Source organism: Numenius arquata, chromosome 1, assembly GCF_964106895.1.
Source record: "Numenius arquata chromosome 1, bNumArq3.hap1.1, whole genome shotgun sequence".
NCBI classification, from domain to species: Eukaryota; Metazoa; Chordata; class Aves; order Charadriiformes; family Scolopacidae; genus Numenius; species Numenius arquata.
This window is the reverse complement of record NC_133576.1, coordinates 16,016,607-16,158,694: the sequence shown is the minus strand read 5'-3', so window position 1 is coordinate 16,158,694 and position 142,088 is coordinate 16,016,607. Positions and strand designations below refer to the sequence as shown.

General features: G+C 45.7%; 4 protein-coding genes across 4 annotated transcripts; 3 read left to right on the top strand and 1 right to left on the bottom strand.

Annotated features, from left to right (window-relative positions):
* Window positions 1-43,093: 43,093 nt before the first annotated feature.
* Window positions 43,094-67,984, top strand: BOC (BOC cell adhesion associated, oncogene regulated). Its single transcript, XM_074144793.1, has 18 exons — window positions 43,094-43,178; window positions 43,567-43,845; window positions 52,189-52,335; window positions 52,945-53,088; window positions 53,511-53,804; window positions 54,624-54,896; window positions 55,588-55,886; window positions 58,573-58,735; window positions 59,637-59,747; window positions 60,953-61,159; window positions 61,978-62,159; window positions 63,242-63,347; window positions 63,526-63,648; window positions 64,310-64,531; window positions 64,973-65,199; window positions 65,785-65,864; window positions 66,518-66,711; window positions 67,286-67,984. Exons 1-18 carry the CDS (start codon window positions 43,094-43,096, stop codon window positions 67,468-67,470), a joined length of 3,321 nt encoding a protein of 1,106 aa, XP_074000894.1. The 3' UTR covers window positions 67,471-67,984.
* A 1,462-nt stretch (window positions 67,985-69,446) lies between these two features.
* On the bottom strand, window positions 69,447-115,941 carry CFAP44 (cilia and flagella associated protein 44). The gene is made up of 34 exons (XM_074152259.1): window positions 115,926-115,941; window positions 110,205-110,297; window positions 109,169-109,346; window positions 108,226-108,388; window positions 107,324-107,426; window positions 106,788-107,004; window positions 105,122-105,236; window positions 104,455-104,619; window positions 103,237-103,392; window positions 102,603-102,650; window positions 101,435-101,534; window positions 100,093-100,187; window positions 97,486-97,695; window positions 96,436-96,546; window positions 94,884-95,036; window positions 92,534-92,752; window positions 91,917-92,062; window positions 90,744-91,014; window positions 88,737-88,792; window positions 88,144-88,306; window positions 87,691-87,821; window positions 86,564-86,748; window positions 85,976-86,147; window positions 84,847-85,024; window positions 81,073-81,576; window positions 77,812-78,015; window positions 77,197-77,392; window positions 76,116-76,226; window positions 74,491-74,621; window positions 73,229-73,345; window positions 72,121-72,322; window positions 71,249-71,409; window positions 70,354-70,488; window positions 69,447-69,725 (listed from the first exon to the last, which is right to left on the bottom strand). The coding sequence occupies exons 1-34, from the start codon at window positions 115,939-115,941 to the stop codon at window positions 69,447-69,449; spliced, it is 5,484 nt and encodes a 1,827-aa protein (XP_074008360.1).
* Window positions 115,942-117,030: 1,089 nt separating this feature from the next.
* On the top strand, window positions 117,031-131,789 carry ILDR1 (immunoglobulin like domain containing receptor 1). The gene is made up of 8 exons (XM_074154221.1): window positions 117,031-117,085; window positions 119,984-120,154; window positions 122,595-122,744; window positions 123,473-123,592; window positions 123,733-123,879; window positions 128,226-128,357; window positions 129,871-130,679; window positions 131,748-131,789. The coding sequence occupies exons 1-8, from the start codon at window positions 117,031-117,033 to the stop codon at window positions 131,787-131,789; spliced, it is 1,626 nt and encodes a 541-aa protein (XP_074010322.1).
* Window positions 131,790-139,407: 7,618 nt separating this feature from the next.
* Window positions 139,408-140,836, top strand: LOC141470967 (apovitellenin-1). The gene is made up of 3 exons (XM_074157309.1): window positions 139,408-139,522; window positions 139,915-140,074; window positions 140,737-140,836. The coding sequence occupies exons 1-3, from the start codon at window positions 139,462-139,464 to the stop codon at window positions 140,834-140,836; spliced, it is 321 nt and encodes a 106-aa protein (XP_074013410.1). The 5' UTR covers window positions 139,408-139,461.
* The last annotated feature ends 1,252 nt before the right edge of the window (window positions 140,837-142,088 follow it).

Sequence of the window (142,088 nt, the reverse complement as noted above, 5' to 3'; positions counted from 1 at the left end):
TCCTTGTTCATCCACTCAATGCGTCAAGGAGCTGCCCCTGCGTACTCTGTGTTTCCAAACACGTGAGAGGTTGGACATGCAATGCCCAGAGAAGAAGGGTGTAAAACAGCATCCAGGAGCCCCCTCTGGGTGGGGAACAGCAAGTAGGTGGGAGAGGGGCAGAAAGGGCAGAGCGGGTGTGCAACGAAGGGTGCCAGCATCAGGGCAGTGGGAAGCGCACCCCATGCCAGGTGCTGCTGTGTAGGAGCAGGGGATGAGGGAGGCTACATGCCCCGGAGGCTGCAGGAGCCAGCATCTGCCCTCCCTCTGGTTGCGAGTGGCTGTGCTTTGCCTACACGCTCAGAGGCAGAGGGGGACACCCGCGCATGCTCTGCCGGTAGCTGCCTGCACGTACTCCCTTGTTTTCCCGGCTGGGGTGGAAGGAGAAGGCCTGGTTTCGGTTAAGCCCTCAGTCACACAAAGATGCCTTTCCTATTACTCTTTTGTTTTTCCTTCTAAGCAACATTCCCATTTAACTCTTCCAACACTCTCCTGTAGTGTAGCCTGCCCTGCCCGAGGGCTGGCTCAGGTCAGAGGCAATTCAGGAACAAGGGGAAGTTTCTTGGGCTCTGGGGCTGGAAACTCCACAGCCCTGCAGAGGGCCTTTGGGAAGCTTGGCATATGGGAAGGATGACACCGTTGAAAAGAACTAGTAGGCCGGGATGAAGATACTCCAGTGGCGTAGTGCTGAGCGTGGTAGAAATACCTAAAGAGTCAGTCATGGCATTATCATGACTGAATTTGGCTCCAAACTTCAAATCTGCAAAGGGGGAGTGGGGGAGGCGGAAAAGAAAACATGCAAGGGCCTTTTCAAAACCCAAGACCACAAGAAAAAACTTCCTATAAACAAATCAAATGGAAATATTTTTTTAGTTCTATAAACATTTCCCCTTGAAGCGTTCAACCCAAATATTGCATCACTGTGCTAAGACATAAACAAATCTTGCAGTGAAAGAGATGCACACCAACAATAGACTAGCCTGTTTGCCTTGTCCGGGCTGTGAGAAGTGCGAAAAATAAACAAACAGGGCGAAGAGTGACAAGCAGAAAAGAGATGTCTGAGGAGTACTTGTCTGAATATTCAAGGGAGGGAGGACCACCCCCCAAAATCCCACTGAGGTTCAATAAGGAAATTCAGCTCCTTCAAGATCGTCAGAAAATCACAGCTCTGGCAGGTCATAGGACACCAGCCAGATTTGCCTTTCAGAAAGTGAGGAAGCTTCTGGTTTTTTCCTCAAATATATTATTAAAAAAACCACCTTTGACATTAATATCTCTTGGGTAGAGATGTATTTATTGTTGCAGTGATTGTAATGGTTGTAGAAAGAATAAAGCTGTGCTGTGTTTTATACCTATGTTGTGTTTCCCCTATAGGGAGCACAGCCACTTGCCCGCAGGCACATTGTTGTTTTCTGAGCAGCAGTGGGAAAGGAGAGCCCGACAAGGATGGGCTGAGGTGGAGGCAGTTGCAGAGGAAGGTGAGGGACAAGGTGTGCACCATAGCATGACTGCGCTCATCAATTTTGGTACCTCTCAGTATTGTGTGCGTAGAGTCACAATACCATGCTGGAACCAATATTTGGCTCATCCCTCATACAGACACTGTAAGTGTTACCAGGGATCTCCCGGCTTTGTCTCTCCCACCAAGAGAGAAGCGAGGAGCTGCACAAGTCACTCTGATGGGAGGGGAATTCACTTTTGTTCCAGTTCACGCAAGAGACACTGTAGAAAGCGCCACCAAAAAAAAGGCTGCTTAGCAGCCTTTTTGTCTCATGGGAAAGTTTCACGACTAGAAAGCTAGTATAACTTGAAACCTCTTGGGCAGATAAACTGTCTCTGTATTCTGTTGAGATGAAACAGAAATATGATTTTGCTTGATCCCTCAGCTGGCGTTGCACTGCTCTGTCAGTGCAACCAGTAGAAGCAGCTATGATTTCTCTGGTGGCTTAATGCCCTCCCTCCGTGACTCCTGCTGGCGCCAAGCTGTGCTACGCATGGTCCTCACGCTCAGCAACCCTGGCTGAGCTGCCTGCGGCGCTGTAGGGAACAGCAAACCTTCTGAGACCATTTGATCTCCCTAGACCCTCGACAAAAACTTCTCCGTGCATGCTTTGGTCTTGAGAAAATGACTTCAGGTGCTGCTGTGGGAGCTGATTTATGAGGGGAGGCTGAAAGAATAAAGGGTCTCACACACTTCTCATGTTACATTGCATCCACGCTGGTGTGAAGTCAGGGGCGTTTACGCCCAGCTAATGGAGGGAGAATTGGGCCCAGACCCAATATATCTGTCTGACCAACAGAGAGGATCAAAGACCTGAAAAACGCTAAGCAGGGGTGGTCCAAAAATATTAGAATCAGAAGTAATGGGATGAGCTTTATCAGAGTAAAATTTAAGTTGTAGAGAAAAGATTTGTAGCCAACATCCATTCCTTAAGCCCTTGTTCTGCCTTCCACAGGAAGCTTCTAGGTATGGCTCACATCAGTCAGGAAAGGGGATTAAACAGTTTTTGGGTTTAGCACGGTCTGGCATGCAGCAGGCAGACTAGATCGTGAGTATTTTGAGTGCTGATGGCTTGCAAGTCGTCAGAAGGTGGTCTGCAAGTGGATTACAGCATCCTTTTCCAAATTCCTGCCCATACACTCATGCCTCATGCAATATCTAACACATGCAGTCAAATGAAATGGTGACAAACAAAAACAGCTGGCAGAAATAAAAAACGCACAATTTCAAAGCTTAGCCTGATTTTTATTTGGTTATAACCACAGGCTGCTGTATGGTATCATGACACGAAAGAATCTGTGTATTCCTTTTTTCTTCTATGAAAGGTTATTTTGCTCTTTGGAGTAAAAAAGGATCAGAAACACTAAGTTTTTAAAGTTCATCTAACCCTTGTTCTCAGAGACTGTGAATTCCTGAGCACCACGGGCTTGGTATCAGCTGCAGTTCTTTTTTCTGAAAGGAGACCTGGTTCCTAAAGTTTGAAACAAGTGACTGGTAGTAGCTTCGCTCTCCTGCTCTTTAAAATGCCATGGAAGTGTAATATTCACAGCCGAATGCTAAGACAAAACAGGGCATATACACACAGAGGCACAGAGCTGTAGGAGCAGCTCTTTCTGCCTTTTACAGAGTCTCCGGATTGCAGTAAGGTGACGGTATTCAGTGAAGACACCAGGCAAAAGTAAAGAGGAGAGTATTAAAAGGATACTGCAGATAGGCAGTGCATAGCCAGACTAACCCAAAGAACAGGGACTTAAAATGGTTCAGAGTCAGTGTCTGCAAAGCTTAACATTGGGGAGTTGGAGATATTGCTGAGGATGACAAAAAAGGGTCATACAAGGAATAATGAACATAAAAAGGGAAATTGCAGGTTGGTAATATAATGATGTTTTGGGAGATACGTTTGTCTAGCTCTGCATTAGACAAGAACACAGCAAGGAGCAGCCCTGTCTTGGGGCACTGTCTCCTGCAGGCTCCCCCTGGTTGTCTAGCTGCTGGGGCGTAGCTGGAGAAGGTAGGTTTAGGGAGTGTGACACCTCTGACATTGCTTGGGAGGTCAGGAATGTCCTCTGGCTAGATGGCCCCTCTGGGGAGAGGGGATTTATAGTGGGGTGCATCCTCGGGAGCTGAAGGCTTGCACCAGCCCTCATTTGGCCCCATGAGCTCTCAGTTGTCCCCAGGGCACTAAGAAGCACCAGCTCATGCCCAAGGCTGGGGGTTTCCGCTGGGGACTGAGCCCGGAGCGGGACCTGCCAGCACCGTGGGGGCTTCCCTGCATTCCCCTCAGTGCCTGGCTGTCTCCAGGCCCTGGCCGTCAGGCTGGGATGTGGGTTAGCAGATTTTTTCCAGGCTGTTTCTCCGGGATCCCTGACAGAGCCCATCAGAGCTGCCTTTTATCAGCACTGCACGCCTTAGTGAGCCTGTCATGACTCAGACACAATGTGCTCTCTGCCGGATTAATCCAGCTGGCTTTCAAGCTCAGGATGTGGGCAACGGGCGGGGGGGGGCACAGAGGCAGACGCAGGGCTAGCTGGGGCCCAGGAGACTGGGGATCCCCAACCTTTTCCCTTGCTGAAGTCAAAGACTTGTTTGAGGGCTGTTTCAGGGGACAGGGGAAGAACAAGCCATAGGCAATGAAAAAGAAAGAAGGAAAGGCAACAGGTGTGTGGGAAAGTGGTGACGGAGGAGAGATTATAGGCAAATAATATGTGAATAAATGGACTACAACAAAGAGAGAATGTAATGTAAAGGGAGATCTGTGTGCCTTAAAATGTAAGCTTCCTTGTTGATAGACATGACAGGTAGCTATTTCACATAGGTGTAATTACTCAGGGGCTGCATCCCAGCTAAAGGGATCTTTTCAGCTTCAGCATTAACCTGGAACACCTTTAAGATACCTCCGTATCTTGACTATTGATGTCTGTAAACCCTTAATAACTTACTTCAGATTAAGGAAAGCAGTAAAAAGTGTGAAATCCTAAACCCAGTGAAATCTACACTGGTGGGAATAAGACTCCCATTGACTCCTGTAGCACCAGATTTCCATGCAGAGTCTTCACAGAAACTCCACAGAGAAAAGAACTGGTTCATCTAACATGAGAAGAAAGTAACCGATTTTTTCCAAAAAAAAACCTCTGCAAGCCTGGAAAGAGATAACAGGGGAAACAGATTGATAGAAGCCACTTCACCCAATACTGCACAAACATCTCGCACTCCCTGCTATGATTCCGAGCTGAAGGTATGCATACACCAAAAAAAACCCTGATGTTGGATGACCTGGGGATGTTGCAGACATATAATATGAATGCATATGCTAACACATTATCTATAGTGCATACATACATATATACATCCTCCAATTTGAGAGTCACAAGGTTAATTTGAAGTTAGCTATTCTATCCCATTTTATGCACGAAAGCCCTATTTTCAGCACCTGCTGCCTACGTTCCCATCTCCACTTGGAAGGGTGAACCACTTTATAACATCCTAGCCTGTCTATCCACTGCATATGTGCCCTAAAGTTTCCAAATAATTTTCCATTCAAGGGCCTGAATAAGCTTGCCTGCTGTTGAAATGTCACCTTCTCTGGAGAAAAACACACCACTTATTTAATAGCACATAGCAATATTGTAACAGCAAAAGATTACACGCGTGGTCTTGTTTTTACATCGTATCCATCAGGGGAGCATTTCCTGTCATTACTTTAATTTTGGTGATGAGCCCAGAGGCAGGAGGGCACGTACTACCAGCATTACCTCTTTCTGTACACCGCAGGTTTCTCTTGTATCCAGCCTTGGGACTTCCCACATCCAGCACTGGCAGTGAGGTGTGTGGTCATGATCACAAACGTGGTTGCATTGGCTTTCAGTGCATGAAAAGTTTTAAACTGTAGAAGAGTTGTTGCTAAGTTCTGAGGAAGAAAGCGGGATTCTAGGGGGGGAAAAAAAGTCTATTTATTTAGGGCATTTGTCTGAGCTCCTTACTCAAGCAAAAGGTTTTACCCATTGCATTTTATAATTTCCAATGAACAAAACCTTTTATTAAAGATCCAGTCCTTTGCCCAAAATGTTGGCTGACATTGTAAAACACTCCCCAAACGCAAGAGGACCTCTCTGACTACCAGTCCCGGAACATTTTAAGACAAGGAAACAAATGGTCCTGAACTGGGTCATTTCATAGACCTGGGAGCCCACTGATTGTCCAAATCATTCACATCAATGAACACACTACAAATGGAACAGTAGTTCTTTACAACATCCCCTGTAGATACATAGTACAGAGCATAGGTACAGCTATACCCATATATAACACATTTTATACCAATATACCTATCATTGCACAAAAGGAAAGTGATACCTTTGTGGGGATATGTTTCTTCTATACTGTTTTTACTGTGTCTGAAATAGGAATTGTACCAGTAAAACCATCCTGTTGCCAACCCTTCTCCAACAGAAGGCAGAGCTAGCACCAGTTTACTGAGGTTTATTTTATTTCAGAATATATACGTTACCCTTTGTGTGCAAATGCATGTATAAATTCTGAAGTAAATCTCAGTGAATGTACAACATTTTTGTCTGACATCAGGGTGAACTCATCACAACCGAGTCTGTGTCCCTGACTTGGACCCTAGTGGTAAAACTAAACTGACATCAAGTTGGTTTAGTTTACACCAGCACAGATTTCCTAATATAGACAGGCTCTATCTCTTGTCCTCCCGTCCCACCCCCCTCTTTAATTTGGCTCTCTGAGTTTTGATGACTGAATCACTTCCCTCTTTGTTTCTCTGATTTCTTTCCTAATCTTCTGCTCCTGAAAGATGCTTAGTTCCTGAATCCCTGTACAAATACACTTTTCTTTCTAAGCCTCTCACCAGCCAAACAAGGTTTTATTTGTTTATTTAATTTGACATGCCGAGAGAGAAATGATCCCATTTCCTATGGATTATTGAAGTAACAAATAGCTTTACAAGAGGGTAAACAAAGTAAAACTCATGCTGAAACTCCTTTGAACCAGGGGCTTCCCACTCACATCCCTCCCTAATGTGAGTCTTTCCCCTCTCCTCCCCACCGCACACGGGATGACTTTCTGGTCACTTTGGACCTTGGCCACCACCCTTAGACTAGCCCACTGCTGGGTTTGAGTTACTCACGGCCTCCTCATCCTTCCCTTCACCAAACTCACCATGAGTTACTCAAAACATGGCCAGACAGCTTTGAACTCACGCTGCAAAGGAACTTTTTCTCTATCTTGTGTTCGGCTCCATAGCCCAATTCTGCCCCATCAATTTGCCATTTTTGCAAAGATGCCGAGATAGAAAAACCTGGGGATGAACCCAGGAGCCTTCATGGAGACAGGAATGCTGCATTGATTTTTGTTGGGATTTTTGGCTGACTCAGGTGCCAGGCATGGACACCTGAAAGCCTCACTCTGCGCACACACCTCCTGCAAGGTGCATTTCTGGAGAAAAATAAACAAAACAACAAAACCCAGGCCTGAATCTGGGCTAAAATTCAGAAGGACTCAGAGCCAGAGATGCTGATGGGCACCCCCCAGGACAACAGACCCCAGCAGCATGCAGCTCGCATTTTTTTGGGGGCATTTAGGTTTAAGGGCTGGGGCCTGGCCTGCTCCCCCCCCCCCCGCCCCCAACATCCCTTTCTGTTTATTACTCCTGCCGTAATTGGGAGGCATGTGTGGATGAATTAAACATAGCAGGACGGATGAGAAAACTCTCCCTCTTAGCTGGCTGAATGAGCAAATTTAACTGAGCCTGTTACCCACTGAGTTTCATGCCGACATGCCAGGGTCCAGTTTCCTTTGAGTTCGCCCTTTCATGCGGAGTCCCTCCGTGCCCCCCGCCTTGCTCCGCACAATATCAAACAGCTGGAGTTTCTGCGGCCCCGAGGAGGAGCCTTTGCATCCGACGGCAGCAGCAGTGGGAATTTCGCCTGGGATCGGAGAGGGATGGGGCCAATCCAGGCAAGCCAGTAGCTGAGGACTCAGGGGCTCTGGCACCTCCAGAGGGGGATGGGTACCCCCACAAATGCAGCTTGTGCCTGGTCACTGCCCACGGTAAAAGCTTCCTTATGCCTGAAAGAATGGGGCTAAAGGAGTGGTTTTTGGCTTTCACACTACTTTGAGCTTCAGCCAGGCCAGTGGCATCCACAAGTCTGTTCTGGTGGGTAGTTTGAAATAAATGGGTGCCAGCCTAGAGCCGGAGTCCCCGGCACAGTAGCCGGGCAACTGCCTGAAAGCAGGACTGCCGCTGGCTTGTCCGGAGATGCCCAGGGGACACGGCTGCACAAACCCAAAGCATTTCTTCCGGCATTAACAACGGGGGCAGGTGGGAAAAGCAGAGTCGGAAGGGCACTGCTGCGCTCCATGTTTCCTTCTCCCTAGGGATAAACAGGGAATGTAATCCTATGGGGCTGCAATCCTTTCTTCCCTAGTGTTAAACAAGCCCTGGGGCACTTCTTTGCACAAGGTAGCTCTAATCCTTTTCCCTCGCCTCTTTCTTCCCACCTCTCTAAACCTAAAAGTAGTCAGGGCTAATTCAATTCCTGGTTTAATTTAGGACAATTTATGACTGCTCTAAATTAGGAAACCCCTGTTTTTCAGACGAGGCAGGTGCTAGAGGTCTCAGCACTTGTAAAAATTAGGCCACTTAGTGAGGTGTCTACATACAGATTTAGCACCTGAGGACTGCGTTACTAAGCAGCGTAAAGAAAAACCCGGAATCTGGGGAACAGTTCTTTAAAAGATAATTAGACAGCAAAGTTAACATTGTGGAGGAAGGAAGTTTGTGTTCAACCCGATAAGCCTACCCATTCAAATGCAAGTTGAAGAGCCATCAATACATATTCCCCTGGAACTCAAGAAACCCTCCAGAAAAAATCAGTTTTGACATTTTCAGTACTCCCATCATAAACCAAGGAAATAAGAAACCCAAACCCAAATATGAAAAAACCAAAATCCTTCAAATCATCCTTATGAGTGAGAAATGGGTAATCCAGGAGCACGAGCCCCTACAGTCCCACTAAGTATGAATAACTCTGAAGCCTAATGATGACATGAGGATAAACTTTAACTGTTTCACCTTCTTCTCTAACTGAAGGACTTCAGATTTAGAAACTACAGATCACGTTTGTCATCTATGCTTGGTGCATGGCAAAGATGTGAGAAACCTATCCTGACCTTTCGGTGACAGCAGATTTGTTTCAAGCTAGTCATTATTGAAGGGCTTTGAAAGATGGAGGATTTCTCTGCGCCTCTGAGTAAATTTATGTTTTGGGGCATGTATTCATCCTCTGTTGTGGGGGGAGGCAGTGAGCAGGAGCTGGTTTGGTTTAATCCCAGGGAGTGGAGTCATTGCATTTTTCTGAAAATTTGTGCCTGAGATGCTTTTCTTGAGAGCAAGCACCTGCCAGGAGGGGTGGCTGGAAGAAAAGATCTTTTACTTCTTGTCTTGGATTTCTCCACGTCACCTCCAGAGAAGCTGCACACCTTATGGGTTAAGAGAAGGAGTCAGTCACCCTCCTTGAAACCAGTTGGCTAAAATCACGCATAGAGTGTTTGACCTCCATGGGAAGGAACTGTCTTCCTTTAGCAAAATATTGACCTCATGCTTGGGGTAAAAACTGCAACTTGAAATAAACATTTGGGTGTGCAAAGTTTTGCCTTTCGCATAGTTGTTTCTCTTCCTCCTTCTCCCCTTCCCTGCCTTCACTTTTGTTTCAGGCATCTTGAGGTCCTGATCCAGATGGTCTGCCCTAGGTCCCACAACAGGGCAAGCAGGATAGGAACCCTCTCCTGGAGGGAACGAGCCTGTGGGTGATGCCAGGTGGGGAAAGCACCTCAGGTCCCCTCACAAGCATTGGTTAAGCCTGTGAGGCAGCTCGGCAGATGCTTGAACTTCAGCCACACGACTGGGGAAACCGAGGCACGTAAGAGATAACAGGACTTGCCTCATCCCACCCAGTGGCGTGCCACCACCGGAGCCTGGAGAAGGGTGGGAGCCTGGGCCAGGCAGACTCCTGGCAGTGCTCGCTCATGGTCGCTCCTCTGTTCTTCCAGCAGGTGCCTGGTGGCGTAGGGACAATCCTACAGAAAAGGGGAAGTTCCACAGGTGGTTGGAGCAATTTCTACGTGACTCTCTGGGCTCGGTCCCTCCTGGGAAGAGGGGGGAAGGTCTCCCAGGAGGTCTGCCACAAACGGGCATGCATCAGCAGCCTATTTCGTTACAAGTAACGACTGTCCGGTCTTAACGGCCGGGATGGCTGCCCGCTGGTCTCTCTGTGTGACCCCCGGGGGCGGCCACTTCAGCCAGCGAGTGTGCCGCCCCACCACCGCCGCCCCGCCGCCCCCCTCCCCGGGCCTGGGCCCGGGGGAAGCCAGGGCCCCGCCGCCCTCCCCGTATCCCACAGCCGGCGGGGCGGCCTCCCGCCGCCCGGGCCAAACTCCTCGGCCCAACTTTCTTTCCCGCTTCCGCCTGCCGGGGCGGAGGGGAGGACGGCGGGCAGCGGCACTGCGGAGCCGGCGGCCTCCTTTGGGGGCGGGCACCGGCCAGGCGATGCCGGTCAGTGTTATTATGGGGGGGGGGGGCGGGACACGACACATAGGGGTCGGGGCACGGCCGCTGCCTGGCTTTTGGGGAAAGGGGGTGTGTGTGCGTGTTATTTTGCGTTTCTGTCCCTCCTCTGGCTCCTCCTTCTTCATCCCTCCTCCTCAGGGGGAGGGGAGGAGGGAGGCTCTGGGGCAGGAGTAGCCAGAGCAGGGAATTGTTTGGGAGTTCAGTCATCCAAAAGCCGTCTCCCGTATGGAGGGTCTGGCTTCCCGCATCCCGGCGCCTCTTCCCTCCTCCTCCTCCTTCTTCTCTTCCCCCTCCTCCTCCTCCTCCCGCCGCGCCTGAGCCCTGCGCGGCCCCCCATCCCCAGCGGCAACCCGCAGGAAAAAAAACACAACCACCACCCCCAAACCAAGGGCACCCCACCTTCCCCTTCTCTCCCCCAAAACCAGGCTTTCCCCCGCTCTTTTACTTTTTTTTTTCCTTTTACTTTTTTTTTTTTTTCTTTTCTCTGTGTGTGTGTGTGCTGAATTCCCCGCAGATCCGGCCTGGAAGTTCCCCAGCTCCTGGAGTTAAGCTTCTTTGTTGCTTCCCTTTCGGTTGGGGGGCATCTTTGTGTTCCCCCCCCCACCCCCCTCAAACCCCGCCTGCTGCAGCGGAGGCCGCGGTGAGTGAAGCCAAAGGAGGGGGGACGGGGACCTGGGGGGGGGGGGACGGGGGACGGGAGGGAGGACCGGGCTGCGGCGGGGGCGCGGGGCTCGACCACCCCCTCGCCGCCTTCTTCATCCGGCGGCGGCCCATCTTTGTGCCAGAGTTTGGGAAGTTGGCGTGGGGATGCGGGGAAGGGGCTCTGCCTCGGGAGGCGGGAGAGGTGACAGGGGAGGAGCAGAGACCCGCAGATCTGGCTTCCCTCGAGCAGGTGAGATGCGGGGATGGGGATGGCGCGGGGGGGGGGGGGGGGAGGGGGAATCTCGACCCTTCGGCTCTCCAGCTCTTCCTCCTGGGTCAGGCGGCGTTAATGGAGGGCCCAGGCCCTTGGCTGGAACTTCTTCCCCAAAAGCTTGGTCCGAGGCATCACCCCGTCCTCCCCGCCAGCTAGTTGAGGAGGGACAGGGTGCGGTGGAGAGAGGGAGAGGGGGGAAAAGCTGGGCAAAATGAACCCCGGATTCACCCTCTGTGGCTCCAGCTCTTGTCAAAAGCTGATGGGAGTTTTGCGGGCAAGAACCGGCTCCTGCAGATGCGAAGGCATTTCGGTGTATGCCCTGTGAAGGGGATGATGCTGCAAAAGCAGAGCGGGGGTGGGTAATGTGCCAGTAAATTTTTTCTCCTCTCCTGGTGCTATCGTAGGGTTTTTAAGCCACCGGGGCAAGGATGAGGAGCGATTCGGGTCGGGGGAGGTAATTTTCTGCCCAGCGGTGGGATGCTGTAGGATTTGTGCACGCGTGCCTCTGCTGCTTGGACGGCAACTTTGGCAGGTCCTCTGCATGGTGACTGTAAATAGAAAATGTGTTGGGGAGAAAGTGGGATGCTGAATCCATATCTGTGTCCAGACGAAACTTTTTAAAGTGCTCTGAAGATATTAATAATGACTCTGAAAAATAATAGCAGACTTTTCCCAATACCCCTTGGCTGGCAAAAGGTATTTAATACAAATCTTGTATTTTTGGGTGCTTCCCCAACTAACGATAGTACCCCAAGTGTTATTTCATTGGCATTGTGGGAAAAGCAGTTCAGGTCTATTAAAGGGGGGGTTTTGTGCTTGTTTGTTTTAAAGAAACTCTCTTGACCTCTCTGCAGCATTATGCGAGTGGGATAACAAGAATACACACACACACTGTGCGCCCGCGCGTAATTCCCAGTGTGTCTTAAATTGCTTGTTTTTTCTCGGTGCCCAATTCTCTTAATTCCTACACCACCTCTGTGGTGTCTTTTTGATACATTCATTTGCAAACTGCCATTAAAGTTTCTTTTCCCATGGGCTAAAAAACTATTGTGGAAAATATTAGAAGAATGTGGGTGTTTTGTAAGTAGGATTTTATCTTAGTTTTCTTTTCTTTTGAAACTAACTGCCTTAGTGCGTGTGTATATTTAGGGGAGGGTTCTTGCATATTTATGCATATATACATACATGCACACACTTTTTTTAATTGGATTGGGTTGGATATTGAGATTTATGGTTCCAGGAAGGATTTCAGCAGAAGCACATCATGGGTTTGCAGTGAAGATTTGTTCTGTTTAATTTAGTGACCTAAAGAAATGAAGGTGAAGTAACTTCCAAAGCTAATGGGAGTCATCTTGGGATCTTCTGAAGTAAATAGCACAATTAGGGAGAGCTGTGAGCTCCCTGCTGGGTGCATGATATTCTCTGAAAAAAAAAATAAATGGAGTTTTGTTCTATGTACTTTTCTTAGCTCTCCCCTCTAGATACAATTACAGGGACTCACCCTGCCTGTACAATGCAGATGAAGTTCCAGTAAGTGTTTTCTGCGAGGGCTGAAGTCAGATACAGAGCAGTCCTCCCTGCTGGAGTAGTTCCCACAGGGGAGAATAAGGCAGGTTCATCTGAAGGGTGCACAGGGGTCCTGTGCAGATTTGAGAGGCAAGTTCAGTTTTCTCCCTCTCTCATACATACGCATAGCCACAGGATGTTTTTTTGAGAAATGTCTCAGTACAAGTAGCTGAATCCACACACATCTCTGCTTGGTGCAAAGAAGAAATATTACAGGTGAATGTATGTACTGTAAACTGGCATGTAAGTCTTACGGGTGCAGTGTGTCCCTACAGTCTGGAAAATACGGCTTTTTTGTATCTTGTAATGACAAGATACTGAAGCACAGAGTGAGAGGTTCTTAAAGATTGCAAAGTGAAACCCAGTACCTGGTGTTTGCAGACGTTTTTCCAGCCCTTTGGATGTGATACTCCTGGCTTGGAGTTTCGCTCCACTGAAGGACAGGGGAATCATTGCCCAGTCCTCCTCACTCCTTGAAGCTCTGCTATGTCCTCAAAACTAACAGCAGGTGGATCCCTCCAAGCCCTCAGTACCAACTTGCAGCCCCACAGCTTCCAGGTTGCTGGTACAACTCCTTCCACTTGACTCGGGCCAGCAGAGTTGGCCCTTTGGGAGCCAGCTGGAGCCTCCTGCTGGGCAAGGAGTGAGGGTTGCAGGTGGGGCCATGAAGTCAGCAACCTGCTTTTTCCCCATCCTCCCCAGTGATGCAGAGGGGAAACTTCCTGAGTTAAGAAAATGAATCCATGTAGGGCAGACACGAATTTTTGCAGTTTCTCATCATTGTTGCTGAATGACAACACTTGACTAAAACACCAGCAAATCTACTGGCCAGTGCTTCCTGGCCTCTTCCTGAATTGCATGTCCTCAGGAGTGCAGAAACCTTGCAGTGTAATACCACGCACAGAAAAAAACCCAGTTATTAGTTTTTCTACCCAGGCTGTGGGAGGGAAGATGGGTGACAGAGCAGGAAAGACACTCTTCAGGTGGAAGCATGGGTTTGGATGTGGAGTTGTTTGGGCTCAGCACATGCATGCCCTGTGTGAGTTTAAAAGAATTTTCTCCACAGCCTTGGTTTTCCCATGCAGAAAATGGAGCTAAACCCTGTGCCAATGGGGTGAGAGCTGTGGCGGGGCAGATGCTGCCATCCATGTTGACTCTTGTCAGCCGACCAGCACCCAGCCTCGCATCTCTCAGAGCAGAGGACCTGCTCTACCATGCCAAGCTTCTGTGGGGCTGCCGCAGGGCTGGAGAGACACCTCTACGCCTCCAAAATCACTCCCTTTTCCCAGGAAAAGACAGGCTGTCTCCCTAAAATGCCCGTTGGGTACCTTACGAAGTGGGGGAGCAATGGCAGGGGAGAGTGCATTGGGGTCTGCATTGTTTTTTTTTTTAGCCCAGGTTGGCCCATGGGTGGATTTTTAGAGACCTCAGGCTCAGCCTCAGTTTAATTGCTCAGCCCAGGAGAAGATACAGCAGCAGTAGGCCAGCGCAGTTCCAAGTTAGCAAAAGTTTCTTTGGCAGTAAATAATGGTTGACCGGTCATTTTAATGCCTGATGCCGAGTGCTTCAGAGGTATGAGGTGCAATTCCCTTAGACTTCTTCAATGTGCAAAGATTACTTGATGTATTACTGCTGGCATGTTACCGACCAAGGCTTGCAAATCTCTTGGTTTGAACCGTTACCTCCTGGGCTAAAAACTTTGCAGTGCGAAGTCTATGGTTGGGATGGGATAATCCCGCAAGGAAAAAGCTCTCTTGCAAAATCTTCAGAGACTTCCTGTTTCTGGTTAGACTGAAAACATCCTGAGGGAAAAACCTGCTGCTGTGTGTTTTGGTGCTCCTGTGGTCAGTCTCGGTTTAAGAGGTTGTTACATACTCCAGTTCCTAGGCCACGAGAACAATTTAAGGAGAATAATGAGTAAACGAATTGCAGGTCCTTAGGTGGAACGCGGGTGAATATCCTCTTTCAGTTTTCTGAATGTACCTTGGGTAATTGTTCAACAAGAGGTATCGCAAGCATCTTTTTTTATTTTCTTGGTATTTAGTTTAGTTCCTCTTGGCCCCGAATCATACGACATTGCTTCTGGTGCTTCATTGGCTGAACACAGTGCTTGAAGCCAGTTTTCTGGAGGGAATGCTTACAGGGTAGGAAGCTTTCAAAATTTGCTTCGTATGCATATTTGCACATAAGACTTTTTAAAAATCTACTCTCCACAGGAGCTTGTACTCCAGCTGTATGAGTGTCCGTGGGAAGCTGAGACAAAAGGAGTGTGGATGCAGTAGAAGCAAGTTGGCTGAAGAGCTCAGAAAGATATTTGTCGTAGGGGAAAAAAAAAAAACCCACGCTCAATACTTGCACAGTCCTAAAGCTGCTGCAGGCAGTACAGGGCTTTTTACATAAACGGGGAACAACAGATCCCTGCCCTGAGGATGTTGCATGCTCCTTTTATTAAAATGGCCTCTCTTCTTCCCTGCAAAAGGACAAACGGGATGGGGAGGCTCAGCTGTGCCTGATGGAGCTGTTAGCAGAGCACCTGGCAGAATGCAGACAGGGTGCCTGAGAGGGGCTCTCAGGGCTGCCCTTGTGTGTTGCAGGAGCTCTTGAGTAAGAGGCAGTGCCAATTTATTTTGGCTCTGGTGGGATCGATGGAGGGAAATGTGCTTCAGGGAGCGTGTGGGACGTGCTCGAGCTTCTTCGCCCTCCTCGCGGGCAGTGTGCCAGCACAGAGGTGAGAGCCAAACTTTACCCTTGCTTTCTGCTCGGCTGCTCTGGGGAAGCTGCTGCCCTGTGGCCAAAACCCTTCCCTGAGCTCCCCTTAGACATGAGGATGGCGACTGCACCTTGTGCCCCTGCAGCGGGTCGGAGGCTTGCTGGGCAAAGTCCAAACCACACCACAGCATGTTGCCCCTGTGAAAACCCACTGTTGTCAAGTTCACAGAGGTTTTGGGCTGTGGTGTCTCTATATACATCTGTGAAAGCCAGATGGTGTTTTGGAAACCAGTCATTTTTCATTAACTTCCGTGTCCAGTGTAGGCAGTAAGTCTTTCACTGTGAGTCCTGGGGTGGCAATGCCATTTTGGCTTTACAGGGTCCACCCTGGCAAAGAGATTAGCCAGCAGGTTGTACTCTTATGGAGAGCCACAGTCCTGGGGCCCTGCCAAATGCAAGGATGTGTTCACTGGTTGCAACGTCAGCGAGTCTGAACAAGCTTGTGCGTCTAAAGACTGTGCATCAGGCCCTTCTGCTGTTCCTCAAATCATAAGAGTGGAGAGGAAAAGGGTGTAAAGATCCCTGTCAGAACTGTGTTGTCAGGTTTCGTATGCCAAAATGAGGTTGCTTTTTATTTTTCTTCTAACTAACAAAAGGACAGGTTAGGCAGAGCTCTATGAATCAACGTGTTGAGCTTAGTGTGGTTAAGAAAGCTTGTGGTGATACAAACCTACTGAGGTACTCTTTGAGAAATAAACCTCACGTGTGGATACGCTGACCTAGAATATAGCATTTATATGCAAAATACAGCTTCCTCTGATAATGTCACTGTAATTTATCCTGGTGCTTACAGGTAGAGCAACCACTGTGCTTAGCGATGCCGGTGTTTCTAGGGCACAAGCCTGGGATGTGAGGAGAGCTGGGTTTGGTTCTCCTCTACACCACAGATTTCCTCCCAAGTTGGGGCAGGTTGCTCTTTGCCTCAGCTCTCCACCTGCAAAACCTGTAAGTGGCACTTCCCTGCCTCCTTGTGGTGTTGAGGTTAGGTCTGCTGGAGATGGGGAGAGACCATAGGTTTGCTGGCCCTTGAAAAACCTCTGGGGTTAGGACCACAGGTTGTTTTGAGCAGAGAGCCTCCTGCGGCACTGGCAGCCTGATGGGAGGCTCCTGCAGTTCCCTCTGGGGACATGTGCCACTGCCTGCTGGGTGGATGTGGGCTCTGTAAGGGCTGCGTGATGCTTTTGGTTTGGAGGGTAGGCTGGGTTGTGCGGCTGTAGGGAAGCCGCTCTCTGAGCGTGACCCTTGGGGAGTCTGGCGTAGGTAGTAGCACTGCAGCTGCAGCGAATTTATGGCTCCAGCCAGCGGTGGTACAGAGAGGCCATTGTAATCCTATGTACTGTACAGTGTACATCTCAACAGGCAAAGTGGCTCCTGGGTTGGTTCCCCCCCCCAGCTCCATCCCTTCACGTCTAGCTTTATGAAGTTCCTCCCCTTAAATTGCAAATTTGGCCTTATCTTCAAAGAAGCCCTTTGGTGCCAAGCTTTTAAAGGTAGGGAGGAGGCGAAAGCAAAAACATCAAATCCATTAACAGCCCAGTTGCCAGAGAAAATGTTTTTTAAAACAAAATCTGAAACCTTAGTGTTTGAGATCCAAAGCTGAGATTGAATACAAGTATGGGCCTTGTCCCCGGAGAGTCGCAGCGCTGGGAATACGCTGGCAGAGACCATGGAGTGAGGATTCTTGTGCATGCACGCACACAAATAGACAATTATTTGGAAGCCAGTAGTATTCTGGATGCTGAATAATAATTTACTTCATCTAGTGTGTTGTGTCCCAAGTTGATCCCTGAGCTGTAGCTGAGGTTGGGAGCGTTCTTGTTGCTCCAGCCCTCCGCTGGATGGCAGTCCCCCTCTGGGGCAGGAAGGTGGTGCTTGCTTGCATGTTCCTCAACCGTGGGTGGTAAAAAGGACTAGCTGCCCCCACTTCTTTAGAGCTTGCTGCTGTCAGCGAGAGATTCCTTTGGCCCCCCTAAACAGTTATGGGAATGTGAATTTTATTTTTTTTTCTCCCAGAAGAAAGCTGCTTGTTTAACAAACCCAAGCAGTGTCAGATTGAAGGGGTGGGTTTGAGTCCCAGCGTCAAGAGATGTTTTCAGAGATGTGCCGGGTGGGATCTTTCAGAAACACCTGATGTGACTTTAATGATGTGGTGGAGAGTCAATGAGACTTGTGCATTGAGAGACCAGACAGCCCTCCCCTCACTTGTAAGTACAGGGTTACGCTTGGCAGGTTTGTGGGATGGTCCCACTGTTACCAGTGTAGCAGCTGCCCAAATTAGCCCTGACCACCTACTCCTGCATGGAAGTGGACTCTATTTCAAAAGTGGCTATCGGGGACATCTTGTCTTGCAAGCAGTTGAGTGCAGCTTCTAAACCAGAGCCATCTGGACAGAAGGAGAGCATGATGGCCCAACTATCCAGCCTTAATGAGGTCTGAATCCAATGAGGAGTACCCCATCACTGGCTCTTTCTTGCAGCGTGGCCAGTCAAACCACAGCAGAGCTGTGGGATCCTGGCAGGAGAAGGGCTTGACATCTACTAGATTTTGAGTCCCTGTGAGGACTTCTCTACCCCTTAGCTGGCCAAGCAGGATATCTAGCGTGTCGTCCACCTCTGTCGGATATCAGCTTGTTAGCCACCTCTGAAGCTGGAGGTTTGTGGGGTGAGACAGGGCTGTGAAGAGGCTGGAGTGTGGAGGAGTCCTCGGAGGGGCATGCCAGCTGCTCTGGATGTGTCGATCATCACTGTTTCATCACTCTGATGTTGCTCTTGGGGTGTCTGGGGCTGGCCTGAAGGGAAAAGGTCTTTGCTTCCCAACCTGTGAGGAGCAGAGCTTCTGGTTGCTTGCCAGCTTGTGCCTGAACACTGTCATAATGCTGTAGAGAAAAAGTCCAAGCAGCAAAAGGCCTAGTTACTTTTGATGCCCTTGCTGCTGTGGGTGCCTGAGCCGCTGTGAATGTTGCGAGAGTAGTGTAGCACATTGGCACCCCAGCTCCAGGCCTTACCACAGATGCCTGCCCAGCCAGCAGAGAAGGAGAAGGTCTTGGGATCATGGTCAACTATGCTTGCTAACCTTGAAGCCCATTAGCTCGATGACGGATGCTGAGAAAGCTGAGGTCAGTACCAACATACGGAGCTGGAGCCTGGGTGTGTGTTTGCTACTCCGCTCTTGGCAGGAAGGGGAGTAGCTAGTTGGGGAAGCGTTAGGGAAAAGCAGTATGGTTTACATGGCTACAGCAAGACAAGCCAGCCCTGTATCTCACAGGACAGGCACCAGTCTGCTAGCAAGATCTAGCTGTACTTGCCTGGTATGCAAATATGCAATACAAGCTGTGGGATCCTGCTGTCTGTGTCATGAAGGCTGCAGTCTTTTGGGGGAACAAGGGTCAACTATTTACATCATGTAGCAAGTCGGGTAGGAACATACTTGCTAAATGTATAGTTGTCCAGTTTTTCTCACGGTTGCCTGGACTGCAGATTTGGGGAGGAAGGAAAAGGAGCACAAAGAGAACAACATCAAGAACAAAGTGGCAAGCCATGTTTATCATTGGTACCTGACCTGCACTCTACCCCATAATCTGTCTCCCCTGGGATAACTTTGGACATCCCTAACCTCTGAGCCACTTCAAAGAACCACCTTTAAAAAAACTTCCCAAACTAGTGACCAAGCAAACAAGCAAAAATTTCAGCAGCCACAGAAATGTGAGCATAACCCAGCATAGCTCCAGCATTGAAGATAAGTAGAGGTTTCTTAACATTGACTCTCTAGATGAAGGCCTGAGAAAGGCCTGCCACGCAATCTTCCCCCATCACCATATTCCAAAACCTAAATTATTATTTGTATTACAGTTGTGTCTACAAGTTTTAACCAAGGCTGGGATCCAGCTGTGTTAGATACCATGCTAACTCGAAATGGAAGATGGATCCTACACCCCTGTTCAAAATAGCAAGACAAATGCGGAACAGGAGGTAAAAAAAGCATGACAAAGGACACGTGCCTTGGGGTGAGTCAGCAGGTCAGGACTGGAGCTTAGTACAGACCCCATGTTGCCTGATACTCAGTCCCATGCTCCATCCTCTGTCTTGGCCTGCTCTTCAGAAGAGGAGGTCAAAGTCAAGCATCGTCAGGGCTTGACTGAGAGTTGTCTGCCTTGGAGAGTTGTTCATAGCAGAATCTTGTCTTCCGTAGCCCTCAGCTCACATCAGTCTCTCACATCAGAGTGATGTGGCTTCATGTGCTCCAGTAAGTGGTTGCCCAAATGGAGCACTTAGGACTGCAGGTGGTGTTGGTAGCATCTTGCTGCTGTGGTATGCCTTGCTTTGAAGGGGGCAGCCAGTCTTGCGGACCTGAAACTCCTGCCAGTCTTTCAGGAGAGGAGCAGGAGATCTGCCGGGGTGCTGGGGGAGTGGCAGGGGGAAAGCAAGAGCATGTGGCTAAAGGGGAAGGAAAGGAGCCAGTTACGACTTTAATTCTCTCCTGTCAGCTTGTTTTCAGTTGCGGCATCGTGCTTTGAAAGATAGGTGGGAGAGCAGAGAGCCAGTGTAATAAAAGTGTTTTGCTTGCAGCGTGCAATCTCAAGTAAAACAATCTCATTACATAAATATTGCGTGCCCTTTTTCTCGAGGGGGTCTGGGACTGTGCTCCTCCTGCTCTGGAGGCACTGGCTTTCAGGGCACAAGCTAAAGATAAACTCTTAACAGATGCTGCTAAGGCCAAGTCCACGGCTCGTGCTGTGGCCCAGGTGCAAGCAGAGAGGTTGCTCACCTCCCCATGGTCAGCACAGAGGTACTTTATGCTGTGGGGAGGTGCAGGAGGAGGAATGAGGAGCAGCAGGCATAGGAAGAGCTGCAGGCCATGCTGAGTGTGTGGCTGGGGACACTCAAGGGTACCCACAAGCCAACCTGACCCCTGCAGGCACCAGTAGCCCAGGACGGAGCAGCTCTGTGGACACTAATGGCAGGACATGGGCAAAACCTGGCTTGATGGGGTAACTGGGAACTATCTCTCAAGGGGGATAGGATTGCTTCAGTGAAACCTGGGCAGGTTTCTTCACCCCTCCTTTCTTGTCTGACTTACAGCGCTGTTTTGGTGAGCTGGTGGGGATGTATATGCATCCTCATCTGGCACCTGTGGGAAAGAAGTGAAAAAACTCTCCTGGGGGTGCTGCTCGTGGCCGTGCCCTCCTGCTGCCTGAAAAACAGCCTGAACTGCAGTCAGAGGCTCTTTGCTTCGAGGAATGCTTTGAAACATATTGTTTATAATGGCACTGTGTTGCCAAGGGCTCTTTGTGGCTGGATGAAGAGATGACTCCTTGTTCTGCTCTGCAGGGAGAGGAACCTATCTGAAGCAGGAAGCAGGACTCCTCCATTTTGCAAGTGGGATTGATCTGCCCTCTCCAAGCTAAATAATTTAACTACAGAAGAGATCTTAGATGAGGTGTTTGGGCCCTTATGGTTTCTCCCTGGCTCAGTCAGCGCCTTGGGAGTGGGAAGAGTGGTGGGAGATGCCAGACAGCTGCACAGCTACAGCCTTTTCTTCTCTGTTGGTCCCAGGTCACTCCTTGTGCGTGAAAGACTGCAAGGAGGTACCAACATAGCTGTTGCTTTCATTTCTGTCCAGCTGAATTAGGCAGGGTGTGGGATGGAGAAGGTGTCAAAAAATGGGCTTGTGCTACCCATCCCTCCTTGTGCTTAGGGAAAAAAATCACATCCCTCTCAGTTTTTCTGGGGAGGCTATTTCCTCTTTTTTTTTTTTTTTTTTTTTTTCTTTCCTCAGACCCCACAATGGGGAGGGAGAACAAGATTGCAGCTGAGGCTGCCTGTGTGCCCCTGTTCCCTGCATGCATGCTGCCTCCCAAAGGATGTGGGGGCTGCCGCCAGGCTCTCGCACCCTCCTTTCTCCCCATTTTCTGGCTTTAATTTCCTCTGTTCTGCCTCAGGTCCGTCTATGCCAATAACAGTTGCTGGGGCTGAGAAAGGCTTGTTGGGCCGTATCCCGGACGTCCCTGTCCTTACTTGTTTTGGGGAAGGCTGATAAGGAACAACTGGGGGTGCCTCCCCAGGCGCCAGCCCGCTGCTGGAGAGGTGCTCCCAGCAGGGTCCTGGCATGTCGGAGCGGGTTTGGGGAGCCCTTGCCCGGGCAAGGTGGCTGCCTGCAGTAGCAGGCAGGGCTCCTGCCTCCCCAGAGGTTATTCTGGAGAAATAACGTCCTTGGAAGGACAGCCACATCTCTCCGGCCCTTCTTTCCCCCGGCTGGTGGATTGGGGCTTGGGGCTTCAAAGGCAACGTTCTCAAGTCGCTGCCAACGTTTCCGATCTCATAACATTTTGCAAACTGGGAGGGTTTTGTGTTAACTGGTCTCCTTACTGGCAGCCAGAGAAGCAGCTCAGTGGGGCTGGCGGAAACGGCATGCACCAAGGTGCCAGCATGTGCAAGGGGCATGTAGGCAGGGAGCCAGAAAGTGAGCTGTTAATGAGCCACAGATCAACAGCTTTATATGGGAGCCTGCCGCCTTGGGCTTCTAGAGCTTTCTGCCGAAGAAATATATGAGTAAAAGCTGGTGATAGATAAGGGTTGGGAAGGAAGACCCTAAAATAAAGATCCTTAGAAAGGTACATCTGGGGTGGATCTCAAGAGATTGCCTCTGCCAGAGGCTCCTTGTGTTTTTTTCTGAAGGTTTTCTTAACTACTTGGAGGCTGCAAGAAAAGACTCGTTTTCCGTGTAACACTTTGGTAGTCGATGGGTAAGACCAGCAGAGGTTTCTCTGTGGCTTTTATAGCTGAGGCTCTCCAGAGGCTTTGCTGGGGTACAAAGCCCCAGAGGCTGTGATGGATGTTTTCCCCTCTTGCACGGGGAAGGACGCTCACGGCAGATGTTTGTTATCAGCAAAGCAGGGAAACAGACAAACTTCAGCTGGTGAGAGATGCAGAGAGAAATTATCATTGTTTCCCTGTTGGGCTTGCAGAGGGAATTCTGGAAGCTGCTTTTTGTCCCATTGTTACAGTTTATGCTTATACCCATTGTTACAGTTTATATAGCTTCTCTCTGTCATGAGGGACTATTAAAACCTGCAACGTGTTGTGGATGTGACTATACAAGAGCTGCATGCTTTACCCATCCCAGGGCAGAGTGTGCCAACTGCACAACTCGATTTAAAATCACGGAGCAGCATTTCCTCAAGACTGAGGAGTGCTTTTCATCCTAAAAGAGTTTATGGTATTTTCCAAATTAAGAAATGGTCAATAGTTTCCCTATTGGTAATTCTGAGATTGTATTTCTCTTATATAGCTGAGTTTTCCCAGTTGCTACCAGGAAGGGGGAAGTCTTTATTCCTTTCTGTTTCTAATATTGCATTTGTGATCTGTAGCAAGTGACAGTATTTAATGTAATTTGGAGGGTAGGTACTGACTGAGCTGGTCTACAGATGACTTTGCACTGAAGAGTGAAAGTTTTTTTCTAGGGGTATTTAGTGCTGTGGGACAGTAACAGACTTCCCTTCTCAAAGAAAGTGTTGACAGTCTCTGTAAGCAATTAGAGATAAATGTCCTTGAGGCAGAGGATGTCTCTTTATTGTAGTTTTTGTAGAGTACCTAATACTGAGGTTTTAAAGGAGTCTCTGTAAAATAAGAGAATGGAATATTCCTTATGTTCCTTTACTGGACAGTAATTTAAGGATCTTCGGAAGATCCAAAGAATTTTAATTTTTTTCTTTTTTTCCTGGCAGAACAGTGAGCAAATGTCAAAGATTTGCTGTGTTCTCCCAGGCCACTGCTGGGTGAGTCTTTGGAGAGGATGATCTGATCTTGTCTGTGGAACTCCTACGAACGCCTCTCAAGCAAAGCTGATTTTTGTATTAAAAAGAGTTTCTAAATTGATAAAGCAATTCACAGCACAAAACCATCTTAGTCCTTTGCGAAAGAGGAAGCAGTAGACTTCTTGGCTTAGACCATTGCTGGGGCTTTTAAGAATTTCTTGGGCTGAACAGTATACGTTAATAGATAGAGAGTAGATTTACTTCTGTTCAGCTTCCCCTGTTGTCACTCCCTGAGGCCCAGGGGCTGGTGTTGCTGGTTCTTTGTGGTCTCTTTACTGCATATGGTTTTCTCCAAAAATGACTAAATATATAAAACAAGGATTGGGTTTTGGGGTTGGTTTGTTGTGTTTTTTTTTCTTCCCCTATTCTAGGACAAACACTGACCACAGTCATGTATTTGTTTTTCTCCTTTACTTCCAAATGCAGTCACATAACAATAGCCTGGAAAAAAAAAAATACTGGAAGTGATTTGGTCATGAATTTGTTTCCTTTTTTGGGCTACAGGGAGTGGGTTAGCATTTGGGTGAGGAGGCTGGGAGCTCCAAGCCATCTCTTCCAAGGTTGAAGGGGGCTTAAATGGGCCATCCCGGTAGAATGAGAAGTACTGTAGAAAGGTAGCCTTTGAGGAGCAAGCACTTATATTGCTCCATGTGCAGAGCCTCACGCTTGGGTCCCCTATTCTCAGCTGGCCCCAAGACGTTATTTTCTATTTACGTAATAATAAAGTCTTGTACAGACGCTGCTAAACAGGCTTTGTCTGCCACTGGCAGGCAGGGACGGCTAGAAGAGAAATGCTCCCTCCCGTATCAGGCTTCTTCAGAAGTGGGTGACTGTTTGCTTTCCTTAACAGATTGCTAATAGAAGGTGGTGGGTGGTGTTGTCTTTCTTATTTATTTTATGTAGGATGTCATGACAGATGGTTATTTTGAATGTTGTCCGCAGCTGTAGAAACTGATTGCTTTCTAAACCAAGTTGACTAGGATGGAGGCATGGGAGCTGATGAGACAGAATGATCTGCAAAAGAGGAAAACCAGTCGGAGTGCCAGTTGGCTGTGTTCTGTCGTCTCTCTCTGAGGAGCAGGAAAAGAAGTATTTTGGAGACGGGGTTGGGAGATACGTTTTCAGTGTCTGGATCTTTGGGTCTTGGGAATTGGTATGACAGTTTACAAGGAAAATGAATGGTCGTCAGGTGGGTGACTGCTGCACTGGTCAGGAGGGTGGTTGTTAAGATCTCAAATGATACAGGCAGTGAAACCTTGAAGTTTTATTGATGGTTCAGTGGATTTGATCCTTACAAGAGAGAAAGCAAAAGCAAGTGGAGTTTATGCATACTGGAGACAGAATACTATCTGATAAGGGCTAGACCAGTAGGTAATGTTTTCAAATCGCAGTAAATTTCCTTAGAGTATTTATTTATTTATGGCTTTGCTGAAAAAATTTCGACCAGCTGTGTTTAAAAATATAACAGTAATGAGATACTTAAAAAAAGGAGTTAATCTCTCCCTCTCTTTGACATGCTGCAGAGCGCCAGCTGCAGCACAGGCAAGCCCTGGGGAATCAAAATGGCATAGCCCTGCAGCCTGCGAGCCAAAGTCACACCTTGGGAAGCCAAAACCCAGAGGGAAGCACCAGCCTGCAGCAGGTCACAGGGATGCTGGAGGAGTGACCTTTTGGCTATCCTCCAGGGCCAGCAGGTTCAGCCTGCCCAGCTCTTCAAGGCTCCCCAGATCTCCTGCAGCCCCCCAGCCAGTCGCCCTAAGGGCAGCAAGACCCAGTTTTGTCTGTGCTGCTGGGAAGCCTTGAACTGTCTCTGACACCCCGGATGGGGAAATGCTGGAATGAGGAGGAGGGGAAACCAAGGGCTTTTGTATTGAGGGAACAAAAAACATCCTCTGCGTGTCCCTGGGTTCAGCTATTACAGACTCTCCAAATTGGACTGTTTTTTGTTTTGCTTTTAAATGCTTCTTTAGCCAATGTGATATTTTTTTATTTTTTGGCTGGAGGGTGTCTCTTTGGGAGACAGAGCCAGTCTGGACTCTTCATTTGGCCCATTGAGCTTATCCACAGAGTATGCACAAACCCCCTCCTCCAGGCTGCATTTCCTCTAGGATTCCCTGTGACTTTCCAAGGGCCAAGCCTTCCTGCTTGACAGTGAAGTTGGAAAGGCTAGCAAGGGTAAGCCAGCAGTGCTGTGTCCTCCAGCCCTCTGCCAACAGGGGCTCGGTGTGGGGTGGGGGAACACTGGGAGGACTACAGCTACAAGAGTGGTGAAAAATGTATGTGGTGATTGGCAGGAAAACTGTTTTGAGGAAGAAGATGTCTCTTCTGATGATGGTGGGGTGGCACGTGGTAGACTGGAAAGGTAAAGTTAGATTTGTTCCTAGGTGGAGGATTGTGTGAAGAAGGTTTGTCTCCTCTGTGCCTACTGGTTTCAGCTTCAAGATGACATAACACAAGAGAAAAATCTTCTCTCCCCACCATTTCCTTTTTCCACCACTGGTAGCTAATCAAGATTCAATTTTAATGACTTCCCTCTACTCTCTCTGCTTCCTCTCCCCCTGCCCCACACATGCCTCTTTTTTTTATTTTTTTTTAATGCATTTCTTTTTGGCAGAAGTTGAAACGCAAGAAGCATTTGGACCAAGATGAAACCAGTGGAGGAGCATGTTGGGCAGTGCAGTGCTTTGTTCTGAGTTCAGGGGGAGAAGAGGGGGAAGCAAGGGGAGGTGCGATGTCATTTCCCAGATGGGGACCCTGCCAAAGATGTTCTTGCTTTGGAAAGCAAAGAGCGATTTTTGAGGTTATATGAGGTTTAACCCTTTGTTATCCCACTTCTGCTGTGCAGGGAAACCCCCTTAGTTCTGGTGCTATAACCGGGCCGTGTTGCGTTATGTGGCCCAAGTGACCTGAATGGTCTCGATACAAATTCTACTATTGTGACTAAATGCTAATGACAGCCTGAGGTTCTTGTTGCCATAAAGAATGTATGAGAAATCTGCATTTATCTGTGAGGGTCCAGAACCAGCATGATTGCCGCTTGAAAAACAAAATCAGCATTTTCCTCACAGGGGGTTGGGACTGCTATGCTGTTTCCTGCCCTGCCCAGGAGCACCTGGTGGGATTTGGGATGCTGTTGAACTCTGCTTCAGCTGTTCCCGTCAGGGGGCAGGGAGTACTTTTGCCTTGTGATGTGCAAGATGCTTGGGAAACACCTTGTCCTCTGGCCAAAGAAGCCCTGCACTGCTGAGACTGGGGAAGCAGCAAGCCCTGGCTCTGGATAGCTCGTGGGTGCTCTGGGGACTGCTGGGAGGTCACAGCACTGGTTCTTCCTCTCTGTTTTGAGCCAGTCTTCTGTGTGAGAAAATTGTGTTGTTGGAGGGTACGGGGATCGAAAACCTCCGTAGGCATGTACAGCTGTATTTGTGACTGCCTTGGGCCATAAATACTGCATGGTGCCTAGGCTGCTGATTTAATTGCCCCAGGGCTGTTGCACGGTTGCAAACTGAGGGTGTGAGGATAAGGATGGAAGCAGAGAAGGGAAAGTTAAAGCAACTCTATCTCTTCATTAAGATATTTTCCAGGTCATAAATACTTGGAGCACTTGTGTCAGGACTCCAGAGGAGGTCATGTACCTCCTGATTAAAAAAACCCAAGGTCTGTGGTGCTGGGCTCTTTGTTGGTATACAGATCCAGGCTCTTAAATCTGGATAGGGTTCTCCCAAGAAGACCACCCTCTTCTCTCAGAGCTGGAGAGGACTAATGCTGTATGCATAAAATGCATAAAGTGCCTTTGTGTAAACTCAGGCAAAGTCACTGTTCACCACAATTAAACCTGCAAACCCTTTCTTCATGAAGACCAGCAGTCTCTCTGGGCCTCTCACAGTCCCTTGTATCCAGCTAGGGAGATAACAGCTTTTTTAATTCCTCCATGAACCTCCTGAATGTGAACGCTATCTTCAGCTTCAGAGAAGGTGTCAGTAACTTTGGGCTGGAGACCACAAACTTCCTCTTCCCAGCAGCTTTGGCTGCAGGGTGTTGAATTTTTGGTGACTTGCACAAAGTGCAGCTGGCCCCAGATGTGCTAAGGGGTGGTCATAGCAGCACCACTGTGAGTGCATCAGTGGCCAGTGACTAATAGAGAAATGATGCAGGCCTTGAAACGTGCCTTGTGTCTTGCACACTTCTTTCTAGAAAGCCAAAAGAGGTCTGATCTGTGGGAAATTAATATAACACCGCTCTGGTGTCACTCATAGGGTTGAGGTGTGGGAGAATAGGGATATGCAGACAGAAGATGTGTGTGCATGGTCCCCTGTGATGGGTTTCAGCTTCATTTTTTGACATGTGCAATCTTGAATGCTTTCCCATGGATGTCAGTGAGAAATTTCATGTGCACAACTTACTGCACAGTATGTCTGAACTTATATATATTTCATCCCTTTTTTTTGGATCCCTTAACTCATCCATGTATGCCTTTCAGCAGTCTTGCTAACCATGGGTGGGAAGCACTGACTGATGCATAGGCACTTGGGTGGGAAGCAGAAGACCAATGTTTCCCTCCCTTGCTCCACTGCTGACTGTGTGCCTAAAAGAAACTTCCTTTGTCTCTTGGAGGTCCCCTTTCCTCCTGCTCATTGGCTTTAGCCAACTTAAATAAAAAGCACAGAGAGTGGCCATGGCCTTTGTGCAGCCTTGCTCAGTGCCACAGAGCACCCCTGGTTTCAGGGATGGGATCAGCCAAACTGCCCTTAGATCTGTGGTGTGTTTGGCCTGGGTCACTGGCTCGCTGTAAGCACGGTAAATACCACCACAGGCTTCTAGGTACAACAGGACTGAAAAAAATATGTGAAATGTGTCAAGGCTAGGTTGGATGGGCCTTTGAGCAACCTAGTCTAGTGAAAGGTGTCCCTACCCATCGCAGGGGGGTTGGAACTCAATGATCTTTAAGGTCCCTTCCAGCCCAAACCATTCTATGATACCAACAGCTGTTGAGTATCACTTGTTGTCTTGGAGGATTCCCTTCAGCCTGGAGTTTGGCTTCATTTCACTTGCCCAGGTGGTTGCATGCTTACGTGTGTGCTGCAGGAAAGTATCCATTGAACCCACACAGACTGCTATGCCCACACCTACCCAGGTTTGCGAATCCTGCGCTGAATGAAAATATTTTGAGGGTATGAATTGCTCTTTGTTCATCTAACTTGGTGGTGGGTCTTCCTGTAGTATTTCAGCCCCTTGGCTTCACTTGTGCCTGCTGATGGGCTCAGTTGGACTGGGACAGCTGATCATGGCGCATTTGCAAACCGTGCCACATGGACTCCACTGCTGCTTCTTCTCTGTTTACTTAGTTCTTGGCAGCTGCATGTTTGAATGTTTGCTTGACAAACACTTTCCCTGGAGTCTGTGATTACAGAAAGTTTAGTCTGACAAACCTCACTGAATTATCCTGTTCTCTGTTGTCAATAATCTCTTGGTTGCTGTCTCCCTTAACCACAATATTTTGTGTGTGGTGCAAATTCATTTTTTTCACCCTTGCTGTAATCAGCCTGCCCCTCCCTGCTTGGTTCGGTTACTGAGGCTGTATCCCCAGGATGCTGACATCTGTGTTTTACTAATCCAGAAATCCTGAGGCTACCAGGAAGCAGTACAGATAATAAGACTGCATACCTGTCTAGCACCTTTCATCTGAGAATCTGAAATTGTCTGACTCATCTTACTGCTTGTACCAGCTGGGATTTGCTTTTCCTGTTTTTGCAACCTGGGAAGCTGAGACACAACGGTAGGGGTATATTTTGTCCAATAGATGAAGAAGCAATTTCATAAATCTGGTGTCATAATCTCCATGATTATGAGTTTCTATCCCTCTCTGTCTCATAATACCTAATTTGTGCCCAAAAGGGTAGAGATCAGAGTGGTTGGTTGGTTTCAAGCAGCAATCCACAGCTTTTTTTTTTTTTTTTTTGGCTCCCCAGTAAATTCCACCCAAGAGCAAAAAGGGAATTGCAAGATTTCTCCAAGGTAAGTTACCTTCCTTGGCTGCGATCAGGTGTCCATAATGTGAGTCACGGGAAGGACAATACCCCAATATCGCCTCTTGTTGTCAGTCTGGTGGTTTGGAGCGATGCTGAGGGACAAGTGTTAACCGCGGGCCCAGAGAGAGGGGAAAGATCTCGCCGTGTGTTTCAGGGGCGGTAAGGAGACTGGTGGAAACATGTCTGCAGGTGGTTGGGTGGTCAGCCTGGACTGTTAATCTGTCCAGCTGCTGGCCTGTTTGGGATGAGATCCAAGACCAGGTAGGACACTGCTGCTTTTCTTACTGCCTCCAAACACAGCTGAGGACCTTCCAAGCTAACCTGGGCTGCTTTATGGTTTTGGGTGGAAACCACAAGCAAACCATGTCAAATCACTGGATTCGACCCCAAACCAGGCATAGCGCATGAGCTTCTGTTTCGTTTCGCTTGGAGACGGCTGGGAGGGGAGGGAGATGGAGGAAAACCTGCATGGATCTGGCACTGATGTAAGGACAGAGATGATCAATTCCTAATGCCTGCAAGTGCCATTCCCATGCCTAGACCAGACCGGTGAGGGCAGAATTATACTCGAGCTGACATCCCCTGGGAGCTTGGGTGTAAAAGGAGGGATATTTTGACTGAAACCCTTCCAGAAAGGGACAGTTGAGACGGGAGGGAAGAAATTTAAAAAATAAAAAAATGAGGAGGAGGATGATTAGGGTGAACGTGTGCCCTCTACATATGTAATCTCAGCTGAGGTGACGGCAAAGTTGGGTCAGTGTTTCCCTGCGCTTTAGGCCCCTGGAGTATAGTGTACATGGGGGCTAAGAAACCCTCAGGAAGAGAAGGGGGCAGTTGTAAGTCCCAGGAGGTAAAACTGTGTTTATTTTTCACGTGTTTCATCAGAACACATTAATTCTGCCTGGGAGGGAGGGCAAGCGGGTGCAAAAACAATCCGGCTCACTAGGAAAGGGGTGGGGGAGCATGATGCCAAATAGCTCGGGAAACATTGCTTTAGGCTTATCTCTCACCTCTGCATCCATGCAGGGCACCAGATGGGCACCCCTACCTACTGACCCCCCCCCCCCCTCCACGGCCATGTGCCAGGGTTTCGTGAAGCACCCCCGGCTCCCTGTCCTACACTCCTTCTCCCCCCTTTTCCCTTCTCCCGTGTGCTTTTATTCCTTTCGCAAACAGCGTATGCCAAGTCCAACTTCACAGCTGGCTCCGCTCCACGTGTTTGTTTTCTATGCCTGCCCGGCGCTCGCCAGCTCCGCTTGCGCCGCGGCTCCGAGGTGGAGGCAGCGGCGGGGGGGGGAAGAGAGAGCAGGGGTGATGGGGAGGGAAACAGGAGCAGGCTGTTGCTTTCCAAGCCCTTATTTGTTTAAAGCTTAAGCCTGTTTGAGAGAGCCTTTTTGGAGTGAGGGGTAAGTGGCAAGGGGTGGGATGCGGGGGGAACGGAGAAAGTAAACTGCGCGTCGAGGAAAGCAGACTTTGCAGCTGGAATTGCTGCTGGTGCTTATTGCGTGAAGGGCCTGGGGAGGTGCCTCCGTCTCTGTGCTCGCACTTGCTCTCTCAGTGCGGGTGCAAGTGTAAACGGGCAAAGAGAGGGGAGCGGGCGATGGGTCTCTGCTGTGCCCCCTTGGTGAGTGCGTAGGCACTGCTGCCCAGTGGGCATTGCCACCGTAGTTGCATCAAACACCAGTGCAGGCGCTGGCCACGGCTCTCACCAGTGTGTCCTGATGGCTGGCTGGGGTGTGGGCAGGTGAACCTCCCTTCCCAGGCTCTGGGGCAGCAGCCTGGTGCCTCTGCGGTAGGTTTCCCATCCTTTTGTCCTGGAGCATCCCCTTGCAGAGAGGGAGAAACCAGGTGCTGGCCCTGCCCATCTCTTCAGGGTGATGAGAGGTCTTGCTCTATCTCCTGCCCACGTTTGGGTTGCCATTCTCAACTGGGCCATCATTTTCGGAAAGGCGTATTTATTGTTGGAATGATAAATGGGGCAAATGACGTGCAGAAAAAATATTTTTAAAAACCCAAGAGATGCAACAGTCTCCTCTTCATCTCTGGGGCAGGGGAAATCTGTCACCCATCCCAGGACCCTGCTGTGAGTGTGTCCCCCACCATTTTTCAGCTCCAGGTGGGCCTGGAGGGATTTTGGGATTTTGGAGCAGCACGGCAGCTGCTGGTCACAGCAGGAATGAGGGCCGTGGCTCAGCCCATCTGGGTGCTGGCACTCAGCGCTGAGCCCCCGTACCCCACCTAGGCGTTTGGCACCAGCCGGAGCATTTTCTGCAGGCAGTCATTTCTCTCCCTTTGTTTTGCTGGCCTCGAGCTTCCTCTTGTGTTTTTTGGAGTAGTGACATGTCTTCCAGGGGAAATTTGTCCCAGCAGAGAGTCCTAGAGGCTTTTGACCTGCTACCATAACCAAAATGATTATTGTTAGTGAAAAGCATTTAAGTGACAGCTATAGAGAGTAAAAACTCCCATTTATTCCCCAATTTATAAAAGGGAGAAAATAACCCCAACTTCTAAATACCATCTTCAAAGGACAAGAAAAATGGGCTTGTGCTCTTTTGCATCCCAACAACAAGGCATTGCTGAAAAGAGTGCAAACTAGAAGGCAGTTTCTCTTTATGGTGGTGATGGGGATGTCTCTAAAGCCAGCCATCTGGGGATTAAACTTTGTATTGACGTTACTGGTGAGTACTTTGTCCTGTCTCTTTTGTATGCTCTTCTGGATTTTGATGTCAACTGTGTTAAACTAGCCTTGTGCTTGTTAATGCGGTTTCTGGGCCTGCTCCCATTGAAGTCATGGCAAAGATCAGGCTGATTTTGGAGATGGCAGAATCAAATCCTCTGTTAGGATCTTCTGGATGTGTTGTTTTAGCAGGTATTTCTGCTGTGCCGCTGGCTTGTATTTAACATAATCTTGGTCAGTTTTTTCACTGCAGCTGTTGTAAGCGCCCCTGCTCTTCAAATACACACTGGAAGAAGGCTCGAAAGCTAGGAAAGCTACCCAAGTCTTCGCTCTGCTCCAACAGGAAAATTTCCCCATTGCAACTTCCCCCAAGGAAGGCTTAACAGTGTCACTGACGGTTTCTGTGGGCTTTTCTGGTTTGGGTTTTTTTTTGTTTCTATGTTTGTTTCACTCTATTATTGTTCCTAATTGGACATGGACGAGATTTTTCTATTGTTCATAAACAAAGATGATTTTTTTTAAAATTATTTTTTATTTTGTACTTGAAGGTATTTCATATTTAAGCATATAAAGAAGTGGGCTGCTCTCAAAAACCATCTGTAGCTGCTGTCTCTCTGGCTTGTGATCCGCTCTGCAAACAAGAGCTTCCAAGCCCCAGTCCAGAAGCAGCCATAGCTGCTAAACCCACCAAAATGCTTCCTGCTCCCCAGGCTCTCCTGCAGCGCTTCATGCAGATGCTGACTGGGGGTGTTTGTCTGGTACACCACCCCTCTGTGCTTTGGTTTATATTATACGGATTCTCCTTTCAGAGAGAGGAGTGTTTCATCTGGTGGTTACCAGCATGAATGGACGCTGTGATATTTATTGTCTGTCCTGTTGCAAGCCTGACCCCATCATGAGACAGAGACAATAAAACGGACATCAGTCTCTTCAGGGCAGCTCAGTGTCACACCTTTGCCATGATTTGTGGTCCTCCTTCCCTAGGGCCTGTTACTAACAGCTGGGCCAGCTGCAGAGAGGCCCTAGGGTGATATTAGGTAGCATAGGATGCGGGATTTATAGTGTTGCTGCCACATCAATGGTGAAATGGTTGTTTTGGTCAACGTGGTGGCGTCCTGCGGCCAGGAGTGGTGAGGGCTGGCTGCGTATATGTGCTCCCTGAGAGCTGCTGGGGGAAGCAACACAGAGCAGAGCTCAGCAAAAACAGCTTTGGAGGAGAGTATCCTGCTCTTCCCCTGGAAAAATGTTGTTTTACTGGGATCAGAGCACACTATGGAAGTGTGTCTGTTGATTAAAATTTTACCTTGGAGCAGGATGGAGTTGCTTGTGAGAGCAGGAGTGGTTTCCTGCTATCATGAGCAACCCACGTTTAAACAAAGTGGAAGAGGGGCAGCTGGGGAGGGAGAGATTGGCTTGTGATGTGGCAGTCCCAGGTAACAGCCCCTGCTCTGAGGAAGGCAGGGCAAGGGCTTGAGCCTGGGCTCGCGCGTGGCTAGTGAGCCGTGGCATTGCCTGCTCCTTGCCTGCCCAGCCCCTGGAGCAGTGGGGGTAAATGCAGCGTAAGGAAATCGGCGAGAATCCCAACTCCCCCATTTCTCCTTCTTTGTTGACCCCCTCATCTTGATTTAATTTTCCTGCATTTTTCTTTCTGCCACCTTTATTCCCCACTTCCCTTTGGTACCTTGCAGAGCTTTTGCCCAGCATTACTTTCCCTGCATCTGCTGGGCCTGCCTCCTTTCTGACCTCTCCCTAACCCAAGAGGCAATTAGAGCCTCAACCTCAGACTTCAAGTTTTGGGTTGTTTTTTTTTTTGTTTGGGAAGGATGAGAAGGGAAAAACAAAAGCAGTGCCCTGACTAATGTAAACTAGCCACAGGCACATCTGTGCCTGGGCGATGATGGCTCCTGGTGGGAACTGCCCATCCCTCCCGGCGCTCTCCTTGGCTGCAGTTGCTGACAAGGAGAGGAACAACCTGACACTCGGCTCGCGTTAGTGTGGGATTCGGGGTGGTGGAGCTCAGACCAGAGCCAGCAGCATCACCCGGCACTTGCTGCCCATCCTGTGGGTCCCACAGTGCCAGCCCCCAGCAGAACCATCCCCCAGGCTTTCCTCCCCCAGAAGCATGCTTTGCCCCTCTGTGCAAATAGGAAAAGGTGTAAATAGATGAATTTTGTTATCACTTGTATCAAACAGCCTAAAGTGAATAACTTTTCTAGCCAGTGGTGTGAGGTCTCTAGGACATGGGGTATTTTTTGCTCTGTGCTTAGTACGACATCTGCCTGCAGCTCTGACTGCATTGATGCTGATCTCTGGCTTTAGTTGTGATGTGAACAATAAAGTGGGTATTGTCTTCATGTGTCAAGAGATAGGATGCTGGCGTTGACAGGCAAGTAATACAGTGCAGTAAATTCCTCTGCTTCTAAGACTGAAGGTGTGTTTTCACATCACACTGGTGTCAATGGGTGATCCCTTTCCTGCTGCTTCCCCTACAGTGTTTCTCACCACAAAAATGTGGTGTTGTCCCATTGCAAAGTGCCAGGTAAGTCAGGCTTTCTCGCTGCACTGCAAACTGAGTTTGTTGCAGGCATGGGGAAACTGAAAACGCTCCAGAGTAGGTAACTATCTCCTTAAGTGTGTGGCTTTATTGATGTGGTTTTCCAAGGGGATCCTGACCCTTTCTTGGGACACCAACTTTAACATAAGAGTAGGTTGAGCTGCAAGCCAGTATACACTTGGTCGTGGTCTCACTGGACCTTGATACCAGCAATTCTACTGATTCCCTCTCATTTGACGTTGAACTGCTCAGATACTTGACCTGCACCCCTCTGTAAGCGCTGGAGACGTGCACTCCCTTTGGGAGTACTCAGCTCTTTAAATTAGGATATTAGCTGGGAGGTTGGAGAGTCCACAGGTGGATCAAGGATGAAAAGGGTGTAGCATGTGGAGGAAAAGTTGGTCTAAAAGTTGGGTAGCTCTCCCAGGTTGGGACCAAAGCTCGACTGAGCCTTGATTAAGGCTTTTGACTGGAGAGGCATCCTGTCCCGGCCACAGGGGCAGCCCCAGTGACTGCTGCAAGGCTGCTTTTCCCCCTTTCACACTTGGGAGAAGGAGCCAGAGAGCAGCCAGCAGCTCCAGGCTTGTTGCAGCAACAACATCTGTTTCCTAGGTGCACTTTGTTTCTGAAGAGGCTGCACAGCACGCTCCATCTGCGCCCTTCTCTCTCTCTTTTTTTTTTTTTTTTTTTTTCCCTTTTTTGTCACTTGTGCTGCGTTCGGCAGCCGAGGACGGAGGCACTTAGAGGAGGCGAGTGCTTCCCCGGGAGGACCCTGCGCCAGCCTCTGTGCCAGCGCTGGCTGCTGGGCTCTTTCCACCCGAAGCAGCATTGTCAGCATCTTGACAGCTGGCCGGCTGCATGCTTATTAGTTGCTCCTTTCCTCTTGCCCTCCACCTCTCCTTCGCCCCTCTAAACCACCTCCATCCTCTCCCTTCCCCCTTCCCGCTCCTGCCCCGCTGGCCGGCCGGCCCTTCGGGGAGCCCCCAGCCTCTCCAGATTAGAGCTCTCCAGGGACTTGGTCCTTTTGAAAGGAAGAAAGGGGGGGGGGGGGAAGGGAGGGGGGAGAAGGAGGGGAGGAAAAAAATTTATTAAAAAAAAAAAAAAAAGAGAGAGAGAAAAGAAAGAGGGGGAACAGAAGAATGAAAACAGACCCAAGGGGCAATAGTCCCTCGAGCCATTTCACTGCATTACAATGAATATGGACTCTATTAAGCTCCGTTCTGCCTGTTAGTGTTTCCCAGGGCAACACAGCTCCCATATGGCAAGCATGCAGCAGATTAGGGTAGGCCTCCGGGCTTCATTGAGGGCCCGAGGCTTGACTGGCAGTTGAACCCCATCCTTCCCCCCCCCTCCTCACACTTGACACTGCCTGTGTTTATCTAAAGCAAAAAGGGCCGGGGTGGGAGAAGGGGGCATTTGGGGGGTTATTGTCCCGGGCAATGGGAGAGGGCAGGGAGAGGGATGGGGGGAGTGATGAGGGAGGGAGGTGGGATGGAGGAGAAAGGGGGTGGGGGGGCGCACCCCTCATACATATTCAGGAGGGGTCTTGAATGGGCAGAGGAGAAATAAAGCAGATGGAATTCATGTTAAAGAACAGCCACAATCGCCCTCCAAAAACAAGGAGAGAAAAGCGGGCAGCCTTAAAGGAGCGTAGGGAGCAGCGTTTATCCAATTAGCAGGGTTGTCAAATTGAATTTACTCAGAATGGAGGGGGAAGCCGGGGGGGAAGGAGGGAAATTAAGTGTCTAGGGCATGGGGGGAGCATGATATTGAAGAAAGGACTTGGGTTTTCTTTCTTTCTTACGCTTTAGCCTTGTCTTTTCAAGGGCTGGAGCTGTTTTCAGGGCGCTCCAAGGGGCAGCCAAAGCCAGCGTGCATACTCTGTTTTAGCACAGGGCTCCTCTTCTGGTAGCTGTGGAAAAAGGGAGGCGTATCCTGCGGGGCAAGGCCATCGTCGCATCCCTGGCCCGCCTGCAGCAGGACTGTCTCAGGCTGGCGGGTTCAGCCACCCTGGGACCACCGTGCCACAAGGCATCACCTGAGGCAAGCCGCACTCACTGCGGTGGCACCATTGCAGTGACACTGGGGAGCTCGTGGCCGGCATGAGGGTGGCATTTCCTTCTTCAAGCGGCCTCATGCTCGCTGGCTGATGAAATGTCAATGTGAAGGGTTTGCTGGTGCTTGGCAAAGTCAGCCTGATCAATGCCCGCTGGAAAGCGGCACTCATTTCAGAGGAACCGTTGGATGGAGAGGTGCCAGAAAACACAGGCACTGGGTCTTCAGGGGTGCGAGCAGAAGTCAGACAAGGGATGGGAAGGCTTTGCATCCTGTTGCTAATTCGAAGCCAGCGTGCCCGGTCCCCTCCCTGGTGATACTGCAGGCGGTTGTGGAAAGGAGCTGCCCAGGGCAGTAGCTTTGTCTCAAGGAAGATGAAAAAAAAAGTTACAAAGATCAAGTGGGGTGGTTGGTTGGTTGGTTTGTTTGTTTGTTGCTGGTTGGGTTTGCATGAGCAGTTTTGTTAAAGGAAGAGGAGCTGTTTTACCTGCGAGTTGAGTTTATTTTTTTAGAGAAGTGTCTATCGCCACTCAATTGCTCAGGACTTGCTTGGAAAAAATCTGTGGTTCTATTTTAGGGTCACCCAGTGCCTAAGCGCAGTTTGTACTTTGTGGGCGAACTCACTCGTCTGCATGGTGGTGGTGCCATGCCAGGTTCTGCTCTGTATTATTTTCCTTGTCCCAACTATAAGCATGAATTTATCCCAGGCTTTCTCTGTTGTGGCTTCTTGATGGACTCGCTGAGCTCACAAGTAGCCAGTACGAGAGTCTTTTGTGCCTAATCACTTTAAAAAAGGGAAAGGAGGGGGGGGAACTCCTCACACAGTTAATCAAGGGCTATGTTAACAGAGCTAATGCACTCTGAAGTCAGGAGCTTTCAGTGCTATAGAGGGAAGCAAGCAAGCTTTTATCCCCGCTTGCATGTACACTGTCCTACCTCCTTGACTTTAAACGCGGCAGTGTAACGTTGGATGCTGCCTCCCTGTGCCTCCTCCTGACACTACCCACTTCCCATTTGGGATCCTGCCTCTCTGTACAGCATCTGCGTCCCCATCCCTGTCCGATGCCTGTGCTGTTTCATGGGAGAGGGAGCATCTCTCCTGCAGCAAACCTCTCCTTTTCCAAACCCTTTTAGAGTGAGCAAATATAATTTAGCAGTGTGAAATTAATACTTGGAGTGGGGATGGGCGTTGGTAGAGGGTAATTTTGCCCTCTGGAATGTTTTTGTTTGATGGTTTTGGAGAAGCAGTCTGCTTCAGGGGTGCCCAGATTGCCATCTGTACCCAGGAATCAAATGGGGACTTTGCAGCTGACCTGCTCAGGTGTGTCACTTTGACAGGGTTGGTTTTTTTCAGCTAGAGGATTGTACAGTTGAGGGGTGTTTTTTCAGATAGGATGTCAAAGATTTGGGATCCAAAAACAATTTGCCTGATGGGATGAAGGTCCCAGTCAGAGAGCTTTTACATTTCGAGGTCTGCCACTGCTTTATTGTATAACCTTGGGCCAGGTTGGCTTCCTCTTCTAGCCCTTAGGTTCCCTCATTTGTAAAGCAAAGGGGTACTGTGGTTCTCTTCTCTTTTACGTTTTCTTTTCCAGTGCTTTAAGCTCTATGGAACAACAGAAAAATACTGTCTTGTATTAAAAATTAATGATTATGAATAAAATTGGCACGCTGTGCTGTGTAAGACATTTGCTTTTTCTGAAGAGCTTAAGTCTCAATGTATAAAACAGAGAACTGGGAGTATCATTGTCCCTACTTGACCCGTTCGAAATGGAGACCAGCTGCAGTGAATTCTCCAGAGTCACCCAGGGTGTCCCCAGCTGGTAGCTGGACCTGAGTTGCTGCAGCCTTTGCCTTAGTGCAAAGCAACCCCTTCCCCTTCCCGCTGTTCCTCCTCGGCACAAAGAGGAGCTGGGGGTCCAGCTGCCTGCCACAACCCCAAACCACCCTCATGTGCACTGGCACGCTTGATGTAGGGTCTTGCCAGTGGGTAACAGCGTGGATGCATCCGACCTGACCCACTCTGCCCCTGCCTACGGAGCTGGGGTGTGTGGTGTGGGGATGCTGCCCCGAAGCTGGGGCAGAGGCTGGTTCCTATTTGGGAGCCTTGTAAATCACAGAGCATGGCAGTAACAAGGGCTGCTTGGCCGGCCCTTGTTAAGCAGGAGGGGGCTCGGGCCTGTGGGCAGCATTTCCTCAGTAAAACCTTCAGTCTCTAATCAGCAAACACCTCTCCTGCTGCCTGCTCTTAATTCAGATCCCTTTTTCCTTTTCAGCTTTATCACAGACCCCCCCCTGCACACGCGTGCGCCTTTCTTCTCTTTTATATCTTCACCTCTGGTTTTTCTTTCTTGCTCAGCTCCCTTTGCAGTGCCCTCCATCGCCGTGGCACAGCTGGGGCTGTGCGGCACGGGGGCCTCGGTGGGCTTAGGTGTGTGGTGGGAAGCTGAGCCGACAGATTTTACACCCCCCACATCCCCTATATCTGATCAAGCTCTCGTTAATTTTGTTCTCCTAATGGCCCCTCCTTTGATTTACTGGGCTGGCTGAGAGGGATTTAGAGCCTTCACTCCACCGACAGGAAATTGTTATTTTAACCTGGCAGGAAAGAATTAAAAATAAATAAACAAATATTTTTTTGTTTGTTTTCCCTTCCCCCCTTGAAACTCTTTAAATGGCTTTAACTCTTTCTTTTCCCAAATAACAATTAAGCAGGAGCTGTTGAAGCTGATGGTGTTGGTAGCTGCAGAGGTGTCAGCAGCCGGGGGTATCTCCTAGCGTACCGGCCTTGGGGAGAGGGGGCAGCAGAGCAGGACACGGTCATACAGCAGCCCTGCGGCTCCCAGCACAGCCCCTTGCCCAGGACCACCGCCTCTGGGAAGGCAAATGGAGCACCTGGGGCTTCCTCCTCTCCCGCTGCAGCCCTCTCTGGCAGCGCTAGCAGGGACGCCGGGCAGATAGAAAGCTGCCTGATTAATAAAGTTCCTTGCTTTGCACTACTGCAGGCTGCTTAAGGGCAGTATTTTCAAAAGAGGTCAGCTCCCATTTAAGCATCGAAATAAGTTGGTTGCCTATTCAGGAGAGCTCAGCATGTCAAGAACTGAATGCTTTTGAAAATCTGGCTTCAATTGTGGAAGCTGAGAATTTCGAAATCTGGCCCTGGATCCTAATAGTTCTTTTGGAATTGATGTTTTCATTCATTTTCCTCATTATTTTTATGCTGGCCATTTACTTTTTGTACTTCACTCAGCTGTGAAAGAAATGGCCACATGTCCCTATTAAGAGCTCATATTCTGCCTGGAGGTTTGGGGAGGTACCATACACTTGTTGCAACACACCTTCTCTCCTCAGTCTCTGCTCAATACTGTTCAATCTGCCCAGTGCTGTGGCCAAATTTTTTGATCTCCCCTTTTTTCGCCCCACCTATTGCCCTTCATCTTTTTACAGACCTGGTGGCAGCCAGTTCAGTCGTTGTATCAACGTGCCTGGGTGGTCCTAGCTCACGAAGGGTCCATTACACATTTCTGCGCCTTTGGCTTTGCCCTTCTGGCCAGAGGCTCCGCACGACGCAGAGCTGCAGGGAGGTCTGGTTGGGAACATCTTTGCCTACCCCCTCCCCCAGCATGGGCTCCAAGGAGCAACTCTTTTCCGTCCAACATTTTTCCATCCTGCTGCCAAACCCATCCAGATAGGGGGAATGAGTCAGCTTTGTTCTGTAGGCTTCCAGCACTGAGGAACAAGACGTTAAGTCCTACCCCAAAATGTTTCTTCTATGTTGGTGGAAGGCTTTCTGTCCCCAGCAGCCCTGATGGTGCAAGGTACAAACAAAACCCAGGTTTTAAGCCTAAACTAACTCAAAGTCTTTTCCATATGAGTGTAGTTAGTGGCACATCAGTGGTGTCAACAGTGCATGCTCTGGTGTGGACAGACCTCGGGCACTTTTACGGCCATGGTCAGTGGTGGTTTACCCTAGATGGCTGCAGCATAATGAAGGGTACTTTGGTAGCTGTCTTACATGGAGAAATGAAATTGAGTATCTCAGATGCTCTCCAAGCTGATAGCAAAAGTATCTTGTACAACTGTATGTGCTGGTTGATGGGGGAAACTCTTCAAATTGTTGCAATTGTTCCCTCTTTGGGGGAGGAGTGTGATACCAGGAAGGATGAAATGCATGGGAGAGGGATCTTGCTGTCTTGTTGCTTTGGCACTGGAGGTTAACCCGCAGAGGATTTCCACGTGTAACGAGGCGGTGGGCTGCAGTAGCTAGAATGTGAGTCAACCTGATCTTTCTGGGTGCCTTCAGGGTATGCCTAGCCTGACGTATTGATGGCCAAGCTCTGTCTGTGCTCCTGGCCACCCAGAAGCCAAGCTTGACCTAATTTACCCTGCCTATCAGCACGGCTTGTTATCTTGGGCTTATGGCCACACTAACCATGACTAGGTAACTCCTGGGAAAGAGCTGTCTTGCCTTGAGCCTGCTGGGCAGGCTGGCCAAGGGAGCTCATGTTGGCCATATAAAGATGCTGTTTGTGGCATTTGCAAAGCTCCAGCTGCTTGTCAATTCACTTGGCATTGCTTCCTTTTGAAATCACCAGCTTCTTTTTCCTGTCTCCTCTCAATTTTATATAAATGTCTCCTCCATGACTTCTCCCCCAATCAGTGCTTTTAGGGGGGGAGGGGAAGGGAAGGGGGAGTGCAGGGTGGGGACAGCTTGTGAGGCTGTCAGAGGGACAGCCCAATTTGCAGAGATTCATGCTGTCACGATGTGGACCCCAGCATAGCCAGCCATGGACATTGACTCTGCACTGTGCTCTTGCACCTTTGCTGTCACCAGAGGCCAAGGAAAGTCATCTGAGAGTAGCTTGGTGAGATTTCCCCAAATGCTGTGGTTCCTTGCTAGCGGTAATCAGTCTTGCCTTGAGCGACTTACTGAGCATCTCAAGGGGAGTCTGTGGCAGTCTGTACTTCAGGAGTTAGGAGGTTTAATTTTGGAAGTTACGCTTGGAGGGACTTGTCTCCTCTTTCTGACTGAGTTGGGTTTGGAAAGGGCATGCTTAAACAGGTGATGGCTCAATCATGGTGAAAGTAGGAAATATTGCTCTGCAGAGGCCAGGTGCTCTTGAGGATGGTGGTTGTGGTTAATTGTATATCTGCAGAGAGAGCAGGCAAAATAACTGCTGTTTGGGCTGGCTGTTGGTTTGGGCTTGGGCTTCTCCCCTGCTGATGTGGATGTGCCACAGGAGCAATTCTGAAACGCCTTTGTGATTCGTGTGTCATCCTCTTACTGCTGCAGCTGGAGGGACCTCAAAATCCTGTAGCTGCATGATGATGCCCGTAGAGGGAAGTCTCTTCTTAACTTCAGCCCTTTGCCCTTGGTTGAAGCTGAATTCAGTCTAACATCTGAGGTACCTCTTTGGTGCAGCCACTTAGATCTTTAATCTGCCTGACCTGGCTTGTTTGCTTTAGCATTCATTCATGACAGTCTCTCCGAAACAGCTGCTGCAGCGTGCAGCTCTTCACAGCAATCTGGGTTGTGACGAGTGACTTTTGGCTTCAAGTTTTTTTGAGATTGTTGATGCTTTCAAATGTGAACCTGGTGGTTTGTCCGGACAGGGTAGTTCAACTCAAAATAAGCTGTGTGTTTTAGGCAGAACAGTTAATCTGAAATCTTTCCCTAGACTGGGTCTCTTAGTTTAAAGTAAAGGTGTGTTATGTCAAATTAGTGTAATCCACCCTCAGTTCACTGCACTGAATTTTAACAAATTTAGAACTGGGCACTTCTTTTCTCCTGAAAAAGCACCCCATCCACTTCAGAATAATTCCTTGCAGAAATGCCCTGAAAAACTTTCACATCTCCTAGGGAGTCCCGTCTGGATTGAAATACAGGTATGCCCAGTGGCAACATGGCCAGTGTCTCAGGAAGAGACTGTGAAATGGCAGGATCATGTCTATTTTCATGTAGCTCAGGACTTGTACTGCTCATTTACTTTTGCGTTCAAGCTGGAATATATTCCAGACACAGCCAAGAAGTGGCAGCAACACTTAGTGAATATCTCCAGTGACACTTTGTTGGAAATGTTTGTGGTTTGCTCCTTAAAATTGCCTGGTGTGCATTGCTGGCACAGTGCAGGAGCTCACTGCGCCCAATCTCACGTGGGGAAGGAGAGAGAGTATGAGCAACCTGGTCTAGTGGAAGATGTCCCTGCCCATGGCAGATCTTTAAGGTCCTTTCCAACTCTAACCGTTCTGTGATTCTATGTGCCTGCGTGCACACGTGTGGATTTGTACTGAGGGCTGAGGAGAGAGCCTTGGGAGACTCACGACCATGCTTAGGGAGAGACTGGAGAAGAGAAGTCCTTGCATGACTGTCAGTAGCCTGCTCAGGCCACTGGCTTGGTGAATTCCTGGGAGTTCTAGGGGTGTTGGTAGAGAAACCAGGGAGGGCTGGAAAGCAGAGGGAAGTCTGAGGGTCTCATCCATCATATCTCTTGTCACCTGCAGGAATCCGCTGCCACATCTCCACTGCATCCCCTGAGGCAGCTTATGGGACCCGTCCCTGGGCGCCTCTGCCCCAGGACACACCGCATGGGATGGCAATGACACATGGAAAGAAGAGACCCATGTCCCCTATCCCTTGCCTCATCCTTGCAGCCACTGCCTATTTTGCCAAACTGAGTAAGTTTCTGGTTTTACGTCTTTGTTCCATTTTGTTTATGTTTTGCCTTGAGGCTGGTTAACATAGCCATACCTCAAGTGCAAAGTGGTTTTCTCTCTCTGCTGCTTCCTCAATAGCCTGTACCAAAGGTCTGGGTTCAAACACTCCTCCAGAGGAGAAAGGTATACAGTTGGAGTTGGACATCTTTGTCTAGTGGTGCCAAGAAGAAATGGGGCTGGTGTACATCTCAGAGCACTAGGGTGGGTGTGTCGGGAGCTAAGAGGAAGGTGCAGCACAAGCAGAAGCAATGGGGAATGCAAAATGTACCAGCACTGCAGCTTTTTCCTCTGCCTTTCTTTTGCTGAGTGTCACAGAATTTTCTTATTCCCATTTTTCCCTTCTGTGTAGGTGAATCTCTGCAGGTCACAGTGCAACCTGCCTCCATTGTCCAAAAGCTTGGGGGCCCAGTCAGCCTGGGGTGTGTGGTGGATCCCCCCAGAGTGAACCTCACCTGGAGACTGAACGGGAAGGAGCTGGCTGGATCGGATGAGGTGCTGGGTATCCACATCGAGCGAGGGAAGCTTGTCATCACAGCTCTCAACAACCACACTGTGGGGCGATACCAGTGCATTGCTCGTGTGCCCGAAGGAGTCATTGCCAGTGTCCCTGCAGTGGTCACGTTAGCTAGTGAGTAATTCTAGTCCTCTGCCACCCCCTGCATTGCTTGGGCAATGAGACGTTCACCCATGCTCACTTACTCATGCTGTCGTCAAGGGATGGCTCCTTTGGCTTAGGCCGTTTTGTAGCATTTTTGAGCGTGGACTGGCTGTCATGTTGTGGCCCAGCCATGACCCAAGCAGTCCTCCTGCATGGTAGGCTGCATACCTGTCCTGCAGTGACAGATTTTGCAAGACCACAAAAAGCAGGATATACCTGGGGTTTGTGTGCCTGGTTGGTTCCGTGGCTGTCACGCTGCCCCATCTGGTTGCTGACTTCGTAATTGAGGTTATCGAAAAATACCAGCTGGTGCTGATGGCCAAACCACCGCCTGGGCTGCTGCGGGGCTGCTGCCAGGGCTGGGTCAGTATGTGCTAAGTTTTGCTACCTTCCTGACCCACAGAAAGCCGAGTCCCTTGCCCTACTTGTGCTCTGATGGGACCTGCACTTTTTTGTGTTGCCCCTGGGTTCATCATAACTAAAGTACCAGCCCCTGCGCTCACAGTAAGGAAAGGTTGGTCTGGTTGTGGTAAGGAGGCGCACCCGAGCACCTGCATTAAGTGGCTGGTGGCCCGCTGTGTGACATGGGGAAGATCCCTTGCCAAAATGCAAGGTGAGGGAGGGAGTATTGGGAGAAGGGTCGCATGGCAATGTTGAAGGCAGAGTCTGCGCTGTCCTCATCTGGTAAGGCAGGCACAGAAGTCAGCAGGAGGCAGGTACAGGTAAAGCAGCGGATCTAAAAGCACTTGTAAAGAGGCCTTTGTTTTTAAGGGGCAGGAGGCTGCATTCATTACCACTGCTGTTGATCCCAGGTGGGCCTGCTCCCCCTTCCCAGGGTTTTGTCCTCTTTCTATGAGGTTGCAGTGCCGTGACAGCAAAGAGACACTTTGTTTCTGAGCCGCATCCCTGAGTGAGGGACGTTGCTCCTATCCCTGAGTTTACGTGCTCCTCAGTGCTGCCCTCTGGCATTGGCAACGGACCAAGGAGATGTGTGTACATGTGAGGGCGTGTCTTAGAGTAGGGAACTTCTCTTACAGGCGGCTGGTTTTGGCCAGATATTATGCTCAAACGTGAGAAAGTGCTGTCTTTGGATGCATCTGAGAAGGAGCAGCCCATGCCTGCTTGGAGATGGGGGGGCTCTGTGAGGACCACCCTTGTTTAGGCAACGGAGAGTCTGATCTTCTCAGAGACCCGTGCATTTTTTGGTGGAGCAAGTGTGTGCAGAGGAGACCGTCATCCCCTGGCAGTGACAGCCCCCAGGTGCGGAAAGGGCTTCGTCTTCCCAGCAAGGGGGAGCTTGGAGCTAAGTCCTAAGAAAATGAAGAAGCAAAGATGTTTGTGTAAAGTGGAGGCTGGCTTTGCTTTAAAGCCAAGAGCTATTGGCTTCTCACTGATACATTAATCAGGAGTGAAATGTTTAGGCCAGGCTGGGTGGGAGGAGGAGGTGAGGGAAAGCGAGGGGAGAGTTGCTGAGTTCTGAAACGGGATGGGAGGGGGTTGTCACGGGGCCGAATCTGTCGGGGGATTTGGCCTGAGCCCCGTGCTGAGATTAGGTTTCGGAGAACACATTCCAGAGCAGAAAGGGAGCTGTGTGCGCTGGTGGCCTGATAGAGGGAAGGAGAGGAGGGGAGAGGTGGATGGGATTACCAAGGGCATGGTTTGCATTTAGGAGAGCGGGGTGTGCACGGTTCCTCAGCCTGATTGGTTCCCTCTTAGGTTGATCCCCTTTTATTTTTTCCCCTCACTCCAACCCACCACTGCCAGCTCTGTCTCCTGCGACAAAGCATGGCTGTTTGACCTGTCTGTCTGCTTTGGTCCAGCATCAGTGGTGGACAGGAGACAGGTCCTAGAGCACCAGAAAGTCCCGCCGTGTCCCTCAGGAGAAATTTAAGCCACAACTGAGTGATTCCTCAGCCCTCTCTAGGAGGCGAATCACCTTCAGCTACTGGATTGTGGCGTGGGGATGCAAAAGAGGGGGACTTGCCCATTGCTGTAGTCCCTGCTATGGCAAAGGCACTACTGCCAAGGGGAGGTCAGGAGCACCATTCAGTGGTGCTCATAAAACTGGAGCCAGAGACTGGTTGAACAAACTACTAAACCATCATAGAGTGCCCCTGTGCTGCACTGCATGGCTCCCCTGTCCTCCGGGGAAACTGGGGATGGCAGTTGGCTCACATGGCTCACACACCTGGACAGCCTCAGGAAATAGAGATGCCCCCAGGTGGGGAAGACTTAGCAGACAACAAAGAGGGAGAGAGAGGACAGCCCAGGAAAGATGTGGGGCTGAAGGTGTAAGAGGGAAACTTTCCGGAGGGGTTCAAATGACCAGTTTCATGTTCGTGAGCTAGAGGCTACTTCTTGCAACAGTGGCGTTGCAGTGGCCTGAAATAACAGGGAGCACCGATTTGTGATGGGACTGAGTTTAAAAGCTATGGTAGCAGATGTGCCACGGGCTCTCACTCCTGCTCCAGATCTCCTCTACAGGGCCTTGCTCTGAGCTGGTTCAGTGGGGACCAAGGTCCTGGGGGTGGAGAGGGAAGCCCCTGGCAGGTTGACATTGCAGTTGATGCATCTCTTCCAGATCACTTGCTGGGCTGAAAGAAAACCCTCTGAAAGTCTTAGCCCCATCCAAAAATTATTTTGGGGGGCCAGGGGAAGAGTGAAACTAGAATGTGAATGAAAGCAGCGGCGGGGGGAGTGGTGGAAATATTTTCAAGGTTTAAATTTATTTTGGAAGGGGACCTGGAATCATTGGAAAAAGTGACTTGGTAGGTTTCAAGAGGTGTATGTAACATCATCTGGCCAACTTGTAGGCTATTTCCACTCCGCCTCCTTTGGAGAAAACACCCTCAGGCGCCCCAGACTGTGCGTGCCTGGTCCCTCAGGGCCTCCTTGTGCTTTGCTGACAGTCAGCAAGCAGCAGCAGATAACCATCTCTGACGTGCTGGCAGCCACAGCGTAGCCTTGGGACTGATACCTCCTTCTCCCGTCTATGGTACAGTGGCGATGAGTCCATCTCTGCTCTCCGTGACTCAGAGGGCTGGTTGAAACTAGCGTTTAATTCCTCCAGCAGAGATAAAATAGCTATTGTATAGCCGAGGGGTGGAGGGAGGAGGGATTTGCAGAAAGGGGAAGATTTTATAAAGCGACAAAAGGAGCAGGACTTCAGGCATTACTTGGGTACTTTTGAGTCCACTTAGAGGCGATCTGGTGTCCCATGATCCCACACTCAACCTTGGCAGCCTGTGGCACATCGATGCAGATAGATACCTGCTGGCCTGGCGTGCTGCACAAGATCAGCCCCGCATGGCCCCAAGGCAGCCCTTTGGCCCAGCAGCTGTGGGCTGGAGGCCAGGACAGCTTGAATGGATGGGGCAGTGGTGTTCCTGGTTTTCCAAGCCAGACCCTAAGCTTTCATATGGCTGAGTTTGCAAGGAAGAGAAAGGTGTTTTCTCTGCCCACTTGCAGGTGGCAAATTTGCCATCATGCCAGAAGCCCTACTCAAGCCCCTCTCCTGGGTGGAGGAGCTATATGAAAAAGGTATGGTTGCAGTGGGCTCTGGTAGGGCCAGATAAATCCACTAGGGACACAAACACAGTGCTGTGTTCTGGTCCTGCAACAGCAAAAGGCTTGGATGGTCGAGAGCCCTTGGTGGAGCTCATGGGGCAGCTGAAGTGTGGGGCTGGAGCAAAGGCAGCAGGTGGAGGTGGCGAAAGCCATGCAACTCCCAGCATTCGTCTGCGTGTGTGGAACATCAGCGCAGTGAGCACAACAGCAAGCCTGACCTGGATAGATGTGACATTTAAAAACAAAAAAAATAGATGAGGGGTGCGGCAAAGGGTCTCCACCTGTATCCCCCATGACCAGGGATGAGAAGAGCATGGGGTCCCTGTGTCCCTGGGATGCTGTGGGACAAGGGAGGCTCATTGCCCCGTGGCTCTCCATCACCACCGCTGGCAAGGGCAGCCCTTGGCTTTGCGGCAGCACATGGGAGAAGCCGGGCCTCAGTGTGCAGTGCTCGTGGGCAGTGACCCTGCACCGGGTCCGGCCGGGCATCCCCCAGGAATTTGCAGCTGCTTTCTGAAGACAGCCCCATTCATTTTCCTCCGCCTGGGCCTCTCCTCTGACGGCTCCCTGGAGGCGATGACGGGAGGGAGGGAAGGAAGGAGGGAAGGGGGTGGCTTCGTGTTGGAAAAGCATTTGCTGAGCAGGCACGGGGGGCTCTGGCCCTGGGGGCAGAGGCGGCGTGAGGAGGGGAGAGAAGGAAAACACAGGTGGTGTTGCTTGAGCCGGTGGAGCTGTGGCACGAGGGCTGTGCGACGGGCCCGGGGCGACGTGGGGGAGCGGGGCAGGGGAGGAGGGATGAGCTTGGGGGTGTATGAGCAGGCGGGAGGGTGGGGGGCTGTGCCTGTCCCCTTGGGGCAGGAGGGGGCTGGTGGGGACCGCACTGGTGCCCAGGCCCCTGCGGCACTGACCGGATGAGGAGTGAGACCCGTAACCCTGGGCTGCTGTGACAACCAAGGGGGGGATTAGTGGAGGGTGCCTGCCCCCAGGCTGGGGTACCCCATCCCTACCCATTCCCCTTCTCCGCATCCCTCCCTCACCCTCCCCTACAGTGGGGAGGACTTTCACCTTGAGGGCTGGATTTTTATTTACTACTGTTTCTTCTCCTAAGTTATTTATGGTCTCCTACTCATGTAATCCGGTCTGTCTCGCCTGCATCGTTGCTTGGCCCCTGGCCCTGGGATCCAGCTGGTTTCCCTCCCCGATGACAGGGGCGCAGCTAGCCACAGGGCTGTCCCTCCCTGCACCCCGGCTCGCCCCATCGCTCCTCGGAGCAGGGTGCAGATGGACACAAGCACTGGCCTTTGGTTGTGCTCCCTTCTAAACAAAAAAAAAAAAAGAAGAAAATATTTTTTTTTAAAAAAGCCCTGTTATCCCAGTACAGCTGGGATTGGCAGTGTTCTGTCTGTCTGTCCACAGCACCTCCCGGCCAATGGCTGGTGGAGGAGGACTTGCTGCTTCCCTGTGATCAAGCGTGTCTTTTAAGGACAAGGACATGGGCTGGCACGTCGGGCGCTGCCGTATGAAAAGGAAAACCCAGCCAGTGGAGAGGGGATGTGGTTTCTCCCAGCTGCGGTGGGAATTAGACCCGGGGTGCAAATTGCATGTTAGACGTGGGGCATGGTTGCTGCTGGCCGGGCGGCCAAAGGGGTGAGTGCTGCATCCCCCCCGCCCCCGGCACTGACTCTCTCCTCCACCCCTCCCTGCACTGCCTATTGTGGGGAGGCATGTGTGGCTCCCCACATCTTGGGGAAGGCTCATTTGAAGCCCCCAGGGTGAAACTGTGTGTCCTAACATGGCAGCCTCTGTTCTGCTGCGCTGGGGCCAAGTCCAAAGGGGTGTGCGAAGGGGGGGCTCATCCCACAAACAGAGGGTGCCCCCAACCACCCCTTGCCAGCTGCAGCCGACCCACCGGTGTTAATGGGTGGCTGTATGCGCCTGTACCAGCGGGGAGCAGGGCGGTTGAGACTGCCCATGGCCAAAACTCACTGGCAAATAAAACAGTCTTGTTCGCTGTGGGGGAGCAGGAATTTAGGGGAGTAGTTTGGCAGGAAGCTTGTACACTTGCATATTGGAAAATAGTTTGTCCCAGTGCCCACCTGATGTTTTTCCCCTCTCCCCTGCCAGTTTCGCTCTGCTTCTCTGGCGGTCCCCAGTTCTTGCTCCCCCAGCCACCCCAGGATCCCTTTACTCTGTCCTTTCCCCCTCCACCCACAGCTTCGCCCCTCGTCCCCCATGGCCGGGCTGGGAGGGGAAGGCAGGAAGAGCAGGGGGTCCCACTCCTCCCCACCATGGGGCTGCAGCACTCACAGCTGTGAAAGTGGTGGGCTGAGCTGCCATCTGGGGGGCTGCACATGAGGGACTCCCACATCTGCCCAGCCCAAGGTCATCCTGGGGGTCCCCCGGCACGGGGACATCATTTTACATCTCCGAGAGCGTGATGCTCCCTTGTGGGCTGTGCTGTGCCAGGGCCGTGGGTCTGCTCTTCCTCCCAGCTCCTGGGCCCCTTCTCTTCGGGGTCTGTGCGTGCATATGTGTGTGTGCAGATCCCTGCCAGCATTGCTGGAGCCTATGCCTTGGCTCTGAAATCTTAATTTGGCTGTGATGAATCCAGACCACCAAGGCGCACATTAATTTTCCTGATGCTCGTTTATATTTTGTTGATCGGAGAAATATGCGTGATGTGGGCAGGCAGACACTGGGCTCTCGCCTCTGCTCCACCTCTTTCCATTTCTGTGGCTCTTACTATTTTATTCCTTGATCAAATGTAAAGAGCAAAGAGGAGAAAATATCCCCGCACCCTTCCCCTCCCCAGCAGTAACTTTCGTTGTTGGAGGAGAGTGAGACGCTGCCAGCTTTTCACAAGTTAAGAGTTAACCTTCATCTGGCTTTAATACCCAGTGGAAACGTGGCTCCCCTCCTCAGCTTGTCTTAGAGGATTAATCACATTTCTGAAGTTCACCCGTATTCCTTCTTTTTATTATTATTTTTTTTTTAATTGAAAGATGCCAAGAAATTCCAGAAGTATTAAGCATGTTCACTGCAAATCATTTTTATGACATTGCAAAACCTCCCCTTTTCTTTTCAACCTCCTCCCCTTCCCTCAGATCTGGGCCCGGGAACGCTGGCTCCCCCGGCAGCCGCCCGGCAGCCCCTCCGCACCGCACTCGGGGAGGCTTTCTCGACGCCTTGCCAAGAGAGCTGGTTTTTATTTAAACTCCATAAAGGATCTTGCTTTAATCAGAAAGTCTGCTTGAGAAATTTCATGTCACTTTTCCATGACTGTGGGTGGGAGAAGCTTGGAGCCAGAGTTGTCTTTTGCTCTTGGAGCGCTGCTGCATTTCCCAGGGAACAAAAACACATTTTTCTGCCGGCTGGGGCTGCCAAGGGAGGCTGCCTGCCGTCCACCCGCCGCCAGCCCTCCTGCTTCCCCCCCGCTCTCCAAACTGCCCGAGGTCGCGGGCACCACGTCCCAGGGTGGGTTTTGAGGGGTAAGGGAGCTGTTGACAGCGCGTGGCCAGGCCATGCCGTGGCGACGGATGCGACGTGCTGCCTTAGCATGGGGTTTTGAAAAGGGAGTGCGGTCTCATCCGGATTTGGCAGCGTGCCGCTCGGGGGACGAGTGTTAGCGCTGGGTACCGGGGAAGATGGGCCGGATCAAGCCTTGATGTGACAACGTGACTTGTGACTCACCGTGGGACGTGCGGTTTGTCACTAGTGGTCGCCTGGGCTGGTGCACGGCAGCGTAAAAATGTGTGTGCAGGACTTTCTTCCTGGCACAGGCTGACTGAGACAAACTTTGGGCTTGCAGCGCCCCGGCGAGATTTGCCATCGTGCCCAGGGAGAGCAGGGACTAGTGTCATCTCCAAGTAGCTTGGTGGGGCCGGGCTGGCACGCTCCTAGCCCTGCCACATCTGCGGGGTTTCACCACAGTCCTCTGCTCCTTCTTTGAAAATGGGAAAAAGAAAATGAAAGGTCAAGCATCCCTTTCCCCTCCCCCTGTGCTGCCACTCCTGCAGCCTGCATGGGGCCTGCCAGGGCAGCGACCCCCGTCACCGCCTCGTAGGGGGACACGTGCTGGCATGGGGTGTTTTCACGGCTGCTTTAGGGAGGGAGCAGTTGTGCCATGTAGAGGAGGAGCTGCTTTTCCTTGCGAGTCCCTGTTCTTTGAACTGGAGCTTGGGCACACGCGAAGCATTGTGGTTAAGCAGGCTTCAGCAGTGAGATATTTGATGGGAGCAAGAGTGCCTGGAGCGGAGATGCTGGTTGCTCAGGCTGTTGGAGGAGCTCAGGGCAATTCTGGGAGCGTCCAGCATTCACACACCTTCTCCCACTGTCTCATCCACCATCTGTACACCCTTGAAGCAGGCTGGGCTCCCTGAGTTATGACTCCAAAGTTAGCTTCTCAGTAGCAGGACGGCAGCCGTGTTTGAAATAGCGGGCGGCAGAAGGACCATTTTTGGCTGCCCTTCAGAGCTGCAGTAAGTTGGCTCATTTTTTACTCTCAGGCCAGGACTTTTCGCACCCAGTTTCTCAGCCGTGGAGCAGGCGGTTTCTCCAGAAGCTGTGTTTTAAGTTATCCATTTTGTAGGAGGGAGGAGGAGTGAAAAAATAAAGCTGTGAAACCAGGCCAGTTTCCCTAGCTGTTGGGGACGGAGCAGTCCTCTGCCGGCACCGCAATGAAACAACCCCAGGTCTGCAGGGAGAGGATGAGCCACTGAGATGCCCTGTCATTCGCTGTCTCTGCAGATCTCAAAGATTTCAAGTTTGACGGCCAGCATGTGATTGAGGTGGATGAAGGGAACACGGCTGTGATAGCCTGCGACCTGCCTGAAAGTCACCCCAAGGCTCAGGTCCGCTACAGTGTGAAGCAGGAGTGGCTGGAGGCCTCCCGAGGTGAGTGCCACAGGGGTCTGTCCCGCTGGGTCCCCTCCCAGGACACTCAGTTTTACCCTTCTGTACCAGTAGTAGCTTACTCTGCCTGCTGCCTCTTTCTTGGCCCTTCACCTCTGGTCTGAGCACAAGCTAATTTAGCGTCTCTGTCAGGTCTCCCTGATGTCCCCGCTACCTGGGACCGGGGAGCCACCTGTAACACCAGCTTGCAGTAAGGCAAAAGGAAGCAGAATTAGGTGATGCACAGTGCCACTCTTCATTGGGCATCTCTGTGCATCTGTGAAGCATTCTTCTAGTCCATCCTGGATGAAGGCAACTTTGAATTTGGGGAAATTTTTAAAATTTGGATCTGAATTTTGCAGCTTCACTCCATCTGTTGCATGTACCTGTGACAAGCTAGCTTCACCTGAGGCTCTGTTCCTTCCCTCATTGCATCGTTCGCCCTCCCCAATAGTTGAACCAAAAGGGGTCGTTTCAGTGCTGTTGGTGTTATCACATTATTTTTTACCTGCCTAGTTGTCCACCTTTTCTTCAGGGCACTGCATGTCTTCCAGGAGGTTGGGCAGGAGCGTGTCTTGTGACCACATGCCACCTCCTCTTCTCTCTCTACAGACAATTACCTTATCATGCCATCCGGGAACCTTCAGATCGTCAATGCCAGCCAAGAGGATGAAGGGACTTACAAATGTGCTGCCTACAACCCCGTGACACAGGAGGTGAAAACCTCAGTCTCCAGTGAGAGGCTCCGTGTGAGACGTAAGCTGCTCTTCCTTCGCTGCACATCTTCTGCATAGCGCTTCCAGCCTTGGGAGCACGTACCAATGCTGTCACAGCTGGTTTTCTCTGTCAGCTGACATTATCAGTTGCTAGGAAAACTCCTTTCCAGCAGCAGAAAGCCCCAAGGTGTGCTCCTGGGGTATGTGTGTGCAACCCTGGGATTGCTGTACCTCCTCAGGACTTGTTCTTGGTGATGGGCGAGCAAAGGTCCCTAGCCCTTTGGCAAGACCATTTGCTGTGTGCCCACATCCCTTAAGGAATGCCCCTCTTGGCCTGTGTTGCCATTTATCCACCCCAGCACACTAGCCCCACCATTACCCCTACCTGCGCTCTGCACAGGGTGCTTTCCTACTGGCCATCTTCCTTCCCACCCACCTCCTTCCTCCTCTTTTCCTCACCAGGCTCCACAGCAGAGGCTGCCAGGATAATCTACCCCCCCGAAGCTCAGACCATCATTGTCACCAAGGGCCAAAGCCTCATCCTGGAGTGTGTGGCCAGCGGGATCCCCCCGCCCCGGGTCACCTGGGCCAAAGATGGCTCCAGTGTCTCCGCGTACAACAAGACGCGCTTCCTGCTCAGCAACCTCCTGATTGACCCCACAAGTGAGGAGGACTCTGGTACCTACAGCTGCACAGCTGACAATGGGGTTGGGGAGGCTGGAGCCGCATTCATCTTCTACAACGTGCAGGTGTTTGGTGAGTGCTGCCGTAGTCCTTGTTTCAGGATGATCTTGGACTTTCTCCACTGCTTTGAGGGGAAAATACTAGTGCTGCTGTACTCGATCCTCTCCCTGGACAAACCACAATGTAATGTAAACCCCTTCCTGTGGTTCCAGTTTTTAGGACATGGGGCAAATTCTTCCTTGAGGGTGGTAGTTCCTCCTTCCTGTCTCTCCTGGCTGGAGATGATGGATCCTCCCCTCCTCTGCAGAAGCTCTTCTCTTGTCATTTGTGGCGCTGGGTTTGCTTTAACACTTTCTAGTGGAGGACTCGCTGCTTCTTAGACATATTTGACATTGGCATAGGGAAGACATCAGAGTGTCTTGCTTTTTGTCCTGTTCTATAGGGAAGCTCTTTATGGGGTGGGAAATGTAAGGAATACTACACCTTAGATATTTCTACCTTGCATCCTTCCTCTTCTCACAAGCATTAGGGATGCTAAGCCTATGTTTTATTGGATTGCATTTCATCCAGGTGCTGATGTGTTGTTTTGGCACAAGCGCAATCTTCAGAGAGTAGCATTTCAGCTCAGAAAAATGGGACTTGCAGGTGGCTGCTGTCATCTGAGAGGGGCAGATGGCCTTGGGCTACCTCTCCTTGCGGTTCACTTGGATTTTGAAGGGGAGGTGCAACGAAGAGGATCCCTGTGGGCCCCCCTAAAGGGAGTGGGGGGTGGGCTAAGGAGCCATCACTCTGCCCTCATCCCTGCTGGAGAGGAAAGTGCAAAGCCATGACTGTGCCATGCTCCCTGCCAAGTGGCACTCCTTGGGAAACATGTGTTTTTTCCCTGTACAGAGCCCCCGGAGGTCACCATGGAGCTGTCCCAGCAGATCATTCCCTGGGGCCAGAGCGCCAAGTTCACCTGTGAGGTGCGAGGGAATCCCCAGCCCTCTGTCATGTGGCTGCGCAATGCCGTCCCCCTCTCCGCCAGCCACCGGCTCCGGCTCTCCCGCAGAGCACTGCGGCTGGTCAGCGTGGGGCCCGAGGATGACGGCATATACCAGTGCATGGCAGAGAATGAGGTTGGCAGTGCACAAGCCATGGTGCAACTGAGGACAGCACGGCCAGGTAAGTCCCTCTCTCCAAGCTTGTTTCCATTCAATCCCAGAGCCTAACACACAGGAAAAGAGCAGGGGGAGCAGGAGAAGAAAATTGGCTTGTAATCCTCCCGCTTGTAGTTGAGCTGCCTTGCTCTTCCCTCCCTTTTACCCTATACTTTGAGTGCTTTTCTTGACTAGGATGTCCGTATCTCCCTGTAGGAACAGATGGTAGCAGTTTTGCTTCTAAGTGCAGCGCCATGTGTGCCTACTTGAGCTATCTCTACGTGAGAGGCATAGGACATCTGGGTGTAGTGCCTCACCCCATGGCTTACGCAGCTCTGCCTCTGAGCTTGCACTGAGCAAGAGCATAAACACTGATGTGGGTGGATTCACCTGGGGTAAGAGAGGTACCACCTTGGACCCTGCTGAACTTATCCAGGGTAAGAGGGGCTTCAGAGAGGGAGGAGGCCCCATGTGGCCAAGGCCTGTTCTCAGAGCGACCCCAGTAAAGTGTGTTAGGTTTATAAGCAGGAGAAGGAGAGATTGTTGCCAACACCTTTTTGAGTGGCACAGCAGCCAGCACCACCTGGGATCTGATACCTCTGAGGTACCTGTGGTGCAGTGGGGGTATAGCGCTGGTCTTCTGAGAGGTTCAAGGGGCCTTCACTGCAGACTGGGACAGACAGGCACTTACTCTGCCTCGACACCTTGTCTTTCAGGAGCTACACTCAACCCTGGGCGAGATGCCCAGCTGAGCTCAGCTCAGCCTCCAACACCACCTTCCAGGGATAGTGCCTTAAAGCTGCCCCTGGATAAAGCTGGACTGCTAAAGCCTGGGACGACCCCGCTGGCAGCGTCTCTGCAGTGTGCAGCCAACAGGGAGCTGGTGTCTCCAGCTGAGGCCCCCATCATCCTCAGTTCTCCCCGGACATCCAAGACAGACAGCTACGATCTGGTGTGGAGACCCCGGCCTGACAGCAAAGCCCCCATCCTCTATTATGTGGTGAAGCATCGCAAGGTATCGCTGTTCTGTCCGGCTCCCATGTACCCTCTGTGCCATTCCACAGGCGGGCTGGTGGCCTCACTGCACATTTTCCTACCTCGTGAGTGGGTGCATTGGGGCACAGACACCCATTGCTCACTGGTGGTGCTGTTTGGTGGGATCTCCTCAGCCACAGCCTCAGCCTGTTAAGGTGTGATGAGTACGGGCTGAGAGGAGCTGCTGGCATATGTGCACATACGCATTAGTCTGAAGAGCTTTCACTTTCCAGTTGTGTGCTTACACAAGTGGGAAGTCCTGAGGGCAGAATGCGCAGTGGCTCTGTTATGCTTTTGTCTTGGCCCAAGCCCCAAGGACACCTCTGCCTTGAAAGGCTTGGGCTGCCGGACACAGAGCAGCAGCCTCTCTCTCCTGCATGTACCTGCCCTGCTCAGCAGCACTGAAGCACCCACGCTCAGTGACTGTGAGGAGCCAGCAGAGAGCCGTCATAGCCACGCTAAATCCTCTGGGAAGGTCCTCAACCATCAGTTTTATTCTGGAAGGTGAAAGGCAGTGGACTGTTGAGCATGTCTCTTGGCTGTTGGTACAGCGTGAGCACACGGTACACTGCCGAGCCCTGCTTGAGCCCAAGCTCAGCACCACAGGCAGAGTGCGGGCAGAGCTGTAGCTCAGTGGATTCTCTAAATAGCAAAGCGATATTGAGGTAAAAATTCTGCTTCTGAGTTGCAGAGCATCTCTTCCCATTTTGCTGCAGATAAACGGGGAAGAAGGGGGCTTGAATTTATCTGTTTGCTGTTTGTGTTTCCTTTGAGTAGGCAGGGAGTTGCGGTAGAGAGGCAGGCTTTGGGGTTTGACTACGTTCCAGATCTGGCATGTTTTGGATTCCCAGCCACTGCAAGGCACAGTTTTCAATTATATGTGAATATATATATATATATATATCTATTTTCCTGGAATTGCTTGATTTTGTGAAAATGTGGTATAACAGGAGGCTGTTACAATCTCTACTCATCCTTGATTTCTTTCTAAAAACTTAAGCTGAGGCTTTCAGCTAACCATCTCTTTAAAGACCCCTTTGAACAACGGCAGAAGATGCCAACACAAGAACACAATAGGGCAAGCTTAAATAAAAACAAAAGATGCCAAAGGCCTCACCAGACTGTTGGCTCTGGTTGTCTGCCAACAAGAGATTTGTCCCCTGATGGTATATCATGTAACTACCAATTCTGCATGCGATCTTAACTTGCAGACTGGAGTTTGTCCAGATTTTATTTGTTTTTCAGCGCTTCACCTGGAAGGGGCTGTAGGGCAGTGGGGGTCACCATGGGTCACTGCAGTTTGCAGTAATATGTTTTCAGTGTAGTCCAAATTCTCAGCTGGAGACTCTTTCTTGGGATGCTTAAGGATTGTGTGGGAAGGAATTAGTCCCAATAACCCTTAAACTTGTTTAGAAAGAATCTCTTTCTATCAGAGATGCTCAGGATCAAGTTATATAATGATCTGGTTTTGACATCTCTGACTGGAAAAGCATGTGTGCGGAGAGGGAAGGAATCAATTCAGCAACAAAAGAAAAGGCCCTTTGTGTGAAAGATGGCTATAAGGAAAGTAAAACCGACTGACAGGAGGCTTACATTTGTACTGGGCAAGGGTCTGCTTCTCCTCTGGAAAATATCTGAGGATGTCTCTTTTTTTCCCCTGCTCTTACGCTGCCCCTAAAATCTCCGCAGCCTGCAAGCAGTCAGATGCCACGCAGCCATTATCTTTGTTTCTTCAGAATTTCTCTTTTTCTTTCCTGGATATTAGCAGTCTTTAGGGCTCCCCTCCCTGGCCTCACAACTCGGCGGGCTTGGGAATAAAAATAAAACGAGGCAGGCATTAATCAGTCAGTGTCAAACGCTTGGAGAATATGAATGATACAGCAGAGTCTTGGCATTTCCGTTTTGTTGCGTTGCCTGCATTGCTAATGCTCCTTTCGGCACTGGGTCACTTCAGAGTCCTGCCTGTTTGCCTGCAAAAATATTATCCTTGCAGCTGGGGAGAGGGAGGAAGGTCACACCTTCCCTCCCCCTCCACATGGCACATCAGGACATCACCGAAAAACGAACTGTGTTTCCAAGCCTTTCTGGGGGCCACAGCCATACACGGTCTCTTCCCTGCAGAAACCTGTGCTCACACGTTATGGTTCCTCATTTCAGCCAGAAAGTGCCAGCGGTGAGGCTGGATAAAACTGGATAAAAAGCTGTTAGTCAAATGATTTAGGTCCAGATGACCAAAGTCATGTCTGGGTACCTCATCCCATTGAGATGACCAGCATCTAAATGAGCAGCTCAGCAGCTGGGCTGCAGGAGAGATTTGGCTCCTAAAACAGCTTGAGCCTCTGGCTAATGGTGGGCATGCCTGTGCCAGAGCTTTATGCACGTTGAGGGGCAGTGGTATCAGAGGGGACTGGCAGGCAGAACTGAGTGAACCTCTGCGGTCAAGAAGACACCCTGGTGCTTGGGGACTCGTCCTGCTTATTCCTGAATCCTTCAGCTTTGCAAAATCAGGTTGGAAACATCTCACACCTTTGCAGGCAGGGAACTGGCCTCCAGGCAGGGAAGGTAGCCCTGGTTGATACGCAACCTGTCATGAAAGTTTCTGAGCTCGGTGCAGGCAAGAAGCCCAGCCTGCCCCCAGCTCTGCAACGCTTGCGTTGGTCTCTCAGCAGGTCACCAATGCCTCGGACAGCTGGGCAGTGAGGGACGTCCCAGCCTCGCAGCACCGCCTGACCCTCACAAGGCTGGACCCTGGGAGCCTCTATGAGGTGGAGATGGCTGCTCACAACTGTGCCGGCGAGGGACAGACGGCCATGGTGACCTTTCGGACTGGTAAAGGTCAAACCTTTCCCTGGGTGTTTTGCTCTGAGTCAGGGGAGGGCCCCTCTGAGACATCCCGCCCCAGCTCTGAGGTGCAAGGACCAGCTTTAGGACAGAGGGGCTGTTTCTGCTCTGGAAACCCATTTTAAACACCAGCTTAGAGTGACTCTGTCAGAAGGGAAAGTGGAGGGTGGGACTGAAACGGGATGGGGAAAATCAGATCTTCTTCTCTGCCTGGGTCAGAGTAAGTCCCTTCCTCCCTTGATGTCTCAGCTGAACACCTGCAGAACCATAGAAAATAGGTCTGGCAGGGATGTCAAGAGGTCATTTAATCCATCCTCTGCCTGAAGACAGGATCAGCCTCTGGGGGTTGTTCCCAGCAGGTGTTTAATCTGTCCTTGAAAGCTGGTCCTGCACTAAAGGAAACTCCAAGTCTTCCACACAGTCTGCTTGGTGCTGAGCTGGTTTTGCCACCAAAAGGATGTTCCAGATGTTTCCACTAAGTCCCTCTGTCCCCTGGCTACTTTTCACATCTCCAGCAGGTGTGGGGAATGACACTCCCTTTGTAGTAACCTTGCTCATGGTGGTGGGCTTGCTCACATCTCCCCTCAGGCCTCCCATCTTGTGATAATTACTGCCTTCTCAGGCAGAAATCTAGCAATGTTTCAAGAAAACTAATTAAAAGTTTTAGAAAATTAAATATGAGGGGGATGTATTAACAGTTTAACAAACGTGTCCCTTTAGCCTTAGTTTCTGCCTGCAGGTTGAGTGCTTTGAACCCCTGGGACTGTTTGACTTCAGAGGGTACTTACCTCAGCATCATGGCTGGGAATATTTTCTTTGCTCATCACAGCAAAAATTAACTCTGAGCCGTGTCTTCATGCCACTAATGCCACCTCTCTCTTCTGCACAGGCCGGCGGCCAAAACCGGAGATTGTTGCCAGCAAAGAGCAGCAAATCCAGAGGGATGACCCAGGCACGAGCACTCAGAGCAGTAACCAGTCTGACAACAGCCGTCTGTCCCGTAAGGCCCTTCCTGAACTGGGCAAGGAGGGAGGGCAAGGGGTGCTGGATCTCATGTGGGTTGCAGTGGCCAGGCCGTGCTGGGGTTGAAGATTCCGCTGGGTAAAGCAAGACTGTCCAAAGTTGGATGGGTGGTCTCTAGCTCCTGACGAGGAGAAGTCATTCTCTGACACCACTGCTACTGCACTTGGCAGTCTTAGGAGAATCAGGCTGTTCCCACTGCCTGTCCCCACTATTAATGCAAGGACTTGTCAGAAATGTGGAGGATTTCACATGGAGGGTTCAGAAAGCCCTGCTGCGGAGTCTGCGAATGCGCAGTGCTGTCATGCACCAGTGGGTGCTGGGGGAATGTGAGGAAGAAAGGGCAACCAAGTTCCTGCAGGTCCTGGCGTCCTCCTGGGTCAGCCAAGCCCTGACAAGGGACAGTTAGTGCCCATTCTAGGGGTGCAGGGTGCTCCATTTGGGTATTTTGCTGCACTGGAGAAACATCAGTTCCTGCCTGGTTAATCCAATTCATTGTTTCCCACCTTGTGCCTGCCATTACTATTACTCAACAGTACCATTATCCTTTCTGTGAAATGCTCTCCTTCAATCCTTAGTGAAGTCCTCTCCTTCAGTCCCCCACACTCACTCATGTGTTGCTTTTTCTTTCATCTCCACAGCTCAGTTAATCTCTTTCTCTCCCATTTTCCAATTGTTTTCCTATCAAGTTACATTTCCATTTCAGCACTTTTCCCTATTTCCTCCTCATCTGGTTCTTCTCAGTCTGTCCTGCTTTCATCTCCTACACTCGTCTGTACCCGGTGTCAGTTGTCCCCCCCTGCCCGGCTCACTGCTTCCACATCAGCCACGCCTTTTGCTCTATCTCCACACCTATCATCCCTGCATCCACATCTCACTGCTTTCCCTCCCATGGTGGGCGTACAGTCCTCAAACCTTGTCTCATCCTACTTGAGTTGGGAGCAGAAAAGGAGCAAGATGCAAGCAGGAGTAAAAGCTGTTTGCACGGCACAAACTGAAAGGAGTGAGGATTTGGGGGTGCCAGCTCTAATGGATAGCCAGAAAGAAGAGAGCATTTAGGACTTAAAGAGCATGTGGGTGGGTGCAATGCAGTCCTTCACCCACATGTTTCTGAGTTACAGGATCCTCCAGACACGGCAAGAGGAATGTGGTTCATGTCCTGATGTCCTTCTATGCCCCTTGCAGCTCCAGAGGCACCGGACCGTCCAACCATCTCCATGGCATCAGAGACATCTGTGTACGTGACCTGGATCCCCCGTGGGAATGGCGGGTTCCCCATCCAGTCTTTCCGTGTGGAATATAAGAAATTGAAAAAGTTGGGAGACTGGGTCCTGGCTACCAGTGACATTCCTCCCTCTCGCCTCTCTGTGGAAATCCCAGGCCTGGAGAAAGGTAGGCAGGTGTTCTCCTCCCTGCTTCCTAGAGGTCTGCAGGAAAGCTGTGCAGTCCCTATAAGATGGTTAGCCATCTGTCACGTTGTGCTTAGCCCTGGTCTGAGCGAGCAGCAAAGACTCCCCAGCTCCTGCCTTAGGTGCATGGGGAAAAGCTGCAGATCCAATTTCTCCAGCTGCAAAGACCAGCATGGATTTGACCTCCCTCAGGGAGGCTTTCACATGCTTTTCTCTATTACAGGATATAGTTACTAAAGGCATTTGTTTTTGCCATTTACTAGGCAGGACAGAACTTCCCTTAGCCCCAGGGAAGACAGATGGGCACATAATTCCCATTGTACTTCACATGAGAAAAGGTGGAATCACTTGAGCTGGACAGCTTAAAAGGGCAACATATCTACCCCAATTTGAAGACCAGTAAAACAATGTTTGGGTAAAAATTATTTTGGCTTTGAGCTTTTAACTGATGTCTATGTACTTGATTTCCATGTAGAAGAGGAATAACGCCTTCCTTTACCTGCTTTTGGGTCAGGACGTCCTTTCGCGCATCTCTGAATCCACCCACACACCTTTCAGTACTGCTACCTGACCTCTAGACCATCCAGACAAGAATTGGGAAAGGCAAATAAAAGCAGGCTCCATCTAGCACATGGCTGAAATCTGGCTGTTCAGTGTGTGTACTTTGATCAAAACCTCTTCATGGGCTCTCTGCCTTCTGGAGAAGATCTAGCCCCTCTCCACAGTCAGGCCTGTGCTGCCAGTAGAAGTCTTGGAAGACTCCAATCTCTGCAACTTTTTTATTTCCCATTTTTCCCCTAGGCACATCCTATAAATTCCGTGTCCGGGCACTGAACATCCTGGGAGAGAGCGAGCCCAGCGCGGCATCTCGGCCATACGTGGTGTCTGGGTACAGCAACCGAGTCTATGAGCGCCCTGTGGCTGGGCCATACATCACCTTCACAGATGCCATCAATGAGACCACCATCATGCTGAAGTGGATGGTAAGGTTTGTAGGGGTGGAGATATCTCAATGTGCAGGAAGCAGGTGTGTGGGTGATACTTGCCTGGCTTGCACATCTTCCAGGTTACCACACCAGTGCCTGTCACCAGCACAAATGGATCTGAGATCCAATAGCTCCCTCTGGCAAAGCAGGATTGGGCTTGGTGCACACAGGAGTGGGGAAAGATGGAGAGCCTAGGAAACCCTTTCCATCTGAATCCAACATTGTACACAGGAGGCATTTCAGCGGATAACTTCAGGGTCTTGACCATTTTGTTCAACAACGCACAGGGCAGCGGCTTGTTCTTGCTCTCCTGGTCAAATTCCTGGAATCCATTAGCACCTCTGTCCCAGTAGTCCCCAGCAGATATGTCCTTCACTCTCGCTTGCTGGGTAGCAGTCCTAAGTGCTGATAATCATTCACACTGTCCACCCCAGAGGATTTATTTAGAAGTGGGCAGGGTCTTTTGGATCACACCAACAGCTTAGAGCTTATTCAGAGTGACGCATTGCCCTCTTCTCTCCGAGCTGCTTCTAGCCAGAAATTGCTACAGGGCAGGATGGGCACTGCTACTCATTCAGACACAAACAGTAGCTGATAAAATAGTGGTTGAAAGATAGCAAGAACACATGGAGCTGGGACAGTACTGCCCTGGGTGGGGGAGGAACAGAGCTGTCTTCAGAAACCCAAGATTCCTGTGGTCACTGGTTCATGGCAAGATGCAGCTTGTCTGGAAGCCATGAGCCTATTGGAGTTAAGGTGAAGGTGCGCCTGTCCTTGCCCAGCTGAGTCATTGTTGCTGAGGACTTTTTTCTCTGAAGCATTGTCTGTGGCTGCTGAGAGGGAACAGAGCACTGGATGCTTGGGGTGACAGTACCAGACTCGTGCTTTGTCTGTTACCTGAGAGAAGCAAGGTGTGAGAACATAAAATAGCACTGAGCTCTTGGAAGGAACCCCTTACTGTGCAAACCTGCTTGGTCTTCCTCCTGTCCCATCCCATTTGTCCCCAGTGCTCCTCACCTAGTACTATATGGAGCACAGACATCTCTGCTAATTTCTGCTCTTTCTCCCATTGTCTGCAGTATATCCCAGCCAGCAACAACAACACTCCCATCCATGGTTTTTACATCTACTACCGCCCCACTGACAGTGACAATGACAGCGACTACAAGAAGGATGTAGTGGAAGGTAGGAGATAGTGAGAGACTGGCCCCAGCTGCTGGTTCCTCCTGGAAGAGCGCACAGCCAGAAGGAGCACAAAAGGCTGCTGCTGTCCCAGCCTGCTTTACTTAGCACTGCTGCAGAGCTGGGCCAGCTGCATGTTCTCCAAGGAAGCTAATGGTACCGTGTGTGTTCCCTCCCTCAGGAGACCGCTACTGGCACTCCATCAGCCACCTGCAGCCAGAGACCTCGTATGACATTAAGATGCAGTGCTTCAATGAGGGTGGCGAAAGCGAGTTCAGCAATGTGATGATCTGTGAAACCAAAGGTAACCAGCTTCACAGGGCACCTCTGGGAGCGCAGCCTGCTGCCACCCCTGCCTGCAGCTGTCAGGGCACAGTAAGGCAGGTACCATCCCTGCCTGATGGTGCGTCATCCAAGCTCAGGCAAGGAGATGGAGGCAGCACTGGGGCAGCAGAGAGGCATAGGTTTGTTGATGCTGTTGATCAGTATGTGTATATACCCACACCAGTACTCGTGCAGGGTCCGTGACAGTTTCCCTCAGAGTAGCACTTACCTTTTGTTTTCCTAAGCATCATATAGATGGTGACGGGAACCAGAAGGGCTAACTTTCCCTTGCTGTGCTGAACCCCTGGGTTTGGTTATAAGCAGGTTCTATGTTGTCTTCCAGGCAGTTGCACTGTCATGATAAAAACAGCATTAAGTCCAAGTGTATGTTTTGGAGAAGCTATTTTCCTCCTTTTGCTTTAGCAGCCCAAGAGCCTGGCAGATCTGCAAGCCAAGCACAGAGGACTTGTCTGTACTGCAATATACATCAGCCTAGGAGCTCCTCGGTCATCCAGGAGCACTTCTTTAAAGCCACCATAGAAATTGGTCCACTCCACAGCAGCTTAGACATCCCTGGAGAGGGCTGCTATTTCATCTGCCATGTCTGTGTCTAATGCTCTTTCTCTCTCTTCCCTTCGCAGCTCGGAAGTCTCTTGGTCTGCCAGGTCGTCTTCCACCCTCCACAGTGCCCCCCCAGCAGCATCCCCCACTCAGTGGTGGCCACAGCGGCCTTGGGACAGGAGCCATGGTGGCCCGTTCCAGCGACTTGCCATACTTGATTGTAGGCGTTGTGCTGGGCTCTATCGTACTCCTCATCGTGGCTTTCATCCCTTTTTGCCTGTGGAGAGCCTGGTCCAAGCAGAGTAAGGGTTCTTTCTTGAGGGCTGATTTACAAGATGTGCTTTGCCCTGTGGGTTAGATCTGGCCCTGGGCGTACTTGGGTCAAACACCCAAAATGTGAGGGCAGCACATTCTGGGAAGCAGGGAGAGGGGTGGGCAGAGGGCAAGTCCCAAATGTCCTTTGGAATCCCATAAAGACAAAAGTCACAGTTTGTCCCTTGTCCTGCTTACCTTGTTGAGAAGGAAGTCTGTGACTAGACTTCCTAGACCAGACAGGGGGAAAGGGGGAGTCCCTTTGCCTTCATGTAGGGCCCCTTTCCACCATTTGTTTGCAAGGGTCCTTTGGGTGCTGAAATAGCTGCCTGGTAGGACGGTCTCACACTATTCCTGCTGGCAGCTCACTTCAAGAAGCTCAGCTTTGCCTCTGCCTTTGGCCTCAGACTTCCTTTTTCTTCCGCCTGCAGAGCAAACCATTGACATGGGCTTCCCAGGAGCTGGGCTGCTGGTATCATCCTGCCAGTACACCATGGTGCCTCTGAGGGGCATCTCTGCTCCTCGTGCCAATGGACATCCCTATGTTAATGGGCAGCCCTACGCTAACGGGGCACATCTGAATGGCATCTGCCCCTCTGCAGGAGTGGGCTATGCAAGCACCAAGCCTCGCGATTACAGTCCAGATGAAGTGCCACAGGTATGTCCACACCTGCAGTTAACAGTTAGTTTGGCATGAGCTGTAGGCCGTGGTTGAAGTGAGAGAGCTTCTCCAGACATGGCTGGCACCCTTTGCAGCACATAGAAGCGGCAAGACTAGCTCCTTCTTAAAAGGGATTTCCCCTTTGCAGTGGAGTCTGAAACATGGGAGGAACAAGGTGGTCTCCAAAACACTGGTGAAGAGGTGGTTTCTTGGGGTAGTGGCTCTAAGTATGGAGGAGGAAGTGAGCAAAGGCTGCTCTTAGGGAAAGGTTCCTCTTTCTCCTGAGGCAAGCTCTCAGAGACTGACACTGTTGAGCACTCTGTGTGTAAATAGTAACACAGGCCAAGGCAGTGCCACAGCTGAGACTATAAATTGGATATCACCCCCAATAATTCAGCAGTAAGCATGAAGTGAGCTTTTCAGTGCTCAGTTCTACTCTGTCCTTCGTTGCAAAAGTTTCATCTTTCTCTGCCTTCTGTCATAAGAGCTTCAGCAGTCTGCTCTGTGGCTCTGGATCAGCACCCGCCTCTTAATGCTGCTTTGTGGCATTGCTCTGCTGAGAATCCTTCTCTCTCCTTCCAGTCACACGAGGAGACCAACGCCTTGCTGCAGGCGAGAGTGCTGCAGAACGGGAATGCCCAGCAAGACTACCAGCCCTCCAGGTTAGTCCTGGCTTATGGAGGGGGAGGGTGGAACAATCCAGTGGGGGCCACAAGACTACATGCTCACAAAAGCTCACCCTCAGCACGCTCCCGTCTGTTCCAGTTCACTTGGGAAACAAATCCATACTCCAGCTCTAAGCCTTCTGGTACAAGGAGGCCGTCTAAACCATCTTCGTACAGCTCATGCCTCTTATGGTTTGAGGAAGGGATAGTTTAATTGTAGAGATTGCCAAGACCTACTTCCCCTTGCCCCCTTTTCCTCCCCCTGCTCCTAAGCGGGAGACTGAAAAGTAAGGATGAGAGACACTAACATCTATGACTGAATGCTGACAAACAGCTGCCCCAGAACCTGGTCAGGGTCCAGTTGCAGGTCCTTTGTGTCTCACTGTTCAGATGTCAAGTCATTATTCCCCTGTTCCTCAGGAGGTACGACTTCTCCCAGCTCCTGTGGCATCCACTAGATTTTTGAGTCGTGGATACCAGGTCACATCACCTCATTCCCATCCCACAAGTACAGCCCAATTTCTGCCCTTCCCCTCATTTAGGAATGCTCTATGTCATTGCATTGATGCAGCTGGCTGGGATGTTACATAGGTCGTATCTTTCAAGGAGGAAAGATCTGGGAACAGTGCTAAACCTCTTTGCCTCCCCAGATTGCCCAACTCAAGAACAGAGGACAGCTCTTTCCTCTACAGTCTCCCTGATGACTCCACTCACCAGCTTCTTCAGCCACAAGATGACTGTCCTCACCTTCAAGAGCACTTTGTTGGCCTCCATCATCCAGTGATGGGCAGCAAAGTGGGAGGCCCCAGCCTGGATGTTCGACGGGATCCCCTGTTCCACCAAGGTCAGTGCTCTGGAAAACTCCATGCTTGCTTCATCGCATCATTTTAGGCTCATCTTGATGTAGAGCCTTTCTGAAGGCTTTGTTCATGCTTGCTTCTGCGGTGCAGGACAGTTTTAACACTGCATAGAACAGCATGGAAAGGCCATACTAGCCAGTTGGTGGCTGTAAATTGCCTCAGTCAGTTTTAAAGGACGCATTTTTCATTTATCTAAAAGCTTGAGCTATGTGCTGCCAGAAGGGCACATACCCACCTCCAGTTGCAGAGATGCTGTCCTTCTTTTAGTCCTTCTTAATTTTGCATTTTCCAGACCACCAGTAAAACAAGGTCCCTGAAAAATTATATGAATCCATCTCCCTAGGACCTGATCCATTGATCCACTCCTGTAGCATGGATCAAACTTGTTGTGTGCAAGTGTAGAATCAAACTCCCATGCAGCCAGGACTTTCAGAATGCAGATCTTCCTGTTTGATTAGAGTACCTATCCTCATAAAGCAGACTGTTGACTAGAAAGCTGCCACAGTATCTCTCAGTTCTGTATGCATTGTAATCATTTCTTGCTCCTTTCCCTTTCAGGAAGCCCTTGCTGCCTAGGCCTAGTGCCAGTTGAAGAGGTAGAAAGACTAGATTGCTGCCAGTCCAGAGGAGATCTCCATCCCCAGAACCCAGTGATCACATCTTTGGGTCACAACCTACCAAGACATTTGAACGGCAGCCCGCCACCACTGAGGCCCTTAGAGACTCATTCTCCCACCAGCTAGGGACCAAGCTGCCTTTTGCAAAAGACTTATTCTAAAGAGAAAAAGAGAATGGGTATTTATTTTTGTATAACACCCCTATTTATATATTTATGCACTTGTATATAGATGTATATGTGCCTTTTATAATGCTATGGAGACAGAAGGCATCCTCAGCAAGGTCACAGGAGGGCCCAAGAAACAAGGCAGCAACCATCCATGGCACGGGGCTGTTCATCAGAGCACAAGATTAAAAGAGCAGCACAAGAGACGTCGCAGGACATGGGCTCAAACAGAGCTGCCACCATCAAGATCTAGCACCCTCTTGCAACAAGGGCTTCACGAAAGATAACACTGTCGAAAAAGTCTTTTCCTCTCCCCCACGGGAAGGTTTGTCCCGAAAACACACTCCTGTGAATGGACTGGAGTTATGCACTCTGCCTAACCAACTTAACCCTTCACATACACGCCATCTGCAGCTGCGTATCTGTAAAGACAAACCCACGCTTTAACATCTAAAATAAAGGCTTTAGTCTTTTCTGTGGCTGGCTGTATACTAAATCCTCCCACAGAATGAGATACTTTTTTTTAATTGCAGATAGACAGCAAGCAGACACTTGGGGATCGGTGACATTTCCCTGCACTTACAGTTTTCCAAATAGCCACCAACATGAATCTTCATTATGCTGAGCTCAGAAGAGGGACAGCCGCTACCTGTGCCAATTAAGTGACATCAAACATCTAGCGAGGAGCACAGCTAGAGGAAATTTGCATTTATCTCTGCATTATCAGCTGCATGAGTTTGGTGATGGGAGGAGGCGGCAGATGAACACCCAAATCTCTGCAAATTTTGTTTCCTTATCCCCCACCCCTATCCCGTGGTTTTTCAGTATCCAGGCCTTTGGATAAGGGTGGGGTTTTTCCCCTTAAGGCAATAGCGGGTGCTCAGCACCTTCATAGGGACCCGCTGAAAAGGCAGGCTGCATGTGTACCATTCATTCCATTGTGCTGAGGCCAGCAGGGGCAGTTCTTGTGCCTGGCTGGGGTCTGGTTGGATCCTGGCTGAGCGTACATTGGACAGAGGAGCAAAGACCAGTGGCAAAAGGCAGGGAGTGGGGCGGAAAGCGAGAACAGCTGCAGGTTGTTCAATCTATTTAATTAAAAATTAACAACAAACCCCAAACCTCCCCGTGCACCCTTTTTGCACTGGAAGAACAGTGCAACACAACCCCTGCACTTCAGGGATGAAGGAAGTTATCATAGTAGGACAGGGTAAGTGCTGTAAATGACCATGCCCTGCTGCCATACCAAATGCCAGAGGCAAAAAAAGGATAAAACCTGAAAACATACAGGGCCTGGGCTCTCACTCTGTTGAAGCCAGTACAAGCCAGTGGAATTACAGGCTGACTTTGTATTTGCTATACCTTCCTCCCGCCAGGTAAATACCATGTCCTGCACTGGAAAACTGCAGTTTTCCATTGCCACAGAGCAGAGGCAAGCGGGAAAATACTTGATTGGCTCCATACACTGCAGGCCCTGAGGACAAAGGTCCCTTTGCTTTCTCCAAACAAAGGGCACTTTCCTTCACTCTAACTAGCTCGGTTAGCAGAGAAGTGCCACAGCTGCTAGGATGTTCAGTAAATAATAAAACACACCCTTAAGGCAGACCTCTTTCACCATTTTTGAGACCACAAGTGCCAAAGGTATATTTGCCCACATGACACTCATATCCAGACTTCAACAGCCACTTGTTTGAAGAACAGACATACGCATACGTGCACACACACACACGGGGCATCTGTCCAGCACAAATCTCTGCAATGGGCTGATAACAGCACTTACTAGTTGTATTTGCGCTTTCAAATTCCATATCTGTCACTACAGTCATATTTTGATAGGGAAAACAAATACAACCCTTTACAACTAAAGCCCTGTATAGCCAAAGCAATTAATTTCACACTTCCAGATACAACTACTGCCACAGTTAACCATGTCCATTTTTAAGGGAGGCTTGGACTGTTAGCCACCGCTTTTGGCTTAAGAACAGGGAATGATTCAGTTGGTGTTTCAGAGTCCTGTGGCAATGAAGGTTGCAGAAAGAGGCACTCATTTTTTCTTCTAAGGAGAGCAAGTTCTTCTCTTAAGCAGCCATCTTTTCTGCTTAGAAGATGGATTTCTTCTTTTAGGAGGGCTGTGTCACGAGCCATGTGCTTGAGCCGTGACTCCAGCCTGGCCTTCTCTTTGATGGCAGTAGTTCGGGTGTCCTGAAATTCTGCTCCCTGTAAGGAGAGGAAAAAAATAGCTCCTGTAAAACATGGGAGAATGAACAGTGGAGATTTATTTCAAGCAGGAAAGTGAAGCTTTTTAAGAGGCAGGACAGCCTCACGACTTCTTCACTTCTCAGGCAGAACCACTTGGAAGTCAGAGTGAGGGACCAAGAACTTAGACTCAGACTGCTTTGGCAGGGGGGTTGGACTAGATGATCTCCAGAGGTCCTTTCCAACCCCGTGTGATTTTGTGACTGTCACAGGTGGCTGCCTTATTCCCTAATACAGGGCAAAGAAGATACTTCAATTCATTTGGCTGTTTCCATGTAACAAAGGAGTAATTTTGATTCGCTGCAAGGTGTTTTCTAATTACAATTAAGATGAGTTTGTTTCAATATTAGAAAGCAGCTAAGTAAGAAATTAGAAGCCAAGGTATGACCTACTTCAGGATCAGCTCATTCATCTTCCTTTCTACAAGGCCTGGAGCAGCCATTCAGCCTGTGCCGCTAGGCAATATTAGCCTGAACTGCTGACTGCAGAGCAGGATGCAAGACCAAAAAGCTGGTGAGGGCCAGATGATCCCTTATTCATGTCTGAACAGTCCCAAACCTGCATGTAGTACAGCAGCTAGAAGACTTACCAGATCATTCTTCAGCGAAGTCAGCTTAGTTTCAAGCTGCTGCTTTTCAAGGCAAAATTGGTTCAGCTGCTGCAGCTTGCTGGTGTTTTCCTTTGTCAGCTTCATTAGCTGCTGCCGCAGGTCTAAGATTCTTTCCTAGAAAGATATAAAAGGTTGAGCTGGGATGAGAGAGGACAAAAAGTGTCAAGTGGGGAAGAAGTGCTAGGCACAACATAAGTGTCACGCAAGAGAGGTAAACAACTGACCCTGCATACACCGCCTGATCCCACACTACCTTTAGTGCAATCTGGTGTCGTCTTTTTTTTTTTTCCTTTTTAATATTGAAAATGCCTGAGTAGGTAAATCAGTTAGGCAAAAGCGTGGGAGAGAGAAAGCCATTAGTGTTCCCGTATGTGCCCTTCTGTAAGGTCAGCATAAGAATGTTACCTGCTTGCATCACAGTAGCTGAACCGTAGGCCCCCCCAGATAGACATGAACTCTTCAGACTGCACAGATTAGCACCCCAGGCATGAGCCAGGGCTGCCCTCTACTCAACTAGTTTGTCACCAAAGGCAGTGGGAGGAGGCAGTAGGTACCAAATACCAGCTGAAAACCAAAGGAAAGCACTCCGGAAGAACTTCACATGGGGACTGAAGCAGAAGAAAGCATTTGAGGAAAGTAAAAAGATTATTAACTACCTCCATGAGAAAATAGGATGTGCATTAGCAACTGGAACAGAGGTAGGAATGGTGATGGGAAATAGAAGTTGGACATTAAGGTCCATTAATGACAAGTGAAAAGAAACAAATATGTAGTATGTTCACAGAAGATTTTAGTGTAGCTATTCAGCCCCAGGGAAATGAAGCCTTACAGATCATCGTAACATAGAAGTCTTCCCCCTTTTCCTGCTCCTTACCTCCCACTCTTTGAGCTCCAGGGAGTGCTCATATTCTTTCTGCATTATTTGCACTTTCAACTCTTCCATGTGTATGTTAACAGAGTGTGCTTGAACTGCTTCAAAATCAACCAGCCGGCCAAACTTCTTCATCATCAGATGATTGCACTTCTCTTCCAGTCCTAACAGAAGGGGCATGGCACAAATGGCAGCACTGCCTTTCATGGGTTAACGAGAATTCCTGCCTTACCCCCCAGCTTTTTCTCTGAGCTCTTTGGTATTTGCTCTGTAATAAATAATTCACACAAAACTACACAGATCTCATAACTGAGTGTAACTGTTGTTTGTATTTGTCCATGACCCTGTCCGTGTGGTCACTAAGCCACACTCTAAGCCAGGCCTAGTAAGCTACTCCCACACCAAAGGCTACATCAGGCCTGCGCAGGTTTGGTGGTGGCTAGACTCATCTTGGGAAAGTAAACATTTCAAATAGGGCTTGTTTCATTCTTCTTATGTTACACAGAGGATGAAGTTGCCAAAAAAGCTTATGTAGCTTTGGGGAAAGTACTTTTTTCCTAGCAGTTCTGCTTTATAGCCAGAAATAGCAATTGTGTGTCCTGACTTACAGTGTCTCATCTCAGTCAACTCTCCTTAATACTAAGTTCCCAAATTATTTCACACAGCCTAATTAATGATTCTGCTGTGCTGGAGAACTACCAGTACTTCATCAAAACAGTCCACTTGATCTGTTCTTTCTGTTTTATTTTCTGCAGTAACCAGCTGTTACACTCACACAGATGTTAAGACAGACATCTGGAGAGTTACCCATCACCAGAGAAGGGGACAGAATGAGCATTAGTATGCTGTGTTGTTTAGAGTCTCTTGTTACTTACGTCGAATCTCTGTCTCCATCTCCTTTTTGTCCTGCACAAGCTGCTTATGTTGCTCCTGGGCCACCTTATAGATCTCTCTTTGCATTATCTTTTCATTACGTAGGTCCACAATTCTCCTCTGCAGATACTCTAAGGTCTGGTTGGTAAATACCAAAGCCTGGGAGAAGTCACTGGGCATCTCCCCATTAACCAAGTACTCCACCTATGAGAAACAGTAAAGCAAGGCTGGCTTTACTTATTAAGTGTGCTGGTGATTTCTCTGGATAACAGATGTGTGAGCATTAGAGAACTAATGAGTGAAGTAATGTAAGTGTTTTAGGCCACGGAATCACAACCACTCAGCAAAGCTTAAAGACTACTTATAGCTGTGATGACTGCCTACATATGAAGCTGTCTACCCTTGGACCTGGGACAAAGGGGGAGTAAGGGACTCCCTGTCAACTGTACTTTTGAATGATCTGGGAGCTGCAGGATTGCATAGTCAGGTCTTAGACTCTTCTGCCTTTCTTACCAACCTTTTAATGAAGGGAGATAGAACAAACTGGGAGAGCTGAGCTTGTCTCAGAGGTATATAAGGCAGAACAGGCAAAAGCCTATCTTCTCTCTCTGATTCAGCCCAGAGGAAATAACAGTATTGTCTTGAATTTTCCTTTTCATCTTCTACTTATCATCCCTGTGCTAACAGCTGTGTAGATGAACGCACTGCATTCAATCCAGCATTATTGAATCAGGCGAAACTCCCATTAGTTTCAATAGTTTGAGGGCTTTTTTGGTTCAGTTTTTGGGCTGTTTTTTTTTTTTTTTTTTTTCCAGGAGAATATCAGTAGGTATGGGCCTGAAGGAAAATCCCATGCCAAACATATAAAACACTTGATTATGCACATTTCAGAATGGGCTGACCTGCCTGTCCTTAAGTCTTTTCTGTCAGTATAGGAGAAGGAAAAAAAAAAAATCTAGAGGAAATAACAGCATGAAGTTCAATTAATGGCACTTCACTCCCAGGAGACTATGGTGGATCATGAACTAAGGGCCCCAAAGAACAGTAACACCATTATTTAGCTGCACGTAAGCCATTCTGCACCTGCAGATGTACAACATCTTGAATTACCTGATGGAGTTTCAAAGGCACAACTACATATAGGTCATTCAGTCTCTGCTGCTTTTCCCACTGAAAGGTCTCCAGTTCCTTCTCTGTGGTGTTCAGACTGATTTCCACTACTTTTGCCTGCAGAAAGACAAATTGTGGACAAACAAAAATCCAGCACTACTCAAATACATAAGGCAGCAAGGTTCTATGTTAGAGTTCCTGATCCAAAGGGAAAGAAGTATAGAAAACATTATGCTTTTTTTTTAAACATACTATGATAGATGAGTTTCACAGGCAAATACGAGGATCATCTACATATTTAAGCAAGATTCTACCCTGAATACCTCTGCACACATGTACACTTATAAATGTCTCCTTCGAAGACAAGCCCTGTATCCAGAGACAGTTGCTTTGTTTAGCGTCTAAAACACTTCTAGATCTACCAAGCTTGCAAGATACTTTTTATTGTGTTTTGCCTGGAAATGCTTATTGATTCTTCATGAGAAAGAAACAATTCAGACTCAAATGTCAGACCCCAGGGTGAATATGTGGCAGCTGGCACTTAGGAAAGCTTTTAAAAACTAAACAAAAAATGCTGTAAGTTATGCATATTTGATGGAACATTTCTGAGACACAATAAAAGCAAGACTTGTGTAATGTTATTTTGGCAGAACCCTCTCTCTATCCTGGATAACCCTTCAAATTAAGATATTTTTGAAGTAATATAAATCAAATGTCTTGATGAATGCAGGAGCTCAAAAAAATCTAAAAGGAAAACTTGCACCAAGAGAGTTTTTTCAGTGATTACTATGACAAAGAGCAAAATAAAATAACAAAAAGCAAAAGAAATAGATGGAAGAATAACATTTTTATGCATTTATTTTAACCTGCATTTGTGTTAGGATAAGTATTCTTTAATCTCTGCATCCCCAAATTCATGCACAGAGGATAGGCCAGGCTACACCAGGTGTTTCATCTGAAGCAGAGAATCCCATTTCTGCTGCTGCAGGATGGTCAGACAGTTGGAAAGGAATTGGACCCCAAACCTGGATCCAGCCTCATAGCAGCTAAGGTTGGACCACCTTGTTTACCCTTTTCAGGAGGACAGGTGACCCATGTTGAGCTGCCTCCTGTCTCTGTGCTACCACAGATATCTCTACCCAAACTGAGGCCTCTCAAAGGCTTAGGAATTTGTTTTTAAATCTTAGTCAAAATCACTAGCACAACACTTTCACTGTAATGGAGCCAGACAATACTGGCTGAGAAGAAAAACACTTCAATACCTTTTTGACCAAGGCATTATATTTCTTTTTGAGGTCAGCAGCAACTTTCTTCTCCTCTGTTAAAGCTTTCTCAATGTCTAACCGCTTCTGCCGGAGCTGGATGGTGTTTTGGAACAGCGCCTCGCTGCAGTCTGAGAAGGAAAGAGTCAAAATATAGCTTAGTTTTATTATGACTGTACTATAGTTGCAGGCTTGAGCTAGTAGCTTCTCCTACTGTGCACACTGCCCAGAGCTTCCCCATAATAAGTCCATTTTCTTGGTTCCCTACAGCTTTCTCAAACATAAACCACATGGGCCACGTTCCTCCATGAGGGGGTGAATGTCCTGGATGCATCATTTTCTTTACATTCAGTCAAGACAATTTGCTTCCAGAAATAAGACTAAATGCATCAAAGTGAAGTACTCAAAAGTTAGCTTTTGTAACTAATGCAGTCCCAGTAATTAATACATGTTACAGTATAATCTTCAATTATGTGAACTTGTAGTTGTTGTTTATCCATAGCACCCTTCACTATAAATGATGAATTTGCTGTAGGGGTCATTTATAGCTCTATTTTTAAACAATGGTGTGGCTCATAGGATCTGTTTCATTTGTTTCACGGTAAGGAAGATTAGTGAATTTTTATCATCTAGTGCAGTGATTTCAGTCATACTAATCAAGTGCATAATTATGCCCAAATCAGCAGGCATAATAAAAAAGAGTCCAATAAAGGCAAAGCAAATGACACATAAAGAGACAAATATGAAGAGGGTAATACAACATGTAATTTCCCTATGAAATTAGTAATTTGGACTTTTTTAATAAAAAGTAAAAATCTTCATTTCTTTCCATTTCATTGAAAAAGGAGATGAATGAGGAGCTAATCAAAAATTCAATTTATGGAAATGATGTTAAAATCCAATTTAAAAAAATATAAGGTACTTTGTTGGTAAGTTCTAACTAAAAATAAAGCAGCGTTGTTACACAGTTATTGACATATCACTCAAAGTTGTGGTTTTTTTGAAACACACACCCCCCCCCCAAACTAGTTGAAAATCACACAAAAGAAAAGGGGGGTGGGTTGCTTGCTTTTGTTGAATGAATGAATGAAGAGGATTTTGCAAAGTAAAGCATTAACTTCACAGCTACCCTTAAGAGAGCAGCTCAGCAACAGGCAATTGCTGCATCAATCCACGAGGTGGTAACAAAGAGCTTAATTTAACAGCACGGAAGGGTCCCAGCAGAACTTCCCTGAACAGGGATGCAGCTAGGCCGGGCAGCAGGTTTCCAGAGAGCAGCTACAGCCCCGCTCCAGCTCCACTCCCGAGAGGAGCCTTTTCTTTCCAGAAAACAGCTGTGAAATAGTGAATGGTTCTTTATGCAAAATAATTAATTCTTAGTGCTTAGCAAAGTTTTATTTTTCCAAACTTTTTAATTAGGGTACCCTGTACTACCAGTGGTTTCATTATTTTCACTGAGATTTCCTGGGGAGAAATGCTGCACTCAGGAGGGGTACACACATCTGGCCCTTAATGGCATTAATATGAAATGAATAATGAAAAATTCTGTGTTTTCTTTTCAAGCACACAATATTGCTCCTAAAGCTAAATAAGTAGTCAACCCAAGGAAAGGAAGGCTTAGGTACTGTTTGGGCAAACAGTGTCATCAAAGACTTCATCTTCAGATCCAGAATTTTCTTCATCGATCCCCAAGCTGGACTCTTCATCGTTCTCCTCTTCATTCTCATCTTCTTCACCTGGAAGAAAGGACAGTACTGCTGGCTTGCAGAACACTCCCAGACCCACTAGCTCCGTATTATGCCAGTGTGTTGGTGAACACAATCCCAATAATCCATGAAAGATCATCCTGGTAATATGTGAATCCAGGCACCTTCTGCCCATTGTATTGATCTGATAATTTCACAGAAAAAAAAAAAAAAAAGAAAAAAAAACAGAGAGAGAGAGAGATCATCTAGTAGTGCCAAAAATAACACTGGCACATTTTGGGGGCTTCCCACTCTTTATATGTGCTAGGAATTTAAACTTTGTGGGTTTACCATTCTACTACAGAGATTAATCAACCAAGCAAAATACGGATGCACAAAGCTGTCACAAAAGCATCACTGTTGTCTGCGCTTTTGCTAATCATGTCCCACTTGAAATCAAAAGCCAAGTCAGAGAGAGAGCACAAGCATTTCATCTCAGTAAGGCTGCCTAGCCCTAACAGTTTAAAACCAAGTCACTAAGATAAATTAAATCCTTTCATAATATATTTAGACTAATAGATAACTACAGATTAGGTCTATGATCTCTCATTAGTCAATGGACAGATTAAAGGAGAATGTCATGAATGTGGCAGAGTAATTAATCACTTATCTACATCTCCCATTGGTACAGCATAGGAAGCATCTATTTAAAGCTTTGCCTCTTCTTTATACCAATTATCAGTCCTCAGTATTGACTTACAAGAAGTAAATTGCAGGATCTGTCATCAGACCAAATGTAGTCATGTTAGAGACTGAATTACATCATTGTTATCATTCAAGATGGCTGCCACAGAACATGGGTTGGTATATAAACAAATCTGGGTAGCTCTGATCTATGTTTTTTTGAACCGAGTTCAGTGTTGCATGTACCCAGGGCTCCAGCTAAATTGAGAGACATTTAGTTGTCCGCACGGAAGTATGTGAAACAAATCCATAAGGCGAAAAGAACAGTATCTCCAACCTGCTTCTCTTTCAACTTCTTTTTTTTCCGTGCACTCAATTTTCTTCTTCAGAACCTTGGTCAGAAAATGGGCAAACTCATTGCCTTCTCCAAGGGATGCTTGAAAGTTGGCATAAAGAGCTTTCTCACATTCCTGAAGCTTTACAATCTCACACTTTCTGTCCTCCATCTGTGCAAGGTAGCTGTTCAATTTTGACTAAATGAACAAAAAACCTACTTCAGTTAACAGGTACAACCCATGTGTGCATATACAGGATGTATCTGTGAAGATCTAGAAATGCAAAACTTGTCTTTCTCTCTTTAAATCCATGCTTCAATCAAGCAAAACCTAGAAGTATGTTTGTAAATTTAAGTATATTATTTGCCACTTATTCTACACCTTGAAGTACCTATTAAAATACAACTCTTAGGATTATGAAAAGATTAACTTATGGAAGTTAAAAGCAACCATCCTAGGTTGATCATCAAGAGTTTCTTATTTTTCAAAATTTAGCATTAGACATTGGATCAGTGCTAAAATGATGCAAAAAGATGCCACCATTTAGTTTATGACTTGCTTTTGTTTCAAGCCATGCATTAGCGGTACTGTTAAATCCAGGCACATGGCCTGCTTACTTGCATGTCCTCCTGCTCACTGATGAGGTTGTTAATATGCTCCTGGAGAAGGTTCTCATGTTTCTCAAGGTTCTTCAGGATAAGCAGCTCTTCATACCACGTGATGTAGCGCAGGTCAGCACTTTTCATCTGCACATCCAGCTTCAGTTTCTTGTGCCGCAGAAAGCGAAGTTCAGCATCAAAGTTGATCACCAGTGCATTGATCTGGAGCATACCAGAGAGTCAAATGAGGAACAGGGAAAGTATTAGGAGTGGAGCTAAACATGTAAAGCTAGAGAAAGGAGCAGAAGGGAAAAGCTCTCTCTGCCAAATCAACAACTCGCCCATGCTATTTACTATGGATTACTGAAGTGCTTAGAAAGACAAAGTAAAATCCCAAATGTGTCTTCGTTCTCAGCACAATAGTAAAAGAATCACCAGGGCTTCACAGGAGTGTTTCACTGCATCCTAGTCCATCCCAGAAGTATTTTACTCTTAGAGGATCATAGAATAGTTAGAGTTGGAAGGGACCTTAAAGGTCATCTAGTCCAACCCCCCTGCAATGAGCAGGGACATCTTCAACTAGATCAGGTTGTTCAGAGCCCCTGAATGTTTCCAGCAATAGGGTATCTACCGCCTCTCTGGGCAACCTGTTCCAGTGCCTTACCACCCTCATAGTGAAAAATTTCTTCCTTACCTTATATCTAGTCTAAATCTCCTGTCTCTTAGTTTAAAGCCATTACCCCTTGTCCTATTGCAACAGGCCCTGCTAAAAAGTCTGTCCCCGTCTTTCTTATAAGCATCCTGTAAGTACTGAAAGGCAACTATAACGTCTCCCCGGAGCCTTCTCTTCTCCAGGCTGAACAACCCCAACCCTCTCAGCCTGTCTTCATGGGAGAGGTGCTCCAGCCCTCTGGTCATCTTCACAGCCCTCCTCTGGACCCACTCCAACATGTCCACGTCCTTCTTATGTTGGTGGCCCCAGAGCTGGATTCAGTACTCCAGGCGGGGTCACACAACAATGGAGTAGAGAGGCACAATTGCCTTCCTTAACCTGCTAGCCACACTTCTTTTGATACAGCCCAGGATACAGTTGGCCTTCTGGGCTGTAAGCAAACAATGCCAGCTCATGTCCAGCTTTTCATCCACCAGTACCCCCAAGTCCTTGTCGGCAGAGCTGCTCTCAATCCCTTCATGCCCCAGCCGATACTGACACTGAGGGTTGCCCCAACCCAGATGCAGGACCCTATACTTGGCCTTATTGAACCTCATGAGGTGCAACAAGCTTCTTGAGCTTGTCCAGGACCTTCTGGGTGACATCCCGTCCCTCAGGCATGTCAATTACACCACTCAGCTTGGTGTCATCTGCAAACTTGCTGAGGGTGCGCTCGATCCCACTGTCTTTATCATTAATGAAGAAATGAAACAGTACAGGTCCCAGTATGGACCCCTGAGGTACACCACTTGTTACCGATCTCCACCTGGACATTGAGCCATTGATCACTACCCTCTGGATGCAACCATCCAACCAATTCTTCATACACCAAACAGTCCACCTATCAAATCCATCTCTCTTCAATTTAGAGAGAAGGATGTTGTGGGAGACCATGTCAAAGCCCTTACAGAAGTCCAGCCAGATAACTTCCGTAGCCCTTCCCCTGTCCACTGATGTAGTTACTCCATCATAGAAGGCTGCTAGGTTGGTCAGACAGGACTTGCCCTTGGTGAAGCCCTGCCGATTGTCTCAAATCACCTCTCTGTTCTCCATGTGCCTTAGCATAGCTTCTAGGAGGATCTGTTCCATGGTCTTTCCAGGCACAGAGTTGAGGCTGGAAGGTCAGCAGTTCCCAGGGTCCTCCTTACTACCCTTTTTTAAAATGGGTGCAATGTTTCCCTTTTTCCAGTCACTGGGAACTTCAGCTGATTGGCATGACTTTCAAATATCATGGAAAGTGGCTTGGCAACTACATCAGCTAATTCCTTCAGGACTCTGGGATGCATCTCATCAGATCCCATTGACTTCTGTATTTTAAGGTTCTTCAGGTGATCACAAACCTGGTCTTCTCTTACAGTGGGAGTGACTTTATTCCCAAAGTCCCTGTCTTGTGGTCCATCCACTCAGGAGGTGTGGGAAGAGAGGTTGCCAGTGAAAACTGAGGCAACAACATTCTCTTCAGTGAATGTTTTACAGTAGCCTGAAGTAGTTCATGGAACAATACCAGATGTAGCAATAAATACGTCTTCTTCCTTGACAGACTTCTTTCAGAATACCTGCTGGCTGTCCCCTTAGACATTTACAGTTAAATCAGTATTAGCAGCTGCCAACATTAACTTATATGGTCACAGCAGCATTTGGATGTTCCTCAAAATCTTCCCACACATGAACACAAAGCTGTCTATATTGAAGTAGACCAAAGAGTCAATGGCCAATAGCAGGACTTAGAGAAAAGACAGTAAGAAATAGAGCAAACAACTGAACATCTCTGGCAGGCTCCTCTCTGTACCCTCCTAAACTCTGACTTAGGGATATCCTGAGCTTGAAGCAGTATATTTGTATTCAACAGCTTTGAGGGGATTTTTCTTCCAGACTTTATCATACCGTAGCTTCCCCCACATCCTAACGCTGAGTTCCAAAGCTTAGTTATTGTTGGATAGGAAAACTATTTCCATCTGCATATTTCAAGCTTTCTACATGACCATGTCATTTGATATCTATCCTTCTTTTAAGAGATGATTCCCACTCTCCTTTTCTTTGCTAGTCATAATTTTATCACCTCTGCTACAACTCTTTCAGCTGCCCCTTTTCCAGGTCAAAGACACTTTATACATTTAGATGTGCCCTTTAAAGAAGCTTTTGCGTGACTAAGCATTTTGGTTACTCTCTTTTGTACCTTTTCTAACTCTATAAATCACTTTTTGAGACCAAAGGGTCAGGACTACAGTCATTTAAGAGCTGAGAACACCATGAAACTACAAAGTTGTGGTGATACTCCTTTTTTCCCCTCTTCTAACATTTTACTTGCATTTTTTGGCCACTAAGCTCATAGTTTCACAGAACAATCAATAAGAAATCTAAGATTTGTTTTTCAAGCAATAATAGTTAGTACACAGTCACAGTTAGGGATTAATACTGGTTTACACTGTAAACTTGCACCAGGTAGCATTTTCCTGAACTTCAGGAAGGCAAGAGTAACTGCAATCCTGAGACGGAAGAGGATTTGGTTTTATTTCTGATGCAGTTGGGATTGTTCAATCTCACAAAAATAACTTTTGATTTCCTACCTTTTTAACCAAGGTTTCCTGCAAGTATAGATTTTTTATCTTCTCCCTCTTTAAAATTTCCAGTTCCATTTCTGTTGGTTCTGCCTTCTCAGTCCCCAAAACCTTTCGCTGCTCTGTGACCACAGATGATGCTATTTCCATTGCTTGTGTACCTGCAACCTGTGCCATGGGGTCAATCTCCTTAATGGAAGGAGCTCGAAGAAACCCATGCCTAAGTACATCAGAAGAGGGAGACCCTTCCAGTTTTTCCTGGAGCTTTGCCTTGGCCTCCTGCTCCTCTTTGAACTTCAGGAGGATGTCACTGTCATATTCAAATTTTTTTTCAGGAACCTCATCTGGGTGTAACTGAGGAATCAGGGGAAGAGGGAGACGTTCTGATAAATCCAAGGCTGCCTGTATGGATTTCAATTCTTGCACTAAACACTTGATTTCATCAATAATAGAAACCTTGAGATCCCGCAAAGACATGATCTCTTTGTTCATATTAACTTTCTTCTTATGGGTCTGCAAAGGAAAAACAATGTCAGTAGTATTCCCCAGGAACACTTATATAGTATGTTGCCTTCCCCAACACAAGTAACGGTTAACAGGTTTGTCATACTGACTTTCCTTCTTTCCATACTAGTTTTCTTTTCTGTACCAACTCCACACATGAGCATTTTTAAACAGCTGTCCTTCTCTCTGTGGTTTTAAAATCTTTGAAACCACCTATCTTCCTCTCCTTCACAGAAAATCATAAAGGTATAAGATGGGAAATGAGATTTCCCCATTCTCTCAGTTTCTGACTTTGATTGTGAGTTTCTTGACTTGAGATGTTGAAGCAGTGCAGAAAGCAGACAGAAGCTGTGAAAATAAGCTGTGGGTTTTAGATAATTAGTTATTTGAGCTGTCTCTCATTAAATACAGAGAGTATCTCAGTTTTGATACATGGCCTTCTTTTCAGGCATATAGTACAAATAACACACTAACAAAAAGAAAACTAGATTTCTTTTAGTATTTTGTAAAGCAAGCTTCCATTCCCAAGACAAAAGAAACAGACCTGAGAGAACGTTTACTGTACACACTGCCAAATGCACAGCTGTACAGAAATCTAGACCTCTTTGACATAGTCGTTGAAACAACGCCGTTATCTCACATAACCTCAAAGATACTGAAGCAGTTGTCCATAAACATAGGTTCTGGAAGGCAGATAAGATTCTTGTCTTTTATACATGATGTTGAAGCTGAAATCACAGCTACTGCAGGTGGTTAGAAGTGGAACAAAGTTCTGAATTTTTGAAGCATAGTAGATAGCAATATTAAAAGTAAGAAAGTAACAAGCTTTTGGATTTCATACAAGCCACTAGATTTTCAAAAGAAATTCTCTTCAGGCCTTCCAGCTATCCAGAGTCCCAAAGTCAATTCAGAAAACTTAGACTATTCAGCTGTTGCCATTCTCCAACTCAAGATGAAGATCCACTGATCTGAAAAGTGACACATATCAGGTGTCAGAGATGGGAATTAAACAGCCAAGTAGAGCAAAACCTATTTGTAACAACTTGTTTGCATCTCGCTTGGCCTGTAGGCAGACCTCAGTAATAATTCTATATTCAGAATTCAGTAATGATAATTCTGTTCAACATCATTATCTGGATGATGGGACAAAGTGTATCCTCAGCAAGTCTGCTGATAATGTCAAACTGGGAGGAGAGGCTGATACACCAGAGGGTTGCGCTGCCATCCAGAGGGGCAGGCTGGAGAGATGGGCTGACAGCAACTTCATGAAGTTCAACAAGTGCAAGTGCACTTGTTGCAAAGTCCTGCATCTGGGGAGGAACAACTCCATGCACCAGTACATGCTGGGGGCTACCCAGCTGGAGAGAAATTTTGCAGAAAAGAACCTGGGGGTCTTGGTGGACACCAAGTGGACCATGAACCAGCAATGTGCCCTTGTGGCAAAGATGGCTAACATTATCCTGGTCTGCATTAGAGAGTGTTGCCATAGATCAAGAGTTAGTGATCCCTCCTCAGCAGTGGTGAGGTTACATTTGGAGTGCTGTGTCCAGTTCTGGGCTCCCCAGTACAAGAGAGAGATGGTGCTACTGGAGACAGTCCAGTGAGGGGCCACTAAGACAATTAGGGGACTGGAGCATCTCTCCTATAAGGAAAGGCTGAGAGCTGGGACTGTTCAGCCTGGAGAAGAGAAGGCTCAGGCAGGGATCTCAACAATGTTCATAAATACATGAAGGGAGAATGCAGAGAGGGTAGAGCCAGGCTCTTTTCCGTGGTGCCCAGTGACTGGCAAGAGGAAATGGGCACAAACCGAAACATGGGAGGTTCCCTCTGAACATCAGGAAACGCTTTTTTACTGTGAGGGTGAGGGTGACTGGGCACTGGCACAGGTTGTCCATTGAGGTTGTGGGGCCTCCATCCTTGGAGATATTAAAAAGGCACCTGGACATGGTCCTGGGCAACCTGGTCTTGACGGCCCTCCTCCTTCTGACACATCAGAAGTGTCTTCCAACTTCAGTCATTCTGTGATAAGGAGACACTGTATAAATTTACTCTTTTCACATGAAATAATAATAAAATGTGACCTAATATTAATGTATTTGGCAGAAACTTCCCTGATCTTTATAAAAGAAAACAACCCTATACACCAGCCACCTGAAGGAACTGGAATTCATCTGTATAAACGTGGAATTCATAACAAAAACTATTTCCCTTGTTTGTATTGGCTTGTCCTGCTGAGTTAGGTTAAACACTGGGTATCTAGTAACATCAGCACTACAATGAAGTACGGGAGCCCAAGCATGAGATTAAAATGATCCAACAAGTTCCTTGAGACTGTAGCATTGCTTCTGTGATGCTTAGGCCTTGCTATCAAAGCAACCCAGCCAAGAAGGGCCTGAGATTAGGCAACTGGTTCATGAGGATAAGACTGGGGAAGATTCAAGGCCAGAGAGCATAACTTACACTTCACCAGAAAAAGATAAACCATACAGAAAAGAGGCTCCTCTGTCAGGAGGAAGAAATAAGGCTTCCTACCAAAAAGAAACTAGACAGTTCCAACCTCAATAGATATATTTCTTCATTGTTCTTTTAGCTAAATAAATGTCATTCTTCTGCACTCCAGCCAAATAAAATTAAAAACAGTTCCTATGAGAAGAAGGATGGGGGGGAAAGAAGTCACAAGGAAAGCAACAAAGATACTGCACAACATTTGAGCTTCTTGTGTCTTTGTGGTTAAAAGATGTGTGGTAGCCGCAGGAGTCCTGCCACAGAAAGGCAGCTCCAAAAGACCTGGTTTCTCAGGAAGATTCCAATGCTTAGTATCCAGAAGGAGCAATTGCCAAAGTGAAAATATTGGGAGGCTACACAAGAAACTTGCCCTTTCTCACATCCCTGTTTTTGTAGAGGTATTTGATGGCAGGGGTTATTTAGCTTAGTGTTTTAAGGATACCAGTTACTAGGTGGTACAACTTTTTGAAGAATTCAAGAAGACAGATGTTCCTGCTGAAGCACTGGAAAAGGTAATTTCTCATTTAAAAAGAGCCAGCTGAGAGCTATCTTGGATTGATTCAGGTTTGAGTTTGGTGAAGCACTAACAGTTCACAGGAGAAAGGCTGATCTGAAACTAAAGCTGACTCAAGACAGTCTGTCCTCCAAGGCCTCTTTGATCCATATCCACATCCACTTTTATTTCCTTTCAAAAAATTTCTTCAGTGACTAATACACTACCCTCTCTCCCCTAAAAAGTAGGAAATACACACATCAATGAATCAGGTTACGTACCAACACTTCCAGTGATGTAAGTTGCATCACCTTCTTTGCAGCATTCATATGCTTGTGTTCAGGGACTCTGTAATTAGTGGCAGTCTTCAGCTCATAACATCCCATATTTTCCTGTGCTTTTCTGATGTCCTCAACATCCTTGGGATTCTCATAGTCATCACTAGGTTTGCTTTCGTATCTGGTAGGTACAAAACAAAGCTGAACTTTAAGACAGAAAAGATACAGATGAAGAACTAGGGTCATTTCATACCTTCTGATTTCTGCAGCAAGGCTTGGGAGGTGAGCTAGGGATCAAGAATCACACACCTCTTTCAGAAACCAACAGCTACTTTGAGAAGAATATCCTTGCACATTTGAACAAAACCCTCAGATATTTTTTTTTTTTTCCAATAAAACCCTCTTATAACATAGCTCTGCCATGTGACAGGTTAAATCTCTACACTTGGACTGAGTTCTGGGTTTAGCAAGTACATGCTGCTCTCATCCTCAGGGAGCCAAGTGTCAACACTCCACAAGCCTGCAGCACAGAATACCTGATCCTAGTCTATACCGTTAAACACTTAATAACCTTAAAAAGCCTTGTATTCTGACTCTATATTGGTCCCATTCCCTGTCATTCACCTCCTAATGAAGAACTTCTGTATTTCCATGAGCACTCACAAATGTCTTGTCCCTCTTTCTTGCCTCTCAAGATAAAGACCAGCATGGAACATGAAGGCATATCACAAATGCTCACATAACAGCCATGATGCTAGCATAACTGACCTAATCCAGCTGTTACAGGATCTGCTCTATGTGGTGCTGGTAGGGTTAACTGAGAATTAACCCTATAATGGTCTAGATGTCCCTCAGTCATGATCCATTTAGACACCTTTTTATTCCCTATCTGAAGATGCATCTACCTTGCTGAATTTTACTTTCTTAGTATTTTAGAAGAACAGAAATGAACTGCAAGATTTTAATGCTCTCTTGAGACTCAGAGATACATAAAAACTCATCTGTTTTAGTTACAGCCATTAGGAATACAAAAAGCTAGGCAGAGAGATTATAGTGCCATATGACAGCTAAATAGCATTACTTGACCTCAGACAAGAAGCAGAACTAAAAGAGCACAGGGTCCAAGACTCACAATTCATCCCACTCTGCCTTCCTCTTCATGATCTTAGCTTTCACCTTGTCAGATTTCTCAACAATTCTTCTGATTTGTTTGCGTTTGCTTTCTATATACCGTGTGGTTGGCTTTCGGATCTCTGGCATCTTCAGCTCTTCAACCTCATCCTCGAAAATTCTATCATCCGAACCTAAAAATAACCATGTGAAGATGTAAATACCATGCAGCACAGTGCAGTCCCAACTATTGGAAACTGCCTGGGACAGCTCCTGCAGAACCAGTGTCGATCAGTATAGTTCCACTGCAGTGCATATTCTGAATGTATTCAGGTTCTTTGATTTAACTCAGTCACGTTCTACCCACAGGATTGACAGACAATTGCTGAGATTGACCTAAACGTGGAAAACTATGTATGTGTGTTACTACGTATGTAGGTACTAAAAAAAACCCAACAAAACCAAACATACCACAGTTATATTTCTTTACCTATACCTAAAGAAATTATAATTTCTTTAGCCTGGACTCAGGAAAACAAACAGAGATGAAAGACCATATTACTGAAACCATATTACTGATTTAAATGCTCATCATTAGCCTTATGCATACGCCTTGTCTCTCTGATGATCTTTTTTTCTGCTTCTTTCCATTCTCCTTTAAGTACTGTCTTCTTCCATGATGGACATTCTTGGTAGTATTTCTCAGACATTGCTAGAAGTCTGTAGGTGGAAATCTGATGGTTGCTTTGAATAGCGTGAACAACAACAGTTTCAAATTCCAGTGAGTCCCGAAATCTGAAAAGTCAAATTAGACAAAACTGTCTGATGTCAGTAGGTGCAACCCACCATTTTTCCTTGACCAAAAGGACATGAATAATGTAATTTACTTATTGCATATATAATCAATACATGCAAATTCACAAGTCAGTAAGTAAGAGCATGATGACATCTGACACTATGTATTGACTTTTATATAATCTAGGAATGGAGATGCTCAAAACTAAACATACTAACACCCCTCTCAATATTGAAACTTATGCCTGGTTCTTCATGACAATATCCTTCATCTTCCATTAAGGACTGATTAAAAACTTTCCCAGTCATACCCTGGGAAAGGTGTTTTTGTTATTATGTATTATTTCTATCCTGTATTTATTTTTAGGAATTCATCTTTTGCTATATACTTAGATTTAAGAAAATCAACCCAAAATGCACCTCGTGCTTAAACTCGTGTTCTTGAGAAAGTTCATTTCATAACTTTAAACTGTATAGGGAACATTGTGTTAGCAATGGTACTACAATATCTGACAGACATGCGACATGCCTGAAAAACAGGAGTTCATTTCATAGGTCATTCTTCAAAGTTCCAGTAAGAGTTCTTGGATCTTACTGAACTTACTGACAAAAATCCAGGCAAACAGCCTCAAAAAACCCCCCAGTTTTCTTCATATAGAAGTGAATCAGAATGAAGCTACTTCCTTGATTTGCATTTTTTGGTAAAAATTTGATTTTTTACCAAAGATTCAAAAGAAGTAAGTACACCCAAATATCAATATATACTCGTGTGTATATTCCAAGTAAAATAAGAACAGAATACTAACAGAACAGAAGAAATATTGATTATATGAGAGGAAAAAAAAAAAAAAGACATTCTTTTTCCTTGTGGCAGGTACAACATCATAAGTGATAAGCCACATGCAAGGTCAGAGGGAGAAGTAGAAGAAACATGTTACTTACTGATTTTGTAGTTTCTGCAGTCCGATCAAGTGTTTCTCATGCTCCCAAGCCAGTTCTTTTTGTACTGACTGGATTCTCTGTGCTGTCTGCCTCTCCAGCTCCTCAAAGATCCTATGGTCCATCTCATACTGCTGCAGAAACAAAAAAAACCCCAGCATCACATTATCCTGGCTGTTAGGTTTTTGTAATAAATATTTTTGCCCAGGTGCTAGAATTCCAGGAACATCAACACAGTCCTTTACCTCAGGAGCTATTCAGATCTCCACAGAGAACCACATTTTTCTCACATGCTTCTTAAATGGCATAAATCATTAGCTGTGACTCAGAAGTCCCATCAAATTATATATTCATAGAACTACCTTAATCCAAAGGGTTGGCCCAACACATCACGTAGCAACATTTTACAAGAAGGTGCCCCTAAAGGTAAATGACCCTTTTAAAAACCAGATGTACCTCTCTGTGCAGCTGCATGTGCTTGGGCAACTCCTGATTCTTTTGAAGAAGAAGAAGAAACTCATGCCTCAGTGCAATTAACTCTTCTCTTTTCTTTTTTTTTTTCCCTTCAGCTTCCTTCATTTTCCGTTCATACTCCTTTTTCTGTTTGACTTCCTCAATGCTGAAAACACATGAAAAAGGAAATGGTGTTATCTGAATGGAAGAGAGGAAAGATTACAGCTTATGTAATTTTTTAGATTTCCTTAACAGGATTAAACTCCCAATGAACTCAATGGCTCTGAAGGGAACTTAGAAAGGAATCATCTTGTACATTTGTAAAGTCCTAACATCATGGGGCTTTGACCTTGACCTTGTGTCTCTGTAGTCTGAAGCTAAGCAAGCCTCAGAGTACCATATTTAAATTACTACCACGGAAAAGTAGATGAAATAGAGGGAAAGGCTGAAAAAACTGTGTGTGTAACAAGGAAATTATCCAAATTCAGGGTGGCTAATTTCTCCCTCTTCTTAGGAGGCAAAAATAAATACGTGGTCTGAAGAAAGAGCTACCAACACTTGAAAGTCTTGTTCATCATTGTCTAAGCATCTCTTACTTGTCAGCATCGGGATCCTCAATGTCTTCAGCAGCCTTCTCCTTCTCAAGACCACTCTGGAATAAAAATGTTGTCTTGCCTTTAAACAAGCAATAATAGTTTCAACAGACAATAAAGCTTTTTACAAACATTAGGACAGAGCTCCCACTGCCTCTCACAAAACCTAAATAAACCTTCATGATCAATATTGCTATATGGGCCTTAAACACCAGGTTTTAATGTTTCAAGAAGAAAAAGCAATTTATTTGGTTTAGGTGTCAAAGAACTAATGAAGCATAGTTCTTAGGGGTAGAGAACACAAATCCTATATCCTCCCCATCAACATTAACCATTACATCATTGCTTGTCCAAACCTTACTCTGTCCAATAGGATCTTTGGTTCTCTATCCCCCAAACCCAATTCTCTTGTCTCCCCTCACTGTCACATTGACAGGAGACGACATATCCTGGGCTAATTCCAAGTTACATGTGTAATTCATCTGGTTTGCTTCTGCTGACTGCATAATGGGTTCACAATTATTAGCTGTGAAGAATGACAGATGGATGGACACTACAGTCACACAAGCTTCATTTCCCTAGGCAGTCACGCTCTGAAAAAAGAGGGGAGCCTATCATCCTACAGTGAATACAGTCATGCTAAATTGATCTGTAATTTAACTCAATTAGTTTCAGAGGATTTGTATTTGATTCTCTAAGAATCCCATTACATTTAATGAAGATGGAATTTTTAAAATCTTGCACATGACTTAAAATTAGAGTAGATACTTAATGAAGATACACTTCGATAAGGAAAAAACTCTATTAGGATAGTCATTAAGCAATGTTGCTAATATGTACAATAGAAATTGACCATAAAGATCTTTATATAGACCTACTTAACATACTCAAAATGATAAAACTATATATATGCTTTATAATTCTATATTTTTCACTACTTGTAATACTGGAGGTAGCAAGGCTCTGATATCACAGGTTCCAATCATTCATTTAGTTTAAGAAAATAATTTTGAGTCTAGTCTTAGAATTCCAACTAGTTGTGAACAATTTAACTAAATGACCAAAAAATCACAACTTCCTTTCTGTTAAGCATCTTTAAAAACATAGTTACCAACTAATATTAAAACAAATTCAACTTTTAAATATTTTTATGTTGACACTTTCAAGATTTTTAAACTGTACTGAATGTATACCTACTGCAAAATTCAATGTGTGTGACAGCATTTCTTTACTTCACAGGTCTCACTGCTTCTTTCAAGTTATATTTGTTTAATTCAAGCACTCAAGAGTGTTTTTTTTTAAATGTGTGCAATTTTGAATGATTCAATTAAGTCTGAATATTTTTAATGGGGGAGTTGACACCTCTCTCTTCTTGTGTATTATCAGTAGAACTGTTATTGAGTTTCAATGTCATCTCTTCAAACATGCTAAAGGTGATAAGGTCTACAGTGATTACAGGACACCTGTAAAATCATTACTGCTAATGTTGTCCAAGAGTGAAAGACCAACAGGATCAGCTTCATGCTGTATTATTTTGCAAATTTAAAAGGTCCAACTTCTTGTATATGGATGGTACTAGATGCACTGAGAAACAATATATTCGGTATTCTCCAATATTATTCCTAGAATCCCCATCTAGAGCAGAATCATACTTTACTGGAACTAAATTCAAGACAGGGATTAAGTACGACAAATCCTTGTGGTTCTTTCATTCTAGGAATATGCATGATCACACCTTTGAGTGGGAAAAAAAACAGTAGAATTTTACATATGAACACCACATACTATGCTTATTTGGAGAAAAACACAAAACATTACGATGGAACAATGCAGTTATAGTGCCTGTTTATTAGGGAATGTTTTGCAAGAACTCTTGTTTCAAATTGTTTGGGAAACCTCAGCTTTTGCTATGAGAGATCTATGATTCCAAGTAATTGAACTGGATTTTTCCCACCTGCAGTAGTTTTAATGTAAATAGGCCTAATTCAGCGATAGAGGGTAGCAACTTACCCTAGGAGAAGGAATTTTGGCTTTTAGCTCTTTGTGAACATCCTCCGGAGACAAGATGTTGAAACTAAAAATGTTTCCATCTCCGCCACAGGTAATGAGAAACCTGTCATCATGACTAGAACAGATCCCCTGGATCTGGCCATAACCATTGTCATGTACATTGAAGGACCAGTATTCCTTCAGGGTATTCACTGTGAGGTCTTTATCTTTGAGGGGATAAACACGCAGTGCACCATTCTGCATTCCACAGAACATCAGTAGTCTGCTGGTACTGTCAAATAAGCAACAAGAAACAGTAATAACAGGCAACTTGTAACGAGTAAGGCCACAGCTCAAAATGTGATACTTCTTTAGAAGAACTAATCTATCTGAATAAACATAGCCTTCTCAAGTTTGTAAGCTGGGAGCAAAGTATTTGGACCATTTCAAGTATGTGGGATACTACTACAAACTTTTTTCCAGCTAACTGGCTGCTCGGGAATGTTCCAGCACTTGCTGGGTATCATGAAACTGGTCTCAGCCCTGAGTTGTGCAGGGTAACAGACACCAAGTTGAGAACCAGAAAAACAGTTGTCCCTCCCTGCCCTCCATCTAGTACGGATGGTGGTGAATGCAGCCAGCTGTAGACTAAAGCCTGAACTAAGCCTGCTTCCTTAGAGTCAGATCATGTCTAGCCTTACAGTGGACCTAATATTGGGAGTCTGAAAATAGTTTACCCTTTTCATTTGTACAGTTCACAGAATGTCCTGAGAAGCCTGTATTCTCTGCACAAGAGGGATGGACTGATCCCTATATGTTCTCATCAAGGGCTAACCATGTCCTCTCTTTGCTAACTACCAAAAAGAACTGCTGTTCTGATGATTACAATTTCCAGAGGCTTTTAATGGGTCTCCTGGAGATCTACAATCTAGGATGTTTGAGTGCTAATCAGAGTTTAATTAGAAATCAGACATTTTCATCTTTGAAGGGCTTTTAAAATTACTCTGTCAGACAGTGACCAACAGTGTCCATTAGGAATTTTAAGTGAAATTCAATGCCAGGAAAACCAGAGATAGTTCCTGCATACTACAGTTGACCCGTGATTAAAAAAAAGGACAAAGCAGTATACCCTCCTCCTTTCCAAGTTCAATCAAGCTTTATCATGAAGCTAACTGTTACACTACAATGCTTTACCAGAAGGATATTCGGTGGATGGGATTGTTGTCGGTACCCTCAATAGGAATCACTTCAAAGGGTTCATCTTGCCTGTTTTCAGGGTCTTCTTGGTGATCATTTGAGCTGAATTCACAATGATAGAGGAAGCCTGAGTCATACCCACCCTGAAGAGGAAAAGGACAACAAAGAAATGGTAACAAAAGAACACTGAAGCAGCTGACCAGGTAAATGCAATTTTCAGAATAATTCTTCCTTTCTTAAGGGTCTACTATAGGTTAGAAAATATTACTTCCAATTATTTAGTGGTCCTACTTACCCACAGAGAAAAAGCTATCATGATCACTGGAATAACAAGTGATTATTGGAATTACCAGTATGTTAAAGATTCTACCTTCTGCTTGTGCTCATTCAGGCATCACCAAGAAGCACACGTACTGGAAATTTACTGAACAATCTGAACTGGAGTAACACTACTGATTTACTTCACAAACACCAATGAAACTATCAAGTATGAAGGCGATTCTGTGTCCTAGAGATAGCAGGTTTCAAATAATCAGTTTCCTAAGGCACCCAGATGTGAAGGGAAGGTTGCCACATTTTGCAATCCTGTCAACATGAAATAAAAATTGATTTACCAAGGAAAGCCAAAATTTTCCTGGTGATGAATAAAACCCACAGAGGATGGGACTGGGCTCCTCTGGTATGTAGAGAGGTGGCAATGGCTCTTCTTGGGGTTCTTCTTCAGGTTCTTCTTCTATCTCCTTTCCCATCTCCTGTTGCCGCTTTATCCATTCAAGCCTTTCTTTTTCCTTCTCCTGCTTTTTTTTCTCTCTCAGTGCAATCTCCTCTTCCAGCTATTACAACAAGCAGAGAAACATGAAGATATGAAACAAAGGCACTCCATGCTTTACTGTCTGAAGGAGTCTTATAAATGAAATCCAAGGTGGTCCTGGCATTATATATTTTATATATTTATATCTTTTCCTTCAACTAAGCAGAGATCAACCAGACTTCATGGGAGTCTCTAGTGGAAATGCCCCCATTTCCCTCCTCCGAAATACTTTAACTCGTTGTCCTTTCAAGCGGAAACCATTCTGCATGAGAAGCAGACTTCTGCATTTCCTCAGAGACATTATTCCCAAAATTAACACCTATTAGCACATACTACTTTTGCAGAACTCCTAAGCCCTGTCCTCTGCCTGCCCAGAAGAAAGAAAAGCACTGGAAAGCTGAACTCAGATTCCCAAATTCTAATGTATTACTGATGTAAAGTAAAAAGAGAAGCAGTAATGGATTTTACTTCTTCTGAAGAATGAAGGGAAGACATCTACGGATTTATAAAACCTTTAAAAACCGCTTTCCATTCAAGCCTACTTTAGCATAAACAAATATCAAATATTCTCTAAAACATCTCTAAGAAGATATTAGATAGCAAATCATAGAGAAAGGTCTGGAAAGTATCACAAAACAGCATTCTTTTGCCTGAAAGCAGAATCAGCTAAACCTTAAATATTATCAGCTGATGTTTGTCTGACCTACCCTTTAAAAGATGCTATGGGGACTCTACAGCGTATGCAAACTATTTCAGTGCTTCACCACCCTTTCTGTTAGAAATCTTTCATTACATCTTATCTAAACCATCCTTGTTGCAACTTATTAAATATTGATCTATTCCTAGAGGACAGATAGAGTAATTAATATTCTTTCTCTCTGTAGAAAACTTTATTTTTAAAGATTTATAGTGTCTCCCGACAATATTTTTCTAACTTAAAAAAACAAAACCAAACACCAAATCCAAAACAAAAAAAACCCAAAAACTCCAAAAATCCACACAAATTCTTCCAGTCTTTGCTTACGTATGTATGCTAGCTTTATGATCATTCTTGTGGTTCTTCCTGTGAGAAAACCAAGAAATCTTTCTCCTGAAAGCTGACTTCCTCCTAGTTTTAACAAGATATGAGGCTTTGCTTGACATTCAGTAATGCACCACTCAGAAGACAGAAGCAGTTAATAGAGAATGGAGAGAAGTCACAGGGTTAAGAATAGAATCAGAGAGGCTGCTGGATTGTAATGGACTTAACATGTGACTGAGCACCTGCTCACTGAAGCTCTGCTCCTAAGGGGTCATCAGCTTGTTTTTTAATTTCACAAAATTAACTACAGCTGAGAGCTGTCATAACTCCTTTGGCCCCACACATCTTCTAAAATGCTAGTTATAGAATCATAGAATGCTTCGGGGACCTTAAAGATCATCAAGTTCCAACTCCCCTGCCCTCCCACTAGACCAGGTTGCTCAAAGCCCCATCCAGCCTGGTCTTGAACACTTCCAGGGATGGGGCATCCACAACTTCTCTGGGCAACCTGTTCCAATGTCTCACCACCTTCAGAGTAAAGAATTTCTTCCTAATACTTAATCTAAATCTCCCCGCTTTCAGTTTAAAGCTATTACCCCTCACCCTATCCCTGATAAAGAGTCCCTCCCCATCTTTCCTATAGGCCCCCTTTAGGTACTGGAGTTTAGTTCTCATTCAGAAATAAAAAACACACCTTTAAAGTTATTACAACATTTTAAAAAACCAGAAATATATAACTGCTGAAAAAAAAGATGTTTCATGTTTGCCTCAAAGTGACCACATGATTGTTTTATGACTGTTCAAAGCAATTTCCTACAGGGCTAACATCAACCACAAGAAACATACTTTTTCTGAAAATTACCAAATTACCAAACCATTTCCCTTTCACTAATTCTGTCTTCTAATTCTAATCAAAATGCATATCATGCTTTCAGTGTGATGTATGTTCTATTTGAGTAAGCAAACAACAACTTCTAATTACCAATGTTGAAAACGGACTCTACCTGGCCTTCCTCTTCAAGAAGCTTAGCAAAATACCTATGATTGAATACAAGGAATAGAAACCTTTTTGGGTAGTTTTGTCCTCTGGCACATGAAGAACATGTAATTCCTCCACAGGAAAGTTTTTTACCTTGATTCGGGATTTAATACTATAAAAATGGAAGTACTGCGTCGGCAGGTTTTTTATTTGATAGGTGGACACTGTATCGTGTTCCTCAGGGAGAGGGGCAGGAACCTGGAGAACAAAGCCATTTTCACAAAGGATGAGCAGTGTGCTCTTCACCTGTACAAAACCACAGAAAATACAAGTATAGGGCAGATGTATACATGGAATTGAGAGAAATTAGAAACAGTCAGAAGATGCATAGGCACAAAGCCAAACTCCAGCGAGGAGGCATTAACTCTAACTGTGCTCTTATTTAAATGGACATCAGAAACCAGTGAGCTTCTTTTATGCTCTGTATCCTAGGCAAAGCTAAGGAATTGAAGAAGTCCTTGCCATATACAAAATGGCTATCGTTCTGACACTGCCTAGCTTCGAAGCAGCATGATGATATTTTGGGAGTTTGATTAAGTTAAAGGATGGATCTGACCCAAAAGTTAGGAGCTGAAGTTGTTTTCATAATTGCTTGAAAGTTCATATATTTCTATACTAATAAATCCCTTTTATCTTCAAGACTGGGCTCGGGATCTTGCCAAAGGCTATTTAGCTTTGAGTTTGTTTGTTCTTTGCTGGTACCTGCCAGGTTCTTTAAAATGCAAAGTTAGGAAGAATAGGCAAGGTAAGGGTAATAATTATTTAGTGTTTTGAGATTTTAAAAGGCAAGCCTGTATTTATTTTCAATTTTTTAAGTGATCTGGAGAACAGAGAGAGGATTATTTTATCTGACCCATCACTAGAAGTATACAAAGGGGGCATATTAGAGTTGCTATGGAAACCTTAACTAGAAATGATATGGTTCTTATGTCTATAAAATCCCAGCCTTACAAATGCATTCATTAAATGTACAGTGTTTAATCACAAACGCGGGTTTTTTTGAAGAGAGAGAAAGTAATGTACCACCAGATGCTTGTACTATGTTTAGTAAGTGTTTGTATCTAGCAGTGGAGACCTGATACCAGTAGACAAATTACTCAGAAGGAACCTAACATATCAAAGACATGATGGGTGCTTTTTTAGTAAGGTGTACCTTGTACTCAAGGAAAGGACTCAAAATTCAACTGTCTGATCAAGATCTGTCATTTCTTCAGTAAGATAGAGTTCATACCAGCAAGATTTCTTTTACCAATGCAGTTTTTATCAGTTCCCATGAACACGCAATAACATATACACTTTGCCACTGTGCACCAGTAACATACCTTGTTGGCCACTTTGTCAGCATTTAAATATAATGAACCATCTCCCTTCTAAATAAGAATACTGGACCAACCAAAATTTCAGTTGTTAATCTAACCTTATAAAACTTTCTAAATATTACCAAGAATCTATTTGAATATGTCACTGACACACTTCAAACACAGATTGTGAATTCCAAGAAGCACCCAAAAGCTTTCTTATTGTGGTCCCAAAGCTTTAAAAAAGCCTGTTTTAATATGGTCAAGAGGCACAGGCAATAATGCTCAAATAACTCTTTATCAGACAACTGAAACCTTCCAAAAGCTAAGGCACAGGTATTACTCACATGAGAAGGTGGAGACCACTGTAATGCCTGCACAGGCCCAGGGACACAGATGAATCCAATTGGCTTGTATTCATCTTCAACAGCAAAAAAGAAAACAGTTTTGTCTTTGCTCTGAGAAAAAAGCCCGAAAATGATGACTGAATCAAAGCTGACCAAAAATTTGAAAGACTGTAAGTACTTTATGACATAAATACATACTTCAAATATTTTATGGCTCAACAGAGGGACTTACAAGTGACCTGGAACTTAGAATTGAATTTCCATGATGATTACAAGGAGGAAATAAAAATCCTGCTCACCTTGCTCCAGGGCCCTGAGTACACCGATAGCACTGAATTGCCCTGATGGGCCTCACCTGGCATTCCCAGCCATGTGCTTTCTGCCCATTGCCTCAGAAGCTCCTTTAAAGCTCAGGCTCAGGCCTGATTTTTTAGATAAGACAGCACAGGCTGATTTACCTGGATAACAAGGAAATCCAGAACTGGTACACAACATGACACATGGCAGCTTAAATCCTGCATTAAGTGGAATGCGTGGTGATTCAGCTCAAGGAACATGCAACTGCAAATGGCTGAAGGGCAGCTCTTAAAAAGAAAGACCACATTGAGTGGAAATCATCTCAAAGACTAGCTGGCACACAGACAAACCGAGTGGTCAATTCTATTGTAACACCAAGCAGAGCTGGCTAGCAGCTGGAGTGCTGCCAAGGTGTTGTATGAACGGACTCGCTTTTACTAATTCCAAGATACTACTAAACTAATTCCAAAATTAACCAAATCCATCTTCAAAAGGGATTACAGTATTCACTCTAAACAGTCCAGTAATTCACATAATGATTTGCATGAATTGCACGGTTGCTTTCCTTCAGAAAACAAATATGAGCGCAAACAGATCTTTCTCTTCCCCCAGCACTGCAGAGAACTACAAGAAGCAATCAAGAGCAGTAACAGAAGTATAACTGTGTTGTCAGTAAACAAACTTTACCTTATCTCTTTAAATAATCTCTACATTTGTGCCTTAACAAAAATAACCAAAAGAAGCAATACGTACCCCTGTGGCAAGCACATCTCCATTTCGTTCATATGCCAAGGCTGTAACTGCAGCAGCATGAGGTTTGAAAGCTTGTTTCAGATTTATCTCTGCATTCTGTGTATTATTCTGTCCTGCAAGAACAGGCAGTCCTTTGGGATCATAAACCTCAATTATGCGGACAACACCATCTTCAAATCCCACAGCAATTAGACCTCCTTTTGGATTTACCTTTGAGTAAAAGAATGAAGAAAAAAATCACAGTGTACACCTGAGAGCTTAGAATAAGAATCTGTATGGCACATGCTCTGGTGCTAACCTGTAACTCATCTTACATTGAAGTGTTGCTAAAGGACAAAGAATGTTTCATACATGGGAAATGTTGTTTATTCTCTCCCATAAAGGGAGTGGGAGGACTGGGGTTTATTTTTTGGTTTGGATTGGTTGGGTTTTTTAGTGATAACATGCCATTGAGACTAGAAATGTTAACAAGGATGTGGGGATGTGGTTGTAACTTCTCAGGAAGAGGTAATTCATATTGATATATAAATATCAGTCCCTTTCTCTTAAGGAAAAGAGTTGGAACTCAGAAAAGGAATTATTATATTACCCTGAATATAATATTAGGCATTGAATATGGGTATGATTTTTGAAGAGGTGAGGGAACAGACTTGGGTCTGACCGAAGCACAGTTGTCAACAAGGACAGCTACTTGAGATGGAAAGAGGAAGCTATGGAATCTTTACCATAGGCCCTGTAGGTAAGCCAATTGCTAACAGTGTAGACAGGCTTGAATTGTGAGAGAGGAGAGTTAACAGAAACAGGCCTGTGTTTTAGCTGGATCTAGCTGGACTTGCAGATTTAGCTGATATTAGCTATACACGGTACTGTCTTGAAGTGATTTACAAGGTGAGCCAGCTCCAGACATGGCACAGATGAATACTAATGCACACCAGAAATGAGACCAGAATTACAATTGCTGTGTGAAGAGATGAGAGTGAATGGATAAGATCTGTGAGCAATTGGCAAAAGTATGATCTTAGGTATGAAAATATTTATTGTTCAGAAGGGAGCTGGGGGTAACTGTCTTCCTGTTATCTGGGGAGATCAGCCCATGATGCCTTATCTTCAAAAGCCGCTCTGTAATAATCAGGTGTACAATAGCATCGCTCGGTAAATGACCTAGAGGCATCACTCATGGACCTCAAATTTATGGCTCTGCATTTGACTCCATTAATTCCATATCATTCCTCTACTAGGGAGCCAGCAGTCAAGACACGGCCTCCCCAGTCCTGAGGAAGGATCACCTCCTTCAACCAACTGGTAACGTCCTTCCTAATGCAGCCCAGGGTGCTCCTGGACTTCTTTGGGTGCATTGCAGGATTGTGGTCAGCTTGGTGTCCCCCAGGATCCCAAGATACTTCTCTGTAGAGCTGCTTTCCAGCTGGTGGGCACCAAGGCAGTACTGGTGCCTGTGGTTATTCCTACCCAGATGCAGGACTACGCATTTTCCCTTGTTGAATTTCATGAGATTCTCCTCAGCCCAGTTCTCCAGCCTGCACCAATAATGACCCCTAGGGTACAGTGCTAGAGACTTGCCTCTAACTGGACTTTGTGCTGCTGATCACTACCCCCTGGGGTCCAGCCATTTAGGCAGTTTTAAATCCATGTCACTGTTCATGTATCTAACCTGATGTTGCTGGCTTGCCTATGAAGGTTTTGTGGCATACAGATGCTTCAAAGTATATTGGATGAAATTTTCTTACATTAACAGCACAGATTTTCAAATACATTTGAGCACCTTAAGCTATGTGTAAGTATCTAATGGGATTTTAAATGCAGCTAGATAAACTAAGTACCTTTGATTTTTCAGATTGTGTTTAGTACCAACTTTTGTAAAACTGAACTGAGTCAGTTTTGTAATGCTGAACAATTTATTGTGGTGGTCAGTTTACCTCTTGAATATATAGGTCATCACCTAATGGCATCCCTAAAAGTCTACATGGGCAGAATTATAGTTATAAGAGCGTTGTCCCAGTGTTGCCCTTGCCTTGGAAATTCAAGTAGAGCACTTTCCTCCATAAATTTGCTTATAATTAACCCACCAGGCTCACTATGTTTCCTCAAGAATGTAACTAGACACTATTTTAATTAAAATTAGCAAATATGTCTAAAAGTGATAGACTCCACACTCCACAAATGATCAGTTCTGGCAACAGTTTTTTTATAATTTATCTCCAAATGTTTGTGGATTGTCTGGGCTGTCATTTCAAAATGTGTTAACTAACTCATGTTAATTGATAATTACTCTGCGTGGGTTAAATAGAAGCTGTTACTCTATAAACTAAGGCTTCTTCCTGGGACTGCATACTGAGATCTGATTTTAAAATCTCAGGAAGACACAAAGTAGGATACTTGATAATCCACAGTAAAGTCAAACTGTAGACATACTATATACATACATACTACTCCATGAACTTACATATACATACTACTACAGTAAGTTCCACCATGGCCTAACAGTGACTTCTTTAAAGTCTTGTATAGTGAGCAACTTTCTTGATGCTGAGAGGCCCATAGGCCTTTGAATAACTTTCAAGTTATTTTAACACACTGGTAAAAACTCACAACATGAGGTGCCCACATCAGTGCTGTTCCTCCTTGTTTAAACTTAATTTCACTCAGTTCACTGTTGCTGATGAAGTCAAAGATACGCACTGACCCTGTGTGGAAAGGAGACAGTAAGAATTAATTTCTTGCAATGACATTTACATTTTAAGATTTATGGAGAAATGTCTATTTGTTTGAATAAAAAGCTGGATAGAATGTTATTAATTTTTCTCTTAGAGTATCAAATGCCTGCCTGGAAAGACCTGACTGGTGGTTTCAGAGTACCACAGCTAGCATGGTGCTCATGACCAAAACATAAGCTTTCTTCACTCTTTAACTTACACGCTCCCAAGAGTTGTCAGGGCAGAGGGCTGTAACAAGAAGCCCCATGCAGACCACCATATGTAATTTTCAAATAATCACAGAACTGAGGCACGCTGTAAGGAAAATCTGTACTGACAATGCAGGAAAAGATGATATACTACTATTTGGGACTGCCTAGGGAGGAAATTATTTAAATGGATGAAAATGGGAGATTGTCCAAAGAAAAGCCAATTTCAACAGAGGTGAAATTAACAGATTCATAGACACTCACATTGGTCTGCATAAAATTCCATTCCAGTTGGCATGTATCTTAAGTGTCATTTGCTCAACTGGTAGGAATTTGTCGTCAGGCTACAAGAGCATGTATATTGTGTAACACAGACAAATGACAAGATACTGCTCACAAAAATTGAGTTAAAGACCTTGTAGCATTTTCTGAGGAGTATAAATGACATTGTTAATGTTCTGGCCAGTGGTTCTTCTTTCAAAGCACGATAAAGCTAACTGTGAGAGGCCTAAATTGCAATATTTTTAGAAATTAAATAAATATATCTGTAATTACATGTTAGCTGTTGTTGAGAGCACGATTGCTATTGCATTTTCTGAGAAAGCCACAAATATTAATATTCACAATGACTTACACAATGCTAGAGATGTATGTAATTCTTTACAGAACAAAAATCCCGACACTTATCAATCCAGAGCTTTGAATGTAAGTGCTGGTATTCAAACCAAATGTCTCATCTTTTCAGCCATTCCTTCAGAATGAATAGAATTTACAAAGTTTCCCATTAAAAATTTCTCTTGTTAAAATCCCAGGCTTTTAAGATGAAGTAGGCTTAATACATTATTTCAAAACATTAATGATTTGTCTTAACTATTAAAGAACTGTTCCCAGGAATAACAATTGTCTGTAAAGTGACTTTTCAGGAACAAATACACAACTTCAGTTCAAAACAGAATAGTTCCAAACCAAGCATCATTGCTTTTCAAAAACAATTACAAGGGTATGAGAGGAAAGGAATAGTGTACTTACGGTCAAGAGCAGTGGTGGCCATAAGGTATGTAATGGGAGAGACACTTACAGCCTCGATCCTTCCAGAGTGAAAGGTATAGAGACACTCTGGATCATGGGTCTGCAGGGCAAAACAGAAGAACAGAAATTCTGCTACATTCTGGAGCTGCACTGATATGGTATTATGAGCCGTACCTACAGCAAACCTGAAAAATCTAGACAGTTGCTGTTTGTGTGAACAAAATTTGGCATGCATGATGCATATGCAATTCCCTTTTTTTACAAATTTAAATGTTCATAAGAAGATCATGAGCAAAATTAGTGTAGGAACATTAAGTTAATTTAAAATTCCATCATTTTCTATGTGAAAATAAAGGAGATGCCTTTCATTAAGTGGTTTTAGGCTTTGAATTAGTATTTTTAACAAAGAGCTGTTGCTCTGAAGTCAAAGAAAATGCTCTCAAACCTAGGGCTTATGCTGCCTGGGAAATAATTTCATCACCCAAAGAATTCTAGGTTTTCCTATACATTTTTTACATTTTTATAGTAAGCTTTATACATCTTTTATTTACCATTAAATTTTTGGAATATAATTTTATCTGTTGCCACAGACCTTTATTCCACTCAAAGGGTTTGTTCCCATTTACATTAATATGTTTGGGACCAAAAATTAGATGCCCCCATTTTAATGTGTCATCTCTTTCTCCATCAAAAACATCTCCAGCAGTAACACTAGTAACCAGTAGGATAAAACATGCAAAGTATATTTCATTTTCTCCTTGTTCTTCCTAGTTCTTTATGTCATTTAGAGACAACAGTAAGATTCTTTCAAACACCTATCTAAATAGGATATATCAATACTCCTTGAATTAATTTCCTGCATACATGCAACTTTTATTACCAGTTTTTGAGAATAGAAATCCTTTAAGGTAACCTGAATTTGGCAGCCAAAATGTCAGGAATCAAAAATCAAATTACTTTTTATAATCTTGCACAATCATTATAATCAATAACACTATGAAAATAATTTTTTTAAGAAAAAAAATAAAAACATGTTTCCATGCTAAAATCTTCAACTTTGCAGCTTCATAAGACACAAACTTCATTCCAGACGCGTGCAATATAGTTAAAGGAAGTTATTGCAAAGGAACTGAAGAAATCAGAAGACAGAAAAAGAAAACAAACTTACCATATTAGAAAAAGTCAAATCGAGCTTCCAGATTGCTCCATTGGTATCCTGAAGAAGAAGAACAAAACATGTAACTTGAATATTTTGAAACTCAATTTGGAAATAAAACTGCCCACGGTAACTCCTTAAAAATTCCTTAATGGTTATTGTGAAACAATTGAATGTGGTGATGTTGGTCTTATCAGTCCTATCCATCAGTCCAGGATAATATAACCTGGATAATACCTTTTGACATTCTCCTATTCTTATGCAGTTCTGGCTCTGAAAGGCAGAGTCTCACATGTTACTATACACTAAAAATATAGAACAGAGTATCATAGCATAGTTCAGTTCAGCAGGAAGGGACCTACAATGACAATCTAGTAATGACCACTTCAGAGCTGACCAAAAGTTAAAGCGTATTATTAAGGACGTTGTCCAAACGACTTTTAAGCACTGACAGGCATGGGACATAAACTACCCTTCTAGGAAGCCTGTTCCAGTGTTTGAAAGAAGATGATGATTTTATATATGTATCTATCTATATATGTAAAAGAAATGTACTGATTTGTAATGGATTCCTACTGTTACTTAACATCACCTCCCTTATTCTGTGTTTCTCCACAGAGGTGTTATGTACTTGAATGTACCTTACCTGAGCATACCAAACGGGTTGTCCAGAGTCATGAATTTTTGACATGAAACTCAGACTGACATTCCTGCCAACATGAAGTTCATTCATAGGCTCCACTTCCAGTAACCCTGTGTCATCCACAGAGTCAGCAGCATCTATTGCCTCAAAATTCCATATCTTCATGGCGTTAGAAGCATTAAAAAAAATGGGGTTTTATAAGGCCAGGTTATGTTTTCATACACAATTAATATGGAAATTCAAAGTTATAAGAAAGCAGGGGAGCATAGATTCTACAGGTAAAGTAGGAAACCTGTCATATTTGCCTTGCTGCTTTGAATGTAACCTAGAACAGTGACAATCAGCAGACTACTATCTGATATATTTGGGTGCAATTCAAATTAAATGTCAAAGTTCTCTGTCCAATTCTGAAGCAACAGTAGCTTAAATTCAGCCCTGGCACTAGTAGAGCTATACATGGCAGCTTCAGAACTATAGAGAGTTAAATGATATCTGCCTGCTCCCAGAATTGCTCATGCAGCGCAGAAGAAAGAATGGGAAATCTAACACATCCGTGTTCTGTTCTTTGGGATAAGGACAAGACATCAGTCGGCACCCTTATAACCAAGTGCAAAAAAGATTGCAAAATCCTTGATAACTGATGGGTGAGATCAGAAACTGGTGGTATAGATAAGGAAAACTTTTGACCTTAATTTATAGAATTATCTATTAACCTCAGGATGCTTTTTTTTTTAATTGTTCCTCTATTTCAGTATACATATCTCTGAGATGCTAGTAAATTTCCATGTCGTTTTAACATTAATAATCTGAGCTTTCAAATACTCAGAAAATTAATTTCAAATATGGCTGTTGTTTATCCTTTGAAAGAACACCAAATGTATTAATAGGCCTGAAAATTATAAAGATTAACCACAACTACACATGAAAAAAGTTACCACAGAACAAAGCTGTTAGAGAATCACCGAAAATTATTCTGATTTACTAGAGTAAAAGGTGATTTATTTACTACTATTAAACAGAATGTTGCATGAACACTATCCAGTTAAAACATATACACCGTGGAGATGTGCTCTTATTCTGTTTGTTCTCAAAATTCATTCTCAGAAAGAAACTGTACTTCAAAATTGCCTCCATAAATAAGCCCAGGTAACGAAAACATGTAACATGTACCTGCTGACCACAAATTTGCACACCTAAAGGCAGAACAGAATTAAAACTCACCCGAATGAAGCCATCTTTTCCAACAGTGACAAGTTCTCCTTCATCCAGAATTAACTGGCTGACAGGGCCACTGTGACAGGGCTTGTGTCCAGCTCGACAGAGCTCTACTTTAATGAGGCCGCCTTCCCAAAGCAGCAAGTTGCCCCACTCAGTCCCCGAGATAACCTTCAATGCAAGTGATGATAAGCACATAAACACCTGCACTTAACCATGCAGAAATATTGGCAAGAATTGGTTAACATTTGTGGCTTCCTTCCATTAAAGCATTAAATTGATAGCAATGTACAGATATTTGCAAGAGAGGGCAAGAAGATTCAATGTTTTAAAATGTGACATGATTTACATGCACTAAAATGGTTAAAGATTAGGGCTAACAGTCTTTGTATTTCTTTACACTAAGGCTTTCACTACCCCATAAGAGAAGCCTTCGCTCTAAGCCAACAGAGATCTTTTGTCTGGGAATTACAATACTAACCATACTTTTCAATTATTAAAAAGCAAGCCAGGTTTTTGGCAAATTAAAGTCAATATTAGCTTATCAGAGCAGTGCATTGAGGGATTAATTCAAATCACTTTGAAGCAAATAGTAACTCTCCAACTTACTCGCTAGACTTTATAGCAAAACCTGAGAGGGAACATAAAATCAATTAAACTTTTTCTTACTTACCTTCCCATCAGGCAACTCCACATAACCTATAATGTCGGTCACTGCTGTTTTTCCAAACCTGCCCAAAGCTCCTTGTAACTTGAGACCGGTGAATGTGAGAGCCATCTTCCAGAACCTGAGTATAGAAAAAACACCATGCTCTTGATAAAAGATTTCCTAAACACACTCTTCAGACCCTCTCAGACATTGTAATAATCTTACCAGGGATGCCTCTGAGGTAAGGTCTGTTCATTTATTATTCTTTTTCACAGGAGACCTTGGATTTTTCTTTTTAAAATGAGATAAAGCCTTGTAACTGCACAAACATTTCCCTATACTACCCCTATGAAAAAGCTAGGAGAGGTATTTGGAACAGGCAGAATGAAGATTAAACTTCTATTTAAAATTGATAAGTGTAAAATACATAGCTACATCTTACCAGCTACAACCAACACATGTACTTAGGGATACCTATTTTACTCTTGCTGTCTCCAGTGTATGATGCTCAACTTTGTAAATACAAGGGACTAAGGTCTTCACTGAATTTCATTCAAGTACCGCCATGGACTTGAGCTTGCCTTTAAAATCTCACTGAGCCAAAGGTTTTATCCTAGATCTTCACAGCTATTTCTATTTTATCATTATATTTTTAGCAGTATGAAACATAACTTTAAATTACTACATTACAGAAAAAATAACATCTACTACAATTAGGGATGGTTCACTCTGTGTGCAGGAGATTACACTTAAGACAGGCGTTGGAAATTGGAATTTGACACCACCTTTGGGTGAAAGGTCATGTTTATCATGTTATAAAAACTATGCCAGAGTTTATTAAAATTATTTTAGCTCAAAAGAAAGTTTATAAGGGATTTTGTTTTTTCAGATTTCCATAATTGATGTATTCTAAACCACACTCGTTCTGGATCTAAATAAACATTTGCTATTTCAGATCCACTTTGCAACCAAACTATAGAGCAAATCTCAGATTTTGATGTGATTCCTCTGTTAAAATTTAGAGAAACTTCAGATGTGTTATAATTTTAAAGGTATCATTTCAATTACAATAGCATCCAAGTCATATCTTAAGTCTCTGCTGTATTAACATTGAATACTGGATAAATAGAGAATACAAAGCTAATCCCTGTCCCAAAGAGCTTAAAGTTGTGGGTTATTTTTTATTACAAAAGGATCCAGAGAATCCCTTACCAGAGAAGGGAGTGTATGGAAGCGTATCTTTTGTAAGGCTTCCTTGCAGGCTTTTGGTGGTATCAGGATTTCTGATCCATGGCTTGGCAACCAGTTTTAATGGCTGCCCAAACAGCAGATGAGTTCAAGAAATCAAAGGTAGAAAGCCCAGAAGGCACAGGAGGCATATGTGCTATGTTACCAGCTAGAAGACATGCATATATTAATATTTTTTACTAACTCTCCCTGATGCTTGTTGAAATTACAAGAATTGAGCCAGTGGTACTGACATTCAACATCAAGCACCATATTTTTGCACAGCAAAGTGGTTAAAAGATTTGGCTGCCTGATTTGAACTTTCTCATCTTTGTAATTGTAATGGCCGGGTAAATAGCATTTCTCGCTGGTCCATGTTTGCTAGCAATACATTCCTGTTAGTCATCTTCTACATGTTATGACTTTAGAGGTGATATATATTAATCCTAATCTGTAAACCTACCTGATGTGTCCCACTCCAGATGTAGTTAACTGCTCTTCATTATCAGCAGAAAATGTGACCTTGTAGACATCCTGTGAAAAAGCTTTTGACCTCAACACAATCTTTTCTTGTTTCCAGTCCCAGATAGTCAGCATGTAATCAGGACTGCTCCCAATACTGGCCAGCAAAGTGCCAGCATCATTGAAATCACCAAAAACATAAGCTTCCTCTGTTCCACCTGAAGAAACATACAAACCCCAGTACACACACACAGAAAAGAAGAAGAAACAATAGGAAAATCTACTTAGAGGGAGCTCAACTTTCACTGCAGTTATTTTTTCCACTAGGTAATAGCTCTCAGTTGGCTATTTCTACTAACTAAAAGTTTCCTCCCATACAATAATGAAAAATCTTGAAAGCAGAGTTTTCTATTTTGCTTTGAACGACCGAATGTTGTATTTCCTTCTAAACTTCTAAACTGATCCACTACTCCATCTGCTGGGATCTACAAACACTGGCCCACTTGTGTAAAATGAAAATAAAACTTTTTACACTACCTTGTAGTATTCTGTAGGGCCTCAGTGAAGGATAATCGTAGATAATGAGGTTTGGCTTCTTTCCTTTTTCTCCTACTGCAAAGTACTGCTTAGTAGGGTGTGCCTGGGAAAAGCAAAAGTCCCATTGCATGCTGTAATGACACCTTTGTCTCTATACTACTAGTTATTGAGGTATTATATTTACTCACTCATTAGTCAAAAGATATTGCCATAAATACTAGGTTGCATTTTTCTGTGCGTTTATTCTGAACAACTGCCAATCTACTGCTCAATATTAGCATGAAGGTACTATGCATTTAAACCATTATGCACACAAAATGCTATATTGCACATATAATGCAGAACCATGACAAAGTGTGAAATAATTTGCGTTATTATGCATTCTTTTACTGTTCCTACCTCAGTCAACTCAATAGCTGATCTTTCCATGAGCAGGATTTGTGTAAGCAGCCATCTACTTCAGCAGGCAGCTGCAGAAAAGCCATCCTGAATGGCGTTGTTCTGAAGATATAAAGATGTACCATGATTCCCCAGAAAAAGCTGCTTTCAATGGGGCAGAACAGTCTGAGGCTGGTATTCTGAAAGCCTTGCTCAGGGGGAATACAACTGAGAGGTGGCAGAGCCCTTCACCGGGCTTCAAATGCAGAGAGAGCATTTGAGAGTTACTAAAGTGAAACCAGATACTTCAGCCTAGGACTTAGGTATGCAGGTATTTGTCCTCTACCAATTATGTTGATGGACTGAGTAGCCCACACTGCATAGTCCACACATCCCCCTAATCAATACCAGACTTTCTTATACATATGCACGTGCAGCTGTAGAAATCTTCCATCAGGCAACCAAGTGAACATTTCACTTCTAGAAAGTGACTAATATCCTAAAACATGAAACAAAATCCATACCGTGATAAACCCAATTCCACCACCACCGCTGCTCCGGATATAACTTTGAGATTTAGTTTTCAGGTCCAGGAGCACCACTTGGTTGCCTGCTATATAAATCAGTGTTTTGCTATCCATCGGCAGCAGGTTTACACTTCTGGTGCAGTCGTATCCAAAAGAATGTCTGAGAACAGTTCAATAAGGAAAAGATTTGACACTGACTTTCTAGAAAAGTTTACTAAGTGGATAGAAACACTTAAACCAGAACTGAAATGGGAATACTGAATCTGGTGACTAAAAGCCTGATGACAGGATATAGTTTTGTTCAGTATACAGTGAAGGTAAAATATATCAAGCCTCTATAACTGAGGGGAAGACACAAGTGAAGAGCTTCTAAAGTTCATAGTCCATCCTTTCATCTCCACTACAGGGCTACACCTCTTGCCTCTGCTGGATCCTTTGGGACTGCAAGGAATTCATATTCTATCAGTACTTTCTTTTCAAACAAAGTGTAAGAGATGTGCCTCAGATTACTAGGAACTGTTTTACAGAAATGAGATCAAACCAAGGAAATGCTCAAGCTCATCTGTCAAATGTTTACAGGCAGATGTAGAGAAGGGAAAATCCAGTCTTCAATAGCAACTTCACTGTGTCTCAGAGAAAACCACCAGCACTTGTTAAAGTCACATATCATATCCTACTTGACTAGCAAAGGACTTACTGTAGCTCTTATTTGAAGGGCATCACTTCCTTCATTCTGACAGTTAAGATCTTCAAGGTCAAGACAACATTTAAGATTAAATTCACCCAGAACCATAACTGGTCAGGATTCTTATGTGTGTCTCAACCAAATGTATCCCACTAATGCTACACAGGCTACTCTAAATCAGACAAGTAGAATTTTAAGAACATATAATAAATATCCTTATCTTTAAATTTGCACAGCCCTCAACAGAAAGGATACTTAAGAGTAAGAAGATTAATTGGTATCCCAGAGTCTTCAGTTACAAATGGTCGTGAATATATATCTTCATAGTTGTAGAAGAAAGTTTCCGAGATTTTCTTTTCTACCTTTTCAGGCTTTTTTTGTGCCTCCAAGAGTACTTCACTATTATCTTCCTCTTCCAAAACGTCTTCTGCATCTTAGAAGTGGGAACATAAAGGAAATTTACATTGACGATAAATTTTAGGGTCCTTGCTGATATTTGCAAGGGAAGGATTCACACATTCCGTGCCTCCTTCAACAGAATAAGAGGCACTCCATAGCTCAAAACAGGCAGACCATGTCTTAGTAACAACTTGTCCTGGAACAGCCTGTAACAAGCACTCCCTCAGACTTCTAAAAACTACACTGTGAATATTCAAACCTGAAGAATTTAAAGAAAAATTTTGAGACTGTTTTATAAAAATTGATTTTAAAACTCTAGACCTAACAAAGTAGTTCAGTTCAGCTTTGCGTGGTGTTTAGATCTCAGCTTTAGAAACCAAATAAAGTTTAAAGTGTCTCTTTTCAGTAGCTATTGAACACACATAATTATACAAAATAATTAGTAAAAACACATACAACAGACCACCATAAGACATCATTGTCCTCAAAAAGGCATACTGCTAATGTGTAACCCAGTGTAGTTCATTGTTGGACTGCAGTGCAGAATACTGTCAACCTGACTTCCAACTAGTCATAAGCACTTGTTAAAAGTACCTTTCAGTTTGATACCTCAACTCAAATCCCCATTACCTATTTTGTAAGCTTGTCTTGACTTTTTTCTCTCCTAGGTGTTCTATGAAAAACAACCAAAGGGGTCAGAGACCAGCCATGGGAAAGTGCAAAATTTAGTACATACGGTAAGCCAACTGAAAGGGAGCAGAGAAACTCAGTAACTGTAACTTGACGGCACTGGTCTGAGATGCTGTTTGTAACAATAACAGTGAAAAAATGAAAACTAGAGTAGTGGGATTTTTAAGGTGCCAACATCTCCTGAGTGGAAAGCAGTACTCACCAATGTTCTCAATGTCTGATTCCACTTGCTCTACTTCTTCCTCCTGTTCCTCTGCAGTTGATGATTCTTTTGGAAGACTAGTTTTGCTTTCTTCTGCAAACGACAATTGGAATTACTCTCTTGGGTATTAATTCCTTTCACTAATTTGCTCATACCTATCATGTTAAATAAATACATAGTTTCATAGTAGTAAGAAAGAATACCTTCTGCCCAACAATGGACTTCCTGCTGTGTAGCATTAAGTCTAGTGAGAAGTTTGCCTTCAAAAAAACATAGTTTAAAACTTAGGGGAAGGAAACACACACATCCTATAACAGGAAAAAGGTATAATAGGAAGATCAAACAAATGCCACAAGTAATGCAGCGTCAAAGCGTCAAAAATCCTTCCAAAGTTCCACAGGAGACTCACTAGTGGATTTTGTTGTCCATGCTGCCTAGATCTAGTGTGTTAGATGACATGCAGAACACCTGAAATAAACACTGGAGAGGTGTTTCAAGATGAAAATGGTGTTAGAAAGAGAAATACAGGTCTCTCGATGAAAGAGACTGCTCAAGTTGATTAACTGATTGCAGTACTAGCTACAGAGATAGGTCTAAGCAGCAAAAATTTTCAGGGGAGAGTCTTTATGGGCTGAGGGACAGCGGGAACTGCAGACAGAGTGGACAGCCCAGAACTTCACTGGAAGTGGTCATCTTTGAGCAGAATCTAAATGAAATTTGGCAACACCAAGAGCAACTGAAGATGAACACATACTTGTAAGGAAGGGGGTGAGTTGTGGGAGAAGCCAGAAGCTACTGTAGGTTCAATATTGAAATCACTATATAACGGCGGGAAATATATTGAAATCACTATATAACGGCGGGAAATGCTCATGGACACCACTGTGATCTGCCTGTGCACCTTCTGCTTGGTTCTCATCACCTCCTTCCTGTTCCCTTGGAAAAGATGTCATGACCTCTATACCTGGTAGTGGTGAAGAGGAACTTTTAGTATTTTTGCCTTCATCTGCTGCTTATATCATTTTCATTTCCTCTCAAAATTCTCAGATTATAAGAGTGCTACAATTTCACTAGTTACCATTGTCCTCTGGAGTAGGAAAGATCCAATTTTTTTTCATATAAAAACAAAACACATTGATTATTTATATAAATGTCTCTGAAAGAAGCAAAAAAAGCAGAAGCATTGTTCTTATTCTAAATTTGTTCTGCCTTTTGATTTCAAACACGGTCTCTATTACCAAATAAAACACCTTAAAATGAACATTGAAGCAATTTTGTACAAATATTACAGCTATAAAATATTATCAGAAATCAGAAAGTTCACAAGTGGAATGTAAAGAAACCTTAATATTCAGAATAACAAATATAGGCAGGATGCAAATGAATCTCTTTTTACATGTAAACCTGACTTTGATACCAATAAAAAGGTCCTAAAAATGCATTTCCTATTTCTGGCTTTGGCTCAGAATCCATTTGGGAAAAGATTTTTTGAGGCATTTCAGACTTTTCAGGTATTTCAGGAAAGGCAAAGCGTCCAAACATAATGCTATCCACCAGAAGGACACTGAGGGCAAAGAAATATTGTAGACATGTCATTCTTGTCATTATATAGTCAACCTGCCCTACTAAATCTTCATCCAAAGGTTCCAAGTCTCTACCAGAAAGACTTTCCTGCATAATTTCATTTAAGAATTAAAATTAGTTTTTACCCCTCAAGACTGCTGAGAAAACTTTGAAAATAGACATGCAGAAAGTTTCACATTCAGAAAACAAATCAAAAGAAAACAGTTGCAATATATCTCAATATATTTAAATGAAATTCATGAGTTTTAATGGGGTAACACAACTGATATCACTAAGTTGAAGAAATAGTTACAGACTAGTTGCATAAATATATAGTGGAGTGTTCAGAGACCTGAATTCTAATTCCAAACCCGGTAATGATGTGTACAATTTGTATCAGCCATTTCACCTCTGGCTGTCTCAGTTATCTCTTGTGAAAAATGAGATAATAATACTTACCCATCTTAGCAAAGTGTTTTGATATCCATAGAGAAAAGTGCTATAAAATTTCAAATTATTGTAACTAATTAGCAATCATTTATCTTCTAAAAATTAAGACTATCATAGTTTTCATTATAAATTAATTCCTATCTGGAAAATGCTTTAGGCTGAAAGAGAGTATGAACATTTCTGCCTGCGTTGATATCTGGGTTCTAGTTAAAGCAAGCTATTGCAAAGTTCACTGTGCATATTATTGTGATGGTGTTCAAGCACTGTGCCAAAACAAATTTTGAAATTAAAGACTCTGAGGAGGCTCAAAGGGGGCACACATCTACTTTGATTGCAGATTCTGAGTTTCAAGGGCTGACTGATCCAGAAAACTTTTGTGTAAGTTCACTGTGACAAAGGTATGCTTCTCTCTGAACGCTGATTTTCTTTTCCTGTATTTTTTTTTGAGACAATTTTCCTAAATAAGCTAGAATTAAGGCTTTTGATACTGAAAACTGAGATAGTGCCAAGTAGAACAGGTGTGAAGTGGGAAAAGAAACCCAAGTTGCAAACAGACATTTTTGCCAAGCATAATTATACACTATGCCTGACCGGAACAGTATTACTTTTCCCCCCTTGTCTTAATAATTCAAGATACTGACCTGAAACGCTGTACCAGATCCACATCAGTTCCATCACTTCACTTTCTAAGAACTCATTCAGGAGTGAATGAATTCACTGAATCTGAAGATTTTCTTTGTTTCAGTGCCCGGTGCTATAAGCTGTGAATTTCAGCTAAGCTTCATTTTCTTTCAAATTGCCTTTCTCTTAGCTATGTTCCTAAAAGCCACAGCTCATTTCAGAATGGAGAAATGTGTTCATTCGGGTATATTCTTTCAGTTATTCCAGAACTAAGATGTTTCTTGGCAATTTTGCTGCTACGCAAGATCCTTATATACAGAAGCTTCTCAAAAATTCTCAGTAAATTTGGACATTAAGAGATTTATTGTCTCAGATAATTGTCTCATTTATTCAAAATACAAGATAATTAAATCAAATGGGTGTTTATTTGATAACACAAACAAATGCAGTGAGATGACACCACTTCCTTTGTATTTTGTCGTCCTACATTTTTCCTGTTTCCAGAAAAAGGTGTTTAAGTGTGTAAGCTTCATAAATGCAGTGCTTGCCTTCACAAACCCCCTGACTGACACTTCAACTGCATAAAATGCATCAAATTAAATAATGATCAAAACATGACCTATGGTTTTCCTTTAGAAACTGAACATATCTAATAGTTATTATTTTAAGCTGTCTGCCCCACCATTAACTGTGTGACTGTGCTTAAAAGACATCACCTACCTCACCTCAGGTTCTGTATCTACAGAAGAGTGATAATCAGTTTTGCCCACTAATTCAGGATATGTAGAAATAAGGAACTCTTACTGCAGAAGATAACTGCAGTGCTGTCAGTACCGGTAATAAACAAGAGATTAAAAATTCATCTCTACACTGTGCTACTTCTGCAGGATTTCATTTTTTGGTTCATTCCAAAACGTGCAATTTTTTATAGAAAAGCTTTGGTTATTGGCGGGCTTTGAAAAAAAAAAGTCACTTTTTCTTTCCTTCAGGACAGGTTGTCTTGTGTGTTATTCCTTTACTTGTTTTTATTCCACATGAAGGAACTCAGTTTGTCCCAGGACTTCATTTTGCTTCATCGCTTCCAATCCACCACAGAATCAAAGAATCACATGGGGTTGGAAGGGACCTCTGGTGATCATCTAGTCCAACCCCCCTGCCAGAGCAGGTCCACGTAGAGCAGGTTGCACAGGAACTTGTCCAGGCGGGTTTTGAATGTCTCCAGAGAAGGAGACTCCACTACCTCCTTGGGCAGCCTATTCCACTGCTCTGCCACCCTCAAAGTAAAGAAGTTCCTCCTCATGTTTAGGTGGAACTTCTTATATTCAACACTATGAGCCTTACAGACTACGCTCTGCTTTCTTTCTGGCCTGGGTGTAACACTGGCCTGATGTAACGATTGCAATGTTTGGCTATCATAAGGCGTGACTGCCATGAGGAATTACATACTAATCATCTGTTTCAGGCCAAGGCATCTTCTTCAATTCTACCTCTGCTTTGGATGCATCAGATTTCTTCCCATCTGCCAACTTCTGCTTGTTTAACTCATCTTCAGAAACAGTCCCCTCAACAGTTTTTCTTCTGAGTCTTCCATCTATTTATGAAAACCAGCATGCCATTGAAAAATTTTCTAAGCATTCCTTTTAGCCTTCAGGCCACATTAGAGTATATCAGTGATTTAGTGGGCAGCTGATGCGCGCAACATGAGTTTTGCAAAACTTACTTTCATTCAGAAAAATTTAAAGTCCTTTAGTGCTTCTATACACAAAAAAAAAAACAAAACTATCCAAGTGTAAATCAGGCATAGCTATCCAGTGCTGTCTGTGTATCATTATCAGAAAGAATTACCACAAAATCAGTAATAAAAGTCAGTTTTAGGCGATTGACCCAAAATCCCAAGGAAGAAATTTTTTGTACTAGAGAATATTGCTGTCTCTCTTACAATAGCTAGAAGACTTGAGAGCAAGGACAATAGTAGAACATATCGATTCTCACAGCAGTTAAGGTTAAGTATATAAATTATTTACTAGTCAGAGACTGAGACAGCAAGGATAAAGCTACATAGCGGGATCTAGACACATTGCCTTTATCATAAGCCCATTGTCTCTTTCCTCCCCCACTATCAAAGAGGGAAAAGTGGACAGGACAGCCCTGCTTAGAACCTCACTATTGCTAGGTTGCACACATTCAAAGTATTTTCCTATAAAATTAGGAGAAATAAAACCTAACTCTAATTTCCAGCCTTACAACTAAAGTAGTCCTCTGTATGATCCAGATGTCCTAGCTCTGTCTCGTGCAAGCAAGAGTTTCAAGTCTCTTAAAGTCTGCCTTGTGAATAAAGGTTACCAGGTTTTTATTAAGCAGAAACATGATCGGGTGACATCACCACAGTTACTTATTAACTTACAGCATAAAGGAAAATCATAAAAATGAACATGGGGACAGTGCCACAAATGCAACAGGTAATAAAATTAACTGCCTCACACATGATAAAGAAAAATCAACAAGAGCAACATTTCAAATGAAGTATGGGGTGGTCTATCTCAGCACCAGAACATTCATTCCTGAAGCCAAGCGTCTGCATGAGAACAAAGCCTTTTGTTTTCCAAAAGCCTCTGTGTAGGATGACTGGTCCCACATAGACTTCAGCACGCAGAGGTGATGGCGCCAGCCTTGCGGAGAGGAGCAGGCCCAGCACTGCCTCTGCCTGACACTCTTCCAAGGCCGCCTTCCACCCGGGCACCAGGAAAAGGCCATGGCGAGGCAGAAGCGTCCCGTGACCGGCTATTTTGCCGGCGACAGCAAAGGGGCACGCAGGGGACACCCGGAGCACTTCAGGGAGAGGAGGGAAGGGAGCGTCCGAGGGGCCATGGGGCGGGTGCCATAGAGGGGACTCGGCGGGGGGCTGTGAGGAGCCGCCCCGGCAGCGGCGGGTGCACGAGGAGCGGAGTGGCTACCCGGGGGCAGATCCGTGGGACGCGGGGACAGGCGGGGGCCTGCGCCCCCCCCCCCCCCCCCCCCGAAGGGGCGATGCGGTGCGTTGCGGAATCGGAGCGGGCCCTGACCCGACCATCCCCACTACCCCCGTACCTGGGGCCGCCTCCATCGCGGCGTTACCGGTTTCCAGGCAACCGGGCAGTCGGCGCGCGAGGCGCTCCGGGAGCTGTAGTGCGGCGGGAGCGGTGCGTGCATGCGCCGACTCGGGGGGCGGGAGGGGCCGTCGGGCCGCAGCGGGGACTGGCACCTGCCGGCGGCCATTAACCGGTGTAAGGGCCGGGGCTGAGCGGGGGCGCACGGCAGCTCCGACTCTGCCATAAGTTAGAGGGGCTGGTGGGTGTTTGTTGTGGGTTGTTGGGTGGGGTTTTTTTTGCGTTAAAGCAGCAGAAGGAGCTGGGGTTGTTTATCCTGGAGAAAAGGAGGCTGAGGGGAGACCTCCCTCTCTACAACCACCTGAAAGGAGCTTGTAGAGAGGCGGGGGTCGGTCGCTTCTCCCAAATCACAAGCGATAGGACAGGAGGAAATGTCCTCAAGTTGCGCCAGGGGAGGTTTAGGGTGGATATCAGGAAAAAATTCTTCACCAAAAGGGTTATCAAGCATTGGAACAGGCTGCCCAGGGAGGTGGTGGAATCGCCATCCCTGGAGGTGTTTAACGGGTAGACGTGGTGCTGAGGGACACGGTTTAGCGATGATGTTGTCACTGTTGGGTTCACGGTTGGACTTGATGATCTTAAAGGTCCCTTCTGACCTAGGCGACTCTATGATTCTTTTAGCCACCGTTGCCATCTTTTCCGAACTCAGCGGGAAAACGAAATTAATTCCTTAAACTTTCTGCCCGCAAGACGAAGCGAGCGCTCCCGGGCGCCGGCCAGTTCCCCAGACGGCAAGAGCTCGGGTGAAAGCACCTATCTGTGCCCGTACCCTCACATACACCTGTGTGCCCATTTGGCTTTTTTAATATTTATTTTTATTTTATTTTATTTTTAAGCAGTTTCTGAAGCCGGCGGCCGGCATTTTGTCTTTCGGCTGTACGGAGGAGGAGGGAGGCGTACCTGCCGCCGGGCGGGCGGCGAGGGGCCGCGGAGGGAGGGGACAGCCAGCCCGGCCCTGGGACAGGTGCCACGGGAAGGGGAGGGCCTGTGGGCGCGGCGGGGTGGCCCGGCGCGGACGTCCCCGGGCGGGCGGAGGAGGCAGCGCCATGGCCCCGCGGGGGTGCTGCCGGTGGGCGCTGCTGCTGGCCTGGCTGCCGGCCGGTGAGTGGGGCTGCTCCGCGGCGGTGGCGGTGGCGGTGGGGTCCCGGCCCCCTCCCGGGGCCACTCCCCGCCCCGGGACACCGGTGTGGCACAGGGCGCCGAGGGCCCGGGAAGCGCCGTCGGGTTTCGCCCTGGGTTAACGTGGTGCGGCGGGGGGGAGCGGCGGCGGCCCCGCGGCGAGGGGAATGAGCGGCCCGGCCCGGGCGAGCGTTGTTCCCCCCCCTTGGTGACCCTCCCCGCTGGGCGGAAGAGCGGTGCTCTCCCGAGCTCGGCAGGAAAGCCATGCGGAGAGGAGTTTCGTTACCCTAAAGGTGCGGCTAACTGCTCTCCTAGGAGGAAGTGGCCGCCTGCTTCCTGGCAGGCTCCAGTATCGGTCCTGTGCGACCAGCTTGGTTTGGACCTAAGCACAGGGTACGGCCGCAGAGGGGTTCCCTCACAAGGGCCCACCCCTGGTAGCTCAGCAGCCCCAGACACTTTGGGGATCTGGTGTAGCAGCAGCGCTTCCATACCTGCTAGATACATGCTTTTATGGAGAATAGGAGCTCACCTCCATGTCCACAGGCGGCCTTCAGCAAGCAGAGTCCTTTCTACCAAGCTTTGCAGGTTGCCTGACAGCTTCTGACCTCCTGTAAGGAAATATAGTGATCATTCTATGATTTTGCTTCTTGGCTGCCTGGGTCTTTGCTGATGATTTAGCTTTAAATACCAAAGTTCGGTTTTTTCATAGGGAACCAGTAAAAAAAGAAAAAAAAAAATGAGGTATGCTTGTTGATTGTCTTGCTTGACAGCCATGTTCCTGCATGATGTTCTAGCTAAAACTTGGCTTCACTGGCTCTGAAGGTTAGTGTCTTCGATGCAAAGCCATAGGCCTGTGTCCAGATTTGTTCTTTCCAAGCAGGATAAGAAAGATAGCAGCATGCAGTGGAGTAATGCAGTCCAAATTTATGAACCAGCCTTAATTTCAGTTTTCTTGGAGGAGGTTAGTATGAAACATCAGACATGCAGAGACATTCAACTGTCCTCTGGTGGGAACAGTAGTTTTTAACCTCCTTAGAAAATAAGGAACTTGTCTCTCAACTGTTGATTACTTTGGAAAGCAGAGTTAATGAAAAAGGATCCCTTTCATAAAGAGCTTTGGTTTCTGCAACTGAAAGCACGATTTTGAGTATTCTTTCCAGAGAGATGCTGCTGTAGGAAACCCATGGAAAATCTGTTCTGTTTCCATGAGCCTTGACAGGTCAGAATTCAGTTGATTGACAATGAGATCAAGGTTTTGCCAATCTTGGGAGATTAGATTTTGGGTTGGTTTCTTGTGATTTCCTGCAGTAAGAACCTGTAGTTCAGCTATTTCACAATGAAAGCTGAAACAAAATGTGTTGAAGTACAATGCTCTTAAATAAGAGCAACTGTAACTACCTGTCACCAGTCTGGACCTTGCTTTGCTACAGCATTGTAAAAAATAGAGGTCATTGGTTTTGCTAGAGGTTTGCACAGCTGCTGGTGTTTCTAAGTGCATGTGCTTATATTTTACTTTTCAGAAAAGCCTTGGGTTCAGAGTTTACCCTGGTCCTCTCTGTGTTTTTGTGGTATTTTTAAGGCAAATGAGTTTGCTGCCTGTGCTTTGAGTTGGCAGAGCAGGAGTCTGTTTCAAATCAGAAACTGGGCAAGTACTGCACTGACAATACCCTACTGCAGAGTTACTTGTTGAGGCAGCATTGCACCTCTACAGCATGTTTTCCACCAGGTGGAAATGGGTGAGCTCATATTTGCCTGGAACATACTGCGGAGGTGCAGCCTAAGAGGACACTGAAAGAATGCTTGCAGTTGTGATCCAGATGTTACTACATAGTCCCTTGTTCCCTTGCTGTCATTGTGAAAACATGTTGTAGAGGGAAAGTCTTTGAATATGTGATAAAAATCGAGTGCTGGTTCGTGGTGACCCTTTCAGTTGGTAGCTTCCAAGCTTCCCCCCTTTCCTTCCTTCCTTTCCTGCTGTTGTGCTCCCCTGCTAAGAAGCAACTAGCATAGCACTGCAACTCCTGCCCTGTTCTCTGGGGTATATTCCAGACAGGGCATCTCACACTTGCTCCACACTATTTGTATTGCCTTATCGAAGGCAACTGGTGATAACTTTGCTATTGTTGATGACAAGCACAACTTACTGTATTATCGAAGTTTAAATAAGATAGAGAAATCTCTGGAGTGTGGCTAAAATAAAGCATAGCTTATGAGAAACTGTGTAAAACCTTGCTCAGTGGGTGCAGCTTCTCAGATAGAAAATGCTGTCGAGGTTGTTACAGATGAGTTCTAAACATACATAACAATAGCTTCACTTAAAAGGGAAAAAAGAGTAATTGATATGTACCGCTCTGAAACGGCAATAAACAGATCAAGTTTAACTATGATGCTGTCTTAGTCCTGGTCACCACTAGGTAACATTCTGATGACTATCTTAGCGAGACCTCAATAAAATTCATTTGGTGCTTATACAATGGCACTGCAGAACTTTTCTGCTAAGGATGGCAAGGTAAGGCAATCCCATCCTGTGTGCTTCTGGTCCAAATGAACTATCTCCCCCAGCTTGGAGGGACAGGTTTCCCCATGCAGAAGGAGGGCACCAAGTGATGTGCTACGTAATGGCTACTAATACTTGCTTTGGAGAAAAAAATTAGTTCCATAAGGCAGGCCAGTGCAGCTGGCTGAAGCTGCCTTCTGTCAGGGAAGGGTGAGGCTCGCATTCTAACCAGGATTTGTAACTCTGGATGGCTTCACCAGAGGGTGCAGGTCCTGGATGAGGCTGAGGAAGATGTACTTCAGTTGTTGGTCTGGTGCAGAGTGAAAGTTGTGATGCAGTGTCTGTTTCTGCTGGCTGACTGCCTTCCGTGTTCTCGTTTGCAGGTTGCCTCTCCCTGCTGGTGACAGTGCAGGATGCTGAACGTTATACCACCTTATTTGCCAGTGTTATCCTCAGGTGTGACTACAGCACCTCAGCACAGCTGCAAGACGTGGTGGTGACCTGGCGCTTCAAATCCTTCTGCAAGGACCCCATCTTTGACTACTACTCAGTCTGTAAGTGTCAGGCTTGTCCTCCAAGGAATATCTCTTCAAATGGAAAGGATGGGGAAGGTAGACTTATTGGGGAATACAGGCTTTTGACCTCTTCCTGCCCACAAACCAGGCCAGGTGGTGGTATTTCACTGCACTCCAAGAAAAAATAGGTCATGTCTGTGATTTCGTTTGCAATGTCAAGGCTTTATGATACGCTGTTGTAGCAATCCAAGCCAAAGCAGCTCATTTGTCCTCCTTGTTATCAACTCAGAAGGCAGAGAGGCTCAGTGATGTTTGACACCTGTCTATCTTGGCAGCCCCACCTTATGCTTCAGGATATTTGAAAGCAAGGGGCCTGCAACGAGTGCACTTTATGATTCCATGGGGGACTTTTTGGTTGGAGCTAGATACCTGTGACCAGGTGTTACTGATTTCAGAATCATGTTTAGAGGATAATCTTTCTTCAGTGGTGCCCAGTGAAAGGACAAGAGGTAACAGGCATAAACTCGAACAAAAGAAGTTCAATCTAAACATGAGGAGGAACTTTGAGGGTGGCAGAGCACTGGAATAGGCTGCCCAGAGAGGTGGTGGAGTCTCTGTCTCTGGAGACATTCAAAACCCACCTAGACATGTTCCTGTGCAACCTGCTCTAGGTGGACCTGCTTTGGCAGGGGGGGTTGGACTAGATGATCTCCAGAGGTCACTTCCAACCTCATATCATTCTGTGATTCTGTGAAACACGTCCATTCTGGAGGGCAGAAAGGATTTTAACTAATAACATGTAGTACTGGTGGCAGCATTTCATTGTGCAGACTTTCTGGTGTGTGCAGCCTTAATTCAGGAGTGTTTAAGACGGTTCTTAAGATGGTATACAAACTGCATCCTGGGCTGCATCAAACACGATATAACCAGCCAATCAAAAGAGATCCCACCGTATTTAGCATTGTTGCAGCCTTACTTTCTATACTGTGTGCTGTTCTGGGCCCCACAATTTAAGAAGGATGTGAAGGTCTTTGAATACATACAGAAGCTGATGACAGGGCTGGAAGAAATGTCCTATGAGGCGCAGCTGAGGACTTTGGGCTTGTCTATTTTGGAGAAAAGGAGGCTGAAGGGTGATCTCATTACTCTCTACAGCTTCCTGAGGAGGAACAGTAGAAAGAGAGGTGCTGATCTCCCTCGTATCCAGTGATAGGACACATGGGAATGGTTTGAGGCTGCGCCAGGGGAGGTTTAGCCAGGACATTAGAAAGCATTTCTTTACCAAGAAGATGGTAAAACCCTGAAACAGGCTTCCTAGAGAGGTGGTCAATGCCCCAAGCCTCTCAGTGTTTAAGAGGTATTTGGACAATGCCCTTAAATAACATGCTCTTACTTTTGGTCAGTCCTGAAGTGGTTAGTCAGTTGGACTAGATGATCACTGTAGGTCCCTTCCAACTCCTCTCCTTCTCCTCTGTCTGCAACATACTTAAGCTGGCCAGCCTTAGCTTAACTGCACACTTAAGATTGAGTTCAGAATGGGGAGCCTGGACTTGTTTGGTGACTTGGTGCCCAAACTCCTTTATGCAGTCTGGATGGGTTAGGGAGGCATGTTACCAAGGTGCTCTACAGCCTAGTCCACAATAGGTGGGTCCCTGGTTCTGCTGATCCCAGCATAATGTGGGTGCTTTGAGCCCAGGCTCAAGCTAATAGCCCCCAACAGGAACAGAGAGCATGAAGATCACAGTGTTTGCTTAGTTAGATCTGCTCTTCATGATCCATTGTAGATATAGCAATGGAGGAACCTTTGACAAGTTTTGTGCTCTGCTCTCTTCATTGCAAGCCCTTTACAGACAATGCTGACTGTCTGTATCAGTTGTCTCCCCAAATGTCAGCTCCCAAATGTGAAGAAAGTAGTTTATATTGTGAGTCTGTCATAAGAGTATTGGACAGAAATTGCCTCTAGCCCTCTATTAATTCGGCTCTCTACATGTTATCCTTAGCTGGAATCAGGTGATGGATTCTTTTCTGTCTTTATGAGCTCCACAACATCCAATATGATACAGGAGGGAAATCCCTACAGTGGTTCATGTATGTCTGGAGATTTTGTTTGGTAAATAAACACACTTTTGTTTTAGTTCCAGTACGCCTGGGAGTTTTGCGACTTCTTTTCTTTCCAGTTTATCTTCATACTGGGAGCTGCCCTCCAGCCTACGACCATTAGCTTCTTAATTGTCAGTGCAGGAGGCATCTCCTCTGCAGCCGCTGCATTCTCAAAATCTCTGCCATTCCTGTGGCTCTAGCTCTGTTGCTTTTGAGTACTCCAAAGCAACTTGTTCTTGCTGGTTTGAAGCCATGCTTTGTATTACTAAACCAAAGCAAATGCACATATGCGTTCAAGAGTTTCTCTGCTGTTCACAGGGATAGAAATTGGTCCTTTGAAATAACTTTTGGCATATTATTTGATGATGTGTGTTTGTAGCATACCAGGCTGCTCTAGCTCTTGGCCAAGACCCATCTGACGACTGCAATGACAGCCAGCGAAAGGTACGCATTGTCATCCAGAAGTATGGGCAGAAGGAGCCTGTGCTGGGTATCGACTACCAGCAACGAAAGATCACCATTCAGAACCGTAAGTGACTTGACCTCCCAGGCAGGGAGTGAACTTGGTAACTGTTTGAAATCTGGGCCTGCCAAGTGAAGAGAAGCGTAAACACAGCTAGTGTCATCTGTAGCATACATATTCTGTGAGGTGGCAATGAAATATGAGTTGTGAATGGCCCTGTCTCCAGCTGGCCGGAGGGTGTTGGAGGCACTACGAGCTAAGGATGAGCTGAGGATGCCTGAGCATTTTCCTGAAGAATGCAAAAGTAAGCTGAGGACTCCAGAAACTAGGAAACAGTTCTTTCTTTGAAGAAGTACTACAAATTGTCCATGTCCCTTATATGCTCCCTGATCGCTCTGAAGCAATAGCTGTTGTTACTGCCAGAAGAGTTATTGGGATGACTGGCGTAACAGAGACAGTGATCTGTGTTCCAGAACTAGTAGGGCTGGCAGCTGTGGGTATCTGTTAACACCCATCACCCAGCAGCATGCTGGTTATTTCACTCCACACGGAACTAGTCCTGCTTCTAAGAAGTGTTGCCTTCCAGCAACACAAACTAAAAAGGGACTGGCAGTTGATGCTGTTTTACAGGAGTTCTCAATGGACTCAAGTGGGATTGTTTGAAGATGATGTTTATGCTTGGGAAGAGAGTAGATGCAGTAGTATATGTCACCTGCAGGCAAAGGGCCCTCTTAGAGTGGGGTCTGAAAGTAGTGTCTGTCAGTCCCAAATAACCTGCTGACTCTTTCCCTCAGGGGCAGACCTTGTCATCAGTGAGGTCATGTGGTGGGACCATGGTGTGTACTACTGCACTGTGGAAGCACCAGGAGATACCTCAGGTGATGCTGACAAAGAAGTTAAGCTGATTGTTCTCCGTAAGTTGCCTGGGTGGCAGATATCTCCTCCTGTTCTATTTCTCCCCACCCCAAAATGTCTCCAGCAGTGGAGAGGTGCTCAGTAACTTACTATGCCCAGGTACATCAGGATTCTCTTTCTCTCTCTGTGTTTTCCATAGACTGGCTCACAGTACTCCTCATCGTTCTCGGTGGCCTCCTTCTCCTTCTATTGATTGGAGTATGCTGGTGCCAGTGCTGCCCGCAGTATTGCTGCTGCCACATCCCATGTGTCTGCTGCCCAACCCGGTGCTGCTGTAATGAGGAAGGTGAGATTCAAGTAAATGTGCATCCCTTCATGGCTTCTGTCAAGACAGAAGCTTGACTTGGAGCTTGATGAGCTCCACTTTCTCCCTACAGTTCAGCATCCATATAGACTACAACATTTTTTTGGCCAATGTGACTTCCATGACTGGTTTATTTGAGTTTAGAGGGGGGGAGCTAGGATACATGTAGCCCATCTTGCTCCTTTGTGTCCTACTTTCAGAAGTTCCTCCCCAACTCACACCTTGCTACCAACGTCTCTCATCCAGGGCAAGATCGCTCCCCTTGTATGAGTAGCTTGGGATTCTTCTTTCCTGTTTTGTGGTTCATATGCCTGTGCATGTGAGGAAGGCAAGCGAATGCCTTGGTGCTACTGAGGTACTCTGAGAAGTAATGATGTAAAAATTGGAATTTTCTATCTTCATGTTATTTTCAGAGCTGCTTTCCTTCTACAAGAAAAAGTTTTTATTTTATTTTGGGGAAGGAAGTGAGGAGAAAGAAAGGAGAAAGATAGTCTGTCAACCCTGCAAATGCATTCTGAGGTTTTGAGGGTCAATTGAAGTTTTGTTGTGCATCGTTTTTCGCAGTAATAAAGATTCTGAAGCCAGACTCTGTTCTCCTAATAAGGCCAGCGTTTGATTTTTGGCTACTAAAGTCATATAACCTCTGTGTTCCTGTAACTGAACCTTAGTAGCGACACAAAGTGAAATAGTCCCCTTGCAGTTTACTCAATCTGAGAGGAACGAAAGGCAACAAATACATTTATATATAAAACACTGAAATCACCGGATTCTTACTCAGATGCTACAAGGACAGGATTTATGAACAGAAATGTGTTTCTGGTTTCCCTGTACCTGAAAAAAAGCTATTTGGTATACCTTGGGTGTTAGTAAGCTGTGAGAGTTTTAGATTTAAGCTTAATTTGCTTAGCCCTTGCAAAGAGCAAACACAGCATCCTTCTCATTTGCTCAAAACAAAACAAAACACTTTCTGGGATCTTTACAAGCTGTCAAGTAAAATGCGTGGTATTGAGGAGGCTATGGAAACTTGGCAGAAAAATTAGTTTCCATGAAGGGAGAGAGAGGTGATGGAGATGAAAGACTCACACCTCCAGGCTTCCTGGTTCTTGTCAAAAAGGGGATTCAGAATATGTGTAAGTTCTTTTTTGTTTTTCTGTGCTGTAGGAGATGATAGCACACACATTCTAGATTGCTGCTTTAGTCTTTCCTGCCTCCTGTTGAGGATAGGTAGGAGGGATACTTGCAGGGTTCCCAAAACCTCTCCCTGCTCATAACAGAAGGTACAGACAAGTCCAGCCTCCTTGACTGGCTGCTGGAGTCTGTGGCTGTAATTTCCATCCCAGCTGCTTTCCCTCTTTATCCCCTTTGCAAAGGATCCTTGCCACCCCTCCTGTAGCACACCCTTCTCTTCACTTCATCCTGCCTCTGACTTGCTTTCTTGGACTCCAAGAAATGAACTGGAGGCCTTAAAAAGCCCAAGAAGGTAGATACAGGGGGTATCTTAAAAAACAGTCCCGAGGAGTAACAGTTCTACACAGCTGAAGAGAAGGCAGAAATCCTCAACTAAGTCTTTATGAATTACAGTGCAAGCCGAGTACGGGTGATTTCCTCCCAATTATTGGCCACTAGAGGGTAGCCTAGATCTGCTGAACAGTTACAGATGCTACTGAGGCAAGGTAATTCTGGGTGTTTTAAGTCACGTCATTAACTAACATGATTTTGAACCTAGTAATAAAAGAAGTGCATTGTTTGAGTTATTCAGAATTGGTGTACAGAAATATTAAACGTGCCCCAGGAGCAAGCCAATTACATTCCCCATGGAAACCTCTGAGAAAAGCCCACCAAGGTAAATATACGTATGACCTCCTTCTGTTCTTACTTGTTCCTTTTCTACTGTGGACTTCTTCCACTAATGAATTGGTGCAAAATAGGATACACTTGCACCTGGGTCTGACTAGGTTGGAAAATATTTTATTTTTTTTCATAATTGGATAATTGGCCGAGCATCTGTAAGGTCTGTCAAAGGTGAAGAACAACCTTTCTCAGCAGGGAGTAAGTGGAGGGAACAACATGACATTCTGCCAACGTTTTATAGCAGGTATGAGTTATGGAATTAGGGTGATTCTGACCTTCCTCAGATAAATATGTTCACTTTAAAGACAGAAGTAACTTTACTTCCATTTTGCAGGTGGAGGAACCAGACTATATATCAGGTTCAAACTGGAAGGCAAAGTATCTGGGGAAGGAAGAAAGGATGAAGGTAGTGAAGGAAGTCCACGGGTAATTCTGCATTTGTTCAGCTGTAGGGAGAGATCAGAGAATTACAGGGACAGGATGACTTTCGTCCTAGTGACTGCCTTCATACCCTATGGAGGAGAACCCTAAGTAGGTATGCCCACAGCTACTGGGCCTTTCACTCCCTGGGCAAAACCCTGGGATGTGCACTCAGCAGGTTCTAGGACATTCTCAAGGCGATAACTGGAGGAATGGAATAGAAAGAGATAAAGCCTTTCCCTTCTTTTTATCCTTTTTCACTTTCCTCTTTCTCTGTTCCTTGTTTGAGGAAGTTTGAAATGTAAACTGGAGGAAAATCCCTTGGGAAGAAAAAAATAACAAAGCAAGTTTGGCATAAAATGCTTGAAAGCTTCTACGTCAGGCCACACAGCTTTGAAGAAAAATCAGACTACTAGGATTAAAACCCCTGAAGTTTCCAGCTTTGTGGTTCACTCTGGTTGGAGCCAGGCTGGGGAAGGAGAGGGAGTTTGGAGTGGAAAACGAAATGGAGCTACATGAACTGTGGGGATAGCGAAGGATGTGCTGAGAGGTATGGTCAGTCCCTGTTTTGCTGCAAGTAGTACTCTGTATAAATTCAGTGAAACCACTAAAGGAGAACATGTTTAATAACTAGAGTGCTACCTGAAATGGAGAGCTCAGTCCCAAAGGGCTTTCAGTCTAAATGCTGCCTGCTGCAGATGAACCCAGGGGACAGAATTAATTGGAGCTTAGCTGTAGCCTGGTTTCTTAAAGAAGTGAAGCTTATGGAGTCAACCTGTCTGTCTATCCCCTGTCTCTTTCCCTCCAATAGCTTTTAATTTCATCAGACAGATTTATTAGAGGGGTAAAAGTCACAAAGGCAATTACGTTCCTATCTGTCTTCTGAACTGTATAGCCAGGAATGTTCTGTTCATACCTGACCAGAGAAGAGGCTGAAGTAAAAGCCTGCCACTTCTGAAACTCCAGAGAAGCCATATAAGATAAATTTTGCAAAGGCCCTGTTGCAAAAAAACTTCACCCAGTAATGACAGACAAACCATGCACAGTCAGGCTTTGTAAAATCTGGGGCTTCCAGAATTTACTTGCTCGTAAACTTAGGTTTTGATTGTCTGTGGTACAAGGAGGAAGTTTCTGTAGGTATTCTTCAAAAAGAAGCAGCAATGAGCAATGGTTTTGAAGACAGGGATGGTGAGTTTGTCTGAGTAGAGGAGATGAAATGGAAGTGCTGAAAAAAATTAAGTGGAATTGGAGCCTGACCGCATGAGTACGGGTCTGCAGTTAGCAGTTGTGGGAAAACAGGGAGCAAAATTTCCACTGAGTTTGCTCTTTTAGCACACTCAACATTTCTGTTGAGAATAGGAAATTTAGTTTGTTCATCATCTTGACCACACTGTCCTAAGGAATTTAATTTTAGCAGTCATGCTGAGGAAAGTTACAGAGAGAGACGACAAGAGTGGTTGAAAGACTAGAATGGGAGAAGCTGGACAGTGGATTCTGAATGCCATATTTGTGGAACAGAGAGGAAATGATGGAGTATGGTGTGGAAAATATGATCTGTAGAGAGTGTACATGAAGGTAGCAAAAAAAGGTCTCATTTAGCTGTAAATCAAAGCCAAAGGGGGAAAGGACCAATGACGAACTGAAAGAGTTTTAAGAGGGAGAAAACAGCGTGGTATGTGTTGCTGTATGAAGCATTATTTCCCACCTTTCTGCAACTGTAGTCGTAATGACAGGGCAGGTAGATCTCTTGCATATGGCTATGTGCTGTGTACTTAATCATAGTGCCATTTGTTCACAGTTGCTGGAACTGGACCCTGAATGTCAAGCAGTAACCCTTTTCTTCTCTTTTTGGTATCTTTTTGAAGCTGTACAACTTTGTATTGGAATTTCCTGTGCTGTATTTCACCTTTGTCATAGGGTGGAGAGAGCTTTTCATTCTGTGAATTTCCTGTATCTGACCACATCCAAAGGCTACAGTCTATCAAGCAAAATGGTACGTGGTCTGCAAGCTGTGCTCTCTCTGGATAACTGCTGTAAGCTTCCTTCTTCTTTTACAGTACTGAAACGGCATCGGTTCATGAAGCAGGCTCAGGCACTTGCACCTTGGATGTCACCCAACATGTTCTACGGAGGTGCTGACAGGAACTCACAACTTTCCTCTTACCAGCTGAACCCTCTACTGCAACAAGGTGAGACCATGGGCATCATTTCAGAGGGAATCCAGGATGAGAAACAGGTAACTTGTTAGGGAGGTTACGCAGGTGAGGCTTTAGCCTCTGTACTACCAAAAAGAGAAATGTTACATCTGCGGTGTACTGTAGACCTGCCTGAGTGAGTAAATACAGCCTATCCATCTTAAGTGTCTTGCTAGACTCGGTGCTGGGTGCAGTAGTTTAATACTAACTAAGGTATATCTGTGCTACACCCCAGTGACTGCAGGGTAAATATACCCAGCTTATCTCGCTTCATGTGGTAGAGGAGGGTGCTGTCTCTTTGTTCTGCTGTGCTGGTCACGGTCAACTCCTTATAGCCAAAACTGACATGACAAGTGAGGTGCAATATGTTTGAGTTCTTATCAAATGTCTAGTCTTCAAATGATTAAGGGCAAACTGCCTTCTGTGCAATAGATCTACCCTGTATGCAGCAAAAAAACTCTTTAGTGAACCAGGAAGAATTTTCCTGTTGTTCTGCCCCCAAATCACTTGCATTGGTGGTATTTATTTGTAACTTTAATGGAGGAGGGAAAATGGAGTCTCTGAAGGCCTAGAGAAATAATTAATAAAATAACTTATGACCAGTAATACTATTTAATTGCCCAAGGAAAATAGGAGAATTCAGAATAATGACTTCTCAAATAAATATAAGATATTTGTCATCTGAAATTAGCTTTTCAGCACTACACAGAAGTCACAGATTTACTCTGTGTCTGATGAGTCTTAACTGTTACTTGAAGAAATAGTTTGCAAACATCTTAAATGCTAGATTTGAGATGTTTGAGTATATACCTTTTTAGTCCACCAGTTAATTCTACAGTTACCATTTTTCCTAGCCAGGGCACCAGTTTTCCTTAGGAAGATCTAGTGACAGCAACCATGATTTAAGACAGAATACACTGAGTCTTCTCAAGGAAATCCATGTGCATGTTGGCAGAAAATGGGCAAGTAAGTTCCTCAGGCAGTTTCTTAGCCTGTGTTTTCACAGTCCTTGAATCGCCTGTGCTTGGGTAGAAGTATACATACATATGTGTGTGTATGTGTACATATATAGAACATTTTCTTTTTCTTTTGCAGTATTGGTTCATATTTCTTCCACTTCAATGAGATATGAGAGGAAATATTATGAACTTTCTCTGATTAATTTTTTTTTTAATAAAATTTGGTATCAGTGCTGTAGGAAAACAAATGCTCCTCTCTCTAAACACATAAGCTATATTTCCAGGTGTGATGGATGACTCTGATTTCTTACCTCTGTGCTGCCTAAAACAGCACAGGTCATGCTGCAACTTACTAGTTACTACTCTTTCCACCTTACCTTGTGTGGTCTGGATGTGCTGGTTGTAGTGCTTAAGACTCTGCAGCTCTTGCAGTGAGGAGGGACAGGAGAAGAGAGGCTCAAAAGTGACTCAGCCAGGATCATTACTCCAGAAGGGCCCTCTATTGTTTCTCCTTGACTTGCTTCATTCTCCTGTGCTTTTATCCTTAGATGTGTCTCTGCAGAACAGTCTTCCACTGGTGCAGCCACAAGCTCAGCTTTTCCCTAACAAGGGTGTTTTGGACTATCTGGAGTCCGAAATCCAAAACCTTAACATGTCACAGCTCCGGCCACCCTCCCACCAGCAGCAGGCTGTGCAGCCCAGCTTGCTGTCCTCTCTGGGCTCTGAGATCATGCCACCTCCTCTCACTGATCACATTTCCTCCATCCATGGGAGCAGTAACTCCTCACGGCCACAGAGAGCTGCCCATACCCCCAGACCCTGGGACTCTGCAGCAGAGGACAGGAGGGAAAACCGGAGGTTGCCCTTGCCTTCCAGTGAGGATTCTCACTCCAGCTACAGTCGGGAGCCCTGGGACAGGCGGCGAGAGGACCAACCTCAGAGGCAGAGGACAGGTGGCTACAATGGCAGGCCCCAGCCCTATAGGCGGGATGTGTCACCCCCACGTCAGGCTGAGAGAGGCAAGAGCAGCAGCAGCAGCTGCAGTTTCTATCCAGAGGAGGCCAAGGAGCGCTCCAGCCACCATCGTGGCTGGAGACCGGAGCCCACAGGGAGACCAGAGTACCAGCACCACACCAGGAGGAGCAATAACTCAGGTCAGCGGCGGCACAGCTACTCTCCCCCTTCTCGTCGGGGGTCATGGAGTTCCTCTGAAGAGCAAGTCCGTCTCCCAGCAACAAACCGCAGGCGGCGACACCGGTCTCGGGAATGGCCAGAAGATAAACCCCCGAGTTATCGCTCATTAGAAGTCATCCCAGGTCAGGAGAAGAAGCACAAAGGCAGCGCAGGGCCACGCTCGGTGAGTCAGCTGCCTTTTTGTTTTCCCAACTAAGAGAAGAGGTGGGTTTTGTGGAGTGAGAGTGAATGTTTGTTACTTTCTGCAGCCTGTTGTCTTTCAAACGATGGGCAAGGAGTATGGGGTGCCCTGCGCATCTTTGTCATTAAGAGGCTGCTGAGTTCCCTGCCTTCAGACAGGTGTTGCATGGCTATAGTGTGTTCAGGGGTAAAGTAAGCAATCAAATAAAGTAGATCCCCTATCACATCCCACGCTGGGTGACAAGTTATACCTTCTCAGTCCTGTCCCCACCTAGAGGCATTTGGGGCTCTTATGTATGTGTTGGTGTTAGAATAGCTGTTCTCCTGGGACTGCCTGAAGAGAAACCACTTCCAGAGTAGGTAGCAGTACTGAGTATCCCCCTGCAGCCTTCTCTGGTGTTGGTTTACTTCTGATTTCTTTTAACATGTGCATGATTCCCCTATTATTGATCTCCCAACACTTAATTTTATAGTGTCTTGGTGATATTTTTAAGATGTTTCATATGGAAAAGCATCCAGGTAATCCAGATGCCTAAAGCTACGTGAGATAGGCTTTAAGATCATGGGTGGCTATAGTGGTAAGAAATGTGTGATCCTCCAGGTGGAAGAGGATGGCTTGCTTTTTAGGACTCCTGAGAGCTGAACATGCATTATATGGGCAGTGAACAGCTATTGTTCACAGCTCATCAGTTTACACTGGGACTAGATTTCAGATAGCAACCTAAGTATGACCTAACCTTTATATCCAATTGCTAGTCTCCAGGTTAGACAGTGTATTCCCCCTTAAAAAATGAAGTTTTTTTAAAATGACAAAAAAGTTAAGTGTCCCTTATTACATATATGTGGTATTTTACCAGGTGGGAGTCTTCTCAAAGGGCTGTATTTTGCACATTACCATTTTCCCTTCCGAGTTTTGGAAGGAAGTGCAGTTCTAGTCTCAGCTGGGATGTATGTATGTATGAATGGTTTTGTTATGGTGCTCAGAGCAGGTAGGAAGACATGATTTCCATTCATCCTTTCTTGTTCCTGAATCTTTTATTTTCTCTTGCAGGACAGAGGAAGTTCCCACAGTGCAAGAAGCATAGTCATTTAATGCCAGTACTGAAAGAACTAAGATTCTCACCGGAGTCCTATTAGCTTTTCTACTATGTATGTTGGGATGGCTGGTTTTGATTGAACTGACAACCAGCAAAAAAACAGATGAAGCTGCTTCCCCTTAGACTTGTAACTCTGAAGAATTTATGTCTAGTGGCCATGGAAGTAATACATAACTCCTTTTTATTCTTGTGGTCCGTTGAAGACATTCTGTTGGAAACAGCAGATTTTTTTTTTTAGTAAATGGTGTATTCCCAGTCTTTAAAGAGAGATACCAGTTGTCTTTGTTAGTTGCCCTGCCACTGCAAGGAGCCCAGTCCGTAGAATGCTGGTCCTTTGCACACCAGTTACTGGAGAATGGCTCCGATGATCACAGAGTTGTAAAGTCACAGGACAGTAGAATAATCTAGGTTGGAGAAAGCCTCTGTAGGTCATCTGTTCCAGTCCCCTGGGAGTTTGGCATAGGGAGGCACAGCATCTCCTTTCTTAGGCCTTCTGTTGTGCGTCACAATGTGTAATGTTTGCTGCTTCTGCTTGGCTGCTCAGCATAGTTGAGCAGTTGCTTCCTTTTGTTCCCAGTAAGCCTCTCTCCCAAACAGACGGATCACAATGTTGGAAGGATGTTTGACTGCCTTAATAAGAGCGCACTAGCCCGTCTGCAAATTGCCAGTTTATCTACCAGCTTATATACTGACTGAAACAAACTGCCCTACTTTAAGCTTAGACCTTAGTGCCTTAAAAGGTACTTGTTCTAGCCTTTAACCCAGACTTGAATTTAATTGTAGACTTAAAGGACTAAATTTACCAAGGTTTGGCCATCCTTACAGAGACTGTACAAGGCGTCACTACTGTCCCTCACACCATGGACCAGAATTTCTTTCAACTCTAGGAAGTGTGACTTGTGGATTTATCTTTCTTAAGCCATGTACTCTTTTCCATAGATTTTATTTCTCACTTTTGTCTCTGTGCCATGTATTATATACACGGGGTGTGGGATAAAGGGTTGTGAAGAAGTCACAGTCACCATTTTTACTATTGTCCTTGATCTTTACCCTGACATTTATACCACTCCTGCATATGTGGTGCATCTGGTCTGTAGCTAGATTGCAGGGTTTTCTCATCTCTTACCTTGCAACTAGAACACAGGATTTCGGTATGCTCTGAGACCACTTGTAAAGGAGAACAACTTGCCATTTCTCCTTGATGTGATTCATCCACTGTTTTAATTTAAAATGTGCTGGAAAAGGAGAGGTTCTCTGGGTGCTGGCTGCTTCCACGGAAAACTGGCTTGCCAAAGGCACTTTTTGGATTCAAGAATCTCAAAGGAGCTTTTGGAGGACCACGTGAAGTATTTTGTAACCCAGAGGCACTAGAGATTGGCCAGTATCAATTACTGTACTGCCTAGCTTATTTCCCAACCAGTGCCACATGGGACACTTGCTACTATTTGTTCTTTAATGTCCCAATTACTGATGTACTTACGCTTTCCCTTTGAAGACTGACCTGAAGAGACTTTCACTTTGCTCACTTCCTTTTTTTCCTTCCTTTGGACAATGATGGGAAACATCACACTTGGAGCGAATACTCCTAGCTGGATATCCAATGCAGTTGCTGGTCAACTAAAGACTACTACAAGAGAGTGCTCATTTTCCTACAGTTTCTTGGCTGACAGTGCTTATTTTTAATTCCTGTGTATGGAGATGAAGCAGGAGGACCCACTAGCTTCTCTGGTCGACTTTGTTTCAAGAACTAGAGGCCTACTTTTTGAAGACAGAGGGCCTGTTCACCACCAGTTGGTGGCTAGCACAAAACGGAGCTAGAAGAGCTAAAAAAACAACTCCAAAATTTGAAAGGAAGGAATTTCAAGAAAGGAAGGCTGTATTAAGCATAATCCTTGTCTGCATTAGACCCAGACTGTGAATAATGTGAACTGACCCATGAGTTACATCTGAAATATAGGGAATTAAGTATGTTCGCAGAACTTGCATAGCCAGTATCACTCTTGAATCTGGTTCTCAGTCACTGGCTGTGAATCATTTTTATTCTTATTTAATGACATGCTGAGGGTTTTATGCATCCCCTCTTATCTATGATAGGCTAGTATTTTTTTAGTTAAGAGGAATTTATGGTGACTGCAATGACAGAAAATAATAGGGGGCTCCTTCCAAAACTAGCACCCTGGTTGGACTTTAGCATTGTCCTCTGGCAACTAGAAGCAAATACCCAGGGCTCTGCAGATTCTCCTCTTGGAAGGTGAATTAGTGGCTTGGAATTTGACTCTCTCCTTATGCTTTCAATAGGGCCATAAATCATGCAGGACTTCTTCCTGTCATCTCAACCCAGCCCAAATGTTCAGGTTTCAGGGAAGGGCTGTCCCTTTCTCCATCAAGAGCAGAGGCTATTGAGACATTCACTTGAGATCCCAAGACAGTATCATGGGAAAGAGTTCACTTTCCTTCACATTCAAGTGTCTATAAGCCAACACGTGTCCAGCAAGTTTGCCCATGAGCAAGAACCCCTTCACACAACAAGAAAACCTAGATGGCTTTGTTTAACAGTAGCAGCTGTTGAAGCTTGCTGCTGTAGTATGAGCACACTAACTGCAAAGGTTGTGCTTTTTTTTATCTAAATCCTGTGAAGGAGCCCTTCATTTTTATTTGTTCCTCTAGTCCCCATAATTGAGCCAGGGTGACTAATTGTAGATGTCTGAATTTGCACAATCTGTGCTGTGTGAAATCTGAAGAGTTTTATCGTACTTGAGCTCCTCTTCAGTCACTTTGTTCATATTTATAGAAACATTAAACAAAATTCTTCAGGGAAGATTGATTGTATCTCAGTCTTAATTCTGTAGCTTCTTAATTTGTAACAGAAGTAGATTAGGTTATCCGGCAGGGAGGCAGAAATGGTACCAGGTTTACTGGTCCACAGACCACTGCGGTTCATAAAACACCAGTTGGTGGGCTGTGAAATAATGACAAAGGAAATCTATATCTGCATGCTTAACAACTGCAAGCAGACAGAAAAGTGGGAAGGAAATAGGCTTTGCTTTGAATGCTTATTTCTGTTTTTAATTGGCCATAAATGAAAGCCGTTGTGACAGCACTGCACAATACTACGTGGACTCTTTTTCCAATAAGATTACAGGGTCTTTGACATTTCAAAAGAGAGAGACGATTGAGCAGCTCAAACACTGCACACTGAAAGAAAGAACAGTAGGAAGTAGCCTAGCCTTGTTCTTTCTAGGCTGTAATGTATTCATGCTTAATTTTTCAGCCATTCCAAAGAGCTGATGTTCGTACGTCAGCTCATTTATGATGAAAAAAAGTTGCATATGTTTCACATTTGAGAGTTGCTCCTATTCTAGACTTTTATTCTTCCTGCCATGCAGCTGAGGGAAGATACCTTACCCCCAAGAATGAATTTTCTGTCTCACATAAAGTGCCTTGATAGCCACCAGAGTTACCCTAATTTAAAATAATAATGTCATGAGTAAGTAACCGTGCCATATGGGGCAGATAAGGATGCCCGTGCTGCTCCTGTCAGCTGCTTTTCACCTCAGACCAGAGATTCATAGGAGAGAGAAAAAAAAATCATGTAATTTTTCTTTGATTAAGAAAGGACTTACAATATCTGGCTTTCCTGCTTATTTGTATAGCGCCCTGCCATTCTGGAATGGCCTTCCAGGAATGTAGGGCAAGGGCTGATTCTTTTGCAATCATTGATCTGGTCTTGGCAAGTGCCTGTTTGGCAGTAGAAAGTGCTGAAATGCCCAATTGCTATCTCCGGGATTGTATTCACGATAGCACGAGCTAAAGTTAGGCTAACTTTGGCGGGGGGGAAGTTACCTTGTGTGATAACAACCACAATGCAAAGCTCTTCAGCAGTATGTCTTACTACATAGCGTAGTTAAGTGCCCTCTGTGTTACTTCCTCCAGCAGCCCATCGGTTTAAAACACCCACTTAATATGGTTAGAGCCTTCCATTTGTTGACTTGACATAGGAGAGAGATGACACTTGAGGTTTTATTAAATTAACTCCCCACAAGTAATGACTGCTGTTTGCTATTTCTGCTAAGTTTAATACCTATAATGTGCCTTGTGCTGGTCTTCTGAATATTATTCCAGCTGTAAAAGCAGATGGTAAATGTGTAGATTCTCTTTAATGACTGTCAAATGTATAATTAAAATATGAGAACTTTCAACCAGTTGCTCTTGTGTGTTCTTCCTAGACGATAAATTGCTTTTTAGTGTTTGCACCAGAAGCGGAACTGAAAATTCTCAGTTCTTACTTCTGGAATTAGCCTTGTTATACATTACTAAGGATTTTCTGTTGTTATTTTTTGGACAAAAATGAAAAATGGTTTGCTTGTATGGGGTTTTTTTCTTGTTCATCTTATTTTGGAAAATGTTTTTCTTTCCTTTTCTAAGAAATAACATAATTTGAATAAATAGTCATCAAGAGAGTGGAAAAATGTCTGGGAAACCATTGGCAGCCCTCTTTAATGCAGCAATTGCTGACTTGGCTTCCATGTCTGTAAAATGAGAATGCTTCTGTTTGATTCTCAAGTACTTTGAGCTCCATGAGAAGAAAAGTCTTCTAGAAATTTTGTTTCGTTCATAAATGAAGATACTGGCTGAGCTTTTCACACTTTCCACATGTGACAGTCACCTAATAAATAAGCGGCTGAGGTAAAAACGGAGGTCTGTTTCGTCTCACACAGTAGGCTTAATTTATGCCTCATGTCCTCCCCATTCCTCTTACCTAGTGCCCTTTGTAGCTCAGTGTTGCAGCCTTTCTGTCTCTTCCCCCTATTGCTCAGTGGTTGCGCATGTCACACACAGATGCTTGGCCTGACTGAAGGCCCAGTGGGCACTAGGAACTTGAGCTATGGGAAAACAGGCTCTACAGCAGCAATGTAGCCACTGTCTGACTGGGACCAGGTCCCCAGGAAACCTGGGGAGAAGTTTTCATAGAATGGTTTGAGTTGAAAGTGACCTTTAAAAATTGTCTTGTCTACCCTGCCCCTGCAATGAGCAGGGACATCTTCAACTAGGTCAAGTTGCTCAGAGCCCTGTCCAACCTGACCTTGAACACTTCCAATGACAGGGTGTCCACAACTTCTCTGGGCAACCTATTCCTGTCTCACCACCCTCATAAAGAATTTCTCTCTTGTATCCAATCTAAATCTACCCTCTTCCAGTTTAAAACCATTTCCCCTTGTCCTGTCACTACAGGCCTCGGTAAAAAGATTCTTTTTCTGTCTGTCTTTATAAGCCCCCTTTAAGTACTGAGAAGCTGCAATAAGGTCTCCTTGGAGCCTTCTCTTCTCCAGGCTGAACAACCCCAGCTCTCAGCCTGTCTCCATAAGAGAGGTGCTCCAGCTCTCTGATCATTTTCATGGCCCTCCTCTGGACCCGCTCCAACAGATCCATGTCTTTCCTGTGCTGGTGTCCCCAGAACTGGATGTTGCTTCTGGGCAAGTTTTGACAGCTGGCTCAGATGTATGCCTATCTTGGCAGCCTGAGCAAAAAGGCTTGGACATGGGGAAAGAAGAAATGCGAGAGAGGTGAATGCTTACCCCCGTGCACCATTTGGTTAATGCATTTGTTGGAAATGGAGGGTAAAATACAAGTGAGCGTGGTAGCCACAAATAAATTCCAACTGTCTGAGCAGTGAGGTTACAGCACAAGCCTTCCTACAGGAACAGTGGGAGCAAAATTCAGCCCAGCTCTAGCTACTGTTAGTGTGGAATTTGGTCAACTTATGAAAGGGGTCTCTATGACATGGTTGCCTGTAGGGGACTCAGTGACCCAGGAGCTGCCTTCCACGTCTCTCAGGTCAGACTGACCCTCCATTACCAAATCTCAATAACAGGTCCAGAGTCCTCAACAGCTTCTTGCCTGTCCCACTGAGCTGGATCTGCTTGCAAAAGAGCAAATGGAGAAACAAAGCAGGACCTTTGACCCCTTGCTATCACTATATTAGCTCTGCATAAATGCCGGTGTCTCAGATGAGCATCTACCGCAGCTTCAGCCTGAGAAAGAGAGAGAAAGCAGGACAGGTAAGAGCTGAACTCTCTCTTCTGGGTGGTATGGACTTTACAGCTGGTGTATCTAGGACGTAGAGAAGTGAGTGGAGGTAGTATTCTATTTTGCCCCATTTCTTATGCCAAGCCAAAATGTGCGAGCCCTTCTCATGCTCCATAGCCAGGAATATTGCTGAAATGGAGGAGGGTGGGAGTGCTTGAGGTGACCTTGATCGAAGCTGAGGGATGGTGCTTCATAAGACATTTATAAGAGGGTCAAGCCCATAGTAGGGATTGAAGACTTTCCGTGCTGGAAGATAGGTAGCCTCTTCCCAGCTGCCTTCACCACAGGGACTACTGGCTCTAAAGTGGGTAAGATCCTCTATTTATGCTCTTGGGAAGCAAATTTATACCTTTTGTCTGCAGAGGGAAAAACTGAGTCTAGGATGAAAAATCAAGGAAGGGTGGCAATGGAGCCACTATTGCTGGTCAGCAAATGTCTAGTAAAGATGGAGTGGTAACTTTTGGAGGTAATCTGTGCACAGAAGGAAATAAAAATGGATGGAAATTTTGCTTAGCGATATGGTTTAGTGATGGGTTTTGTCAGTGTTAGGTTGATGGTTGGACTCAATGATCTTAAAGGTGCCTTCCAACCTAGACAATTCTATGATTCTATGATTATTGTGGGATAAGAAGGAGCATTGACTTGTAGCCACCTAGCACAGGATTTAGCAAAGCAGTCACACAGAACAGACTTAGAGCCTGTTTTGCCATTGCAGTTCCTAATGTTTTCTTCATGTTGCTCCAAGTGATCCAGCCCTTATTTATTCAGGAACATAAATCAATTTGAACTTCTAAACACCTTTTTAAGTGCAGTGTTCTTGAAAAGCTTGTTTAGACGTAATGTCATCTTTTTCAATGTGCCAAGTACCAAATTTTCAAGAATTCCTCCAATTCTTACTTTTTCAATAGACAAAATAAATGAGGCTGGATGAGGCTAAAGTTTGCACTTACTCCCTTTTGAGAACTTGTTCTGCCTGGACTACTATCTGTTTCATTAATCCCAGTGTGGAAATGACAAGAGAACCTAGCTGGGTAGTTGGGTCTTTCCTCAACTAGAGCAAGACAAAATGCCCAGATGACCGGGTCACTAAGACGATCATTGTACGTGATGCACTCACTAGCATCATGTTCTTTAGAGGCAATTTACCAAAGAAAAAGTGAAGCAAAAAAATCCCACATTATGAATTTTTCTGTTGTACTTATGTATGGAGGAAACCTATTCTGATCTCTGACAGTTTTAGTGGTTTGCTCATGTGCTGAAACAAGTAATTTTAGCTCTTGTATAAAAGAAGTAACTTTAACTGTCACATATTTCTTGGAGCTCTGAAAGCTATCATTCATTGTAGATTTTTGTTATTATACAAATAAAGGGACACTTTCCTTTTTATACTGTCTTTTCCTCACTTCTTCAGAGGAAATGCACCGTGATCTTTCCTGTTCTCTTCTTCATTTACTGGTTAGGTTTATGGCAAAAAATCCGGTGTTTAACTGACATCTTTTATTTCTCTGAAAACAAAGAAAACATTGTATGCTGATTCCAGCAGGTCTCTTGGTGTAGAGAGCGGAACTGGTACTGCAAACCATGGTGCAATCCAGGGCATTGGTGATAGCTCTGATTCTGCTCCTTAGCACCACTCTCCCCGGTAAGTCTGAAAAGCTTTGCTGTCTGCCTGAGACAAGGCCCAGCTCTACAAGTTCTCACTTGCCTTAGAGAAGTCTGACCTATCCATAAAGTAAGACTGAAGCCAGTAACACAGTTCAAGACCATGAATACATAGTGCTCAGCAGTGTGAAACAAATCAGTAGGGGCCTGGCATGAAAATCGTCTATACCTGATGCAAATACTCTGCCATGTAAGCCCTATGACTAGGTGCCCAAAAATGAGTGATGAGGTGCTTCTGGATGCTGCTAGAGTGAATTCTGGGGGAGGTGTTGAATCTCAGAATCTCAAGTCACTTCCCCCTGCGCCTGAGGGACGATATCAGAGACAAAGTGACTGGAGAAGCCTCATGGGTTTTTGCCTCCTGTTTCTCAGAAGTGCACTCAAAGTCCATCTTTGAGAGAGACCGTCGTGACTGGTTGGTCATCCCCGACGCAATTGCAGCTTACATCTATGAAACTGTGAACAAGATGTCCCCTAAAGTCGGCCAGTTCTTGATGGATGCTGCCCAGACTCCAGCAGTTGTTGTGACCAGGTATGGAAAGATCTCCTGCACTGGCGCTGCAATAGCCATGGGTGGAAAGGGAGAGGGAGAAGTGGGAGAAAGAACAGACTAATCATGTATCTATATGGGGAGACCAAATGGGAAATGAATCAGCAACCAAAGTCTGATGTGACTACAATGGGAGTGGGGTGCTGGAAAGATGGGATGGGACAATACATTTCATATGAAAGTACAAGCTCTTCCCAGGGGTGCACATTGAACACGACAATGCTCGTGGGGATAGCAGGTACTGCTCTTTTTACATGGATAGTGAGGGAGGGGGCAACTGGCTGGTGGAGGATCAGACCCCCTGCAAAGGTGCTGTGGTGCTGTCTGTGAGGGGCTAAGTACCAAAGGTGCCAGGAAACACTGCTGTCACTCAACACAAATCACAAAATTGGCTCTAGATGTACAGATATATTCCTCAAAGAAGGGGAAAGGGTTTCCTCCTGAAAGGAGAAGCGTGATGACCGAAGAGATAGTTTCATGTAACTCGTGGCAAACACGTACTGCCTATTCCTGTCTTATAAGGAAAGCCCCTCTAGGACTGCTGAGGAGCTTTGCACTCCCAGTGACTGGCAGTGTGATAACTACAGCAGAGATTACCCTCACATATTTGTGTATCTTACCACATACACTGTCATCTCCTGCAGGAACTTCCTCATCAGAGAAACAACTAAACTCAGTATACTGGCTGAACAGCTGATGGAAAAAATAAAGAACCTGTGGTACACAAGAGTTCTAGGCTACTAGCCGGATGAATACAAGTCAGAGTTTCCTGATGGGAGTTGGTAGCACCCTGCGGTGTCCTCTTTCCCCCTGCCCCTACTACTGACGAAGATCAGTCAATAAGACAGAATCGATGCTCCTCTTAATGCCTGTAGAGGGAACCCAGCTTCAAAGACCAAAGGATGGAAGGCATCTGCTGAAGTCTCCCCCCCAAAAAAAAACAAACGCTGCTGGGCATGGGGAAGGCAATGAGATTGTAGAGCTCTTCTGTAGCCAAATCCTGAAAATTAATTCCTCCTGAATGGCTTGGTCTTTGACCCTCAAATAAAAAAATGTTCGTTGTTACACTTCCTTAAGTTTCCTGTTTGTATTGACTGTTACAAAATCACATCCAGCTCAGCACCCCATTTTGTTGAAAATGTAGCTGTTACTTACAAGAAGTTGTTGCAGGCAATGCTAAAAAACCCTGACTATTCAGGGACATTTAACTAAGCTCAGGTTCTTCTCATCTGGGGAGAGGAGGGGGAGGCAGAGGGGCGGATGGACGATACAACTACCTGAGCGTCTTCTGGGGTAGCCACAACATGGCAACTGTAACTTTACATCAGGAAAGACCATGACATGTTGAGTCCTCCTGATTGTGTTCCTTGGTTGGGTAAGAAGCAAGCAGGTGCACCTGTATCAAGTGTCTGAAAATTTTGGATTATTTGGGAAAACAAATGCCAGTAAACTGAACTGTCCGTCAATCTGAGCCGGACTTTGAAAGTATGTTTCATCAGCCAACCACTGAGGTGACTGAATAACCTTTCCAAAGGAGAAACGAGGGGAAAATTTCTCACTGTCTTCAAGGTGGAGGTTGATCAGTTTATGAGAGGGGCAGCTATGCCCAGGACCGTCTATGAAGACCTGGCAGGTCCTTGTCAGCCCTGTGCAATGGCCTCATCTCAGATGCCCACACTGGATAAAGAAATCCATCTACTTTTTCATTAAGCAAGTTTTTTCATTAAGCACTTGTTTCCACAAGTGGGCAATTTGTCTGAAATCACAATGGGAGACTGCGGCAGAGGCTAGAACAAAACCCTGCTAGTCTGAGATCTAGGAGTCACATGCACATGGGCAGAGCTAGTGCTTAGGAGAGCATCGCTACAACCGGTGAAAGGAGAGTTGCCTGATAACTGCAAAGCAACACTACTGTCTTTTAAGGTGCATCTCCATTTACTTTCCCCAACACTGCAGTTTTAAACCTAAAACTTTGTTCTGCTTCAGCATTACCCTC

Coding starts and splice junctions, on each gene's coding strand:
- BOC (XM_074144793.1), top strand. CDS start 43,094: ATGGCAATGACACATGGAAAGAAGAGACCCATGTCCCCTATCCCTTGC. Junction 43,846..52,188: donor TGCAGTGGTCACGTTAGCTA/GTGAGTAATTCT, acceptor CTGTCTCTGCAG/ATCTCAAAGATTTCAAGTTT. Junction 66,712..67,285: donor GGATCCCCTGTTCCACCAAG/GTCAGTGCTCTG, acceptor TTTCCCTTTCAG/GAAGCCCTTGCTGCCTAGGC.
- CFAP44 (XM_074152259.1), bottom strand. Junction 109,347..110,204: donor ATCAGACATTGAGAACATTG/GTGAGTACTGCT, acceptor CCCACTTCTAAG/ATGCAGAAGACGTTTTGGAA. Junction 96,547..97,485: donor GAGATGTGCTTGCCACAGGG/GTACGTATTGCT, acceptor CTTTTTTCTCAG/AGCAAAGACAAAACTGTTTT.
- ILDR1 (XM_074154221.1), top strand. CDS start 117,031: ATGGCCCCGCGGGGGTGCTGCCGGTGGGCGCTGCTGCTGGCCTGGCTG. Junction 123,593..123,732: donor AGTTAAGCTGATTGTTCTCC/GTAAGTTGCCTG, acceptor TGTTTTCCATAG/ACTGGCTCACAGTACTCCTC. Junction 130,680..131,747: donor GCAGCGCAGGGCCACGCTCG/GTGAGTCAGCTG, acceptor TTTCTCTTGCAG/GACAGAGGAAGTTCCCACAG.
- LOC141470967 (XM_074157309.1), top strand. CDS start 139,462: ATGGTGCAATCCAGGGCATTGGTGATAGCTCTGATTCTGCTCCTTAGC. Junction 139,523..139,914: donor CCTTAGCACCACTCTCCCCG/GTAAGTCTGAAA, acceptor CCTGTTTCTCAG/AAGTGCACTCAAAGTCCATC. Junction 140,075..140,736: donor CCAGCAGTTGTTGTGACCAG/GTATGGAAAGAT, acceptor CATCTCCTGCAG/GAACTTCCTCATCAGAGAAA.